The sequence below is a fragment of the Blennius ocellaris genome, assembly GCF_963422515.1.
Source record: "Blennius ocellaris genome assembly, chromosome: 5".
Classification (NCBI taxonomy): domain Eukaryota; kingdom Metazoa; phylum Chordata; class Actinopteri; order Blenniiformes; family Blenniidae; genus Blennius; species Blennius ocellaris.
Window position 1 is genome coordinate 9,492,319 of NC_137654.1, and position 127,908 is coordinate 9,620,226.

Genomic DNA, 127,908 nt, shown 5'->3' on the forward strand with positions numbered 1-127,908 from the left:
GCTGAGGAATATGTGAATATGAAAGATTCACCATCAGGCGAAACATTGAAGTGGCTCATGTCTGTGTTAAGAGGGCGACACACTTCTGTTATAACAAAAAGAAAGAAAGAAGGAAGGAAGCATTTAAGAATATTCAGAAATATCCTCCTCATTTATGTTTTCTAACGAATAATTTTTAAAGAGTCCTGGTGAACCAGATTGGCAGGACATAATTATTCCTATTGTACTGAAATGAAACTACTTAAAACTGGAAGAAGAGCCACATGGTGCTGCTGTCGGGTTTGAAAGGCTCATATTGTAATTTAAGAGACAATAAGTGTCCTTTTGTTACTATAATGACAAATATTTCAACCTCAACCATTTTAATTACACAACAGTCATATTGAAGCTCTATCTTTCTCTTTTACTTTGACAAACACATTAATTGACCCTGTAAATGTTTAATTCATGGTTTTCAAATCAGAAGAAAAAAAATCCTTTGTCTCGAGCCAAATGGTAATGTTTGGTTGAATGAAGATAACTCTTACACTTCATTGTTTCAATTCCATTACACTTACACTAAATTCCGTAATAGAAATGTGTTTTATGGAATACATAACTGTATCGATCTTTATCTTTGTCTATTTCACTTCTCATTTTTAAAATAACTGTAAAAATGAACCATGCTGGGAAAAGTCATCCCCCTGAAAATGACTTATGATCATTTAGACAACACAACCTGTCTGAGACAAAATCCAAACTAATAAACATGCCTCACTTAATAATTAAAGAGAAAACGTTCGCTGTGTTTATTGCTGGGCTCCCATTCATCATAATAATGGAGTCGCCTAAAGAGGCGTTGATGCACCCCTCAGCTCACTGTCCTCTTGTGGACAAACTGCACATGCAGTCCAACAACCCATATCACAGTGTGGCTGTATATGTTCTTTTTTTAAATGTATTATTATTGTAGTTCAGTGAACACTGAGGCTGCATTTCAGGACCCCGGACAGCGACACAGCAGGCAACCGTCCACTGAGGCTGCATTTCAGCACCGGGGACAGCGCCCCCGGCCTCCACTGAATCAGGAGAGTCCTGCAGCAGAGTGATGACAATGAACGGCTGGATCGTAAAAGAGCATCTGTGTCAGGTTGAGACCTCGGGCTCGAGACGGCAGCCCGTTGCCTCGGTGGAGGTCATCCAGCAGGGCCAGAAGTCACCTGCACGGAAGTGAAGCCACACAACGAACTTTGTGTGTCAGATTAAGGTATATTCATGCATATATTATATTATAGTCCAGGATTTGTATCGTCACCATTACACGTTTTTAAATGCCCTGGTACGTAGTTGTGTTCCCAAGCACTGACCAAAAACATAGATGGTACAGAAGAAAATAGAAGCGTAATGTAAATTAGAGTAATATAAAATGGGCACAGTGTAAGACAGGTGAATAGTGTATACAGTGTTTACATAGCAAACACACGCCACAAATAAATAAATAAGTTAGTAGAACTACAGGGTAGCACCACAATATAGGAGTCTTTTTTTTTTCTTTTTTTTTTAAAATTTCAATGGCTAATCTGATTAACAACAGACCTTTATAAGTTTCTCAAATGTTTGGAGCCTCAAACACAATGTTAGGCGCCATCTTTAGTTTGTAGAAAAACAATTTTTTATTGTAAATTAATAACTTTCTCCTAAAATTCAGTTATTCACCGTTTACGTTTTGATTGAGGAATGCATAAAAAATAAAACGCGTTTTTCAAATCACTACGCCCATCGCTGCTTATTCCCCACCGCCAGCCGCAGCACCGCCCGTGTGCAAAAGCCGTCTCCCTCCGCCGCACGCGGAGCGCTGTGAGCGGCGGCAGGCAGTCAGGTCAATTAGTCCGCGGGCACAGAAGGAGGCGGTGGTCCCTCTCCTCGCTTCTGCACGTACCTCAACAGCCGTTCACCTGGATTTAAAGGGGAGGAAGAGCAGAGAAAGTGTTCGGTCGTCTTCTCCCGGACGTGCCCTCCTCCACCCGGCGTGAGAAAGACAAGCGGGAGGAAGAGAAGCGGAACAAGAGAAGACATGGGAGCGTTCAGGGTGCTGCTGGGGAGTTTACATTACCTCGGACTCTACCTGCAACTTAGTGCCTCCGCAAGGCAAGCGGGGCACGGAGACACGGAGAACCACATCACCGGGAACGGTACGTCCTCTGTCCTCTCTTTGTTTGTCTTCTTTGGGAGGACAACAAGCAGGGGGGGGGGGGGGGGGGGGGGGGGGGGGGGGGGGTGGCAGGAGTGGCAGAGGTGATGCTCAACATGCAGATGAGGGATTAAACACAGAGGAGGATGATGATGATGATGATGATGATGAAGCCCACATGTGTTTTTTTGTGATTTCTGTGTCTGATGAGTCAATTGATCAAAAAAAAAAAAAGAGTGCACATGCACACACACACACACACACACACACACACACACACACACACACACACACACACACACACACACACACACACACACACACACACACACACACACACACCTTGTCAAAATGTGGATTATTTCACGTCAAGTGATAAATGTCGTGACCATTTGTAAAATGTTGGCGCGTCTGACTGACAGGATCTTGTTTCATCAGTTCTGCTCTTCTTCCTCCTCCGACCCTCCGGATCAGTGATTCATCCCGGCCGGAGCAGAGGTGGTGTCAGCTGATAGATGGGTGTTAATGTGCTCCCCTCCAGAATGCCAATGTGAAATCCACACTGAAAACACACACACGCACACACACGCACACACACGCACACACACGCACGTACACACGCACCGCTCCCCCTCCTCTCCCCACCAGGAGCTTCCCTAAATGGCCTCCAGTGTTTACACTTGGTTACGTCATGTCGTCTTCACGCACACACAGCCTCTCCTCGCTCTCTCTCTCTCTCTTTCTCTGGGTCGGTCCTGCTGGACCTGCAGACCTCCACAGGTGTCTCTGCACCAGGTCCAACCCCCTGACATCCTCTGTGGGTGAAACATACTTTACCTCCAACCAGTGAACTCACAGCGAAAATCTGGGACTATATCACATCCGTGTTGTTTGCATTGCTTTTTACCAAACGCAACAAATGAAGATTTCAGTCGTCTAAACATGTATTGTGATCACAGTGCGACTTGTAATAAATTAACACTGAAGTCAATGATTATATACTTTGGGATATTTAATTCCAGATGGCAGTGCTCTTTTAATTCTTGGACCCAGTTTCAGCCAGATGCAGTCTTTTTTTTTTTCCATCTTTTTTAAATCACATATGGGTCTTTAGGTCCAATCAGCTGCTTTTCTTGGTCTTTGCTGTCTGTTGCTACCAGGTTTGATGTAAAGATGAAATAATGTAGTCAAATATTACTTCTCGACCAGAAGCAGTCCATCTGATCGGCGACGTGCTGAATATAAATGCACAGTGCATTTCATTTACATTTATATGTTAATGTTGATACTGAGGACTTTGTAATAAGTCATGCAGCTCTAATGATATTAATATTTAAAGTCCTCACTGTTGTGCTTAAAAGAAGTCGGTGAACCAAACCGTCTGGGTCCGTCGTCCAGCTGTGTGTCTGTTAAGCAGCTGCTGGAGATTCTGTAGGACGGCTTGAATCAAGACCCGACCAGACCTAAGACGTCATCCGTGACTTCAAGATTTAGATTTTAAAAATTCTCCGTAATGGCACCAGACCTCAGCGGCTGCAGTGCAGTATCCAGGAGAACTGTGCTCTGTGGGTGAGATTTGTGCGGATGAAGAGGCTCCCGGTTGGTCCGATCTCGCCTGCGACCATGAAAATGGATTTATTGAAAGTCGAGCAGGGGGTGTTGATTTGTGAAGTGACAGTGGGAAGATTTAGATAGTTTTGACAAAAGAAAAGTAAAAAAAAAAAATAAAGAAGTGGTGTGGGATTTTTGAGAGAATAAATCTTGTTTTCCGTGTCAATGAGACAGTCAGGAGACCTTTTCTTCAATATGTTGAAGCTGAAAATCCATCATCTTCTGCACGTCTCTGTCCGACTCGTGGCTGCCGGGAGATTGAGCTGAAATACGAGGATTTGGAATCGTTTTTCTTCCCTTTTATTCTGATGATGATCATCATCAGAATCATATTGACATCAGTACTCTTCTCGGTCCTTGGATGCAGTGAGATAATGTTGATGGCTGAACTGAAAACTGGTTTTAATTACAAAAAGAGTCTATCCATGTTCTCGTGTGTTCAGGTCAGACGTGTCTCTAAGCAAGTGAATCAAGTCTGGAATGTTCCGCAGTTTAGTGTTGGGAGATGTTCAAAACCAGAAAGGTGGAAACAGGAGACTGTGATTTCATAGAAATAATTTAAAAAAAACAAGGTGAAAGCTAAATGAACCACTAAAGCTTTAGTGAACAAGGTCAGTATTCAAACATGGAATTCCAGCTAACGTTTGACAACAATCTGTGGAAATTGGACCATTTTTTTCCTTAAGTTTACTACAAAATGAGGCCCAGATTACACAACAACGTTTTCAAGTGAAAACAGAAAACTTCCGTTGCATTCTGGGTGTTTGATGACACGACCACGGAGCTCAGAGACACTGAAAATGGCTCCCAGAGTCCCAAGATGTCCCGACTCTGTTGCCGTGTAAATCGAAAATTTTGAACTTTTTGAAAACATTTCTACTCCATCTCCAATGAAACGGGGTAAAACGCAACTTTTCTGTCATGCTCACCAAGGCTGTATCATATTAATCTCTCGGGACTTGGTGGTTTTATAGCTGAGAGTCACCGGAATATCAATCCAAGGTCAGGCGAATGTTGTTGCCCTCGCCATTGTTAATGTTTATGACGGATTGTTCTCTGCGAGCATGCATGTGTGGTTTCATTACCAGAACAAACAACAGCATGCCAACTACATCCTTTTCAGCATTTTTGCTGCGTCCATGTAAACGGACATCATTTTCAAAACGTTGCCATGTATGTATATATGCATTATTATTATTATTATTATTATTGACAGGAAAACAAAGAAACAATGTACCCAACACATTTTTTTTCCTCAAGTCTTCTATCATGTCACCCAAAAAAGGGTTTTATATAAAAAAAAATATATTCCTTGGTAGTAAAAGTGGCTCAATTGTGTTGAATTGAGATCATAACCGGTGCTTTTAGATATTTTATTACAACACTAAAACCATGTGATGTCCGCTGCTGTCTCATCCCGTCTGAAAATCCTTCCCTCCATCACAATAACGACGCTGTGGACTGAATATGTTCCACCAGAGGATCTTCATCTCGTGGTCACTGCAGGGAGTCTCGGCCGTGATGCTTCTGGTGATCCCCGCTGATTTTAACTGTATCCGTCCAGAGGAATCTCATTACTCTCCACCGTCTGTCAAATCCCTCCCCTCTCATGCGGGGGCCACAGCGTTCAATGATCTCTCTGTATATCACTGCAGAATATTTAGCATTTGTCATTTCCGTTGTTGTCCCCCCCCCCCCCCCCCCCCCCCATTTGGATCAATATGAATAATATCTCGGCTCTGTGGCACATAAAGAATCAGAATCTGTTTTCAGACTGAATAATGTGCTTGTTGGGAGAGACGTTTCTGAACAGTGGCTGTGTGGGATTTTTATGGAAATGAGCGCGTGCAGATACACTTGTTTTTGTTTTGTCCTGAGGGGAGAACGAGAGAAAAGGAGGAGGGCAACAAGAGATTTGAAAACTCCTGCAGACGCAAGCGCGCCACCGCACATTCATGTAGCCTAATTCCTAATTGAAATACTAAACGGGCTCGCAGTGTAATAATTAGTAAAGCATGGCACATATTGTAGTGCTGTTGTAGAGTGAAATCTAATAGGATTTCCGCTGGCTTGTTCGTGTAATCAGATACTGACGAGGATAAATCCACCGGAACCCTGTGCACACCTTTATGTTTGCACGATAAGTGTAGCTCCTCGTCAGACGGTCCTCCAGGTGAATTCACAGCATCGGTGAGTCACGGCAAACCAAAACCGCCATGGTGAGGTCGGCCGAGGCGTCAGTGTGGCTCTGTGCCGAGGCGGGGAAAGAAAAACAGTTGAGAAGTCGCGGCTCGATTTTCATAATGTTCCAATCTACATCTGGCCAAACGCTGTTCTAGCCGTTGATGCCTTTCAATTAACTCCTCATTAGAGGCAAGCGAGGCGATTATTCCAGCCAATCAATTGCTTTAATTAATCAGCGGAGGGCAAATGAGCCATCGGGCCGTTAGGATACTCAAACTTTTTCAAACGGCAAAGAAAGTGGTAGTAATGAGACAACCTAACAGAGATGTAGCACTGCAGGCACCGGTTCCAACTGGGATTTGTTAGTTTTAGAACATATTTTAAAGGTAAATGAGTCGTTCTGTTGAACTCTGAGTTTTATCGGTTAAAGTAAGAGCTTTGCACCCTTATGTTCAGAGGAAGAGGGGCAGTGTTTGCAGGAAGGAGCGTTGACGACCCAGGACACATTTACACCGCGTTTACAAATGAAAACGCAAAGATTTCATTGCGCTTTGCAGGTGCTGCAGGTGCTCGGAGCCACTGAACATGCTCCTTTGTGATAACAGCTATCAAGGTGGAACTTTTTGAAAACACTCCGATTCCGTTGTCATGCGAACGAGGGAAACTTTCTCAAAACGCTCGAGCTCCATCTCGGTGTCGCCGTGGGAAACGCTGCTGCTTGCGCACCGCGATTGTAGAAAATAGTTATTATGAACAGTGACAACAATGTTTTCCTCCAGAGTGTCGTGACTCAGTCCATATTCTCCTGGGACTTGGTGGTTTTCTAGTTGACACTCAACATAATAACAATCCAATTTGGTTGCCTGTCTATATCCCGTGTACCTCCATGGTTAATGTTTATAGTATATTGTTATATAGTGTATGAGTGGTTTCATTGCAAAAGCAAAGAACAGCACCCATCAAGGCTGGAACATACTTGTCGCATTACACTCTATTCTATTCTTTTAACGCAACCATCCTGAAAATATTTCCGCCTGTGGTGGCCGGCGTTCTCCTCCTTTCCTAAAGTTGTTTATATTTCAGTGCTGGAGTTCTGAGGCATCTAATTGTCTTTGTATTATATTAAATTGTGATTGTGCAGACGAGGATATCGGCCGATCTTCTCACACTAGCGTCCAATGGGCTCTTGTGCATGTGCAGGGAGAGGATCGACGCAGACTCTCGCTCACAGGGGCGGATGGCGATCGTGGCGTCACACGGACCAATGCAGACTCCACGGGGAGAGTTTGCTCTCGCCTTTACTGGGCCAACATGCAAACTTCATCGTTTCCATTGTTTCTGCCGACATCATTTTCCAAATGCTGCCGCGTAAACACAAGACTTGAAACGTTGTGTTAAAGGGCCCGTTTTCATGTTGACTCTTTTAGAAAGAGATGTTTGGAAAACTGACATTTTCAGGGTGAATTTAAAATTATTTGTACAAAAACTAAGGTAACATTATCTGCCTTTCATAAAAGACTAAGATTTATAGATGGCTGGAGAGGAGGATGAGGTCCAGTTCACATTGGTTTTCCTCCTATGAAACTATAGGAACTACAAACTGCATTGTCTACAGGCAAAATATTATACAACTTTTATTGGTAAAGTGGGTTTTTTGCAATTCTACATTAGTGGTGCGTCAAATCAGACGTTGGCAAACTGCTACAATCTTGTTAATTGATGGTAAAACAGCTCCGTTTTTGAGTTTTTATATCAAACTATCCGTATAAGATGAAAAGAGAAGAGCAGTTTCTAAAGTGTTTATATTTGTGTACGTCTCCCCTCCTCACCCCGTCCCGACCTCCATCGCGGCAGAAAGCGGCGCCATCCGGACTGCTGTTATTAGATTGGGGGGGGGGTTTCGAGCCATTATTTGTTTTCAGATTCAACAAGTGAATCACTCAGTGTTCAGCGAAGCCTCCAGGGCTTCAGCGCTGCTCTATAAAGAGTGTCAGGCATGGCTGCTCCTCCAAACCGTGATCGTATTTGAGAGGAATGCGGTGGATGTGTGAGCGTAACACCTCCTCCACAAACCGGCCTGCGTAACAAAGTGTGAGACGTATCGTGAAGGAAATGGGACTCCCGTTCAACGCAAGCTGGGGCGCTGACGTCACGCTGCTGTTAGACTATTAAAAAAACGTAACAGTGGCCACTGCGGTATCGTTGCCAAACACTCGGGAGCAGCTTGTGAGGTTTACTTGTGTCTTCCACAGAATCAGACACCAAATGTTCCTGTCTGCTTTTCGCCCGCTGATCTTTTTCTTTGAAGTTTTTACAGCGATACGTTAGCCGGGCCCTGGACGCCGTGCCGTGCCGCGGCTGTCAAGACGAACTCAGCCAGGTGCGCTGATTTACATTTACAAATGCCGAAACGCTGTTAAATTGCGCCGGCTGATTTAGGCACTGGTCCAGGCAGCATCGGAAAAACAAGCGGGTTTTTATCAGTGTTGCCTGGGATAATCACACAAACAGCTGATTCATCTCATCAGAGATCATTTTGCCATATTGAGCTGATGAAGGAAAACTGGAAGACCGGCAGCACTGTTCATTACATCTGTTGGATTAGAGGCAAATATCACCATCTTTTAAGGCGCTTCCTCCAATTCCTGCTGGAACCGAGCTGACCAAACACACCACAAATAATTTTTACAGCATTTTTACACTGAAAGTGTCTTGATAAACCAGTTTTGTGATGAGTGTTTGTCTGTGACACGTCAGCATTTGACAAATTTCACAAAAGTCAACTCATGGTCTCTGCAACCTGCAGACAATCCTCCTCCTCCCAACAGATCAGCAGAAGCTGCCTCTTCTTTCCAGTTCAGCACCATTTCTCAGACTTTTCAACACAATCTACTTATGTTATGCCGATGTTTAAGTTGTTTAAGCATGACCGACATTCACCTCAGCTGTGGATCAGGAACCGCTCGGCTGACCCTGCTCCGCTTCAGGATGCTGAAAACAACTAATTAACCCCAAATGCAGGTTTTCTTGGACTGTGGGAGAAATAGAAACCTCTGTGACACAAACTGAGAACATGCAAACTGCAGATAAAGGCCAGGAGCCTTGAAATGGGATTATTCTCGCTGTGAGTCGTTACAGCTGACGACTGCTTGCATGCTCAGTGGAAATTATTCCTTATAAATTCTAGGAGCTTGTATTATTATTTTTTTTTTTCAAATGGAGAAAACCGTACAGTGACGATGGCGTCTTTTTGACTGATCTACGATTGAGCAACTCTTTCTTACACTCAGGTTGCATCAGACTATTTCTCTGTGAACCACATCATGTACACGACGCAGTACGTCTGTGCACAAAATGTCTTCAACGACCAGTTTAGTCTCACTGAAAGGTTGACGTCTTTGTGTGCGTCCCCGCTTATTTGCTTGCAGTTAGTTGGAAAGAACGGAGGAACTCGGAGATAAACATTTATCAAAGCAGTTGCTGCTTTACGGTTTTTGAACTACAAACTAGGGCTCTCAAAATCGACAGTAACGTGGATTAATTTGTCATGATTACATATTTTAACTCAATTAAGATTAATTGAATTTGAGTACATAAACAAGATGGATCCTGCTGACTGTTCTCAGTTGCAGCAACATTGTCAACGAGAAGCGGTCAGCTCTCCTCTCGCACAATGTCAACAAGTTGGTTTGTCTGAGTGGCTGAAGAAGGAGTAAAAGCATCACATTAAGATGGATCAATGTTTGCGTTGGGAAAGAGACGTTTTTTGTGAATACGGATTGTTATGGTTCCTTAATAAACACCTCATATATTCCCTTCTTTCTTCAGTCTGTTTGCTCATGCAAAATGAAACCTAAGAGAAACATGATATATTATTGCTGTTGTTTATCTGTTGTCATGCAGATTACAAGATGAACTACCTATTATCTGGTGAAATAGCAGTTTGGTCGTATAAAAGGCTCTTATCTCGGGAGTCACTGACTATATGAGCACACATGGCTTTTGCACATGATTGTATATCTTGGTGTTGCTCATGATTGTTCTGGATAAAGAATTTTTCATTATCTTGGGTTCCTGAAGAAACATCCATGAGCTTTACGTCAGATTACCGGCTGAACAATTAATCAAAAATCTAATCATGGAACGGTCGGGTAATAAAAAGTGACAGATTTCTGGGGGCCTGGATGCAATCTTCTGTATATTTTGAGTTCCCATTTAATTGTGCTGTGCAGAGAAAGTCAATAGACGCTCGGTGTGGAAGCCCAGTTCCCTTTCAGCCTGAATCTTCTCGACGCTCCTCTGCTGTCTCGCTCTGTCAGCGCCGGTGCTGCTCATAAAGAGCCATAAAAATAGAAGGAGAGTGTCTGTGAGCACAAGCAGGGAGGACGGGCGAGGCGAGAGAGGGACAGGCTGGCAGTTTTATAGCTTGTTGGCGCTCAGCAGTAGGTACAGCCAATGTATTTAGGTCCTGACCTCTGTATATACTCCTCACTGTGAAGACAAGTGCCACAGGGTGGCCCGGGATAAACTACACAAAGGAGAGGAATTATGACTGGAGCAGCACCGTCCAGTCACACATTTCACAGCTGGGCTCTGAAAAGAGACTTAAGGACAGGTCTTTGACTTGTCTCCTGGCTTTGTCTGCATGTCCCCTCACCACTCCAGTGTGCTCAAAGCCATAATCCCTGACATTTCCCATTTATAAGTGCTGATTTCCGCTGCTCTCGGCCATTCGCTGATGGGATTCAACCTCCAGCTTTGTGATAGCTGGTGAGTTTTCAGCGCCGCTGCCAGAAAGTGGAAGTCAGATTGAGTTTTCTTGGGATAATGCAATCAGAGTGATGGAGAGAAACGAGGGGATATCCTGGAAGATTGGTGTCTGATAGCAGTGGTTCCAAAGCTGGGTTTGAGACCGTCGAAATCAGATTCGAAGATAACAACGAAAAGAAAAAGAATAAGAGTCTTTTTCGAATCCAGAGCAGATCTGAGAAACTGCTCACGACTTGTTAATTCACTGGACTGTTTTAGCCAATTACAATGAGAGAGGATGTCGTCAACTCAGTGATGAAGTGTCCACAAACATAAGCTGTACACACTGGAAAAACACAATCACCATCTTTAAGATACAAAAGCAAATGAAGTGCATGCCAGAGATCAAGGCTCTTTTAAAGGAACAATGAGAACCGGTTTGCAGTTGTGAGCATTTCAGAAAAAAAAACCCTGAAAGAAGAAGGAGATTTTAGTGATGCAAGGAAAAAAACCAACAACATAAACTGACCCTGGGTCAAAGGACACATGGCAGCATTTGGATGCGCTTTGCATCTGGGGACGACAGGGAAGGTACAACACGACGCAGTATTTGTCAGAAAAACATCTTGTTCAAGTCCAAGTCAACAAAGATGTCTGAATAATTCCTTGCAATAGACTATGTATTGGTGGGATGTGTAAGTTTGAATTATTCTGATTCATATCGTATCTTATAACTTCCACAAGTGATTGATCAAAACAAGTTACTCCTGGAGATGAATTTAGTAATGACTCTTTGAAGTCTCATCTCGAGTGCTCGCATCATTTTCATTTGTTTGGTGGACAGCTGGTGAGGGACCTGAACCGGTCCAGTTCTGACTGAGAAGCTCCAGAAGCTGAGACTGAAAACGATCCAATCAAAACCAACAAGGGGGGGAAAAAAACAGTATGAATAATGTATGAGATGCATGGAGAAGGCTGCAGCTGCTCTGTGGTGGTGAACGGTGTACCAGTGAGCAGTGTATCAGCGTCGACCGGCTGATTTATTGTCTGACCCGCGCAGCAGATCAGGTGTTGTGCTCATTGTTTGACAATGCAGACCAGCACCTTCCATGTCCTCCATCATTCTTGCCCCCCCCCCCCCCCCCCCCCATCCCCTCCCCTCGCCTGTCAGCGCTCTGCCACGTCGTGCCTAATAAACTCTGAATCCTCCCCGATCAGAGCGTTCTCTTCCAGTCCGCCACTAAAAAGCTGCGGGGTCAACCGGCAGTCAAGGACTCGTCCGGCTTGTTTCTGCACGAGCACCGTCTGCCGCGCCCATCCTTTCACCCTGGCACAGCACTGGTTTGTTTTTATGTTGTTGTGTGTGTGTGTGTGTGTGTGTGTGTGTGTGTGTGTGTGTGTGTGTGTGTGTGTGTGTGTGTGTGTGTGTGTGTGTGTGTGTGTGTGTGTGTGTGTGTGTGTGTGTGTGTGTGTGGGTGGGGGGGACATACTTTGAAGGAGAAGTGACTGTAGCCAGCTTTGAGTGTGGCAATCACAAAGCAAGCACTTTCTTCATGGCTGAAACTCGTCTGTGGGACTCATCATCCAACCGGTGTGTGTGTGTGTGTGTGTGTGTGTGTGTGTGTGTGTGTGTGTGTGTGTGTGTGTGTGTGTGTGTGTGTGTGTGTGTGTGTGTGTGTGTGTGTGTGTGTGTGTGTGTGTGAGAGAGAGAGAGAGAGAGAGAGAGAGAGAGAGCGCTCTGTGGACTTTGTGTGAGTGATGATAAAGGCAGCTTTGAGACAAATGATCCAAACCTTTTGTTCTGTGTGTGTGTGTGTGTGTGTGTGTGTGTGTGTGTGTGTGTGTGTGTGTGTGTGTGTGTGTGTGTGTGTGTGTGTGTGTGTGTTGTGTGTGTGTGTGTGTGTGTGTGTGTGTGTGTGTGTGTGTGTGTGTGTCTTTAGTCGCGAGATGTAGGGGGGATAGAGTATTCCCTCTATTGCGCTCGGCGTGATGATGTTGGAGGAAGTGCTTGGCTGTGAAGACTTGTCTGAGGGAGTGTTGCTTATCTTCTATTAGACACATTACTGCCAACGTCGCCATCAAAGTGGAAAGACACACACGCTCGCTCATAAAGCCTCCCATTCAGAGAGAAACACACACACACTACACTTCTCCTGGGGAGGCGCTTGGCAGGATCGGTCTCTTGGCAGTCTCACTGAGGAAGGAAGGAGGAGAAGGAGGTGGAGGAGGGGAGGTGATGTATCCGTCGTTTGCAGCCTGAAAGAGCTCCTCAGCCTCCTGCAGGTAATTTGGTGGAGTGTCATTGTTCCCAGGAGAGGCTCCCTGGTCCCACTTTCACCTCAAATCACACATCAGTCTGATCATCAGCCGACTCCTGCATGGTGATATCAACACTGCACAGTGTCTGGATATTAATCACTTGTGTTTTAAACGTCTTTGAGCGTTTAAACCGAAATGTTTTTTGTTTTGTTTTTTAAACAGCGTATCGTTTATACGGTTGTTGTTGCCATGAACCAAGCAGCTCACGCACATTGTAGAGGAGACTTGTAGTTTGTAGTTTTGGAACATTTTTCTGACTTGACCCTGATGATCTGAGACTCAAACTTCAGCTCTGCTACTCACTGGAAATTGCTGCTTGGAAAAATGTGAGAATTAAACCTCAGTTCAGATTTTGTTATATTGGAAGGTGGGGAAATGTATGGGCCAGTGAGTTTGAACCCCGTCCTCCTCATGTTGCATAATTCTGAGATTTATGATTTGTGCTACTTTTAATCAAGTCTTTGCTCTAATGGTGGATTTCCTCAAGTTATTCATACGTAACAATTATTGCTGAATTGTGTTGGAAAAAATCACAACCCTCCTGATGGTAGTTAGATTCTCTCAATTTAAAATATCTGTCCAGTCTTTAAATGTCAACTACTCTTGGAAGAGTAATACTTATTCCATCATTATACTTGCAATAACCTTCACCTTTTTCTATTAAGTTATGGGAAGAAATCCTGATAATAAAGAAAACAATCATGATCAAGCTCCTTTCATCCTCGGAAAATTTATCATCAAAGAAAACCAGACTTACAAACTAAACACTCCTTGAATGACAGAAAATACTCATTTCATCTTGTTCATTCAGAAAAACAAAAGCTTTTTTATCAAAGTTGTATTTTTGAAGTAACACTGTTTGAATAAATATTTGTCTGAGTGTCTTTTCCGGTTGTGTGAAACTAATGTCTTGAAAATAACCTGTTAAATACGAAGAAATAGATTAAAAAAAAAAAAGAAAGAAAAGATTTTCATTTTGATTATTGTGTCAAATCTTATCCATCACTGAGCCACACAGCACTTTCCTCTGAAGGTCGTCAAACAATTCAGTTAGAATCAGCTTTAAAGCTAAATATACGTCTTACAATAACTTTCTTTTAAACCCAACATTTGTTTCATTAGAAACATTTCACACATTAATTATGTTTGATAAAGATAACAGAAGATAAAGAAATGCATTTTTGGATTTTGGTGCCTTCAATTTGTTTTAATTAAATATGTTTGTTATTGTAACATTTTCCCACATTTCCTCATTATATCTTCATATTTTACAACTTTTACATTTTTGTATGTTGTTTTCCACCACTGGTTTAAAATGTCTCAATATTTTATTAATTCCTTCACTGAATCAATTTTCCCCCGATGCATTTTGAACCTTACCCTCCCGTATACAGTAAGACATGCTATATAAATAAGGTCTGATTGGTTGTGTGATCTGTGATGTTAAGTATTTTTTTTTACAGCAGTCTAATTGAAAAGGCTCAGCTTCCTTCCCCTCGAGGTTTATCTAACCACCTTTTTCTCTTGTGTAACATATTCCTTTGACACAGTCAAACTCCTGCTTGAGGTCTTGTTTTGCAACAATTATCCAGCTGATACAAAAACCCAGCTCCTCTCCACTAAACTGAAGGTTTCCTCCACGTCGTCTTTAACGCAGACTGCAGCTGCCTTTGTGTGTGTGTGTGTGTGTGTGTGTGTGATTCATTCATGTTGAAATTACAGGTTGCTTTCATTGCCTCGCACACCCATCTTCTCTGCTTCGTATTGCTCACCATGGCAACCGTGTGAAGGACCCGGCGCTCTGGAGGAAGCGTGTCCCACTGCTCTATAGGCAGTGATGTGCCGGCCTTTGAAATGAAGCCTTTACGTAATCAGCAGGCAGCATCCCGCCACTCTGAGCATATGGGTAAGGGGGGTGGGGGGGGGGGGGGGCACTTTGAAGATGGCTTTCATGTTGCCGATATTGAAGCATTTACATTCTGATGATGTGCCGTAGCTCTGTTTCCAGAGGAGAACGGACGAGCTGCATTATTTACACCGCTCACAGCGGGTCTTCAGTACGTCACATTCTCTTTTTCCTAATGTATCTGGAGCTCTTTAACCTGTCACTCGCACCAATGAACACCTCAGACACTCAAACATATTTTCAAATTAGGTTTTTTTTTTTTTTGATAGCTAGATAGGTAAGTGTCACCAAGTGGTGACAGACATTTTTTCTTTAACAAGGATGGATGGATGGATGGATGGATGAAAACCATTGTTGGTTTCAAATATTTCCCTAAAACTCCTTGTTAAAGTTTAGTGGGCAATCTGAAGCCAAATGTTCACCTGAAAGTTGAATTTATTTATGTCATTTTGTGTTGTTTTTTTTTGTTTTTTTTAATACATTCTTACATTTTATTAGACTTCTATGGCTGAATGGGTACAAACATTGCAGACTGAGCTGAAAATAGCTTTAGATACGGAGCTTAACAGATTTGGGAATATTTCCAGTTTGGCTATGAGAACGAGATCCAAGAGAAACATGCAAATGTGGAAGAAGAAAAAAAATCCCTCCTTATTTTCTGCCAATCTTCTGTACATTGAAGTTCCACATTTGCAGCTCTGATTGCTACAGCTTAATCACAGCTGTGATTGACTGCTGGACACGCTGAGCACAGCTTTTTCTTTTTCTTTCTCCAGGTCCTTGAACATCTCTGTGAAGACTAAAGATATTGAAGTTGACTCTTTTAACACCAACTGTCTGCCATACACTCTCAAGTCCCCACATACTCCACAAAGTTGCATTCATTAGAAAGTTGAAACTAAACAGACCAAGCAGCATGCATGCACGCACACACACACACACACACACACACACACACACACACACACACACACACACACACACACACACACACACACACACACACACAGAAGCATGCACTAAGACGCAGCGTGCTCAATTATGTGTGCTGCCCCTGGCCATTTCCAGACAGGGTTATCCATTTCAACATTTTCACAGCGACCAGACCTAATTACACCTCTGTGGAGAGCCTCTCTCCTCCACAGCAGGCCTGGATGTATATGGGCAAAGTGAAGGTGTGTGTGTGCGTGTGTGTGTGTGTGTGTGTGTGTGTGTGTGTGTGTGTGTGTGTGTGTGTGTGTGTGTGTGTGTGTGTGTGTGTGTGTGTGTGTGTGTGTGTTACCTCTAAATGGCTCTGAAGCCGGTAGTTGGCATTGCAATTAGAGAAAGTTAAGCTAAATGAAGCAGCATATACTGTATGTGCAGTTGTTCAAAACATTATTGGGGGATAGACACACACACACACACACACACACACACACACACACACACACACACACACACACACACACACACACACACACACACACACACACACACACACACACACACACACAAGCACAGGCTCACCACTTTGCTTGAATCCAGTCATGCTCTCTCCCTCCTGATGCGCACATTCTGTCTTTCATGTCCAACTAATAGGCTCTGGGCCATCTTTGAGGCCCTGCGTACTGTTTACAAAGGGCTGCAGAGTCGGACAGCTTGATACATGTGGGCAGTGCAGAATGAAATGCATAAATGCACACATATCCAGACACACTAACTCCATTACGCTGGGCTGGGTGTGATGGGGGATGCATGAAGAAGAAAATGTCTTTTCTCACTGTGGTTGGTGACGGTTAGTTGCACAGCAGATGGGAGCTGTAAGTCCAGAGTGTCCTGCAGAATAGCGGAGACTGCAGTGCATTTGTGTTTTATTTGATCACTTGGAACAACTTGATCGACCTCTTGTTGGTTTGCTCGAGGTCACCATGAAGTGTTTGCATGGATCACTGAGCCCCCTGCAACACATTAATGTCAAGTTAGACATGTTGGTGGAGGAAGTGTCCAAATATAAATGTGAATTTGGACAATAATGAAAACTTCACAAGGAGATATTTAGGAGAACACCTGCTTGTGCACATTTATAGACTGCAGACCGAATCAACTGTCCATTAGGTGTCCCGCATGAGTCCCAAAGTGGCAAGTTTGCAATGTGAGGTCTTTACACCAAGCTTATGGTTGATGCAAAGAAGCCATCAACTTTTTAACATAGGTTTCTTACGAGTAGAAGACGCAGCACAACACTGAGACTCAAGCTGACATATCAGTGGTGCTGACATGAACACTAGCATTAGCTTCATACCCATGCTGTCAGGGTGAGTTTGTAAAAACATGCATATGTCACAGCTATAAAAGGTTTTTTCTTTTGACGTTACACTGTAAGGTTTCATTAAAATTGGCTTCCTGTTGAGATTGTAGCCATTTTCGAAGCAAAACAGAAATTGTCATTATGTACACTTTGCAATAATATTAAAGTTAAAATGAAATTGGGCTGTATGAGGCCCATGAACTAAAATTAATTTGACACCCCGGCTCTATGCTAATGGACGCCAAGTTTAGCATGAACACATGAAGCAACTTGTCATGTGTCTCTACAGCGCAACAAAATCAGCTTCACACATGCTGATAAGAGTAACTGACGACGTAATGAGTGAGGTTCAAAGGCGTTATGAAGCCCCCCGCTAACCTGTCGGCACTCTGCTGTTACAACTCTCAATGCTCAACTAAGTGCATGTTCCTATTCTCATCAGGGCTCGTAAGCTAACGGCCATACAAACATAATCAGTGTTATTTCCTGCAAGGCCACAACAGCACAGAGACCGAGCAGCAAAGCACCTTTAATTCTGAAGGGAGTCGCAAAACATTTCATGGCTGGTACATGGCGAGGACGACCTGCCACTGCAGAAGAGGCTGTGGATGAGGCTGCTCAGCTTTGTACTTAACGGTCCCCTGGGTGGATTTCCGCCCGCATCTGGCCGTGCAGCTCACAGGCGAAATGGTTTCGGATGCGGCTCAACGTTGGAGCTGTACTGCCCTAAACATGACACACTGTCAGTGACAAGAGCACAGTGCAGATCCGGCCGAATCGCTACGAGAGGGATGCTTCTGAGCACGAAACCGCTCGCTGTCGAAGCTATAACTCCAGATGAGGGATTAGCGGTGAGAATGTGTTGCATATCGAATCACCTTTTGACTGGAGGCCTGACGTGCTCGCGCTTCTCGGCAGTGCATTTAGAGTCAGACATTTCCTCGCGTCCTCTCTGAGGATTCCTGGCTTTGCGTCTTTCCACCGCAGCCCCGCTGCAGTGTCTGTTTGGCCTTCGTTCCAACACATTTTCAGTCAGATGTCTTCGGTTTAGGAGGGGAGCCATTATGCATGCATGCAAACTGGTTTCAAAATAAACGGCACCAACATCACAAGCCAGAAAATCTAATTTGTCCTTCTGTTGGTTCATCCTCCCACTGCCTCTTTTCTCTGTACAGCTGCAGGGCGTGACTATACATACTGCACAAATTCATTACAGTCTGTGCAAGTAATACATTTTCCATTAACTATCAATTATTTGCATCATTTTGCTCTTCCCTGAGGAATGACTGGCAAATCACAAACTCTACTATGAGGTTAATTCAACTTGATAAGATTACCGGTACAGTTTGGTGCAAAAACATCATTAAATGTATATTTTCAAACTCTTTCCCTGGGTTGAACTGACGTTATCGATTAACATGACTCATGCTGTGACTCACAAAACTCTATGAGGAGGTGTATGCATGGCAATCTCCACATTTATTAGAAAAGCCGATAGATCAGGGTTTGCCCGAGGCCTTTCCTGCTCTGTAGTAGTATGACAAAAAAACATCATCCGAGCTGCACGCTGTTCCTAATTTGGTTTTTGTCCCTTCTGATATATTATGATCAAATAACATCTAGATTTTTAAACTTTATCAACAACAGGGGTGTCTTTCATAAGACCCGTGGGCCAAAACCAGCCTGCAAGAGGCTCCAACCCAGACAAAAGGAAACCACCAAGCCCGAGCTGAGATATCGAATCGGTGATGCTGCCGTGGAAACTAGAAAACTATTAGTCTCAAAGCCATGCGGTCGGGGTCAGTTTCTCTGGAGCCCCAACCCATTTTGGTTTCTCCCTGCAGGTGTCACATAATTATATATGAATCAACATTTGATCAGACTTCATCTTTACTTTTGTCTAATACTTCTGAGTGGACCACTTTTGGTCTCCAAAGCCATTTTGAGCCACCCAAATCGAACCGAATAAAGTTTTCACATTAAGTGGAAAAGCATCTGTGTCACACTTGTTCAAATACTTTAGCGGCTCATTAGACCTTCAGCACAGATTTAAGAAGTTAATTTGAAAATGTCATTGTTATGAGATGAAGCGTTAATGTGCTTGTAACGCCGAGCCCGATAAGCCGCGATGTCTCGCTGTTGTCCTGAGCTGTGCGATACGTCAAGCTCATTAGCTCAGCCAAATTGTGGCTCCGGAAAGACAAACACAGCAAATGAAATCTGCTCCAAAACGAAGCTCAGTGTCGCCGCTGCAAATAGATTACAACTGAGGAGTCGTATTCCCAACGTCGGCTCTGATTAGCGCCGCCGAGACGCCGCGCGCTCAGGTTTTTCTGAGAGAGACGTTGCTGTGTGACAGCCCAGCGTCTCGGAGGAGGCCTGACGTGTCGTGTCCCTATTAGATGTGACACTTCCTGCGCCTGTTATTCTTTTTTAATCTGCTGTGCCAAAGTCGCGCTCCCCTTTTGTTTCTCTTCTTCTTCTTCTTCTTCTTGTCTTTTTCCTCGCTCTCTCTCGGCTGCGTCTCGCACGTCTCATTTCTCTCCTTCTGCACGTGTTAATGCGTTGGAGGTTTTCACCAGTGTGGCAGCCGTCACGGAGATGAAAAAAGCCTTACTGACGAACGCAGGGCCAAAGTGTTTCTTCACCTCTGATCAGTTCAATGTGATTCACTTATAGATTCCAGGCAAGTTTTGCCAAACTAGGGCAGGCGCCACTTTTTTTCCCCCTCAGCTACTTTTGCTTATACCTGAGGCCCTGAGGAGCTTTTTAAAGTTTTCCCTTTTCGACTCTAATGAGCTCGAGTGGAGTGATACTTCACAGTCTCTTTTGCTTCTTTGCTTTACGCTCCTAATTTATCATGGAGATGTCGTTAAAAAAGTTTGTGTTTAAGCAAAATGTATTATATGGTGTTTATTGCAGATCAAAATCCTAATACAGCAGGCTGTTGCACATAAAAAGTGAACTGCTGTGTATTTTATGTTCAGCTTTGCTATCGGAATGCTCTGAAAAATTGCAGCCCTGACAGACTCTTAACAAGATCCTCTGTTGCATTCATACAGTTGCAGTCTGTCACCCGTCCACCCACTTCACTCTATCACCTTGATTTTTTTCCTTTGTTCGGTCATAGCAGCACCTTCCCGCTTGCTGATGAACAGTCATCAATCCCCAAAGCTTTGGAAGGGAGTGTTGAGTGTTCCTTTATTTACCACCTGTAATAAAGCTGTTTAGACAAGAAAAAAATGAAGAAAAACACAGTGAACTGGTCCCAAATGGTTGGTTGGCCGCTTGGTTGCTTAGTTAGTTAGTTGTGTGTTAAGGGTCCATTTATTTACCACCTGCAATAAACCTACATTGTGACAGGAAAAGCACTAAATAAAAACACAGTGAAGTGGTCCCAGCTGGTTGGTTGGTTGGTTGGCTGGAGTAAAGCCTGATCCAATCCAGATCAAACACCAACAGTGTGACAAAACGGCAATTTGTCTATTGTTTGTTACCATGAAGATGGGTGAAAGTAAATTGTATTCAAGTTCCCAAAGATATGTTTCTGAAAAAAGTGGAAAGTGCCCCATAAGGAAAAATGCATATGGGAGCCATCAAACATGGAACACAACAGCATTCTGTCTGCATCTAACACATTTCTGAGGCCATATCTCCATCAGTACCTCTATCACCAGTAGAGTCAATATGCATAAAGTGTATCTGGATTGTACTATACTGTATTTATGGAAGTGGTGAAAGCCAGAAGGAGCCAATAAGCTGATAGAAGCTGAAGTTTGTTGAAGTTAGTGGCTTCAAAACTTCCCCATATTAAAAAGTGTTCTTGGAATCACTGTATAATTGTGAGGACTAAAAGGTTCCAAGAAGACTTTAATAGTTTTATTGTAATTCTTTTCATTATTCAGCATGTGGTTTACCCTTTGCTTCTTTTCACGTACAAGATAAAAGCAGTTTTACTATCTTTGGCTTTTTATTATACCCTCATAAATACATTAATTTAAAAAACAACAACAAAACCTTTGGTTTGTAATGTTGTGGCTAAATGGGCTTTCCTCCTAATGAAAAATGCACAAAACATAACAAACCACCTTCTCCTGAAGTGCTAAGTGGCTGAATTCGTGAACATTTTCCTTTATAAGAACCACGTTATTATTGAAAAAAGGCTTTCCTGAGCAGAATGCAACTCCTGAGTTCTGTCGCCTTATTGCTGCTCGCAGCCATAATTTCTTTTGCTTTTTCAAATGCCATTTCTTGCGAAGCCGCTCCCGATTTCATCTGGCATTTCTTGTTTATTGGAGGCTGTAATGTGGGGAAGGAGAGCAAAGTCGGGACAGAAGGGCGGCTGGCATTTAGCAAAGGGCTGATTTGCTGCCAGTGTATAAAGAGTGCGTGATGCAGGACCGAGCGGGTCCAAACCACTTCCCCACTTCTGTTTGCGAAACCACAATGAGCTTAAGTCAAAGATCTGCAAACTCAATCCAAACGCACAGATCCAGCCTCATTATGTTGAGTCACCATCTTTCAGGGGATTAGAAGTGTTGATGTGATCCTCTCACCCAAAAGTACATCTAAATATAGATAAGTGGCTATATCAAGTCCAACTGTTCAATCTGATCAGCTTTCTGTCTGAAGTTTTTCTTTTGATAAACGACGACTTCAAAATAACGGGAAAAAAAGTTCCTTCTTTAGTGAATTAATCATCGCTTTCTGAGTTTGTTGACAGCTTCAACACAGTGTTATACTGCTCTGCTATATTTGAACAGGATGTTATTATTCAAAGGAGCAGTTTGGGTGTGTGGGCGTCCTTTTTCTGCATCATCATCATAATGAACTTTGTGTTTTGACAGAGAAGAATGAGAAGCAACATAACATTCACCGTGGGATTGAAATGAAAGCAGGTATTTAAAAGACACCATCACCTAAAAGCAAAGAGTTAGGGTTACGGCAAATGTAAAACTTCCGTTGCATTTAGGCCGGGTGTCCGCTTAATGATGCTCCTCGCTACTGAAAAGGTGACGTTTTGAAAACTGCTAGTAAGGTAGAACTTTTCGAAAGTGTTCCATCTCCGTGGAAACACTGCTACTGTGCATGCGCACCGCGTCCATAGTAAATAGTTCTGCATATGCACGGGTAGATGGACAATAACAACAATGTTTGCTTCCAAAGTTCCAGTCCTTATTCTCCACGGACTTGATTGGTTTAGAGTTGAGAGTCACCGTGTTAGCGATACGACTCTGTAGTTTGTCCGTGTACTTATATTGTCCTCTGCAAGCATGTGTGTGTGTGTGTGTGTGTGTGTGTGTGTGTGTGTGTGTGTGTGTGTGTGTGTGTGTGTGTGTGTGTGTGTGTGTGTGTGTGTGTGTGTGTGTGTGTGTGTGTGTGTCTGCGGGCCTAAGAAAAAGATCTGAATCACAGACTGACGTTGATTATATTGTGTCCATGAATACTTTTTAAATAATTCCAAGCAGTCTGTCCACTTCTTCACGCTGCTTCTCCCCCCCGGCTGCACTGTTTACAGACATGTACTTCCATATTAAAGCTTTAAACCAATCACATTTTACCATCCCCTGTTGCCAGGGTAAAGTAATCTGCCTTAGGCCTTGGGTCTGAAATGCACGGCCCATCACTGAACAACTCACGAGTGGCCCAACATGCTACCTACATCGTTTTCGTTGTTTCCGATGTTTCCGTGTAAATGGACATTGCTTTCAAAACATTAAAGCGTAAACGCAAAACACTCTGAATTGAAAATGCAAAAAAATTATGCATTGAGACTTGAAAGGTTTTCGTGAAAACAGGGTCTAAAATAAACATAAAGCCATGAGATTACAAAAAGCGTGAGTGAGTTTAGTTAATACTGTGTGTTTTGTTTTCTCCATAGAGTTAAAGTCAAACATATGAAAGAAATGTAAGGTGATGAAAACAATGGAGAGCGTGAGTCACAAACTTCCAAGCAACGGGAAACTCAACAAAGAAAATAAAAACAAAAAACATACGATTATTAACAATAATTATTATTGAAAAAAATACATTTAAAATGACAGAAAATAGAAAAAAGGAAGAAAAGTATGAGGACAAAACTGGGAGAATAGCTGTAAAGAAGTCATGAATATAAATATATGAAAGTGAAATTAATAAGTGAATGCATCAGCCATACTTGTAATTCAAAACATGATGCCTTTGCGTCATGTGCTTTGATGAAACAGCATTAATAATCATGAGCTGACATTTATGGCACCATTCAGCAGAGGGGGAGGTTGAAATCACTGTCCCTCCCTGAAAAGTGTGTTATGCTTATATATATTATATAAAACATACAGCAGGACAGCTCAGTAAACAAAGCTCATCATCAGTGGTAACTCTTTATAAACCAGTTGACCATATGTGTTCTACAAGTTTGTTGTTGTCTGTTTGTTTGCTTTGGAAAAGCACCTCTTTCTATTTCTCTAAGACCAAGCCATGTATGTTATGGCCTAACAGGCATAATATGTATACCCTGTTGATATCTAGATAAAATACCCTTGTACCAAATTAACTGGGGATAATGAAAAGTGCTGTGATTCCGCTTGTTTTAATAATTTTTTTTTTTTTTTTTTACCAATACGGCTCCTAATACAATGAATCGTAGCATGGCGATGCGTTGAACTGCTCCGATTGGTTTAGCATTATGCAAATATTAGCATCGCAACTACAATCTTCTCTATCTGCAAAATGAATCGTGGCCTTCAAAAGAAATACTTCCCGAATTATTATTTGCACAGCATGAAACATATAAAGGGGCAAAAAAAACCAAGCTGTTTGAAATGAAGCCAGAATTGGCCATTAATTACCGAGGCTGTGGCGCCCCACCAGAGTCTGAGTGGGAAAATGAAGATATATCCGTGCCTCCGCTAAAGATCGAACGCTGTTGTTTTGTTCATATATAGAACACAACGCATGCAGTTACCAGGGAGACCAGTGTTTCACATTAATTACATAGACTGTGGCGGCCCACCGTACTAATTTGCTTCAAAATGAACCCTGAAATGTATTTACACTTGTGACTAATAACCTCATAAAATTATGCTTTGCTGGCGTTGCCCCCCGCCCCCCCCCTCCCCCGCCACCCCTCACCCTCTCACACACGCTGTCGTCGTCTTCAGACACACTGTGGATGCAACACTGTTTGGCTCGAGGAGGATTGTGACATTTAACACTGGTAGTTATCCGCCGCTCTAAACATAGTCTAAACAAGGTGTCAGCGCCGACGACGTTGATAATTATTTCATTTCAGCCTGGTGTTGAATTGGAGGTCTGAAACGTTCACATCCCTGCTCCTAACAGATGCAGTGTGATATTATTCATCTCGTAACGTTCGCTGTTGTGTTCCAAGCGAAGCACGGGTCGGTGCTTCTGCATGTACACCAATCAGCCATAGCATTATGACCACTGATGGGCGACAAGCGAATAGCAGGGATTGTTATAGTGGTGGGATAGATTAGGTAAAAGGTGAACGTTTTTATCCTTGAAGTTTAATAAGCTGCTGCGGTCAGTATCGGCCAGAAGTCCTTTGAGGGAGGAAAAGGCTTGCAGGTGGATCACTGATGGACCTTGGAAGTGAAGGTCGGCTCATGTAGTTCAATCCAACTTTTACATGGTGTTGCGTTTAGTGCTGAAGGAAAGGTAGTGGGGTTATTTATTTGATGGCTCAGGGTTATATTAGGTCCGACATGACAGCGTTTCAAGTAATAAATGCATTATTTTTGCATTTTTGTTTCAGAAATGTTTCATGTTTACAGAAGGCAGACTTGCTGAAGACCATGTCATTTTCATGTAGTTCCACTCGTGGGTGTTGTTGGTTGATTTTGGAATGAAATCACACACATGCAGAGAAGAGAACAAATGCTATAAACATTAATTATGGCAAGTACAAATACATTCATATGGTCAGATAACCAAGTTCGATTGCTAATACGGTGACTCTACTATAAATCTACCAGGTCCCAGGAGAATCTGGACGGGGAGTCATGACACTCTGGAGGCAAGCATTGTCATTGTTGTCCATCTACTGAGCATGTGCAGAGGAACTAGTTACTATGGGGATGGTGCACATGCACAGTAGCAGCATTTCAGAGACATTGTGTTTCCTCTATTTTTCAGGGAGGGAGAGTCGGAGCGTTTTCAAAAAGTTGTGTTTTCAGTGGCTTCGAGCACTGTTGTCATGTAAACGGACACGAAAAAATGCAGTAAAAGTTTTCTATTTTTCACTTGAAAACATTGCCATGTAAACGGGACATAAGACACACACACACACACACACACACACACACACACACACACACACACACACACACACACACACACACACACACACACACACACACACACACACACACACACACACACACACACACACACGGTTATATCCAGGTACTGTAGAATATGTAGATAGAAGCGTTTCATTTTGTTTCACGCATTTTATTTCACACGGTATATTGATAAGCTGTGAATCAAACCACTCGGAAGCCTAGAAACCTAAAAACCTGCCTCTGTTTTCCAACAGTTGCCTCCATTGAGACGCGTGAGAAGCACGCCACCAGATATACAGCCACCAGGCCTTTTTTAATGTTTTCCAGAAAAGTGCCAACAGACACACATTTGTCTTGCCTCTCCCACCTCCATGTTGCAGAGTATAAAGTTCCCCCGATGCTCGCCATGTCTCTGTGTTTGATTACATTCATTCTGTGATGAAGCTAAGCGGCAGTCTGTCCTGTAATCTCCGTCATTCATCAATGTCAGCCTTAATAGAGGCAGAGAGGAAAAGGAGGGTAAGGGAACCCTGTTGGTAAACCTCATGTGACTGGCTACTCATCTGCTGCTGCTGGTGTGTGTGTGTGTGTGTGTGTGTGTGTGTGTGTGTGTGTGTGTGTGTGTGTGTGTGTGTGTGTGTGTGTGTGTGTGTGTGTGTGTGTGTGTGTGTGTGTGTGTGTGTGTGTGTGTGTGTGTGCAAATCACACCTTGGATTTTGTGCCTCCTTTTAAAAAAAGCCCATTTTGTTTTATAACTGCCTGCAGGAATATGAACTTCCATTTTTAGAGAGTACTGAAAAGCAAGTGTTAGATACTGTGTGTGTGTGTGTGTGTGTGTGTGTGTGTGTGTGTGTGTGTGTGTGTGTGCGTGTGCGTGTGTGCGTGTGTGTGTGTGTGCATCCAACGAGCCAGTTCACTCATTTATCCGAGCTGTCGGCTCGCCCCACGAGAGCCTCGCTCGCACAACAGTTACCTGCGGGGAGGAAGAGCAGGAGGACAAGGAGGAAGAGTGGGAGAATAGCTGCAGAAGAGGTGTGGGAGGAGGAGGAAGAGGAGGAGGAAGGGAGGCTTGATTTAGGTGGAAGGGAATTTTGCATTTTCCTGCCAGACACCAAGGCTTGGTTCCAGCTGTCCTGTCTACCAGCAGCCTTCCCTCCTCCTCCTCCTCCTCCTCCTCCTCCTCCTCCTCCTCCTCCTCCTCCTCCCCCTCCTACTCCTCCTCCTCCTCTTCTGCCCTGTCGCTATGGAAGTATATACCACAATCCTGAGCAGTTTGAAGTTTTGAGCAAAGAAAAAAAAGAACTTGAGTAAAGAAAAATGTAATCTGAGCAACCAAAAACCTATTCGGTGCTCAAAATATATAAATATATTTGCAACTATACACATACACAAACAAACAACCATGATGTTGCATTCGGTTTTGTTATTTCCTCTCATGCTTGCTACCTCCAAATAACCAGCCAACCACAGACTTGGACAGGGTCGTTCTGATTGATATCAAGTGCCGTTCACTTATAGTCATTTTCAGTCAGTATTTTTTATGATTGAGTTACATTTTGGAGTTTTGTGTTGTAAACCAACAGACACAGCAAACCTCTCTTTGATTTAGATATCGCTTTTAACTGCGCTTCTGCGGCCAGAGTAGCGACCTGATTGGTTACAATCAGCCAATCAGAACGATCTTGTAGAGGTGTGCAATTATTTTGAATTTTTTGGGGGGCAGATTTGGAATTCTGTGCAGCGAGCGTGAAGGCAGAGTTGAGTGTATAGTGTTGATTTCCGTGAGAGCAAACAGCAAAACCGAGTGAAAAACACCATGATTGTCAGTATGCAATATATATATATTTTTTGGAGCACAGAGTATATTTTCGTTTGGGCAGATTATGCTTTAATTTGCTCATGTTTTTTTTTATTTTTTCAGTTCACAAAATGTCACTCTGTGGAGCGGATTGTGGCAATTTGAATCCATGCGTCGCTTCCTGTGCGCCTTCCAGCATTGCACACAAAGGCCTTCACAGCCCTGGCTTTCAGGGCGATAAAGGAGATAATGCGAGACTCTCCTTGCGCTTTGTAAACCGCTCCAAACACCTTCCAATGCGTTGCTTTCAGTCAAAAACCCGGCCGAGCATCAATCGTCCTGCGTAACACAGGAATATGTGAAAAGTGCACCCCCGACAGGGAGTCGTTATCTGAGAGCATCGCCTTTGAAAAATGATTGAATGTAGACGTTTTAGTTTGTGACGAGCTCCAAAGGCTTTCCGCCGCTCGTCGTGGAAGATAACACGCAGAGATGAGATGAAACGATTGAAACGAAAAGATGATGTCTCAGATATTTCCGTAGATACATACAAAATGGCCAAAAGCTGCAGAATTCCAGCTCAAGCTCCGACTGTTGGTGGGAGAGAAACGTAGACGTATAGTGAATCAGTGGTTTGGGCTAACTGTTGTTGACTTGTACATGTGAACAATAACCTATTTCTCTGCACCATTTTTACACTTAATCCTGAATTGGATAAAATGGTATAGCACAGGGGTGTCAAACTCCTTTCAGTTGAGGGGCCACATCCAACCTGCTCTGACAAGTCAAACGTAACATAGTAAACTGCAGATATGGACAAATGTCAAAGTCTTTCCTTGTTTTGATCCTTTTGTAACTGCAAGAATTAGCCAGGCTATTCTGAAATTTACATATTAAAGTTAAACAGATATTATTATATTTGCAAAAAAAAAAACCCTCAGTCACCTGTATATGGATATCATATTTTTATTCAGGATTAAAACAATTTGTCATCATCTGGAAATTCTTTTGACTTTATGTGTCGAAAGTATCACTTCACATAAATTGGACACCTTTATTGTGAAAGGTGTTGCGTTGTGTGACCTCCACAGATGCATTAATGTCGGGGGTCAAATTGTGACCAATGTCATTTTTGCCAATCTCGTGTTTTTAGATCAGCTGCTGTCAGTTTTCATATTTATACTTAAAAAAAATTTAAAATTACATAGCGGGCCGGATTAGATCCTGTGGCGGGCTGCTTCTGGCCCCCGGGCCGCATGTTTGACACCCCTGGTAGAGCTAATCCTCTAATTCCATGACTGTTCAGGTCATGGGTGGCGGCTATATCGTTGAAAAGTGTGGTGGCACACGGACAAAAAGGTGTTTCTTGTATCCGGCAGCATAAGGTACGGTGCCCTTGGCCATCTGAGCAGAGACCCAGAGTGCGAGACCTCCGGCAGCTGATTTTTCTCAGCCTGTTTCCAGACTCTGCAGGTGTAAAAGAGCTGGACTGCTGCCAGGTTGGCACGGCTGAGATAACTGTCTGTAACCTGCCCCATTTGGTGGCCAGTCTGAACCGGGCTGTGATCAATGGGCAGGAAACTGGCTCTGTGATAGCTGTGCAGACCTGGATGAGCAGCTCGTGTGGCAGGATGAAGGGTCGTTTTTCTGCTCAGCCTTTTGGTTTTTTTTTCCAGGGTTCAGTTCCTGCTGGTTTCTCTCTCTTTATTACAGTTTGTAGAAACCTGATGGTTTCTTGGATTGTGTTGAAAATCAGGCCATCCACATTGTATCCAGATACACCTGTATTTGTCTTCAATGGTGAATATTAAATGTTAACGGAGGGAACATTTCCCACATAGTTGCGAAAACAAATATGTGGTTTGTTTGTAGTTTGTGTGACATACAGTTTTACTTTGGACACAAACAAGGATTTCTCGGAAAACCAGATCTGCTCCTCGTGGTTTATTGTGGAAGCACTATCATCCACTTGCTTTAGTAGTTTTTTCTTCGAATTAATTATTTGATCCACACAAAAACGGACACAAATAGTCCCAGTCTCCAAGGTTTTTGTCTAGTTCAGTATCCATAGTTGGAGGAGTTGGGATAAATTAGTATGTATGAAACCCACAGCAGGTATTCACTGAGATTTGAAAAGACAGTAATTGGCTGCATTCAACCACACCGAACTCCCACAAAATAGACTTTTATCAGTTTCTATACAATAATTTCTAACTTTCTTCGTTGCTCCTATCATAATTAAGACAGTTATCTGAGGTTTGAAAGGCATAATTGGCAAAAGCGCTGGACTTTAACCTGTTTGTACCACTGTCCAAGACATTTTACCACACTGACTATACTGTCATCCATCCATCCATCCATCCATCCATCCATCCATCCAAATAATAAAACTGTCAGTCTCCTGCGGTGGAATGAAAACTTGAGTAAATGCCATGATAATAAGTCTTGCTGAGCTCCTGGTTGATTCATTGGCTTTGTGTGATGGAACAAAAATAAAATTGTTTGTCATTCATTGTATATTAGAAACTAATTCTTCAACATACAGTATTTTAACTCATTTCTTTTGCATATTTTCTAACTTACTGACAGTTGGTAAGAAAATCTAATTCGGTATATGAAGAATTTTATATAATGTGACTTTTTTTTTTTTTTTTATGGCTTTGGCAATGTGTTTCCAGATTTGAATCCGGCACACTCATAAACTTCTGGTTTGTATGTCAGGACTGGAGGTTTGTGTTATGTTGAACATGTTTTTATGGTCGTTTTAATTTCTACATTCGCTGTCGGCGTCTGTGTTGAAGCTGTTTTGGATATCTCTTACCAGGGGTCCAGTAGCTCCGTCCCCCATGATTACCCTAGACTGTTGCCAGCTATGCCTCATTTCCCATGTGTGTAATTGCACCTTCTTCAGTCCTGGACTTTACCTTTTAATCCTGCTTTTCCTGCACATTTTTTCATCCTTTCTGTCTTGCTTAGCTTGGCCTCGCATCATGTTTTGACGTCTCCAGTACGCACAGCGTCTAAAGTTACACAACCCCTTCACACCTGGAAGTCCTACGTCGAAGTTGCATGTGACGCAAATTAGTTTACCGCCATAACGCTAAGGGGTGTGGATCGGTGGAAACCGCATGAAACTCGTTGGTCGTGTTTATTTTCTGGTCGTAATTAGCAACTTGGCATCAAGATTGGCAATGACGCTGGAGCAGCGAGCTACAAGCTGGCTTCCTGCATGTTGTTGTCCGTGTTGTTGGAAGTGCACAATGTATTGTGAATGGCACTGCAACCAGAATTTGTTGCTCTGCCTCTGGTTGGCGTCTGCTGTTGACGTCCTCCTCACCTGTGTGTTATGGTACTGCAGTCATAATTTGCCATGTTGTGTTTCTAGCTCCTGATTTTGAATGTTACTGTGAGAATCCAACAGAAACAGAATTGCTTGTATTTTCTTTTAATCATTTGAAACAAGCACTCCGTGGTATTTACAATGCAACCATGTTCAAACAATCTCTCAGAAGCTGTTTACTGGTTCTCTACGCGTTTAGCATTTTGGGTAATTCAACACTTTCCATGAGAGATTTTTCAAATAGACTAAATACTTTCAAATGATTGTTATTCACAGATAACTCCACATGTGAAGCCACTTGGATAAAAGGCAAAACATCTCCCAAGACCTGGTTGACCTGATTCAAGTGCTTTGAGATTCCTCCACACACTAACCCGCCTCCTCCGCCTCAGTACTGATTTAGGTCCAGCGGGTGCAGCGTACTCTGAGCTGTAAAGCCGGCGCGCTGGGTTTCATCTGGTGCAGCTGTCCACTCTATCTCTCAGCCTCCGTCGTGCTGGAGAGGATACTCCAGGGTGCATTAGAGAGGGTAGGGAGATTAGATACAGAGTGCTGATATATCCCGTCTCTCTCCTGATACGCCTCCTCTCTGCCGCTGCGGCTCGGCCCAGGAGAATAGAGGCTGGAGGAGGCAGCCGGCGAAGAAAGATGCTCCCCGTTGTGATTTTATGCAGGCCTCATCCTTTTATTTCTCCTCTCGCGCTCCGTCCGACTTTATTGTCTCCTCTCCTTGCTTCCCCCTCTCAAACTCCTGCCATGGCCGCACCGCAGCAGACAGTCATCACGCTGTGTAGCAAAACGTTGTCATTTACTTCACAAACAAAGGGGGGAGGAGGAAATGGAGCTGCATGGCTGCTCAGTAGTCTTAGTGTTTTTGCTGTATTATTGCTGAAGCCGTTGCTGTGTCTCCACACTTGGCTCGGCGGTCTGGAGCGTCTGCTGGGAGCTGCTATAGATTCACCTTGGAGATGGCTTTATTGATCGCTCTGCCTCTCAGGGTGAGCTGCGCACACATCAAATTTATTGACGGATTGTTTGGCGAGGTATTTTAATTGCTGTGTTTTGGTAGCCGTTAACGGTGGAAGGAGAGAAATACAGCCTTTAGGGAGGAGAGGCAGACATGTGAGGAGAAATACTGCAGAGCATCACGGCAGCCCGACTCTCCGCAGGCTTAAAACAGCCCAATTCAGAACGAGCTGGAAGAGGAGGTCGTCCCTCACCTTTATTATCGTCCTGCCTATATGTAATTGATTGATTTTTTTTTTTTTTTTGATAGGCATATGTTGCAAATATAAGTACAAATATGGTTCACTGAGGAACCTTTCACACAAGTGAAACACACTTCTGTTGTGTTGGGCGTCCCTTTACACAGCAACGGTGCTCGAATCATTTGAACATGCAACATTTTGAAATCGGCTCAAAAGGTGGAACTTTTTGTGAATGAAACAACCAACAGCACCCACTTGTGGCCCAACATGAAAATAATATCAGCGTTTCTGCTTTTTTTGTGTGTGTGAATACAGATGGGTTTTTTTTCTAAAACAAAAATGCAAAAAAATTGTGTTTTCACTTGAAGTCTTGTCATGTAAACGGGCTAAACTAAGTCCACTTTTTCCCCAATGTTTTCCCATAGAAAGGTTTCCATGAAATGTGTTGAAGCTGCTTTTCAGCGGGACCATAAAACAATGCAACACCACTGCAGATCAGTGGTGTTTCAAAGTTTAGCGCGAGCCTCTGCTGGGAGACGCCAGAATACAACGGGGGTGCAGCAGCAGCATAAATAAACCAGAAAAAAAAAAAATAATCAACTGCGAGGTGTGTTTGGACCAGACCTCTGAATTCTAATATCTGTAAATGAACAGAGAACAGCGGAAATATAATGGTAATTGCTTTTAAGTTTTAAACTGGACCTGATGCTCCTCTGTGCTATTTGCAAATGATCATCAGTATTGTTTCCTGGAATCGCAGAGTGTTTCCGGTGTTACGACAGACACCCACCCTGACTGCCCTCTTCCACTGGCATGCACCTCCTCCAGCCATTCCTCCTGCAGACTTCTACCAGCTCCTGGTACTTCTCCCTCTTCCTCTCGTGAGCCTTCTCCATCCCCTCCTCCCAGGAGACCATAAGCTCCAGCAGGATGAGTTCCCTTGTTGCCTCAGAGACCAAGATTATGTCAGGTCTCAGCCTGCACTGGGTGATGGTGGAGTTTTCAGCTGCCTCTCCAGGTCCGCTGTCATCGCCCAGTCTCGGGCTGTAAACCAGCGGAGCATTTCTTCAGCGCTCTCTTTGGCTCCTGGCCTTCCTTCACAAAGTAATAGCGCTAACCCTACTGCCCTGCTGGCCTGCAGTTGAACGGTTCTATCAGCAGCACTCCCACGATCCAGGAGTTTATAACCAAGTGGAGGATGACATCAGCGAACTGAAGTTTCGTGTGAACAGCTTGCTGCAGGAGTCCGGACTCAATGTCAACACCAAAGACGACTACATCCACCTACACAACTAAACAGAGAAGAAGTTTGAGCAATTTGATTTTGGTTAAAAAACAACATGTCACTTCTGAATCCGCTGTTGTGTGCAGTTATAAATATTGTATGTGTGCATCTTGATTCTCTTTTTCCTATTGGCTGAGTCCTGTGACTTTCACAGGTGATTTCTTAGATTAGATTTTCTTTTTCTTTGTCTGGTTGACTGATGAAGTACCTGTAACTGCTTCGAAACAGAGAAACAAACCATTTCCATCACCTGAAAATGTGGCACGGACTCATTAAAACTAGGGACGAAACTGCAGGACGTCCCCCAATAAATGTTGCCAACCTTATTGCGACGTAATGGAAGCTTTAAATTCCGATACTGTGAGCAGACTTCTTTCCTTTTATTTACATTTTTGCATAGTTTTGTTTGCGTTAATTATTTAAATGAAAACAAGGTACAGATACCCAATGAAAATTTTACCTGAAAACTAAATGAAATCACTGAGGACTGCTTGCAACGTATGAGTAATAATTTATTATTGCGTTTTATGACACTAGAGGACAATGTTTGCACAGTTATTTCCATCATATAAACCTAATTTTATGTTACTAAACTATCCTCTAAGTGTGAAACTCTCCAAAAATACTTTACCGGATGATGTATCGTGATAAATATCGAACAATATGGAGAAACTATTATAAATTCTAAGTGAGAATAATTGTTCGGCCTGTCCTGTAGGCTCCTTCCCCACCTGTAAGTCACAATCTGGCTGGATGCTCAGTGAAGATAACCAGGGTGCCATTTGTGATGAAACCCAAATTTGACAAATTCAGGGTTTAGAAAATAATTCTTGTCAAAAAAGTAGTTTAAACAAAAGCAACCAGAGATTTCTGACCTCCGCCAAGGGTGATCCAATGATTTTATTTTATAATTTGAATGAACACAATATAGGATAATACTGTTAGCTTCTTCCACGTTATCATCCGAACCGTCGTTGAGAAACCTGGCTTACGATGGATTTTCACTCACTGACTTGTGACTCGTGTCTGCCGGTAACAGAAGCTGTCTGTCTGGCCGATTCTGATGTAGAGTTGGATGAAGGGAGACAGGAAGACGCCGGTGGTTGCATAATTGAGGCTCCGGTCTTAACAAACTTCCCAAAATCAAAACATGCTACGAGTCCGTTTCCCTCAACGAACTGGTCATTTGAAGTGACGGGCAGGTAACAATATTAGCGAGATGAAAATTTGTACCAATTTCTTTTTGATCTGGGTCACCAACACAATTTAATGGCTTCATTCTTTTATCAAATTGCACCTGTGTATCAATTTACATGAAGATCAGCTCATTAGCTTTTGAGATATCTTGTGAAGAGACAGGCAGACAAACAGAAATGAATGTGGGTGATTTTATTAAAAAAAAAAAAAAAGTAGACTGGAGTTCAGTAAATCCCACTGTTCTAATTTATGCCAACCTGTTTTTGAACAACTAACATTGATTTTTATTTCAGCCACTTGAGTCTCTGTCGTGTTGACGGAGACTTAAGTGGCTCAAGAGACATAATCATAAACGATCTACGATGCTGAGAGGCCTCCCAACATAGTTGTTGTGACATTGTGTGCTTTCCATTCTTTTCAGTCTGCCACTCATCGTTTTTTGAAATTAAAACTACAAGACTACTAAAACTTCATCGACACCGTTTGCAGTCAGTGCACCGTTTGCAGACCCTCGGAAGAAACTGGCTCATAAACACAGCAGGCTTTGAACATGACTGTTGAAACCTTTGTATCATCCATCACAGTTTAATGGCTGGTTGGTTCAGCTCCCGCTGTACTGACCACACACACCCTGCAGGGGCGTGTTCAGCCGGGCTTGTAAAAACCACCGCATACCTCACCGGGATGTGTCCGTGGTGTTTTTCTCTCTGCACACACAGATTTATGAGGGAGGAGAGGATATGCCTGACTTATATCGCTATGTTTCACCACACGTGTGCACAAAAGAGCAGATAAGATCTTCACCAAAAAAACAAAAAAAAAAAAGGATTTTGTTATTTGAGAAAGAAAGTTCCCCTTGATCTTCTCTTATTTGTCAGTCAAACCGGTCAGATTATCTCCACTGTCTGGGAAGCTTTGTTAAGTCCCTGACAAATATCAGGATGTGTGTCACTGAGTGCTCTTCCGCTCTTCCACAGGAGTCAGGCAGCACCAGAAGCTGGCTTATGAGCATAAAGCTGCCAGCTCCTCAAAAACGGCATCTCTCAATCCCCCCCCCACCCCCCCCTCCTCGGTTTTTGCATTTGTCACACTGTGGAAACACTTTATTTGATTCTGCTGTTTGAACTTCTGATGAAAGTTGTGAAGTATTGTGGACTTATGAATAGGCAATAGGCTCTGCAAATTTCCCACTGTGCTTTTCTGGAGTGAATTCATTTGTGGTTTCTCATTAGTGTGGGGAAAAAAAAAATACAAGGAGACAAAACAATCTTCGTGGATTGTGCTCGCTCAGACGGGTTTGTCTTTGGGTCCGCCAGGGCCTCAGACTTCCGGCAGGTTCTCTGTGTAACTGATGGCAGCTGTTTGCTGCCGAACTGTTTAGAAGCTCATTATTAGAGCATGAAGCTTGTTATGAGGCCATGTGAGAGACTCGTTACTCACTAATTATTTCTGAGGCGCTGCCTGGCAAAGTCTGCATGAGAATGAAAAGAGGGAGAAGCAGAGACATGGCGGGGAAGAGGATGAGGACGTTACGGAGAGAGAGCGGGGTCTAAGCTGTCCACTGGCTGAGTTCAATGGGAGATCCAGTTTGGTTGGACTTGGGTTCACTTTGTCTGATTGACAAACTGGTCCAATATCTACCTTTGTTTTTACCCCATGGGTCTTCGCTCTTAATAAGGGTTTGACTTGTATTTGGTGCCTGTTGAATGGAATGTGAGTGTCGTCCTTTGTACTTGGTGATGGACTGGCCACCTGCCAGCGTGAACCCTGTCTTCACCTATAGTCAGCTCAAATGCAAATCCCAAGGATTTTCATTACATTGCCATTTAAAACGAGCAGTGGTACCGGATTGGTATTGGATCAGTATCAATCACTCAGACTGAAGCTAAATCATGTGACCAACATCCAATTAGTGGGAAAACCACATGACCCAATCAAAGAAATGATCTGGCTTTTGGTTGCTATGAAGATTAGAAAGTCTTGTGATGGCTGGGCAACAAGGTTAGGATTGAAACTCAGAAATAGTTGTGAATACTTGTTCGGAACACACTTTTCCAATTGCTATGTTTTAACATTGGTTTCTCACAGATCGTTGTTTTCACAGCTGAAAAATGTCCAAGCTTGACTACATCACAACATTTCCAGCCAGAGTATGCGTTTCATTTACAACATAAAGGAAGTGGTCCCATCAGCCTGTGAGAATATTGGTTTTGAAAAGCAAAATCCCTTTGTTGTGGAAGAATATCTCCATTAAATATGGTCTTGAGATTGATCTTCTAACACAAATCAATTTGCACATCAATGGCTCCAGAACCCCTTGACTCTAACTCGGATGAAGCGCTATAAAAGAAATCATAAGAATCTTTAAACTGATAATGTGACTGTTTTCCACAAGTGGCCAAAAACAATGAATAAAATGTCTCCCATTGTTTTATTTCAAGTGAAAAGTTTAATGGTGCATTGCTGGGAGTGTTGTTTGCTGCCACCAGGAAAATGTGCACCAGAATTATCTCCTCTCTACTTGTAAAGGATGAACCGGTGCAGGCTACGTTAAGGAGATAAGAGGGGGGAGCAATGAAGCGTTTTTCCGTAGCACTTAGAGAATTCGACCAGCTCTTATCACGGGTGCCTCTGAGACACTCTGGTGTCATTTCACCCAGTTAGGAACCTTCCTGAGCGGAGAAGACGAGCAGAGCGGAAACAAAAAGAAGCCCGAGTACAGAGAATCTGGGAATTGTGTGAAAAACAAAGGTAGGAAGTAGGGCTGCAACTAACGGTTATTTTCATAATCAATTAATTGGTCCATTATTTTTTCAATGAATTGGTTAAAAAAACATTTCAATTTGTAGGACCAGTTGATATTGAACGAACCAAACATCAAATATGTCGTGATTATATAAAAGCACATAACTGGACCAATATAAAGATGTATACACTATATCTACATATGTAGACCTGTATATAAGATGTACACACTATAATTATTAAATAATATTTAATGTACTTCAGGGACCACATGCAGTCCAGTTTCATCCTGAGTGACCAGACTGGTGAAATATTGCTGTAATAACCTTTAAATTTACACTTCAAAGTTTTCCTTTGTTGAGGTCACAGTGTATGTAATTAATTTGTCTATATTTTAGATAGATCAAACAGTTTGGACTGAAAATCACTACAATCTCAACATAAAGTCAATTTTAATGAAACATTCTGGTGCAAAATACAATGAAATGTAAAAAGCGAAACTAGTATAAATCCTCTATAAGCTCCTTCCTTGGTGGGACCAGATGTCTTCTGCGCCAGTGGTTTGGTGACAACAACAATGGCGGCCTCCAGAGTGTCATGACTCCCCGTCCATATTCTCCTGGGACTTGGTAGTTTTATAGTTGAGAATCACCGACAATAACAATCGAACTTGGTCGTCTGTCCATATGAATGCCTGTGTACTCCTATAGTTAATGTTTATAGCATGTTGTTCTCCGCTATTATTATTGATGCTGGAACTTTACCAAAATAGCTCTCAGCATGTGTGTCTGTGCATCGAGGTCTAATCCACCAATTAACTCCAACTTCTTCACATGATATCGTATCTGAAGTGTCTATGGACCCGAGCCTTTGCTTATTAGCCGATGTATGTTCTTACTCACCCGACCTGCCAAAGATAGTGTAGCAGCGGCTGTGGAGTGTGTTAACGCTGTCCTTCCCAGGACTTTATTTCTGTGTTTAGTGTAGTTATACCTAATAATTTAGTATTGCTGTGAATTTATCATCCTCTGTTCTCCCATCATTAATACCTTTTCCGGGCAGGTTTTATGTTGCGGTCGCTCATGGTGCTGTGTGCTGAGTACGAATTAAGAAAATCCAAACTGTGAGTTTCACATGAGTTCGATTTACAGCTACAATTTATAGCCAAGAGCCACATGCAGCTTGTGAGCCACTGCTTGGCCACCTCTTAGCTTTTTAAAAAAAATATGAACACTATGATTGATGTAGCATAAAATTCCCCTTGATCAACCCCCCCCCCCCCCCCCCCCCCCAAAGTCATTATTTAAGCACAGTTATTCATTCGATGGTCTGAGAAAATCCTACAAATGAAGCTGGTGATATTTCCTGTCTGGCGTATTTACCATACGCGCTCATCAGACGACTCTGTGGTTGATGGAATGATGACGGGAGCCGTTGTCTCCTGAGTGTCTCCATTTCCAGACTGTTGATGTTGCTCTGTGCAGTTTGGCTTTCAGCAGCATGTCAATGCTCTAAATGTCACTTCTCACAAGGCCTCAAATCCGTCCTCTGCTTCTTGCTCTTTTTGTCATTGTGTTTCTCTGCTGTTTTTTCCCCCTCGTCATTTCTCCTTCTCATAATAAACACTGTTGTGTTTTCTTTCATTTACACCCTATTTGATTCCAAGCACTGTACCTTTAACAAGTGGCAGTTACAGTACTTCTGCATTCAAATATCCAAAATACTTGTAATTGGACTTTTTGTTTTCAAATAACACATTAATGTAACTCAGTATTGTATCATGTGGGAAAAAAAAGGTATTTATAGAACTGCAAGAGAGATTTTTTTTTTCTCGTCTAGAGACATTTGTAGAAATATGAGATGTTAAGCCTCTGTTTACACGACAATGTTTCAAGTGAAGTCTCATCATTTTTGCGTTTTAGTTTCAAAAACGTTTCACACATTTAAATTTTCATGTAGAGAGTGGGTGCTGTTGTCTATTTTTGTTATTGAATCAGACATACATGCACAGAGACAACAATATTCTATAAACATTAACAATGGTGAGCACATGGACATTTGTATGGACAGACAACAAAGTTGCATTGCTGTTCTGGGAACTATAAATCTAATGACTGGGAGTCACGACAAACCTGGAACCTGCCATTCCCGTTATTTACTCGCGCATGCGCTGAAGAACTATTTCCTATGGCTGTGGTGTAGCTGTGGTAGCTTTTTTTTTTTTTTTTTAAATTGCATCTTTAGTTTCTCCAAACTGATAAAAACCGCAATAAATAGTTTTCCATGTTCACCTCTCATTTCATGTAAAATGGGCCTAAATGTGTGTCATCTTGGCCAATTGTTTCCCAAATATGAACGGCATATTAATATGTTTACTTTTTCCAGATTTATCAAAGCCACCACTGTCAAAAAAGACTTAAAAATCTACAGTAGAACGTCTCTAATCATTGCCCAATAAAGGGTTAATTAGCTGATTTATAGTGAGTTTAATGTTACTGGTATGTATTCACCTTTTAATTTTTTTTTTTTTCTCATTTAATAGTTTATTGATGTTATTGAAATGTATCAATTTCTTTTTTTTTTTTTTTAAATACTTTACAGTCATTCCAATTTGCTGTTATAGAGAAAATAGAAAAGCCCAACATATCCACATGAGCAAGCAGGTGTGTTTGCAACTGTGGAAAGGAAAAACTCCCTCAACAAGGAGAAACCTTTGTAGAAACCAGACTCAGAGGTGGCGGCATTCTGCGGACCGGTTGGGGTGAGAGGATAGAGGAGAGGAGAGGAGAGGAGAGGAGAGGAGAGACAGAGAAAGGCTTGGTGAAACAAAATAAATACAAAAAATACAAAATACAAAATACATACAATACCCTTGTTCACCTTTTAATAAGTGTGCATGTGACAGCTCCATCTAAAGTACTATATCTTATTTTGTCTTTGCTTTGCATATAAAAATGGATTGCGAATATAGTATTTGTCATCAAGCAAGAAGTTAAGTTGTCAAAGCAGCAGAAGGTATGCTTGAGGTAAAAATACTACATGCATATAAAGAGAGAAACAGACCATATTTAATGACAGACGTAGTGACTCTAATGTAGGCGGACATGTACATTTCAGTATCAAAGCATTTTACATTACCGTGGATATTTTTATCACCTCTGATCATTTATAGCTGAAGATGAACACTCCACTATAACGTGTAGCAGACTGCAGTAGAAGTAGTCTCAGCTCACATCTTGGATTTCTTATTGTTCTGAACGAAGCTCCGAGACGGACGAGTGATGCGGTCCGGTCGAGTTTGGACCATCAGGATTCAAGAAGAGGGAAGAAGAGCTGATATGTCTGTTCATACTGCACAATAAAATATGCTGCTGTCATTTTGATACCTGTTTGAACACATTAGTAACTGACAGATCAGAAATAATTAAGTAGAATTGTACATGCACACAAAACATTGGGGATATTCGACTTCCGGGTGAAATTTCAGGAGGAACCTAAAATGTGCAGTAGCCTTTCTATAAACTGAATGAGACGCTCTCTGAACTTTTGAATGTACATTTGCCTGGTCTGACAGAAAGGAAAGTACAGCGGGGCTGTTCTTGCTTCATTGGAACTCCAGCGACACAGTTTGGCTAATGTGTGAGATAATCTGAACTATGGAGCTGAAAGTAGTTCTTAGCAAACAAAATCATCCTCTTCAAATACCCTTCACCAACGACTTGGTTTTTGCTGATTATTCGTAGGAAGTATTCCTAATCTTTTGCTTTCAGACTCTTGTGTTGACACTATGAGAGGCGCCTCGAGCACGGGCTGCTTTGTAGTACAAGGGCTCGGTTGTTCCTCTGAACTCTCTGCTCTCATTGTGTTTCTGGGATGAAGCAATGCCTGAGTGATGATGTGGTAATAATTTCTCGTGCAGAGGTGGCACCTTTGTTGTGTCGAATGGGGAAAAGAAACGGCTCGTCCTTGGTGTTCCGGCCGGACCCTCTGGCTCGGGGAGCCGTGTTCTCCTTTTAACCTTTTTCATTTGATTAAGAGGGAAAACAGTCTTTGACCCGCGCTGCGGGGGAGGAGGCGGGCCGGCAGCTGGGATTTGGGCCAGAACAGTGGGGAGCTGAGCTGGAGTGGAGGAGGCTGGCACAGCCAAGGGTGGTGAAGGTCTGCACACACACCGAGCGCCTCTGACACACCCGCGCATGAGCAATTTTCACCGCGCGCACAAGGAACGCGTCTCCAGATATCACACCCTCGCAGAGATGGACGTCACCTATTGTGAGACTAATCTGCTCTACAGGATACAGCAATGCCATCAATATAAACAAACATCCACTACACCATGTATCAAGTGTCCATTTATCATCTATACACTCTTTATCCAGGAGAGGGTTTTGGGGGCTGCAGCCAATCCCCACTAACAATGGAAAAATGGATCGCAAGTCACAGAAGTAAAATCACTGTCACACATTTGCACAACTACAGAGACAACAAACTCATATATCTGTGTGACGAAATCCAAGTAACCTCAGTAAAAAAGAAACATGCAGGGATGCATAAAACATGCAAACCAAAACGTAAACAGACAAGTAAATAGACCAAGTATTTAACCAACAATTAAATAGATGCCACTGAGGTTGCTTAGTCGTTCTTGAACAGAAATAGGCAACTTTATTTAGTTACGAAAACAACCAATTGTGTTACATTTTTAGAACTGAAACCTACAGCAATTCACTTTACACAACACTTCAGCCCCACTACAAAACACTGCTTCAAGTGAGAATATAGTTTTTGAAAAGTTTTGCATTGACATGTCAAGGTTTTTTTTTTTTTTTAAATGATATACATTTACATATGTTTTCCATTTACACAATATTATTACATCAACAATAAGATTTCCCTCACTTAAACTGACACATTTCTTTCCTTTAGATGTTTTTATAATGTATTTGTGTAGTTTTTTTTGTTGCTTGCATTCTCTGTCATAATATAATGTGGATAGAAAACTCATTGTTTCTTATTAATTGTCTGATGATCACTTAAAAGTTTCTCTGTATTTTTCCTGCATCACAAACTCAATTTAGATGGAAAACAAAACATGTTTACTGTGTTCATGTAAGTTTGTTATAATAATATTGAGGTCAAACTTAAAACTGTACTCATGTACATGGGTTTTAGCTGAATCCAGGTTCAACCACTAGAAAATTAACAGTACAATTATATTGAGAAGATATTAAATATAATAAAAAGATGAATCTGGACAATCCCCTGGAATAATGATGCCTCCACTCAGTGACAAATAACACATACCACAGTATAATCTCCTCACAAAGCTTGTAAAAACAATAATTTGCCATCTTTTATTGTGCATCTTGTAAGTTAACCATTGTTGGAAAAATAAACCAGTTCCTTCAATTGATCATCTATCATCCATCTTTGATACTGTATTGATTAATTTATGGTGACAAGCTGGATCTGATCTCCGCTGGGTCAAAGTGGCGACACCTTGAGTGACTAAAGCCAAGCAAAATACAGTATCTCTTGTCTTTACAGCTCTGAGGCCGATCATTCAACCCCCCCACCCCAACAGGTCCAGGTCCCCAGCAATTACTGTGGAAAATCCCTCACTTGGTTCACATGTTGAGTTACTCCTTAAAACCATATGATCCTTGTTAGATTTCAAAGTACAGCGCCTGTGTTTTGTAATTGTGACTTGCCAGACATGCACGTTGTCAGCTGTTGGCACCATCGTCACAAATGTTGCAAAGCTACGCTTGAAATCCGAGAGAAAACCCAGAAAATACTCTGACTCCATATGGCCGTGGCAAAGCCTGCACTACAGCAAACTCCTGAGCACACAAAAAGTTTCCATCTGCTAATCTGAGAAGAGGCGCTGCACTTCACAAGGGGGGAGCTTCCTGTGTGCTCCTCGTAAAGATTTCTGAATTTTGAATCTGAAGGAGGGCGATGACACGGCGCTTGCAGAAACAAGCTTGTAAGCTTGCCGGCTGCAGATATGATTGTGCCCTTCGTCCTGATGAAGTGCCCTTGAAAGAGATTAAAGCTGCAGCCGGCTCCCTGAGACACTGCTCTTGCTGAGCACGACCTGTGACCTCCCTGTGGCGAGGAGCACGAGGAGAGTGGACGTCTTGCTGTCACGCCCGGGCCCGGGCTAAGGTGTTCAGGCCCGGGCTGAGGTGTTCAGGCCCTGTGCATGTTCACATCCTTGTCTGTTCAGCAGCGTCGCCACCGGAGAGACTTCTGATCAGAAAAAACACAAGGATGGAGCCAGATTAGATCCATAGTCATATATCATCAATGATGCATCGATAGCGACATAGCAAGTAATACATTTCTCCTTCCATCTGTCTTCTTTACCACTTTATCCAAGTCAAGTAGATTTTTGCCAATATGTCCAACTCCATGGTTTCATATTTGATTTTCTGCTTGTGGGGACTCAGCGCCTCGTCTAATCACTCCATAGTGAACACAAGCAAACAAAGATGGAAACGGTCCAGTTCCCATGACATAGTTTGTCCTGATGCATGTCAAACCTTCATTTGTTCCTCCTGTTTCTTTTTGCTGTCACTCATGATTTAAATTGAAAACACGACCCTTTAGGCCTGTTTTACATGACGACGCTTCATGTGATGACACTTTATCCTAAAAGGAGCTTGTTTACACTGCAGCAGTCGGTATGCCGGGCCACAGGAGGGTGTTGCTTGATTTTGTAATGAAAGCACGAAGACGTGTGCAGAGGCCAATACGCTATAAACGTGAAAAAAATGGAGAGAACCCAACATCTGCATGGACTGATGATGAATCGGATGCTGTCAGGGGAGAGTCTCAACTATAAAACTACCGATATGGACAAGAAAACTAGAATATAGACTGTGAGTGATACCACTGCGGGTCCGCCATGTTTGTTACCAGGCGCATGAGCAGAAGGAACTATTTTCAACGAGAAGGAAGGGGGAGAGATGTACGTATGCACAGGAAGAGGTTCCATAAAGTCTCTGTAGGAGGGAATCGCGACCGCGAAATAATTTTTCCACCTTGGGAGCCGGGATAAAAAGTTTGAGGATCACACACTGATGTCGCATAAACAGACCCCCCCAAAAGTGAAGAAAAAAACACATGCACAGCGAGAACATGCAAACTGCACACAGAAAATCCTTGAACCAGGGCTCAAACTGGAGCGCTAGAGCGCTAACCACTCCATAAATTAATCTGATTAAAATATCATTCCACTTCGAGGTAAAGCCGATAACAGAGCAGTTGGTGCCCTTCTCCTTCTCGGAGAGTAACAGAGGATGCATATACATCAGCCTAATTGCCATTATAATAGGAAGTGAGTCACATTACACTGTAGTCACTTCCTCGGTTGCTGCGGGGCCATTTCGAGGCTGAAAACCTCTGGAGAGTACTGTACGCAGCCCGATGCAGCGCCAGCCTCCTCGCACGCTGAGCAGCATTGACATTCAGAGGCTGATGCCGCCGGCTGCCCGATCATGATGGATTCAGATCGAGAGCAGAAAAGGCAACGGAGAGGCGCAGTGTTGCCAGAGCCCTGATGTAGGAGGGGAAAAAAAGGAATAAAAATGACTGTTGCAAGCAGTGTGTTGTGGCACTGAGAGAAGCGAGTCTGGGTTGTAGAAGCCCGCGGGGCAAAATGCACACAAGCAAATGCATGACGGCTTCTCTCAATGTTCTTGTTAGGCAACTGTGAAATAACATGTGATTGCTGGAAAAAGGGATGCTTTCGGGGGGAGGAGTTGGAGACCTGTGGGAGCGGGAGGGCAGGAGGGAGAAGCTAAAATATTTTCTGTGCATTCGGAAATGTGGAGGCTTGTGTTCAGTGTGACCACAGTTGGACTTGGGAGGTCTTCTGTCTGGCAGCTACAAGTGGACAAGAGTTCAGTCCTAACTAGCCTCCCATTGTGTGGGTGTGAAACCTCCTGGCGGGGATGTGAAATACTCCTGTCAGCGATAAGCATAATAGAAAGTCTTGGGAAAATAATGCATTCGAGGATTTCTTTTGGGGACTATATCAACGATCCAAAATAAATTACACTCACGGTCAACATTTACGAGTTCAGGTGTGACTCCAAAATGTGTGAGTTAAAACCACAATGTCAGGCCAAGAGAGAGAAATTAACGGGCAGAACAGACTCACTCAATAATAACCTGACTATTCGTGTCATGCCCCAAATTCATATGGTTGGTTGTGTTTTCCCTCCAATTTTCCAGCAAATGTTGGAGCGAAGCAGCTGTGCGGCGTCAGGACTCGGTGGTGAGGAAAAAAAGCTTTTGCAAAGGTTATGAATTCATCAGCCATGTAATAATAATTGATCAGCCTCCAATTGTACCTGTTTGTTAGCTGTAACTGATGAAGGGCACAATTTTAATGGCACACACCTTGCATGACTTAGCATTCCTTAATAATTCAAAAATGCTAAGTAATTGTAGGGGTTTAATGGAATATAAATGCGTAAATGTTTGTGTAAAAGACGAGCATGATCAAAAAAGTATTGGTAGATTTATAAATAGCTTAACTAATATATTTTATTGAAATGAATTTGTCTGATGTGATGAAGTCAAGAAGACAGATTGAGAGTGTCGATTTCAAAATAAATATTCTTTCTTGGTGTTTTAGAAATGTTTTCATACTTGATCTTTGAATTTGTAGCAGAATTTGTCAAAATCCAATAAAAACCACAATATGCCTGCATGTTGAAAATATATTATGATTGGTGGAGGATAGATTGTTGTTGATTCTGGATATTCTGGGTATTCGCCACACTCCGGGCTTGGGAGCTTTTCTGATATCTGTATATGTGACTCGTTCTCTAGTTTCTACCCAAAGTGCCCACTGAGGCCTCACTTACACAACGTTTAAAATGAAAACACATAGTTTTTGCATTTTCGTCTCAGAAAAGTCTCACACTTAGACGGCAATGTTTTCAAAACGATGTCCGTCGACGAAGAAATGGCAAAAATGCTTGAAACAATGTAGTTTCCATGGAGACGAAGGTGGATCATTTTCAAAAAGTTCCATCTTGGAAGACGGGGCCTGAATGTGACTCCGGTAAAATACGTTTGTTTTAATACATCTTCAACTTCAGGATCGTGACCAGATCGTCTTAATATAAATGGTTTTTGGATTCCCGACTTTAACTTTGGAGGGGCGTAAATCCCTGAACCCTCCAGGCGAGGATGAAATCAAAGAGTATTTCATTTTGACTTAAGGGGTTATAGACAGGATCATCTGTCCTGCTTTTACCCACAGTTAGCAGGGATTGGCAGGATCAGCTGGCTAAAGTGTTATCGAAGATAAATGGATGGTTCTGTTGGGTTGTTGGGTCATATTGAGACAGACACTTGATTTATTGAATATAAAAGTAAGAATGGGGTGCAGCTTACATGTTTTTGGACTTTTGTGAGTTTGATAAACAGAATTATTGGTGTAGTACTTCACAGGTACCACAACATGACTTCCCTTTTATAGAAATTGGGCAATTTAACTGGTGTCACCTGTATTTGTTGTCCCAGACTTTGTGTTCAGGAACATTTTACTGGGTAAAACACATTGACATCTCGTACCTCTGCTTCTCCAGTGTAGGGCACTGTGGCAACACGAGTTTGGGTTTCTGTAACATGCAGGTTTTACGTGTATTAACCCACCAACCTGGAGTCGGGAGCTCACTCTTCGTCTGTTCTCTGCCCTTCTGCCTATTCAGTATGGGCGGCCCTACCAGGGGTAAAATACTCCAGATGACATTGCTAGGAGTTCTGGAAACACACAAACTATCACACCACGGTAAGGCAGTGATCCCATCAGGTGGTGGGGCGTCAACATTAGATTATACATGTCAGTGAAAACCAGGACCACTTCTTAAAATCTAGAATAAACCTGAGAAAAATGTCCAATGCTTTTGTTGTTATAGCTCCTGTATGTGAAAGTGGTTGTGTCCACCAGCATTTGGCCTCACTGTAATGTTTTGGCCAATCTGAAATGGAAGAAGTGGGTCAGCGGCCTTTCTTAGAGGTAATCAAGCTATCAGAGCAGTAAGATTAACGATCATGTAGGTTTGAGTAAGACGACCCTACAGGAGGAGAAGAATCCTCACCTGCCTTCCTTTTATCACTCCTGTAATTACCACTCGATTTCTCAAAGAAATGATGAACGCGCCCCCGCAGCTTTCTCCACCTACGGCGATCTGCCATCTTACACTGCTTCTTCCCTCCTCACTCTTCCAGCTCTCTCAGACACAGACGACAATTCCTTTTTTTCCTATTCTTCCGAGATATTCCGCAAACAGACAACTCTCATTAACAGCAACTCAATTCAATCGCGACACACACTTTTTTTAAAAAGAATAAGAAAAAAGAAAAGAATGAATTTCCTCATCTATCTCCCCCGCCCCTGCATGTGAATGGGTTGACACGGAGTCCGACTCGTACTGTAGCTTTCGGAGAAAGTCGCTTCAGAGCCCTCCGCTGTTTATCTTCTAGATAATGATAACGCTTTGGGGTGAGCACACCCGACTCGTCGCACTCGTTTATGGCCTCCACAATGACAGTGTGGATATTGGAGACGGCTATTACCAGTAGACAGCACATTAGAGAGCCGCGTGTTTGAATCATTATCATACAGAAATCAATGGGGCGTGAAGATTTGACGAAGAAGCTGAAGATAATTAAATTTCTCACGATTAAATGCGGGTTCTCTCCTGTAATTTGTCTTAATTTTTTACAGTAACGGGACATTTTGAAGTATCGAACAGGTGTGGAAATAATTACAAATGTACAAAAGATGCGTTCTAATCAGATCAGATTACCATCTGTTGATTCCCTGAGTGAGAATTATTCCATACAATATGATAAACTGCTAATGTCCTTTTCCTGTAGTTTGCATGGGGGGGAAAAAAATGTTCATGGATTTTTTTTTTTTTTTTTGCAGGCTTCACAGCTAAGTGGGGAAAGACAGATTATCATTGCTGGGAAGAACTTCAGAGGCTCTATCTCTTACCCTCCAGTTCTTATGCCTCAGCTTTGAATATTATCTCCACCAAAGGGGCCGTGGGCATTGTTCCTGACTCCGGCTGTGTAATGTCAAATCGATACCCGGTGCGTTTCGGGTTTCACAAATGAAAAATACAAGCAGATTTGATCAATGTACAAGAAGGATGTATGACTCGAGGCTTGTAACTGCTCTCGTAATACAAGGCAGATTCATAGCAGTGTCCACACCGGTTGAAGAGGCGAGATTAATCTATGGACGGAGATGGATATTGGCACTTATGTTTGACTCGGTGTTATCGACTTAATAATCTGGACTGGTCCATGAGTGGGGAAGCCATGCAAAAGGTTTGGACATTCTTAAGTTTGCAGCATGACTCACCAAACAGAACTGAAGTGTCTCTTTTAAAGAGAATAACCTGGAGCAGGAAGTGAGAGTTTACTTTGCAAGATGGAAAGAAATCACCAGAATTAAACGACCCGGAGGTTAATCTAAACCACAGATTTTGATGCACTGTTCAGTTCAGACCTACTTTTTTTTTTTGAAGAGTCCGCAAAAAGCTTTCAGAAAAAAGTATTTTTCTATCTTTGCACGTGAACACTATGACAAAGCTGATTAACTGAAAAGACACAGAAGATGCACAAAACAACATCATGAGCGCAGTTGGTCTTCACAAATAAGGAATATCAGGCACGTGTTCAAAATTGTGATGCTCCGTTTACGCGACTATGTTTTCAAGGGAAAACGCAAAACTTCCATTGCTTCTTGTGTGTCCATTTACGCAACAACTGTGCCACTTAAAATCCGCCTTTGTGAAAACGTTCCTACTCCGTCTCCATGGAAACGGGGGAATATAAAAACAATGGCGCCCTCCAGAGTGTCATGTGTTCATATTCTCCTGGGACTTGCTAGTTTTATAGTTGAGAGTCACCCAGAATAAAAAAATCCAACTTGGTCGTCCATCCATACGAATGTCAGTGTTCTATCGTTGTCAATGTTTATACTGTATTGTTCTCTGCGTGCACGTGTGTGTGGCTTCATTACAAAAACAAACAACAGCACCAACTTATGGCCTGGCATGTTAACTACATCATTTTCAGTATTTCTGCAATTTCGGTGTCAACGGACCTCATTTTCAAAACGTTGCCTTGTAAATGCCAAGCTTTTCTGAAATGAAAACATAAAACCAAAGCGTTTCCACTGAAAACATTGTCTTTGCAAACGGGACCTCAGAGGAGTTTATTTAATAGATTGATGGGATTTACAAAATCTAGAAACTTTTGCATTGTATATGATTGTGTCTACAGAAATACATGTGTTATTGTGTTGAGAAGCATTTTCTCAACTTGCTCCTCACAGTTTTTATTTGTAGACTCTTATTTTAATATTTTTACATTTCTTCCATTGCTCTTGTTTTTCCATACCTTCGACTTTGAGGCCGATTACTCATGGTTTTAGTTGATCGTCTGAAAAACCCACACAAACCGAAGGCACAATCAATCAGTCTGCATTCTGTTTGAGGGAATCATTCACCACATTTCAATCCAGTCCAACGGTTCACGAATATAAACATTATTTCAGCTAAAACCTATTTGACTAATTTACTCATCAGCATAAATATATTTATGTGATGACAGTTATATTATGTTTTCATTTTTTCTTTGTATACCAAATTTACTGCAGGTTTTGGGAGAAATCATGTCAAACACTTGAATAAGTGAATTATAAACTTAATTATCATTTTATCAAATTTGACCCGTTGTTTCAACATAGAGTGTTAAACTGAATTGAAGTTGAATATTCATACATCCGTAGTAGAGAAAATTGTGCCAGTCAGGTAAATTTAAGAGCCCCTAAAAGCATTTTAGTCATCCATGAGTAATGTTAGAAGCGAGAATCGAGACATCGATCAATCATCCTTTGAGAATTCACAAAATAAATGCAACGTTTAAAGTGACTTTCCACAGACATAGGCTTGTGTAGCATCACTGTCGTAGTGTTGTTGTACTTGAGCCTGGTGTGAAGAGCACATTTTCAAGGTCTTGGCCTTGACTTGTGTTTGGTGGTCTTCTTTGCAAGACTCCCTTTAAAGGCAAATAATAGAAATGTAAGTGTTAATATTGAAAGGCTTTTCTATTCCCCTCAATTTCCACTTAAAACGGTTTGAAGTCAAACTCTCACCAAAACAAGGTTGTGTAACCTTTTTGCAAAGGTAAATTTTCAAGCAGTAAACAACCCTTTTGCTCAATAGAGTTGCAGGACTGAGTCCTGGAACCTAGAATTAAGTAAATTTTGCTTCGAGTTTCCTCATCAGGAGGACAAAGGGGATTTGTTTGGTCGTCTTTGAAGAGGTTTCTATTGAACACAGGCTCATTAGTTTGTCTCTACAACATCAAAACTGTCAGTAAACAATGTACTTGTAATTATTGAAGCACTTAGTTCACAATAAATATGAGGTTCCTAACAAGGCTGCTTAGAGTAATCATAAAATGTGTCATTAGCTTAATAGGAGTGCACAGAGAAGCATAAGATTTGTATAATAACTACTTGTTCTTTCAATTTAATGTATAAATGTCCTGTAAGCTGGAAACGTTTCCAGATGGTTTGTCATCTCACTTCTGCTGACTGTATTCAGGTTTCTTTAGGTTTCTTTAGTTTGGGAAATCTCATCTCAAAGATCATATAATTCAGTTTATCATAAATGTGCCTTTCTGCAACAACCCCAAATTCTTGTTTCTGAGCTTGCCTGCAAACATATATCATTACATTTCTGTTAAATTAACAATTTCAGTGTCTTTTCAAGAAACTTTGAGCAAGATTAACCCACTGAGCTTTAAATTCTTCCGTCCCAGAGCTCCGAAATCAGCATGTTTGAACAAAATACTAAACAAAAAAACAAAGGTCTGTCCTTGAAAGATGTTGTTTGGACCTTGAAGCGTTGAGTATTTTTGTCAGATACTGTAATTGCATCAATCAAAACAAAGGTCGAAAACAACCTTTGTCACCGAGCAGCTTGCTCAGCAGGTTCATGGTGCCATTATCCCACATTTTCCACTTGTTCCTACTCTCCGAGGGACAAGTAAATGGCAGCTGCACAGTCCTGGATGAAAGGCTCCACCATCGAGCGCCAATCAGAGGAAAGGGCTGCCTGTCAGGGTAGCCATTACACCGAAGCCGTGGTCCGGATAATGCCTGTCCTGTTGCGTTGATCGACAGAGAGTGCACTCCATAGTAATTTATGTAATTACCCTTTTTAACTGGCTTGGATTCTATAAAGGTGCTTCAGCCTTGAGAGAGGCTTTTAGCCATATGAAGAACAAATCCTCGAACTTATATAGAAAAATAAGTGTAAATTCAACTTTATTCAAACATTTAAAAAAAAAGTCTTTCTTCCCTGAGTACATAATTACCATTCAAGTGAAATTTCTTGTTTTTGTAATGAAACCACACACACTTTTGCGCGGCGACCAATATGCTATAAACAATACTAATTGGAAACCTTGTTTTTAATTGTCCATCTACCCGCACGTGTGCAGAAAACGATTTACTACAGCAGTAGTAGTGTTTTAAGAAAAGTTGTGTTTTCCCCTGTTTCCACAGAAACGAGATTCAGAGTGTTTTCACAGGTTCCACTTTGAGACAAGTTTTCAAAATGTTGCATTTTCGCTGGCTCTGAGCACTGCTAAACAAAGTGCTTCTCTATTCTGTAAACCAAACACTTTTACACTTCTGCCACTAGGGGCAGTGTTATCATGTATCTGAAGCCATTTGCTGAGGAGAAACCTGTGATAAAGAAAAGCTGAGATGTTTTTTTTTCTTCCTTTCATAGCAACTCACGATTTAACTGTCAAACCTTCCCCTTCAGAGATGAGTAGTAATAATAATAATACAGCAACTTTTGGGAATTGACACATTGTTATAGTGTCGGTTTTATTTTTACTGTAATGTTTCCCACATCGTGAACAGTTCCCGGCTGGTGAAAATGTATTGAGCTTTCTCGCTCGAGAAAATTAAGTTTTGCTTCTTTTTTTTCTTTTTTTTTTTGCTCCATGGCGCCAACAGTGCAGCATTCTGCTGCGGCTAACAATTAACAGATCGATGCAGTCTGTTTGTCAGTATTTCTGTGAGAATATTCTGGTATCACGCATGGGGGAGAAGGCAGGGGTGCACTTGAACGCACCATTTATAACTGACATCTCGACACAGCAGCTGCTGTCACAGTCGCCTCCATACACATTTAAAACATGAACACATGAAGATAGAGGGTAATGTGTCTGTAAAGTTCTTTTGTTTTTGGGGGGTTTTGAAGTGGCTTCTTTATTTTTCCTTCACTTGAGCAATTTCTTTTATTAAAGAGTTGAAGGAAAATGAAATCGCAAATGCTGGTTAATGTCATTTTTAGCAATGTAGCCATAAACATTGCGATTTCAGGAGCCTCACTGCTGGGTGTTTCACAGTGTTTTGAGTGTCAGCAGCACCAAACCTGTGAAGAAATCTCATTCATATAAGTCTGACGTCCTATTTCTGGCTGCAAATCGTATTCTTGAATGAAATTAGCAGGAGGCATTTATTTTTTGTGAGGCTGAACCGTAATAAGATTGTCATGAAGAGGTGACAACAGGCGTGAATTTTCACTGAAACAAAAAAAACTAAGACAGTGTTTGTTTTTAATTCAGTGTAATATCTCCCATATGGGGCACAATGATACTAATTAATCTGTTAAAATGTAATAAACAATCGAAACTATAAAATGCAGTTCAGTGTAAAACTACAAGTAATTTCTCTCTTATTACATATTATCTATCATCATGATGCAACACCGGAATATCCTCGCAGTGTGATAAACACTCTAAAAATGTCTGATTTTACCTTAAACCTCCAGAAATGCCATGTCAATGTGATTCCAGCGTTTGGAAGCAGGGTCCTCCTCCCACGCTTTCTGAAGCCTCTGTACTGAAGCCAGTGTGTTACCGGTGTGTGTTTGTGTGTGTTTGCAGCCATGTTCACCGAGGTGCCACACGACATGACGGCTCAGAGGGGACAGGACGTGGAGATGGCCTGCTCCTTCAGAGGAGCGGGAACGCCGTCCTACTCCCTGGAGATCCAGTGGTGGTACATCAGGAACCATGTGGACTGGACCGACAGGCAGCCATGGACCACCAATGAAGTAGGTTCCACTTGTTTGCTGTGGTCTTCATCAGGTTCACTTGGAAGAGATGCAGCTTCCAGCCGATTGTTCTCACGATTTGAAGTTCATAGACTGAAAAGAAAGGATAAATGTTGAGCTCTATGTTGCAGGATTTTCAATATCAGTTTACTCAAAATGTTTGTTTCTAAATTCTCAAGTTTATGCTCACAACTCTTACTGATTAAAGTGACACATTATAGCTTCGGTAAAGTGTTTTATTTGGGTGTATATTAGATATTAACCCTTAAGACATTGGTGTTGTAGTACTGGAGAGCACATTTTCAAAGTCTTGGTCTTTGCATGCTCTGGATTTGGTCTTGACTAGAACACTAATAGACAGAAAGCGACACATTTAGAGAGGGGGGGGGAGCAAATTCCACACAGAAATCCCCTCCTAATAATTGATAGTAAGTCCTTACACTGATTAAGCAGTTCCACTCATTATGGTTTGTTTTCTTCAGGTGGCCCCTGAGGAAGAGATGCCAAAGGATTCTACAAAGATAAGTGTAAGTTGAACTCCCGCTGTTATTATCCAAACAAAAGCCCCTCTGTTTGCATCGGTGTTTTCCAGGAGGAGACAGGCAAAAAATGACTAAACTGAAGTTTCTTGTTCAGGACGACCCGCAGATATTTTTTCCCCGGCTTAATTACACAATAATACAGCAAGCCACCCACTTGACATGTTAACATGTTCATTTCACCCTCGACGGCTTTGCAGAGTCACAGAGTCAGGAGGGTGGTGAAGCATCGTCCTCGAGAGGATTACATCTTCAGATTGTAATACATGTGCAGAATGGCATTAATAAACAGTAAAAGGGGAGAAGCTGGGAAGGAGAACTCTTTATGTCTCCTCTGGTATCCATCAGACCTTTCAGAGGTAAATGGTTCCACTCAGAAACCCAGAGAGGCTTTGAACTGACTGAGATAGCATGACCGCATACCGTGTCTGATAAAGGCATAAAAATACTTTTATTCTGAGATAATCAGGGGCAATGTGACTGAACGGATCTCGTTTTGTGTCATAGCAAAACCTTTTTTTTCCCAATAGATTAAATAAATATCCGCCTAAGTTGAGGATAGGGGGCGGAGGTTAGCCCACAGCTGACGTTATGTAAAAATAGGTGGCTGCATTAGTTCCCCCTCACTCAGTATTAGGTAGATGTGTCTTTGTGGGGAGTAACGACACAGCAGTGAATCTGTGTTGAAATCCAACAGGCCCCGTTTACACGTTTTCAAGTGAAACCAGGAAGCTCTCTTTGCATTTAGGGTGTCCGTTGGTGGATGCGATTATCTTATTGTTTTACTTTTCTTGAGGTTCGTCTCTTGAATGTTCCTATATTTTGTTATATTGATTTTATCTTCTTCTTTACAAGCATTCTGGAGACTCAATAAGCATTCCTTTTGACATGATGCTGCCACCACTCGGCAGAGTCAGTTTGTAGTGTAGCTTCTGGAATAAACACCTTTTGATATAATCTGATGGCCACAAAACTACATTTTTGTTTCATCGGACATAAGAAACCCTCCTCTCGATCACGTTTCGGTCTCATACAAGCCTTCAGGAAATGTCAGAGGCTTTGAGCTCCGCTAAAAGTAAAATATGAAACATTATCTTATTTCTTTGATTTGACAAATGGCTGTCCATGATTAGTTCTGTGAGTGCTGAAGTGTATAATATAAAATTACACTGAGCCAGGAGATCAGGGTTGTCGATACCTTAATTTTATCAAAGTAACAGAAGTGTAAAAGCTGCACTGTGATAGTGAATTTAGAAAGAAATCACAGAGAGGATACAATGCTGAAAAACAGCAGAATGTTTATGAACAATTTTTTCATATACATGCATATGTTACTGTTGTTTTGTATAGGTTATTATAGCTTTATTTTAATGGTATGAGCTCCTTAATGTGACCCCTGAATTAAAGTGAGTTTAACACTTCTGCTGTGAAGAAACATGAGAACATTTTTGAGACCTTAGACATGAAAAAAAAGTCACTTGTACAAGAAAAAGTGATTAATATTTGACTGAGCAAAAGTTAAAGACGAGTGCTGAAGTCCCCCCCAACCCCCCCACCATGGCTGCTACTGATTGGCTGTAATGAAAGCCACAGCTGTGTGTGTGTGTGTGTGTGTGTGTGTGTGTGTGTGTGTGTGTGTGTGTGTGTGTGTGTGGGTAAGGAGACCACACACTGCAGGCTGTGCAGCTGGAAATTCATCAATATAAGAGATCTGCCTCAAACATCCACCAGAAACGACAGCAGACTCATGTATGCATGACACTGCACATGAACGTCGCCATCGTCTGGAAACACACACACACACACACACACACACACACACACACACACACACACACACACACACACACACACACACACACACACACACACACACACACACACACACACACACACACACACACACACACACACTCCATACAATTTAAACGCAGGTACATATATAAACACATACAATCATACACAAACATATGTGAAGAATAAATATGTTTTGCATTCATGGACATTCATTCAGACAGCGCTCCCCTTTCTCTCTTGTTTCTGAAGTCCAGATTCCTTCAGTAATCAAAACCCTCCTCAGTAAAAAACATTCTGTATGTTGTTTGGTAGTTGCTTTTTTCTAGCTTTGGCAATTAAATAATCAGTTTAAAATTGTACCAGATCTGGGAGTTTTAGTAGGCCGAAATGAATAAATAAGGCATTAGTGTGGTCCTGGAAGCCTTTTAAACCAGTCTGATGACTCTATTCTGGAGTGTGCACGATGGTCGGAGTAATGATTTGTAGTAATTCAAATGTGGAATAATGAACAGTATTTGATATGTAGTGATTTAGAGACATAGAAATCCTAAAGGAAAAGTACATTTTCAAGTTACAGTAAACACAAGAACATGACACCACCAAACCTCTTATTAATGTAATGTAATGTAATATAATAGCTTATTTTGCTCATGTTTTCTGATGGTCATGGCCTCCGACAGGTACATAGTCAGCCTATCTGGTTGTATCATAGAGCTGGTCAACACTTTCTGCAGTTTCGTTCTGTTGGTCAATATTTGCTGATAAACCAGCGGTTCTGCGTCGAGGCTCCAGGAACTGTTGAAGATTTCACCTTGTTTCCTCTGTTACGTCTTTGATTTCACCTATATTATACCTATGATGCGATCTGTATTCTACATCAACTTTACAGAAGTTCATTGCAAATGAGATTCAGCAGTCTGTGCTCGCTGCTCCAGCATGTTTATCTCCCAGTAAAGCCTTTTTGGATGTAAACCGAAAGTGTGACACTCAATTCACACTCGGAAAAGTGATTGAGTTGAAAAATTGTTCCTTGAAATGAATCAGGGATTATTTTTTGAAGTGATGCAGTAAAATGTTTCCACCGCTCTTGTAGAAATGAATGATTTCTATTTTGGATGCGTCGAGTGAGTCCATTGTTTGGGAAGGCGCCCTGTTCTCTGACGAGAGGACGTAATATTTGTGGGTTTATTTGGGACGCCAAGTACCAATATGGGAAAAGAGCAGAGTAAAGCTGATCCAATGAAAATGACGAGTGTATGAGAGAGAATGAAAGTTAAAATGGAATGAATACTGAGAGTTGAAAATAGAAAACAATATAAATTATGGTTGCTCAAACCCCGACTCGTTCGGTTGCCACCGATGACATTTTTAATGACCACAAGTAGTAATGTAATGTTTTTTTTGTAATTTTTATTAAAATTTTTGGGCGAGGGATCTCGGGTTTGACCAAGAGGGACCTCTCTGGACTTGGACTCTCTTCTTATATGACTCCCTCTCCACTCCAAGGTCTGAGAAGGTGCCTGGAACACACAAACACACAGTGAGAAATTGACTTTTTAAAGGCCACATATTGAACAGCTCTTCAACAATTTCACACAGGGTGACACAGGTCCAACAACAGTGCAGGTATTCAAAGTGTCTTTCCCCAAATCCAGCTTTAGTGTGTCTGAGTATGTTACTTACTAGATCACTCCCAGCAATCCCAGCTACTGAGGATGTTTGGATTCTTCCTCTTCTGTTTCTTCCGGCCCCTCCGGCTGGGCTTTGGCTCCTCCAGCTCCTGATTCTCCGCCAGTTCCTCAGGCTTCTGAGGCTCCTCGGTCCCCTCAGGCTGCTGAGACTCATGAAGGCACTGGTAGAGGTTCAGCAACTGCCGATGTTTTTTGCGGGTCCCCCGGCTGAACTTGGGCTCCTCCAGCACCTCTGGCCACTTGAACTGCTGTGTCACCTCTGGCCACTTGAACTGCTGTGTCACCTCAGACGGCTCCGGCACCTCTGGCCTATCCAGCTGCTGAGGCACCTCTGGCTCCTCCAGCTGCTGAGGCACCTCTGGTTCCTCCAGCTGCTGAGGCACCTCTGGCTCCTCCAGCTGCTGAGGCTTTTGTTCCTCAAGCTGCTGAGGCACCTCTGGCTCCTCCAGCTGCTGAGGCACCTCTGGCTCCTCCAGCTGCTGAGGCACCTCTGGTTCCTCCAGCTGCTGAGGCTTTGGTTCCTCCAGCTGCTGAGGCACCTCTGGCTCCTCCAGCTGCTGAGGCTTTGGTTCCTCAAGCTGCTGATCCCACACCAGCTTCTCCTGAGGCCCCTCAAACTGAGGCTGCTGCTGCGGCTCTTCAGCTGGGCTCATGCTCTGCTGCTGCAATTTGAGGTAGACAATGTGATGATTATGAGGATGCAGCCATTAAAACAAGCAACACAGAAAAAAACTGAAAATGAGGCAACGAGATGTAAGCAAGCATGCACACAAACAAATAAACAAGTCCAAAATGCAGGATTAAGCAGAAACATTTAGTCCAAAGAGATGTGATCAGATAGAGAGAATGGCAATGGAGGAGAAGACAGGAGGAAACAGAAGATAGAGGATCAATGTGAGAGAAAATGAAATAAATGAAATAGAAAAGCTGATGACAATGCTGAGAACGGTCAGAAAGATGTTGTAAATGTTGAAGCTTGATGTATCATAACATTAATAATACCTAATATCTAGATTCTGCCTCGACCTACGGATGCAGCAATCTGCCTTTTTTCACTTCTCATCTGATCCCAATAACTGAATTTGGTAATTAATCACATCTAATAGGTTAAATTCAAAGAATTGAAGGCACTGACCTGTGGACCGTAAAACACGGGATCCTGAGGGCCGTAGAACATGGGATCCTGTGGGCCGTAGAATACGGGATCCTGAGGGCCGTAGAACACAGGACCCTGTGGGGCGTGGACTACGGGACCCTGTGGGCCGTAAAACACGGGACCCTGTGGGGCGTGGAATACGGGACCCTCTGGGCCGTAGAACACGGGACCCTGTGGGGCGTGGAATACGGGACCCACTGGGCCGTAGAACGCGGGACCCTGGGGGGTGTGGAATACGGGACCCTGTGAGCCGTTAAACCCGTGTCCTGGGATGAAGTACACTGTCATTGGTGCCATCATCGCTGTTGTTGATAGTTGATTCACTGAGCAGAAAGTAAACAAAAAGAAATGATAAAACACATGAAAGATTCAGTATTTCCTGAAGAAAATACAAAGCTGGTGCTGAAGAAAGGTAAACTGTATTAATAAAGAAGTTGAAGTAGTTAACTACTAGAAATTGTAAAAGGGATTGAGCCCGAAAGGCCAGGACCCTATTGTATTTGTTATGTTTCTTATTATTATTAGTTCTTATTCTGTTGCATCATTAGGCCCAAATTTGAACCCCTAAATATGCTCAAAAACTCACAATATGTAGTATTGTCATAGAGAGATCAGCCAAAACTCAATTGTTCATCTCATCAAGACCTAAAAATCACATGCTAATACGCTGTCCCTAAATCAATGCAATTGAAGCAGCATTTATCAGAGTTAGACGGAGCAAAATCGTACGTCTGCGTCAAACTGCACCTCCTAGTGTCTAAAGTTTAAAACCCACACAGCATGAATATGATTTCCGAAAACCAAAACTGATATAAGTTCTCAATATTAACTCCATCAATGGATATTGCGGCTTCACCTTGACTTTTTCGTTTGAGCAAAAAAAACAATCAATATACTCACTTCTCACGTCAAAACAGTCTTGGACAACGTTGAGGAATGCGGTTCAAAAATGGTGGGATTCTCGTTGAAAAAGTTCCTGGACCGGTGTCTCCTGAGGCAAACTGCTGAGTGACGAGCCAACTGGTTCTGTAAACTCTGGTGATTCTCCAAGGTAGGGTTGCCAACTTCAAAGCGCAGTGTATCACAAAGGATCAAAGGATCAAAGGAGTTAAGCCCCGCCTCCATTGGGCCTGCTGCCATGACAACCATCAACTGGAGCAACTAATTTGTAGACCTGTGACTGTTTAAGCAAAACTTTAACACCTAATTTATTTTCATTATAATCAAAATAAATAATTAATTGATGGATGAATAAAAATAACACCTCAAGCCTGAAGTCTCACTGTCACTTGTATTTGTATTTTTGCTACCAACCATCAAACACAAGACCATGACATCACCAAACCTCTTATTAATGTAATGTAATGTAATGTAATGTAATATAATAGCATATTTTGCTCATGTTTTCTGATGGTCATGGCCTCCGACAGGTACATAGTCAGCCTATCTGGTTGTATCATAGGCTGACTATGATGCAACACTTTCTGCAGTTCCGTTCTGTTGGTCAATATTTGCTGATAAACCAGCGGTTCTGCGTCGAGGCTCCAGGAACTGTTGAAGATTTCACCTTGTTTCCTCTGTTACGTCTTTGATTTCACCTATATTATACCTATGATGCGATCTGTATTCTACATCTAATTTTATCTGTGTTAAGTCTATGATTCTACCTTCACTATATCTATGATTTACCTGGAGTGTGTGTGTGTGTGTGTGTGTGTGTGTGTATTAAATTCTACCTGTTTTAAGGCTATGACTCAACCTGCATTATATCAATGTTTCTACCTGTATTATGTCAGATTTTATCTCTTCAATCCATCTAATTGTAAATATAATGTAATCAAAGTGTCTTCAAAATTATTGGAACCACTCAGAGAGACTTGAGCACAATCTGGGAGGAACAAGTAGCTGGACAAACCACAAGAGTCATCGGCGACCCAGACCATGCTCTGTCTCAGGAATTTGCTCTGATGCCTTCAGGCTTCGTTTGTGTGACATTTTGTTAGTTACTGATGCCAGAAATGTGAATCTGTGAATATCTTGACAACTTTACAGAAGTTCATTGCAAATGAGATTCAGCAGTCTGTGCTCGCTGCTCCAGCATGTTTATCTCCCAGTAAAGCCATTTTGGATGTAAACCGAAAGTGTGACACTCAATTCACACTCGGAAAAGTGATTGAGTTGAAAAATTGTTCCTTGAAATGAATCGAGGATTATTTTTTGAAGTGATGCAGTAAAATGTTTCCACCGCTCTTGTAGAAATGAATGATTTCTATTTTGGATGCGTCGAGTGAGTCCATTGTTTGGGAAGGCGCCCTGTTGTCTGACGAGAGGACGTAATATTTGTGGGTTTATTTGGGACGCCAAGTACCAATATGGGAAAAGAGCAGAGTAAAGCTGATCCAATGAAAAGGACGAGTGTATGAGAGAGAATGAAAGTTAAAATAGAATGAATACTGAGAGTTGAAAATAGAAAACAATATAAATTATGGTTGCTCAAACCCCGACTCGTTCGGTTGCCACCGATGACATTTTTAATGACCACAAGTAGCAATGTAATGTTTTTTTTGTAATTTTTATTGAAATTTTTGGGCGAGGGATCTCGGGTTTGACCAAGAGGGACCTCTCTGGACTTGGACTCTCTTGTTATATGACTCCCTCTCCACTCCAAGGTCTGAGAAGGTGCCTGGAACACACAAACACACATTGAGAAATTGACTTTTTAAAGGCCACATATTGAACAGCTCTTCAACAATTTCACACAGGGTGACAGAGGTCCAACAACAGTGCAGGTATTCAAAGTGTCTTTCCCCAAATCCAGCTTTAGTGTGTCTGAGTATGTTACTTACTAGATCACTCCCAGCAATCCCAGCTACTGAGGATGTTTGGATTCTTCCTCTTCTGTTTCTTCCGGCCCCTCCGGCTGGGCTTTGGCTCCTCCAGCTCCTGATTCTCCGCCAGTTCCTCAGACTTCTGAGGCTCCTCGGTCCCCTCAGGCTGCTGAGACTCGTGAAGGCACTGGTAGAGGTTCAGCAACTGCCGATGTTTTTTGCGGGTCCCCCGGCTGAACTTCGGCTCCTCCAGCACCTCTGGCCACTTGAACTGCTGTGTCACCTCTGGCCACTTGAACTGCTGTGTCACCTCTGGCCACTTGAACTGCTGTGTCACCTCCGACGGCTCCGGAACCTCTGGTTCCTCCAGCTGCTGAGGCACCTCCAATAGCTCTGGTTCCTCCAGCTGCTGAGGCACCTCTGGCTCCTCCAGCTGCTGAGGCACCTCTGGTTCCTCCAGCTGCTGAGGCACCTCTGGCTCCTCCAGCTGCTGAGGCTTTTGTTCCTCAAGCTGCTGAGGCACCTCTGGCTCCTCCAGCTGCTGAGGCACCTCTGGTTCCTCCAGCTGCTGAGGCACCTCTGGTTCCTCCAGCTGCTGAGGCTTTGGTTCCTCCAGCTGCTGATCCCACACCAGCTTCTCCTGAGGCCCCTCAAACTGAGGCTGCTGCTGCGGCTCTTCAGCTGGGCTCATGCTCTGCTGCTGCAATTTGAGGTAGACAATGTGATGATTATGAGGATGCAGCCATTAAAAGAAGCAATACAGAAAAAACTGAAAATGAGGCAACGAGATGTAAGCAAGCATGCACACAAACAAATAAACAAGTCCAAAATGCAGGATTAAGCAGAAACATTGAGTCCAAAGAGATGTGATCAGATAGAGAGAATGGCATTGGAGGAGAAGACAGGAGGAAACAGAAGATAGAGGATCAATGTGAGAGAAAATGAAATAAATGAAATAGAAAAGCTGATGACAATGCTGAGAACGGTCAGAAAGATGTTGTAAATGTTGAAGCTTGATGTATCATAACATTAATAATACCTAATATCTAGATTCTGCCTCGACCTACGGATGCAGCAATCTGCCTTTTTTCACTTCTCATCTGATCCCAATAACTGAATTTGGTAATTAATCATATCTAATAGGTTAAATTCAAAGAATTGAAGGCACTGACCTGTGGGCCGTAGAACACGGGATCCTGAGGGCCGTAGAACACGGGATCCGGTGGGCCGTAGAATACGGGACCCTGAGGGCCGTAGAACACAGGACCCTGGGGGGCGTGGACTACGGGACCCTGTGGGCCGTAAAACACGGGACCCTGTGGGGCGTGAAATACAGGACCCTGTGGGCCGTAGAACACGGGACCCTGTGGGGCGTGGAATACGGGACCCACTGGGCCGTAGAACACGGGACCCTGGGGGGCGTGGAATACGGGACCCTGTGAGCCGTTAAACCCGTGTCCTGGGATGAAGTACACTGTCATTGGTGTCATCATCGCTGTTGTTGACAGTTGATTCACTGAGCAGAAAGTAAACAAAAAGAAATGACAAAACACATGAAAGATTCAGTATTTCCTGAAGAAAATACAAAGCTGGTGCTGAAGAAAGGTAAACTGTATTAATAAAGAAGTTGAAGTAGTTAACTACTAGAAATTGTAAAAGGGATTGAGCCCGAAAGGCCAGGACCCTATTGTATTTGTTATGTTTCTTATTATTATTAGTTCTTATTCTGTTGCATCAATAGGCCCAAATTTGAACCCCTAAATATGCTCAAAAACTCACAAAATGTAGTATTGTCATAGAGAGATCAGCCAAAACTCAATTGTTCATCTCATCAAGACCTAAAAATCACATGCTGATACGCTGTCCCTAAATCAATGCAATTGAAGCAGCATTTATCAGAGTTAGACGGAGCAAAATCGTACGTCTGCGTCAAACTGCACCTCCTAGTGTCTAAAGTTTAAAACCCACACAGCATGAATATGATTTCCAAAAACCAAAACTGATATAAGTTCTCAATATTAACTCCATCAATGGATATTGCGGCTTCACCTTGACTTTTTCGTTTGAGCAAAAAAAACAATCAATATACTCACTTCTCACGTCAAAACAGTCTTGGACAAGGTTGAGGAATGCGGTTCAAAAATGGTGGGATTCTCGTTGAAAAAGTTCCTGGACCGGTGTCTCCTGAGGCAAACTGCTGAGTGACGAGCCAACTGGTTCTGTAAACTCTGGTGATTCTCCAAGGTAGGGTTGCCAACTTCAAAGCGCAGTGTATCACAAAGGATCAAAGGATCAAAGGAGTTAAGCCCCGCCTCCATTGGGCCTGCTGCCATGACAACCATCAACTGGAGCAACTAATTTGTAGACCTGTGACTGTTTAAGCAAAACTTTAACACCTAGTTTATTTTCATTATATACAAAATAAATAATTAATTGATGGATGAATAAAAATAACACCCTCAAGCCTGAAGTCTCACTGTCACTTGTATTTGTATTTTTGCCATCAGCCAACCCAACGATCACTTCCAGTTTTATTAAGTCTGCTACTTTGTTTGCAATAAATGACTTTACATTTGATTTAATCCCAAACTGTCCATTCCTGAAAGCCAACAGATGCTAAATCAGCACCAAATAGCACAGAAGATCACTTTGTTATCTGTCGTAGTCCGTTTCTGTAAATATGAAGAAATGTTGTTAGATAATTCAGCAGCATCCCAAAACGTAATCAAACATGTCAACAAAAGACAAGAAAAAGATTTGACAGGAAATACACAAACAGTAAACAAAATTATGTTTTAGTCGTTTTGGATTTAGATTATTTCAGATTACAAACCAGGAACTTATTAATCCTTTTAATTAGAGCCTTTTCATCAAACCATCAAACTCTGGAATCTTCCAGTCCAAGTCTGTAGACTGGAATACTTTTTCTCAAAACTTAAAAAAAGAAAATCATGTTATTTAAAACCAGCTGTGTCGCATTAGTCTATTCTAATTGTCCACTGTGATGTATTTTAGTATTTTGTATACATTTTAATTTCCATTGTTGATGTTTATAACAATGTTACCGATTTAACTGTAGTTTATATTTATAATGTGTATTGTGATGTGTTCCATAAGATTTTTAATATCTGTAGGCATTTCTATGAAAGCAGGTGTTACATTTTAATGGTGACTGTTAATGTTATACATATTTACTGTATGTTATATTTGTAAATATGTATTATTATGTTGTGTTGCTGCAGATGGAAACGAGCTACGGCTAAAACCTGGTACAAAGCATCTTTTCTTCAAGATAAATGTTTTTGCACATGGTTCCTGAAAAGTAAACTAAATAAATAAATACAAATAAAAAAATATTGAGGTGTTATAATGTTAAACTATTTAGTGTTCACTTGTTGAGGTGATTTTAGTTTTGTGCTCTTACTTGTTGCCGATGTTGAGGAAGTGCTGCTCCAGATTCGTCTTCATCACGATACACGAGGCGATAAGTGGAAGAGCGTCTCCTCGCATCTCTTTAGTTTGTCCTTTTTCTACAAAACACGTGTGCAGACATGGTGGAAGGACAAAGTAAAACCTGTCAAATTCTACCCCTTATCCAATATTATAGAGAATTCCACCTTAGAATATCTTTCTGTATTAAAAATGTATTATATATGCATTAAGAATGCTACGTAATATGGCACACAACACACACACACACACACACACACACACACACACACACACACACACACACACACACACACACACACACACACACACACACACACACACACACACACACACACACACACACACACACACACAGGGGGAGACCGTGGCTCAGGTGGTAGAGTGGTCGTCTTTCGGAGTGAGAGGTCGGAGGTTCGATCCCAGTCTACACCGGTCTATGTGTCGAAGTGTCCTTGGGCAAGACACTGAACCCTAAATTGCTCCCAGTGGTTCGTAAAGCGCTTTGGGACTGCACTCAGTGTGGTTAGAAGGCGCTATATAAATCCAGACCATTTACCATTTTTTTACCATTTACACACACACACACACACACACACACACACACGGTCTGTGCTCGGTGGTGGTTGATAAATGAAGCTGTATTTATATCTCAGTGCGTCACATCTCTCCATGTCGCCAGACTCTCATCCTCTCAACACCACTGCTCTGTGAACTCGCAAAGCTTTTACCACCAAGACGAGCTCTCTGGTACTTCCAAGACTTTTGTTAAGTAGCACTTTTGTCTCAGGAGGAGGAGGAGGAGGAGGAGGAAGGGGAGGAGGAGGAGGACTCTTTCTACTTGAATGTAGTCAAAGCCTGATTTCGAACCTGAACTGATCACAGCTCAGTGGGCTACATTAATGAATCAATAAATGCAGTTCAACAAAATATGTTGTTTTAATAACCTTGCCCGTGGTTAGACGTTTAGATCTTCTGTCAAGCTTGTTTGCACACATTTGTTTGACGCTTGTGCAGAATCGGTGTGATCGGTGACGTGGGAACTTTCTCAGGTGCCGTGAGAAACCGTCCAGTGTTGCAGGTTAAATGACGGATATCGTGAAACCAACAGCAGGTTTATTGAGATCAGTGGAATCTGGCATGTGAAGAAATGCAAAGTCTGAACATTTTCTTGGACGAGGGGTATGAAATCACACAGAATGACTCAACTTTATGTACACATAACGATTGAATGGTAAAACAATGGAACATTGATGTGGAAAGTGATTCCTTCCACTGCTCAGTGCGCTTGTGTTTTCTGAATTAGTCCTAACCCCTCCTGAGAGGCACGCTCATGTAACTGCCAGCTCAAATAACCCAACATATGCCCGCATATCAGCACAAATCCCTCTTCTAATGAGGAGGACATCCCCAAGATCATTCCTTAAAAAAGAATTAAAAAAATTAAACGAACAGTAAAGCTGATGAAAACCTTCCAGAGTGAGAAAAACGAGGCTCAGCAAAGAGTGAAATAATTTTGATCTAGGCCACATTCACACAACATTCCTAGTGAAAACGTATTGTTTTCCCATTTCCATTTCCCCCCGTTTCCACATAGACGAAGCGTTATCGCCAGTGTTTTCCTTTCAAAACGTTGTTGTGTAGATGTTGTTATTCACTGTTTCAGTGAGAGTAGCAGACGTAACACAACTCTGAGGCTTGAGCTGAGAGTTTAAACATAACCAGCTTACAAACTGGTTTTATTCCATAATGAGGTGAACATTTATTACATAATGCGGCGCGACATACCTGAAGCTTCCTGGAAAAAAAGTAAACGATCAAGTCCTGGATGCAGATGGACAGAATGCTTTAGATACAGTATTTGAGGCTTTAGGTTCAAAGCTGAATCCGGTGGGTATTTTGACGTATTATTGAGTAAAACTTCTTTCTTTCATTCTCACCCGCCTTTTCCAGGTGGTGAAGGTCGTAGGAAGCAACATCTCTCACAAACTCCGCCTCTCCCGGGTCAAGCCGTCCGACGAGGGCACCTACGAATGCCGCGTCATCGACTTCAGCGACGACGCCGGCGCCCGCCACCACCGCGTCCGGGCCTACCTGCAGGTGGTGCCGGTGAGCGACGCCGCGGCCGACGGCCACAACGAGAACTTCGAGGCCCTGGACGACACCAAGAGGGGGCTGGGCTTCGACGGCGACGACTCCCATCACGGCGGCGCCAAGGAGCACACCCACGGCCACCACGGGCAGAATCACGCCCACCACCAGGAGCACGCCAAGCGGCCTCCGTCGTCCCCCCACCACGCTCACAGCCACAGTGGCAGCGGGACGGGCGGTCAGCAGCACAAGGCGGGCAGAGAGCTGAGGAAGCGGGACGTGGACAGTAACCACAGCCACAATGACTGCACCAACGAGCCCAGCTGCACGCTGTAGGAGGCCGACGCACCTGAGCCACGGATCATCGCCGCTTAAAAAGATACTCTCCCTAACCCGGAATCAGCCGGCGGCTTATTCAGAGCGCGGGGCTGTGAGGTGTGTGGGAGTGTAGCTTTTTCCTGGTTGTAGCTGCTTGCTTGCTGGAGGGAGGGGGGGGGGGGGGGGGGGGGGGCTGATGTGTAGATGTAAGCAGCTCCACCGTTTCACATAAAAAATGTAAAAAAAACAACAACAAAAGACTTGTCTTACTATTAATCCGTGCTCTGTTCCACTCTTGTACTTTAGATACTGTAAATGACCAGATCTGCTTTTCATGCTCATGCTGCTTTTCACTGCCTTACTGCTGTTGGAGACACCGTCAGAAAAAAGAAATGAAATACCCCTGGTGCACACATCTTGAAGTCTAACTTTTAAATTCTAGAGTAAATTAAGAATTTTCTCGACACGACAGGAGAGCGACGAAGCTGCATGCTCCCCAAATTTCAGTGCATTGTGTTGGCTGACAGAGAGAGAGAAACATGCTTCCTTCAGCAGGAATTCAACCCAGAGCAGCAGCGTCAAGGACAGATGTACACACACACACACACACACACACACACACACACACACACACACACACACACACACACACACACACACACACACACACACACACACACACACACACACACGAGTAAGGCTGGGATTTCTCCTCAAACAACAAAAAAAACCAGAAAAACAGTTCAGGCCCCAAATAACTAGATCACAGTGCAAGATCCTCAATTTCTCTTTATTTCAACCCTCCAGATTACATTCCTGCTGTTCATTTAAAAAAAAAGCCTCAATCCACTCTGTATATATGACTGTATAGTATAAAATAAAGCTAGTGCATGTTCAGTAATTTTCTTAAAAGACTTTTTCAACCAAACAAACACAAACACAAGAGTGTTCGTTGAGGATATTCTGTTTTTTTCTTTGTCTTTTTCTACATTAGAAGCCCCAATTCACCCCTTTTCTGTTGCTTTACCGCTCTCCAAAAATGCTGTACAGACAGATGAATGACACGTCCTCTTCATAGCTGCTCAGAAAGGGGTTTCCCTGATGTATCTTAGTACTTACAGCCTTTTATTTTTAAAAGCAGGGCCACACAACAAGACCCCTGTCATCTCTCCAAATGCTGCCGTGGAAAGGTGAGGGAAATGTACAATATGAGGCATTCCAGGCAATACTTCACTGTAGAGGGGGCAGTTTGCGATTAGCAGTGATCAGTGGGAATTTAATTTAAAAAAAATTGCCAAACAGTAAATTTAATTCAGTGCTTTGTATAGAAGAGATCACTGTTGGGAGTTAAAAAAAATAAGATGGAAAATGTACATTTCTTCTCGAATGTTTGGTCTCACACTCACTAAGTGTATGCCTTTATCAAATGAAATAAATTGTATATGAAACAACAACGAGTACCTGGGTGACCTTTTGTTATTGAATTAACATCTCTAATCTGTTCACAGCATGGGTGGTAGATAAATAAAAAAAAACAATCAATTGATAACAGTGGAAAGACGTAATTAAAAACATTTGTACGTCCATATTCGATACATGTTGGGTTTTCTTTTTTCAACAAAGCCTTTCCTCCTGGAAATATTGAAACAGTAGGTACACTTCTGAAAACAAGCCCAAAACTAGTGATTCCCTCATTATATTTTGTAAAGGATAAACTACAAATAGATAAATGAAAAAATAATTGATAAACTCAAAATAGAAAATTATAAACAAATTAGACAAAAAGCACAATGACCAATATTTCCAAGTGACATTGACTGAGTGACAGTGATTGTCAGGGGTAATTGTGCCTGTTCAGGAATCTGCGGATATTTTTGATAGAATTGAAGAGGTTCATACAGGAAGTAACAGGTAAAGTAAGCAACTACACACACAAAAAAACAAGCTCAAAATCCGAGACTGACAAGTAGGGCTGGGCGAATCGGCCTACAAATTTCAATTTGATTTTCAATTTTCATCTCAAGAAAATTGCTGTGATTGTCGTCAGGGTTAAAATGCATATAAATAATCCCAAAATAAAAAGTAAATGAGGCTCAGCAATCAACCAATTCAAGCTTTAACCCAGGTTTAAGCAAAAGTGCAACAGCAACTACAGAAACCCACAAGGAAAAGTAGTGAAAACCGCCAAAAAAAGCTTGAATATGCAAAATAAACATTGTTTTTAGCTACAAATTCGATGAACTGATTAAACCGATTTTTTTTTTCCTCGCCCTAATGACAAGATTAGCTTTGTAGGCGAAAAAAAAGAAGAAGCCCAAATCGTACGGAAACAGTCCAACAGAGCAGTACCACCCGTCACCATGAGGGGGGCCTTTACTGGATTCATCAACAAATTGTCATCTCTTAAAGCTATGAAATTAACCGTGGTGTTCCACGGGGATCCATTTTAGTTAGAGACGTCATCAGGAACCTTCTACAGCTACGCTGATGACACTTATTTCCTGATAATCCATTTGCTGCCATTTTTAACTGAATTTCTTGAATGGCTTGGATCAACCTTAAAACGTACCAGGTCATTGACTCTCATGAGAAAGTGACAGCAGAACTGTGTGTCCTGGCTATGATTCCAAGTGATGAGGTTAAAAAAAAAAAAAAAAAAGCCTTAGAGTTGTTTTTGAAGCAGGCCTCAGCCGTGAGCCAAACATTAAAAGCAGAACCAAGATTGCTTTTTATCATCTAAATATTGCCAGGGCACAGCCGTTTCTCTCTAGAAGAGACACTTTTACAGACTTTTATTACATCCAGGATTGATTATTGTACTACTCTGCTTCCTGGTGTTCCCACAAAAACCCCACCATTTTGCAGTTTCAGCTGATCCAATTTGTGCTGCAGGTTTGCAGGAAGAGAGTAACAATCACACAGGTTTCAAAGTGTCTGCATTGGATAACTGTCGGCTTCAGAATTGATCTTTAGCTCCTTTTTTTTAGTTCATAAATCTCGACAATGGTGTTGCCTATTTATCAAAATGGCTCTGAGCTTATGAGTCTTCGAGCCCCCAGGCTGTTGAGACAAGTTAGTGTGCTTTTATTGTTTAAAGTTATGCAAAGTGTTTTTTTTTCATCCAATCAGAGGACTGATTTGAGAGCTTTGCTTCATACACAGCACCATGTGTTCTTCAGAAACTATTTCATCTTAGTTCCATTGGTCAACAAAGCAGAAACATTGTGGAGTGTCAATGTGTTCTTTGGCAGACTTCAGGTGTTTTAGTCTGAAGGTAGCACGCTTCTTTGTCCTCCTGACGGAGACCAGGTAATGTCATCGATCGTTAATATTGCTGTCTTCTCTGTCCTTTCCGGTAATTACACACGAGCTGTACTATTCTTCCCAACACTGCCCCCACAGGTCATCAGTGGCATTAGCCAGACTGTCATACGTCCAGAAGCTCCCTGGAAATGCACAAAGAAGTGAATGTAATGAACGCAGAAGACAGACAGAAGACGTCCATATCTATGTCGTGTAGAGCTTGTTCATTTGGTTTACGTCATGTAAGTCCTTGTAAGTTTGACATTTCTGAACACTTCTATCATCTGGAAGGTTCATGTCTGTTCCTGGTCGGGGAGGTACTTTAAAAAGTCCAGGAGAGTGAGAACATGCATATTCAAGAAAACCTGGGACCGGGATCAGACCAGGGGTCCTCTCACTGTGAGGTGAGACCACTACACTAAGATGCCACCTGATAATGTTAAATTACTCGCATATTGTTTCCTGGGGTTGTATACTTTTTAGGTTGTTGTGTGTCTTCACATCTGTTTGAGTGTATTAAGGAGAAACCGTGTTTAGAAGTACCCTGTGTGTAATAGGTGCTGCCCCCCCCCCCCCCCCCCCACTACCACCACCCTCCAGCCCATTGCTGTTGATGACTAATGGTGCTATTGTCAGTCCTGGCAGCAGGATAAATAGCAACAGCAGAGAGTGAGATAAAGAGGGTGCGCTGTGCTGACTAGCATTACGCCAGGCTAGCTAAATACAAAACATGCAGCGGTCTTGTCCCCCCCCCCCCACCCCCCCACACACACACACACACACACACACACCAACACACGTCCACAGCCTCATATATTCATTCGGGGGGCGATGAGGTGGCGAGGCTCCGGGCGCTCCCGTCACTTTTGAAGGAAAGTGATAATGGAGGGGACTGGTTGTTTGCTCCTGAACCCTGCAGCCCACCGGACTGATAACGCTGACAGATCGACCAGTGTCCTTGTCATGATGTCTTCGATTCGATCATAACTGCAACACCCCCCACACACAATTCTTTTCCACTGCCAGGCCTTATGTCCTACATTTATTTATGACAAAACAAACCCACATGATACAAATGAATAGTTGGAGTTAAAAGACGTATTTAAGCTAAATGTAGAACAGGTTTATAGTGTTGTTTTAAATGCTTGTCAGTGCATATTTTAGATATTACTGATTTGTTTTCAAATGATTTGTCAATTTTAAAAGCTGGACGCACCTGAACGACCTGGTTTGGCGCTAACTCAGCAAATACTTCTCCTACAAGATATCGGCTCTATAAAACAACCCGGGCGTTTTTCTCTGACAGTCATGAACTCTTTATTTCTATTTTCAGCTGAGACTCGGATGTATTTATAGACGTTCACAGTGTATGGGGGATTGATGTGAAAGAAACTGCCCATGTTTAAAAATGTACATTTCAGGAAACACGTCAAATACAGGAAGTGGTTTTAATAGCTTTTGATCAGCAGTGGAGCAGAACACCAGCACACAACATCGATCCACTGATGAGGTCTTCTCATGTAGAACAAGACAGACAAAAAACATATATATATATATGTGTGTGTGTGTGTGTGTGTGTGTGTGTGTATATACACTGTGAGAGATTGAAATAGCTATAAAAACAATATTCTTACGAGTCTTTAATCATCATGAATCCGATTAAACTCTCATTAATACTTACAATGCATAAAAGAGAAGCTCAGTGTGCACTTGTACACAGATTTGAATTTCAATGTCTATTTCTCTCTTTTCTCGTTGATAATCTGTTCATCTGTCCGGCCACCAGCAGCACTGAGTGGCATGAAGAATAAACAGGAGCCAGAATGTAAAGTGAGCTTTATTCAGGGTTTTTTTTTTTGCTCTGGTGTGACCCTCCAGTGCCACCGTACAGACAATCTTTGCAGCACTGTATTCACCAGTTATTTGACAGCAGGTGCTCGACCTTCCTCCCGAGTGCCGCACGCCACATAATGGAGTTATTTTAAATGGAGGACACATTTTGGTGATTATCTTTTAAGTTCAGAAACATTTCTCTCTCTTCAGGGCCGCCAGCAGCAAAATGACTGTGTTCAGAAAGGCAGTGAGGACTGGAGGATGAATAATTCAAACCGGCGGTTCAGAATGAAGTATTTCCTCCAAAAATACAGAGATGACATGAAAAGGAATAGCTGAGATATCGCTTCGATTCCGGGTGCACGGGAAACGTCACCGATGTAGGAGGGCTGTCAGTTTGAACCCGGGCGTCTCACTCGCCTGCCTGCCGCTCGCCGTTTCTACCCGACGGCTGGTTTTTCCGGACCCGTCGGCCCCGTCGGGGTCCGATCCACGAGTCAATGGCATAGACCGGCCGTCCTCAGCCGACCGGGCCGAACTCCTCGCGCAGCAGCTTCAGCACGTTGTCCGAGAACTCGTCTCGGGGCCGGCCCATGCCGCCCAGCCGGACGGGCAGGAGGTCCGGGTGAGGCGGGGTGTAGGAGTCGGGGCAGTGCACCTCGTTCAGAGTGAACCAGAAGGCGTCGGGATCCACCTGGATGAGGTGTCTGAAGACGCTGTGCACACAAGACACACACACACACACAAACACACACACAGCAGGATTAGCTCGGGGCAGTTTGCCTTGTGTATAATATTTATTATGTGGGAGAAGAAAAAGAAAAAAAACAGCTTCCTTTTAATCCAAACTGACAGCCGGAGAAGTTTTGTTTCACGATAATAACTCGAAACAATTTTCAACATTACTTCCCTCCGTCAATCAGAGTATTTTCTATAAAACCTTTCACAGACTGTGGACATTTACCTGAATATTAAAGTGAATCCAGAAACATTTAGTGGTTAGTGGTTAGTGATACAAACGACAACTATGTTTAGTGTGTGTTGCTCACAATGCTCAATTGTTTGTTAAAAAAAAGTTACAAGAAGAAAACCTTGGATGTAAACAGCTAATGTTTTAAAATTTTGCAAGAAATGGGTGGTGTGTGGTGACTATAGCGTATTTTAAACACAAACTCTGAGTTAAGTCAAATTTGGAGTGTGTAGATAAACTATTTCTGTGCCAGAAAATAACTTTGATTGAATAACTTTAAATCAGTTTTGGCACAGTTTTAATCTATAACATTGGTATGATTTATACACATTATATATTTACACTACCTTGACATGCGGAATCCTTCTTTTTAATCAATTGTGAGTGCTCTTGAAGTTACAAAACAAGCAGCTTTCCTTATTTTTGCCACTCACCTCTCATGAATTTGGTGAGAGAAACTTGGATTTGTTCAGATTTGACATATGATGAAGGACTTTTAATTATTCAACCCCCAGAGACATAAATGTGGATCACATTCAAATGGTGACAATCCTGGTTAGACCACGAGATTAGAAACATTAGATCTGATGAAGCTGGTCAAAGGGCACCTTTTTCTAATTTTACGTTGACGAACAACTTGACTGACTTCAGTTTCAGGGACTGAGTGAAAAACCTGCAGAGAGAAGTATCTCTCACACCAGACCCAGGCCTCGTTCATAGGTGGCACCAATTTGGATATTTTTCTACACGCGACTGCTTCGTCATTGACGTGTGACTGACGTCATGGATAGGCGCCGTGGGAAGCGGCTCTGCCAAAATAAAAGCTGAGGTAAAAGCTGTGTTCTCTTTTCCCTTCTCATTTTGTCGGCTCGTATTTAACAACCACTTGAAAATATTTATACATGCAGTGTTGCCAGATATGGGAGCCAAGCTCTCTCACCTTTTAACTTTGTTTTTTTCTATTTGTGTGTTTAAGGTGTGTTTTTTTGAAATACACTTATAATAGTTTTACGGTTTTAACATGATTTCTACACAGGCTGAGATTTGGGCAACCCTGGTGCTGACCTGCGTGCCATCTGTATTTACTCCTGCCAATAGCGTTTTCTGCGCTCTGGGGTCCGAAACAGTGCGGTCTGATCAGGTTCACACAGCAATCTGATAGAGGTTTGATTTAAAATATACTGTGAATGATCACGTAACAATATCTGTATTGAACATCAAGACCTGCGGTGTGAATGAGGCCTTGTAGTCGGAGAAAATACAGTGTAAAACCCAAAAGTTACAGCATAATTCAGTACTTTTTTTTTTTTTATACCTCAGACAGGCCTCCTGCAGCCTGATTGGCTGCCTGCAGCTCAGGTAGGGCAGACAGGCTTCACACACTGCATCCAGGTCGGCTTCACCTGAGGAAGAGCCACACTCAGTCACATGCACAGATAAAACATTATAATTCCCAGTGTGTGAGTGTCTGTGTGTGCAGAGGATGTCGTGTCAGAGTGTGAGGACTTTAGAGGAAGATGATAAAAAGATGAAAGCCGTCTGGACTTTCCCTCCGCTAAACCCTAATGAGCTGAGAGAAAGTGCTGAGACGACTGAGGGGAAACTTCACAGCGGGCCGCTCGCACATTTCGCACCCTTTACCCTCTTTGAGGAGACGATGTGTGTGAGAACGAGCTCATGTTCCCCGGCCTACCTGCCTCTTTCCTCGCCAGCTCACTGCTCCCTCCGCCCACTTGACTTCTCCCCACTCTTTCATCTCCCGTCTCTCTCTCTCTCTCTCTCTTGCTCTCGCCATCCTTCCCAGCAGACATTTAGCAAATCCCTAAGCTGCGAAACCGGGCTACCTTTCAAGCCTCATTTCAAAACATGTCTCTCTCCCTCTCTGCTTACTCTATTTGCCAATTCAAGCCACACTCGGCTTGAACCGGGTCCGCTCGCTGTGCGCGGAGAATAAAAGCAGCAGTGCACATTTCAGAGTTAAATAGGATTATTTAGCAGGGGCTTTTATTCTCTTTCTTCCTCCCTTTCTGGTGCTGCACTCGTAGCCTGTAGTCTTTTGTGCAATCAAGGTGCTTGCAGGGAAGCGGGGAAGTGAGAAAATACTAAAGAGGAGAGAAGGCCAGGTGCTGTTAGATTTCTGCGGTAAATGAGTAACGGGGTGGAATTGGAGCTGAAGCTGGAACCGGAGCCGGGATGTATTATTTGCTTCAGTTGGTCTGTGTTTCTGTCTGTCTCTCGCTCTCTCTTTCTCGCTCTCTCTCTCTCTTTCTCGCTCTCTCTGTGACTAAGGCTTGGTAATTGGCTTGCTGCAGGCGTCCCAGAGGTAAGCTGTAGCCAGATCGGTATTCACACGAGTGAAGGCTGCAGTCACTGACTGTTTTCCCTCCTGCTCTTTCACGTTTCTCCATCTCCCACACTAAAACCGCTCGGATTCTGACGGGAAGGTGTCCGAAAAGAAAACGCAGATGTGCTGAAACGATCCTCCGTGTGAAAGGAAAGATGGGACGTCTTTTAGACGACGGTCACAATCACAACATCCGGGGAGGAAAATTCATGTTTTATGACAATGACGCATGAAAAAGTACTTTGCAAAGTCAAGACACAAGTTCTACTCAATTCTGCTCAATATGAACAAATCTGCCATTAAAAAGCCGTTACATAGTTCTGATTCCTGTTCCTGCATCAGTCTTGTATTCATGAGCTCATAAAAAACTTATTTTCACTTTGGTTGGCAGAATCTCAAAGTCTCGTCTTCACGGACTACATTTTTACACTTTTACTTCTTTATGTTGACGTTCTACAGCATTTCCCTAAAGCGCCAAGCGTTAAGAGACAGAGAAGATCATCAAATGACCCTTAAGGGTTGTAATTTTGTTCAACTCTGTTAAATTTTGAAAAAGTGTATATCCTGGGATGGCAACAGGGTAAATATTTTCAGCTGAATGGCCGCCTGAAGCTGAAGGCTTTTCAGTCATTTCTACTAATTTTATAGCATTTTAGATCTATTTTGGACAAAAACAACATAATAAGAACTAGAACAAATCTTACATATGTCATGAAAATCACATTCTTTCTGATGAAAAGTCAGATTATGAAGGAATAATATAAGTTGCTACGTTTCATTAAGTCCAAACTCTTTGTGAATACCTGACACCGATGATTCTTGGTCTCGTGTTAAAAACGTCACATTTTTCCAGAAAATACTGTCAAAAATCTTGACTCTAACAAGCCACGTGCAATCTGTCTGACTAAGAGTGAAATGAAACGAGCATTCTCATTGGCCGAAATCCTTCCTTCTCAGCCAATCACTGATCTGTTTACTAATTCTTTGTATAAGATGATTAATTTCCTTTTTTTTTAGCAAGACAATTGCAAAACACTTGATTTTGATTAAGGTAACCTTTTCCTTGATAGCAATAAAATATAGGTACCTTACCCTCCCTGAAACTTTATTTTCAATGGATTTAGACATTTCACAAACATTTTATTTCAACAGGAATTTGCCATCCCTGCATATTGACAAACAAAGACCTTATTTATGATTAGCAACAAGACATTATTTGCTGCTCCAACAAAGAAAGCCACATTTTGGGACAGCTGTGATTTCAATGTTTCCAAAGAGACTTGAGAGCAGCGTGTTTGAAAAAATGTTGCACTCTGGAAACAGTGTTCAAATAATTCAGTTTTCAAAGTCTTGCAACACAATCGCGGTGGAAACAAACGTCTGAAAACCAGCAGAATTTCGCCATTTTCACTTGAAAAGGTCCCGCAAACAGGCTGCAGAGCAGATAAAGCCCTGTGATGTATAGCGACTCCCCAGGGAGTCCTGGATCTGAGATTAGGGAGCGCTGACACGGAGCACAAGCCAAAGGTACACCACTTAAACATCGTAATTTACAGTTTTAATTTCTCCACGATGACCAGACAGTTAACTGAACTCCTTGGCTGTTAAACATCTGTCAGCACTTTTGTGATCGATCGGATTACATCTCGCGGAGGTGCAAAGATTCACTCACGTGGAATCAAGACACTGGATATAAAGATATCCGCAGAAAATAGTCGAGAAAATGATTGACTGCCGCCATGTGTTGATGGTAGTTCAGGATGCACTCGGCCTCTGTGTGCATGCAATGGAGTGGAGGATATTTATGACCATACATTACACCTCCTAATGGCTGTTGAGCATGCTTTAAATGTCACAGCCTACTTAAGAGCTGTTGCAGTCCATGTGCATCCCTTTATGGATGCAGCTTTTACTGCCGCTCCCAGCAGGGTAAAGAGTGTAGCGCCACGGAGCAGCACCGGTCGGCTCAAGCTGTTCTCCAAAATGTGAAAAGGCAAGTCGTTCAGTTTGTTTCCACGGGAAATTTTTAATTGAAACGGTTTCAGTTTCATAATTTTTACTCAATGAACTGATTTCAATGAGGGATTTTCATGTCCTTCAATTGTAAACACAGCAAATTAACAAGGGCAGTACAGAAGCCTAGAACGTGATTACAAAGCAATGTGACCCATTTAGATTTTTTTATGTCATTATGTCAGAAAAAAACCATTACTTCACCAGTTTTTGCCTTTGAGGAACTTTTAAGTGCTGAGTGCAACAAAAATCTCATCCTACCATCCATTAATCCATCCATCCATCCTTCCATCCTTCCATCCATCCATAATAGCAGGGCCAAAATGGAGCGGATTATTTAACCATGTATGAGACTTTGAGCTCCTAATTGAACATAAACATCCAGTAGGTGGTGCGCACACTGCGAGTTGCCCCATGTCAGGTCTTTTGCCTAATTGTTCATCTCTCTCTCTCTCACATCTATTATTGAAGCATTTTTATGACAAATTGCCTACTTTTCTCTTGTTCCCTTCTTGTTTTACATCCAATAGAAACGTCTGGTTCACCCCATCATTGTGACACAGTGTGTGTATATTTCTATGTGTGTCTATATTTTTTAGAGATCTTTTAACATAATGTTTACAAAAAAACTCTGTAAAATGTATGTAAACTCTACAGTCAACCATTGACTTCGAGTTAATTCATGAGCCACGAACAAGACGGCATCTGCTAACACTACTATGCGTTTTTCAATAAACTGAAACAACCACTGACACTATTAGAAGCTGGGCAACCATTAGCATGGAAACTGTCGATGAGATGGATTGACTGACTCGTAATAATGCTCCATATAAATATTGTCCCGTTTTGGTTTTCAGCCCCACTTTCAGGAGGGAGTAACGGTACTATAATCCTTTGTTGAAGTAATTAAGGCTCAACATCGTTTAATTTCACAGAAAAGGCGGCGAACCTACCTGCCTTGAACTAAAAACACACAACTAAGTATGAAACAATAACAGCAAAGGTAGGGAAATTAGTATCTGTGTCATAAAATATGAAGAAATTACCCAAAACACACGAACTGTGTAATGACTGTTTTAGTAAAGCGTGACTCCTGTTTGTGACACAGAATCAAGTAAATGTTTGAAAAAATTCTGAGGTCAATCAGTATTTTTTTCCTTTCTTGTAATAATTTGTGTTATTTTGATTGAACCACTCAACCAATTACCCTTTTTAGTGACAAGTTATTGGGTTTTTGGGTTTAAAAAAAAAAAAAAAATGTTTTATTAAGGCTGACTTTTACTTATTTCTGGCTGTGGTGACAAGGCAGAAGGAAACAGCAGGCGGTAATCACAGTAACAGAGCTATAAGCCTCCCAGCTGACAGCTGAGTGGAGAGGCCATTATATTTCTTGCTTTGGACGTTACTGTGAGAAAACAGTGCCTGGCAGGTCCGGCTGGGATCGAAATGGACAAAAAAATTAAAGGAAGGGAAGGTCTGAAGCTGGGTCTGAATGTTTTATAATGATATTCGCCGGCAAATCCATTATTATAAGATGTTGTTATCCAAGATTACGTGAGATAAGATAAAATAATCTTTCACAGGTTCGATGAGATCGATTAAGTAAATTAAAGGCCAGAGAAGACAAACCCAAATAAGATAAATGAAGATAAGGCAAGATAAGACATAAGATAAGATAAGATAAACCCAAAAAAGATAAATCAAGATATGCCAAATTATGGAAAGATTAGATAAGATAAACCAAGATAATACAAAATAAGTTAAGATAAGACAAGCTGAGATAACATAAACTGAGAAAGGGCATAAAAAGGAAATAATATAGTTAAAATGAAATAAATCAAATAGTTAATGGATGACAAGGAAAGATGAGCAGATAAGACCATAATAGATAAGATATCTCCAATACAAGCCAATATAACGCTACGCTAGAATGAGCCAAGTCAACATAAGATAAAGTCAGATATACAAAGATAAATAAGCTAAGATAAAGACAGCAATGCTAAGACTGGCCAAGAAAAGATAGGCCAAAACAAGCAAAGCTAAACTAAAGCAAAACCCCCCAAAAAATAGCTTAATTGATTCTACATGAGAGAAATTCACACATCACAGAGGCACTGAAAGTAATTATAGGAGAGACTGAAATTAGATTACACACAGAAATGGAAAATATATGTGTGGTGCTCCAGTACAGCAATCTCTCAATTTACAAATGTCTAATATCCTTCTGTTTGCTTCGACTCATGGAATGATTCCAGTTTTATTTATTATTTTATTGCAGAAGGTTGTAGTTTGCAGTGTTGTGGAGGAGGACTGCTGTGGACTGATTTCTGATTAAAACTTCTCAAGCAGAATCCTTTTGCCTTTATAAAAGGCAGGAATCTGAAACGGACCACCAAATGTGGAAACATCAAAGTAACCTTGTTTTTCGCCTCTGAGGATTATAGAAGATCACCTTTACTCTGCTGATTGTGTGTGAAATCCTGTTTTAATATCATAGCGAGGAGCCAGTGTGGAGCACTTCAAACCAAACTGTGAGCTGAATGTATCATTACATCTCTAATGATGCAACTGGAACTGCAGAGCTGGACTTAGTTCTTTTTTTCTCTTGTGGCATATAAAGAGTTTCTGAAAGAAATAAACTCACTAAAAACAGTAAAGATTGACCCAAACTTACACCATGCGTTTTTTAACTTGACTACTATTAGTCAAATACATAAACTTAAATGAAGATTTAAGTTCCTGATCATAATAAAACTAATCAAAATTCAAATCAAGAAATGATGTAAATGAGCCTCAGTTTATTACAAAAAACACAGAGGACTTCACTCAAACACTCACAGCCAATCTAGAGTCACTAAACACATTAAAATTACAACAAATATACGTGACACTTCTTGTATTCTTATTTACCTATTTCCATGGGTTACGGTTATGAAAACAGGCTGTTTGGAGTTTCTTCCTTTATGTTCAAAGCAGTGACAGTCCTGAACAGTCCAAAGTAAATAATTACTGCACCTACCTGATATAATTATTAAGTTTTGAAAAGACAATAAGTTTACCTTTTCAAGGTGGCCATATTTATGCTGAACAGTTTTGAAGGGTAACACCAGTCAATGACATAATAATCATTTTGTCAATTCTAAATGTAATAAAGCCAATAAAGTAAATAAACCAATGATTATAATAAGTACCTGGATATTCACTACAAACATAACACAACATAATATATGAAACAATATGTGTAACAAATAAAACTTTTTTTATGCAATTTGCTTTTCTAAAAAATTAATTGTAGATGACATTACCATCAAATTCATTCATTGTGGAAATGCTGTGCAGCACTCTCTGAATTATAGTTAAAAAAAAGGTTTACTATTGTAATAAGTTGTTTACACAGCTATGATTTTAAGTCAAAACGCAAAGCTTTCACTGCGTTTTGGCGGTTTGTTTACACGACAACGTTGCCCGGAGCCACTGAAAACACAACTGGTTTATAAATGGCTCAGAAGGTGGAACTTCTGTGGTCTCAGCCACCGTGTAGACGGCGGAGACACTGCTACTGCACAGGCGCACCACGGCCATAGTACATAGCTCTTCTGCTTGAGTGCGTGTGAGTAGATTGACAACAACAATGGCGGCCTCCAAAGTTTTTTGTGTGAAATTGTTGCGAAGCACAAAGGCACGCTGTATAACACTCACAAAGTTAGTTTACTTGCTAACGTGAAACACAGGATACAGTGAGAAATATGTACCTATATTTTGAAACGACATACAGTTTCCGTTCATATTTGCACAAAAACATCTGTTAAAATTGGTTTGGAAGTTTAGAGTATATATTAAAAATACAGGAAAATATTGACATTTTTACATTTGCTGGTCATTTAATGACTTTCTATGTTGGCCTGCTGTAATATTTAGTTTGACTATCACAGGCTGAAACATATTTCAACTGAATCAATCTAAAACCTTGAATATTTTTGTGACCGTCAAGTTACTCCCAAAGCCAGACTAGTAGAGAATCACAGTTTTAGATTTCATGATTTGACTGTATTATAATTAGTTCAACTTTTAGCAAGAAAAAACTTTAAAACCCTTCTGACATATTAAATAAATGGGAATCAACACAACCTGTTCTTACACTAGAAGAATATTAAAGACTGCATTCATCATTGCTGTTTCATTAAGGGGTGTTCAGAGTTGGAGTTTAGTTCCGAGTCCTTTCTCCTTTCAGCTTTTCCTCGGTGAACAACACCTGGGGAAATATGTGGCTCTTTAGTAGCAAAACGTTAATGCCACTTGTGGGCAGGTGCTCTACTGTGGCCTCATTATTGCTCATTATATCAATGCTGCAGTTAAAAACAGGGTTGTCCAGAGGTTAATGTGTGGCAGGAGACACCCAAGACAACAGGCTTAAGGAGGCTAAAAGGCTCCAAAGGGTGATGACACACGTTTCCTAATGCACATAGTCATTTAATCAAACAAAACAAACAAACAAAAAAAAAAGCGTCCCAGTGCAGCTTTAAGAAGGTTGCATTGTATAAATGCCCCAGCTGACATGACTTCTTCCAGACGTTCGCTAAAGATGGCTTCTCTGTTGGTTGCACTCGATGCCTTTTCTCACCTTTTCTATGGAGCTCAGTTCAGAAGCTTGAGCAGTGGGAGCACTGACAGGGACAAGGGGGGGGGGGGGGGGGGGGGGGGGAATCATCAGACCATGAAATCTCGCCGCCGCCGATTCTTCCTGATCAGATGAGGAAATAAATCTCGCTCTTCCTCCCGTCACTGAGGACTCACCGCCTGGTTTAAACACAGCTGCTTTTATCTTAATCCTGAACGGTAGAAACAGATCGTCAAACTCAGTGTGGGTGTGTTCCCACTCGCAGGTTTGGTGTCGATCTGGAGCAATTTTTGATTTGCAAAAGGATCATTCGTGTGAGTCTGAAACCATGAAGACTGCATCCCCTCTGAAAAAAACTATTTGGCCTTGATCAGTTTCTACAGATGCTTTGGTGCACTTCTGCCTTTACAACTTAACCCAGAAAAAATAGGGGCCTTTTTTTAATGCATTTCTTTATATTTGTTTGGAAAGCACTGTGATTTACCTTGTGTCTGAATGGTGCTCGAGAAATGGGATTTGCCTTGCCTGATACTACGATCCAGTCTGAAGTACAGCAGCACCAGTGTGAGTACTGCTTAAGTCTGTCCTGCCAGCACATGTGAGACAAGCGAGTGTGACAACAAGAGAAAGACAGAGTGAAAACAAAATGGCTCTTTGAAGAGAACGACGGGAGCCAGACACGTTCTGGTTGACCAATAACTTCAGTTTACTTCATGGTATTTTGTAGTGGACGGGTTTATGAGGGCGTTTGTGCAAAAGGCTCCGACTCCAGTGAAACACATTGAACAGACAGAGTTTGAGGTTTTCTTTAAGTTCCATGCATAGGTTTCATTTTTCTGATTCTCATAGCTTCTCCATGTTTCCTCTGCTTCCCCCTTCCCTTTGCTCTGCACTGCAGTCTCTGTCACCGGTAAATCTGCGGCTGGCTCCGAGCGGGCTGCAGACAGAGCTGCCACCTCTGTGACTCATGGTGTCACCAGCTGCGAACGTTTCAACCCACAGCGAGGACGGAACTTTCGCCAATATTCATGCTGTCACACACTTCAGCTCCTCCCCGTGTCCATGAAGGACAGAGTCACACACATAAAGAATTTTCCCTAATGAGTACACTTCTTAAATGACAGATAATGGAATGAATAACTGCGACGGATGTGATTTAAAAGCTGCCTGCCAGAGTGACTGTCTCAAATACAACAGACTGGCACAAACTACAAAAGAAAGATTATGTGATGGTTTTCTTAAAGAAAAGATGCAGCCTGTCTTCGGCTTTCACGTCTTTTAAACACAATCCAGATCACTGCTTCAGAAAAACAGAAACTGTTTGATCGTAATCTCAGCTCTAATAGTTTCACTGCGGTACAATACTGCCACCTGGTGGTAAAACTAAGTCACTGAGCAAAGTGGTACAAAATATATAGGTTTGCCAAAATGTAAAAAAATAGAATGTATTAAAAAAGAATAAAATATGAACGACGTTATTTCTTTATGCAAACATTTTCATCCCCAATGAGGTGGAAGTGTCTATCGCATGCTAACAACAAGTCTCAATGTTGAAATGTAAGACCATAAAGCCATTGTAGTTTTGTTTTCCATTTTTATGGGACCTGAATGTTGAGTTCCAACTACAGCTACACACTGGTTTGCATGTTTTTAAAAGAAAATATGAAGATAAGTATATTACTTCTCAGCACGTACTTAAAAAAGGTGCCATACTCCACATTTTTATCACTAAATAACCATCAAAATGTGGAGAAGCAACACTCATTGTGCCATTTAAAGGCATCAGTGTAATATGCTGCCGGGAGGAATTAAATGTATCTATTTTTATGAATTATCTCTGGGTTCCCCTGAACTGAACTTTCTGTTAACGTTGGTTCTGTAGAGTGTGTGAGTTGTCTGAAACTTTAATACGAATGTGTTCTCGGTACACATTTCACCAGGTTCGACATTTGTATTATCTAAACGAATGTGTGCAGGACGCCCCTGCTTTATGTGTGTTGTGTTTTTCTATCCATCTTACCGAGCTCCAGCCTCTGGCACAGCGAGCCCAGCCCCTGCAGCACGGCCAGCTGCAGCTTGTAGGCCAGCGTGTGGCTGTAGACCGGCCCGGCCTTGGCGCTGATGGGCGCCTGCCGCGCCAAAGAGGCACTCAGCCTGGGCAGCACCTCTTTAGAAACTCTCCTCCTCAGGAAGTCGCCGCAGGCTTCGCCCAGCGTACACAGCACCTGCCGCCCATCGGATAAACACAGCTCATGGTCAAAATAGCAATCGAACAACAAGAGCTCCAAATTTTCAAAACAAATATAATATGAAAAATAGTCCTGAAAGAGGTGGGCTGATAAGTTTAACATTTACAGAGAGAATGGGAATAACACTAGCACTTTATTAATTACAGTAAAATTTATGTAATGTAGTGCTTTTTTTTTTTTTTTTTTTTAAAGATCCCTAAACTACCTATAATAAAACATCCTGCCAAATTAAAGCAATATGTGTGAGAATATGCCACAACATGGCCACAGACAGTTAAATACTACTAGAATATACTCCAAAATAAACTATTTTGTTGGGTACCCTGAAGGCTCGGAGGACGGCGAGCGGCTCGTCGGCCGTGAGTCTCTGCAGCAGCGGCGGCCAGCAGCGGTGAGCCAGAGGCAACAGCTCGTTTTCCCGCTCGCTCAGTACGTGCACACACAGCTCCAGCACATCCAGCACCTTCAGACAGAAAACACAAGTGTCTGCACATCTTTTCAACACTCACACACACACACACACGACGGTGAACATGGAGCTTGTGGGTCAAACACCTACGGCTTGCTTTCTACTTTTTTTGTTTACATTTTTTTTTACTTTCCTGGCTTCAGCTTCAGGAAGTGATCATCACTGACTCCGAGTTCAGATTCTGGGTCAGCCAGTGGAGGGACAGTTGGAGAACAAAACTCAAAGTGTGAAGAATGACTTTTCAAAGTCATTGACTATGACTGGAGGCGCAGTCGAACTACTTGCTGGGAATTAAAAAAACAAACAATGAATATAAGAGGCTGGATACAAAAAAAAAACCCAAATACAAAAAGGTCATGATAATAGCTCAAATGTTGAGATCCTTATATTCAAGCGGGATTATGTGACGAACATGTCGCTTATTAGTTAGATTAAATGCAACAATAATAAGACGGACTTAGTTTTGTGTGTGAGAGAGTGAGAGTGAGTCCACCAGTGTTTGGTTTCACTGTAATTCACAAATCAGAGGTGACATGCAGTGTCTTCAGGAGGCCTGAGACGATTAAAAATAAGATATCAATCATTATTCCACATCCCGACTGCCTCGGTTCTTCACTTTTGGCAAGTGATCGGCATATAAAATCAATCAAACCTAAATAGCTTTGCACCTGATGTACAAGTTTCTACTGATTTAAAGATGATTTGAAAAAAGGGAAAACAAACAAATCTTCACTCATTCACTTGTAAAGGTAAATCAAATCTAGAGTAAAAATATTTTTTAAAAGACAGTAATTAGATGAATGATTCAAATAAACAAAATGGAAATGTGATATAAAACTGTGTTTGGAAATTAAATTGGAATTGGAAACACCTCAGACTTCAGTTAAACCTCATTAAATTAGTAAAAATCTACTTGCTTTGGATAAAAAAATGAATACAGCTAAAACAATACAAATATCTGGAACACTTAAAATTAAAAAAATTAAAATGTAACCTTATTCAAGCTGAAGACGAAGGTTCGAAGTTTGGCGAGTGCTCACTTTACCATGTATCACAGAAAACACACACGACGAGCGCACACACCTTGAGTCTGAGCCGGAGGCTGGGGTCCGACAGCAGGTGAACGCAGCGCTCAAACACGTCTTTGGTGATGCTGATGTGAAGAGGAAGCTCAACCTTCACATCAGGATCAGTGATGTCGTCTACATCCTCACTCTCAGCAGGAGGAGGGACCTCTGCAACGAGACGGACAGTTAGACAAGTGGTTGAATGCTTTTACGCACACTTATAGATATTTATAGACATTTATGGATGTTGACATTTACAGACACAAATTTTCAGACACAAATGTATATTTACAGACTTTTGCATCAGGTTTGTATTCATACACCAGTATATAAAAATGCAAAGAGCTCAGCAAAATACATTTCAATATATTTCTATTCTATATTGAACATGATACACTGATATGAAAGTAACATGTAAGACAACTGAACCTTTAAAGTCCTGTTTTGCTCTGTTAAAGACCATCTTACCGAGGTCTTCAGTTTCCTCGTCCTCCTCGATGCCGATGCCCTCTGCCAGCTCTTTCTGTTTGCTGTAATCCAGCAGGAACTGGCGGGCGTTGAAAACTTCCTGATCCAAGGAGGTCTGCTTGGACTTGGACTTCCCAGTTCGGCTACATGTGGTGGGAAACCAGCGTGCTGGAGGGGGTAAACAAAAGAATATGTGCGTGTGTATAAATAAGATCTTTGTAGCGCTAAAGTAGGGAAAATACGCCATATAGGCAAAGCAACATGCAACATGCTGGGTGTGTTGTTTAAGGAGCAGATTCATATGATGAAAGGTGATGAAATGTGTGGTAAAGACGGTCAAAACTTTGAAACTCCTCTCTCGTACCCAGGGCCTTCATGAGCGCGTGCAGCACCGAACAGAAAAGCGGAGCCGTGTGGTCGTAGCTCAGATCCAGAGCCATCAGCACATCCTGAACAATGTCCCCGACCAGAGGCAGCATGCTGCAGTCGGAGTGGGCCAGCATCACGGTCAGCACCCGCGGAGCCTGGACAACAGGAGGGGGGGGGGGGGGATGTGAGGAACAGCATGTTCACACTTGTATGCAGCATAGAAATCTTGTCAATGGGAAAGTACAGCCACCTGTGGATGCTGGCTAAGCCGCTGCAGGTTGAGAGATACGTCATTGAGCAGGTAGTCCGAGTTCTCATTGATGAGTTCCCGCAGGGAGGCGTAGCCGCAGGCCTGACTGATGTCCAACATGGAGTGCAGCGCCACCTGGCTGACCAGCAGCGTCTCCTCGCCGGCCTTCTCCAGCACGGCGTACAGAGAGGTCATCAGCAGGGGCCGGAAGTCACGGCCCAGTGCCTCAGCGAAGCAGGCCACGCCCTCCAGCTGGATGCACAGCTGCCAGATGTTGCTGTTGAGCTGGTACACCATAGAGGAAGACGGCGACACAGGAAGGGAGGCGGTCAACTGGAGAGAGTTGGCGTTGGCGTTGCAGGATTGGTTGGATATGGAGAGGATCCCGGACGGGCTCAGCAGCTGCAGAAAGAAGGAAGAGACGCTGATGTCACGACTTGGTTTTTTTTCTACTGATGTAACACAGCTGACTTTGGGTGTTGCAAAATGTTTTTGAGTGACAGAACTCAATTCAACCATTTTGATATCTTGATGATACGAACAGGCCTCATAGAGGAGAAGCAGCAATGTGACAAAAGACAAATCAAAACGCTATGAATAATGTACGTCACCTAAAAAACAACAACAACAAAAATCAAGAAATGTAGAGATGAAGCCTAAAACATCCCAGCTCTATGTTTCCCTACAAAGAGCTTTGTGTTTGCTGCATAACAGTGTACATTGCAGTCATAAACCTGGGCCAGTGATAATATCAGAATATTCATTTCGGATATTAAATGATTTACGATAAACATCACACACAGTTCTCTGCAGAACTGGATGAACAACAGCTCACCAGTTCACACCGAGGATTTTTTCATGAGCTGATTTATTTGATCTGCAGTGTCTGTGGAGTATAACAGACGATCACTCCGTCTGGTTATGATGTTCTCAATGAATCAACTATACTTTTACATTCAAATTCTGAATTCTACATGTCGTTCTTCACCCTGAACATTTTACCAATTGAGTGTTGCATTAGACTCCAAGTTCAGGCTGTTTGCATTTCATTTGCTCGTGGTCACATTGCTGCAGGCTTTTTATTGGAAATTTATTTGAGCTTCTTTCTCACTCTGGCCTTGGACCGACCGCCGGTTGCTGGAAAAATAGTACAGGGTTTCAACTAACAGCTGTGAACCTCCAGGATTGAATATTTCATCTGGGAAGACGAGCGACTCTCAGTCAGCAGGTGGATTGAGTTGATATTTCTGACTGTGTCATCAAGCCTCACTAAGAAACATCAGATGAATAAGATGCTCATTAAGTTAAAGGCTGTTTTTCTGTGGTAGAAACAGTCCAGCCTGCTCTTGTCATGTTCATTATAAGTGCAGGGTGGTATGTGTGGGAGACACTCCCTCTTCTACTGTATGCTAATTTACAGTGAGAATTTTAATGGGGTTTACTTTAAAAGATAGGATAATTAATCACTGTTAAGATCCATACACTGTAAAAACACATTAAAAGTTTTACTTCATTTAGTCGATTGCCTGCACTCATAACACTCAGAGTTTTCTACTGTAGCTTTTTCACAACTCCTTATTTCCAATCCATTATGTTCACAAATTCAATTTTATTTGTATAGGATCAAATACAACACAGTCATTTTAATGTGTGCCTTAGTAAAATCATTGTAATATTTTGTTAAAACTCTGAAATCACCTTAAAGGTAACGTCTTAAAATTTTCGACATATAATTCCCCTTCAAGAAACAGATCCTCCCACCTTCTGATCCTGTCGGTCTCTGTCCGTCTCCTCGCTGGCTGTAATCAGGTGCCAGTTGCTCACACTGGTGTATTCCTCCATGACGGACACCACTGCTGCTTTGAGGTCTTCCTCGGTGGCACAGTTCGTCTGGGCCTCAAACTCTGAACCCTGACCGCGTGTGGCCACGCCGATGCCCGCTGCACCTCTGATGGTCTCGTTCAGGACCATGGCGGCTTGTTTCCTGTAAGCCAAGGACTGGCGGTACAGGTCCAGGAGGTGGTCGGTCAGCAGGTAGATGTTGCCGTAATAACCTGACGATGTGGAAAAAAAATAGTGGAAAATGAAGTAAGATAGAACTAAAAACACAGTTACAACATCCATGAGACAAGATGCCATTGTTATAAACGATGTGTGCTTTTTCATCGATAATCAAAGACACATATATCCTTTATTCTCGGTATTGACAATGTTCTCAAACCTAATGTGCGGCAGATCTCCATGAGCACACAGAAGATCCTGTCGTCTGTGAAGTAGAGGAAATGTTTCCTCTGTACATGAGTGGAGTGAGAGTCATGAGAGCCTGATCCAGATTCAATAGCATCACCGTAGCTCCTCTCCTCCACGATGCGGACGTCCATCACATCCAGCTCCAGCACCTGTGCAGACACACGGTATTCCGTTAACTTTCAAGATTAGAGTTTGAAGAGTGTTACCATGACAGACTATACAAGTTCAGAAATGAAAAGTCTCCACTGCTATTAGTAACATAAGGCTGGAACTATTTCCATTCAAATACTCACAGTCTATTTACAGTAATCAAGTACTTAATAAGTTTGTTTTTTGAAATGTGGGAGGAAGCCAAGAGTATTTGGAGGTAAAATATTCAAACTCCACCGAGAAAGGAAAGAAAAACATGTTCAAACTACGAACCTTCAAGTTCAGGTGTGTGACACTCATATCGGTTGAGGAGCCACATAGTGCTCACCTCCATATTGATTTGGCTCTTTATGATGAGCAAAGATTTGATATTTCACACAGTCCTAACAAATCTTAACTCCATCATTTCACAAGTTCTCTATTTCATTGGCAGTCTTGATTCCTATAAGAAGACATTTTAGTGGAGTCAAAGTACCAATAGTTTAACTTCACCCGGTTAAGGATTTCATGGCAGCTTCATGAAGAATTGTTCTACAATCTTTAAAGTCTGTGCAAAACTTTGACAATTGTGTGTTTGTGTAAAGCCGTTAACTACACAACCAAATGTTAGAGAATCGAAAAGTTAAGAAAGAGATTTTCTTCTGGGTCTTTGCTTTCAAATCAAAACATTGAAACTGAAAGTAATATGAACATACAGATAATTTAAGTCTGAATGACAGCAGACACAAAGGTATGGTATGATTTTGGAAAGAATAATTATAATTTTTCTTGATTTAAAGAAAAATATCATAAACTATGTCAATGTTTATGAGAAAAACAAAACAAAAAAAACATAACAAAATCCAATTGAAGGTGATTGATATCTCTGCTGGTGACTGTGATCGTACCTGCATCAGAGCTTTTGAAATCCTCTCCAGATGTGCAGCGGAGTTGAGCACCACGGACACGAGCGGCCCCAGAACTTTTAAGTAGCCCAGAAACACGTTGAGGACGAACAGCTTCTTCTGGTCGTTGGAGGTCCTCATGAGTCTGGGCAGCGAGGTGGCCAGAGAGTGGAGGTTCTCCGACAGGGCCTCGGTGAACGTCTGAGAGCTGCGGCTCCGGTTCCTCTGCGATATCTCGGTGAGAGCCGCCTCACACCTGGAGGAGACGCGTTCTGTCAACACTGTGGAGCAAATCATCGCGGACTGCTTCCTCCAGTTAAAGTGAATCAAACCTCTCTCTGACTCTGGGCTCCTCGTCGTTGATGGCTCCTACCAGAGCTTCCAGCAGCGGCCCCACGCACTCCCCCAGTGCCTGGCTGCAGCCGGCCAGCAGGTGGTCCGCCAGCTCCACCGTCTCCAGCCTCACCCTCCAGTGCTGGTGGGCCGAGCTGCAGGAGATGACTTTCTGCAGCAGGATGCCCAGTTTTCCCGCCGTGTTTTTCACCCAATCCGGAGTCCTGGGGACCACCAGCTGTCCGATCCTGCCCAGGTCTGCTCTGGGGGTCTTCGGTGACCCCCTCCCCTGAATCTGGGCATCTTCCATGACCAGCCCCACAGTCCTGGACCAGATCTGACAGAGGAAATGAGTCGAACAGATTAGTAATAACCAGGCACAGTGCAACAGTTCTAAGAAGACACCGTAGATACCTTGATGGCCCTGACTGTGACTGCATGTCCTTGTCTCAGGTCTCCTGTAATGATCCTGGTGACCGCTGTAGTGATTCCAGGGAGGAAAGAGGCCATGATGCTGCCAACCGAACATCTCTCCTCTGAGGACGGAGCTACATGCTCCAGAGGACAGTCGCACTGTAGAGTCAAAGCCTGGAGGCACTTCAGGGCCGCCGCCTGTATATCCCGGGATTTTTCCTTCTCCCCTAAAGCCAACAGCAGCGATATAGCAGCACCAAGTCCAGGCAGCATCGCTGGCTCATAAAGCTTGAAGACTATATCACCGTAGGCGGCGTGAAGCAGGGCACACAGGCACCTCAGCACCGCCGACTTCAGCTCCTCCGACGTCTCGGCGGGTTTCCCGGGATCGGCGGCGGAGCAGACACAGAGGCAAAGCTCTGACAGGAGATCACGGAGGGTCTCCCAGCTCCGCACGCACGTGTTCTCCAGAATGTAGCTCATGGCTTCCACCACGGCCTGCACCTGCTTGTCCTTCCGGGGCCCGGGGACTTTGAGGACAAAGCGCAGGGGGAAGAGGACGTACTCCTGGAGCTGCTGCAGCGTGGCATCGTTCACTTCTTTCAGCTGGCTGCTCAGAGTTGCCACGTTGGTCGCCGTGGGCTCTCGGGTGAGCAGGACGCAGGCCGGGCGCAGGTAGGCAAAGGCGATCTTCGGATCACTGATCTGAGACATGACAGGTGGCATCACAGCGGTGGGTACCTCACCAATGGCAGTATGAGACACGGCGATGATAACGTCTCATATCCTGGTGACAAAAAGTAAAATGAGCAAGCTGTTCGAGGTAAAAGAATTTAAGTTTGTGAAGATGTAGGTATGCATGCTGGTAACTGTGATGATGGTGAATCTGTAATGTTTGGTGCATGTATCTGTAAGAACCAGCTAATATCTTGGACTTCACCTCACAGTTGTTCATCTCTCTGAAGGTGTATTCTTCCTTCACACAACCTGAAAGGTTCACTCTTATCAACCGGATGCCCGACATCACCTCTCCTTACCCATACAAGCTTCATAACACCAAGTAGCACATTTACTGGCTTGACAAAACTGACCTGCCAGACCTCCTGAGCTAAAATCACCCTTATACAGCTGAGTGTATCAGAGTAGATGAGAAATATCTACTTGTAAAGCCACAGCTGGATGAGAGACTGAGACTGAGACATTCACAGGTCTCTTGTGTACATCTCATTAACTCACACACAACTCTTCAAAGTTTCTAGAAACTATTCCAACCAGATACAACTTCACCACAATTCTTTACTATATTTATGTTTTGATCACATATGTCTGTGGTTATTTCAGAAGCAGAGCAGTTTATTTATTGTAACTACCAGATATGAAAAAATATTGAAATAAAGAAGTGAAATATTTTCATAATTAACAGGTTAATGCAGCAGCTCTTCATCCGATTGGTCGAATTCTCAAATTCAACATGCAATTCTACAGAAGATGAATGCACAGTTGATAGACATATACAACAAACCATTTTCATTTTAAATACCGTTGCATTTCTCCCATATAATGACTCCAGTGGTTCATTCATGGCTCACATGGAGATGAAAACATCCAGCTGCGAGATAAACGTAACGGAATTTGCTGTCTTACCTTCACATAAGTGGAATTAACTGAACCCGGTGGTAAAAACAGCCCATTGTTGGAATTTTAACCAAAAACCAGGCAAATTTTAACCCAAAGACACACATTTACACATTGAAGAAGTTAGTTGTTGACGTCTCTGTCACGGACGCACATATTATACGTAGAACAATTTCCGGTTTGGAGAATTTGAGAATAAAAGCAAACAGCAGGCGGCCCTACTGTGACAATGTTAAATCAAAAAGCGAGATTCTTTAAAAAAAAAAAAAAAATCCCCTAAATAATACATTCAAAGTATAGAAAAAAACCAAACCTTCAGTTTCTATGGTTCTGTATAGCATAATTTAGACAGAAGGCAACTCACAGCGCTTTACAAGGAAATCAAGGAAATATATTAAAACAATTTGAAGCAATACAAATTCTGAAAAACATTCAAACAAAAGTGATTAAAATACAATCACAATATTTATGCAATGTTTTAAAAAACATTTTATGAAAAATTGAATTTATGAATTAATAGTGATTTGATAAAATTATTTGTAAACCCGTACTTTTATATTTATACTTTTATACTTATTAATATTATTATACATTTTGAATCTACCGATTTATCTGTTAATACAATGGTTATTACCATATACATTATAATCATAATTATGTCACGGACACATGGATTTTATTAAGAAAGAAAACAGGAAGCCAGTCTTTCAATGATTTCCGGTTAACTTGTCAGTGAATCGGTGTGCTGTTTTTACTGGTTTCCATATTAAGTGGTGACCGATTACCTTTAGCATCTGTTGTTACTGTTAATGCCAGCAAATGTAAAATAAAAAATACAACCCTGAAAGCCAGAGTTGTCCTGGTGAACATCGTGGAAGTACATTTACAATAACGTTTCAGATCGTTTGTGAGTCTCTTTTAACATCTGCAACTCCGGACGCTAAAGGAAGTCGGTCACCAGTTGACAGGGAAACGAGGTCATCTGTAACACTGGATGTGTGAGCGACTGATTCACCACTTCTGTGTCTTTATTTATCTGTTTTAATGGGATGTGTTACTTAACCAGGGTAATTCTTAGGGGTGGAACGTTGATGTACGACAGATAGCCTCATCACGAAGGTAACGCGATCCTTTTCTGGTAAAAGTTTGGTCAAAGAAGGCTAAAACGGCTAGCTCGGTTAGCATGTGTTGGCTGGATATAAACCATAAATAGGCGCTTTTGCGAATCTATGTTAAATATAATCAACATAAGAAGCTGTTATTGCAATGTCCTAAATATAACATGTCACTGTGGGATTTCCTAAATGTTCCATGCAATCTGATATTTAGGTATTTTTCAATACATCGAATACTTCTTTTATTCATACATGTTTTCCTGTATCTCCTATATTATTGACGCCCCTACTCTGTGGCAGATTGCTTCAATACTTTAGATAGACAAAATCCCCCTTTCCCCCATGTGTATATTATTTTTTAAAAGCTCTGTATTTACTTCTGCCTTTCACAGTAACTGTAACAATAATATTGTAATTACACTGCTGGAAACGGCAAATATGACAAATGTTTTTATATACAATACTAGTCTGAAACCAAGTGCATCTCTGAAAACAATGAACAAACATATTTTACATTGCTTTGTCTAATTTAGTGTTGCAGGATTTGGACCCTAGCAAAGAACAGTATGGAGCACTGAGTCCATCACAGGCCAAAGACAGTGAGACAGAGTCGCATCTGCAGGTAGTTTTAGTGTCACCATATTGTTTTGTTTTGTTTTTCACATGAATGTGTTTAACAGTGTAAAGCACAGTACCAAACAAGTGAAGTCCATTTACACTAATAAGATGCAAACTCCACACCGAAGAGCCCTGCCTGGGTTCAAATCCATGACCTTCTCACGACACCACCGTGCTGCCTGAACCCCTGAAAAAACAAAAGTTCCTAAGTTCATGACATTGCTTCAATTCAAACTGATTTAATCTATGCAGCTTAATTACTCATTGTCATGTTGAGTCACAAGAAATCTCACATAAGTAACACTAGCTGATGGCTGTGAGCAGGAGAAACTCTCCCCTTACTGAGAAACAAAAACCAGCAGAGCCCAACTCAAAGGCGGTTGCACACATTCTTTGAGTCAATGGTGTTAATGTGTAGTTAAAAGGGTTAGAGAACAACAATGATCAACTTAGTGCCTGGCTCATGGGGTCAGAAAACTACAGATCTTTTAACTTTGCGTTCAGATAAAGAAAATAATGTGAAGAATGACAGTAACTAACTCACGCGGTGCTAATGACATTCAAGGGAAGTATATCTTGGGAGAGAGGCAAGGTGGAAGGTGCAGTGCTTCAAATAAGGTCTCCCAGCAATCCAAACCTGCAGCACTGTGACAGAGGAAATAGTCCAGGCTATTGTGAATTAACGCATCAGTGAGTGTCTGAAGACTGTGTTTGTTTCCCGGACTGAAACTTGGGAGGCTCATTCTGACTGTTTACATGTAATCCACTTTTAAGTCCGCCTTACTCTCCTGTTATTTCCCAGGCGATTAATGCCGTCCGCCTGTCGCTGTGCCTTCAGTCAATATGGATGAAGGAACTCTGGAGGCAGCCATCGCAACGTACAGTGCCCAGTTGCAGCAGGTGGAGACGGCGCTCTCGACCGGCCTGGACCCCACCCAGCAGGCCGACCTGCTCAAGCTGAAAGAGGACCTCTGCCAGCTGATCGAGCTCACCGAGGCCAGCCTGATCTCGGTCAAAAAGAGCCGACTGCTGGCCCAACTGGAGGAGGACAGCAATGGAGGGCAGAGCAACTCCACAGAGGCAGCCGGCCATTCGAACGGAGGTCTGAACACAGAGTTCACTGCTTTTTACTCTGAACTGGGGGAGTGTTCGGGCAGCAGCTCGGACACCAGGGACAAGGAGGGGGACGGTGGGACGGTGTACGGTGAAGAAGGCGAAGAGGAGGAGGAGGACGATGAAGAAGAGGTACTTGGTGGGACTAAAGTAAGAGCGCCTTACCGGACAAAATGGGGGACACTGGAGTATCACAACGCCATGGTGGTGGGAGCAGAACCTCCAGACGGAGACGAGGCACAAGTGAGGGTGCTCTACATCTACCCCACGCAAAAGTCTATGAAGCCGTGTCCGTTCTACCTGGAGGACAAGTGTCGCTTTCTGGACAACTGCAGGTAAAGTATCACTGATGCAAACTCTTTCATTCTCAAATATCCACAAATTTAGAGATATGAGTGGTGTTTAAACTAATGGCTCCCAAGGTGTAACTTATTGAAAATGCTCCAATATCATCTCTGTCTAAATGGGGGGAAAAGCAACATTTGGAAAACACTTGGGCTCCATCCCCATGGGAATGGGTTCAGGTTCACCATGTCCGTAGTAAATAGTAAACAACAATGGCGACCTCCAGAGTGTCCCAGTTCATATTCTTCTGGGACTTGGGAGTTTATAGTGTATTTGTTTTCTGTGTGTGTGTGTGTGTGTGTGTGGTTTAATTTCAAAACAACCAGCACCACCTACTAGTGGGGTCTGGCATTGCGCTCTATGTTTATGCCATTTCTGTGTTAAACGGATAGTGTTCTCAACACATTGCTGTGTAAACGCAAAGCTTTTTTCAAGCGAAACAATCACGTTTGTCACGCCCATGTTAGCCTAGTGAATTCAAGATGCTGCTCGCTGTTGTTTTAACAATATATTTATCTAATTACCGATGAGTGAACCTCTGCAAATCTTTACACCTGAGAGAACAGTGTAAAGATGTCTATTGTGTCTTTTCATTTCCATTTAACACAGTCTTACTACTCTTCTCAGAATTGAGTTTCAACCTCAGCATAACTAAACCTATGGGAATGTTTCTTCAGTAGAAACTCGAGGTGAGTCTTTGGATCTCAGTTCAGAGAGTTTCAAAGCTTTTTTTTTCTCTCTCTCTCTCTCTCTCTCTCTCTCTCTCTCTCTCTCTCTCTCTCTCTCTCTCTCTCTCTCTCTCTCTCTCTCTCTCTCTCTCTCTCTCATTAAAAAGGTTTTCTCACGGTGAAGTGGTGCATGTGTCGGAGCTCAGAGAGTTCGAGGAGTGTGACCTCAGTAAATTAGAAGACGGCTCGTCCTGCTTGGTCCGCCATGAGGACGGCATCTGGTATCCAGCCAGGATCACAGGTACATTCAGTCCCCGGCAGCAGGTTAGAAAAGATGCGCTCTGCAGAAGTCCTCTAAATGTAATCACACAGTGTGGTGAAACAAGCAGAGGAGCTCTCTCGGTCCCGCGTTCACTTGAGTTTTTTTCTCTCTTCGTAGAAATCGACAGCGGTTTCTACACGGTGAAATTTGACTCGCTGCTGCTGAAAGACGCCGTGGTCGAAGCCGACGCCATCATCCCCCCGATGAGGGAGGACGACCCCATCTCCTCCGACTCCGAGCTGGACGACGCTGCGGATGGAGACACTGTCGGATACGCTAAAGGTTTTTCAGAAACTACAAATACACAAAGAAGATCAAAGCGAACGAGCTATTAACGCATATTGGTGGCAGGTTGCTTGGATTGAGATGTTATTTGTGACAGTATTTAGATACTTGGTGGTTGTGATTAGACACTGGTTGTATACGTAGAGGGCAAAGGTGACGGGGGGGGGGGGGGGGGAGGGCACAGGTGAATCATGGTCATTACACAAAGTTTGGAAGAAATATTTCCCACTTTTTACAATCCAGTGTTCCGTGTTTAAGTTCAGTTGTCCTTGTTCTCCAACAGTGATGGACTCTGCTGGAGGGTCGGAAGCAACGTTCAACAGCACGAGCTTCGGGGGCTGGGAGGCGCACACCAGAGGGATCGGATCCAAGCTCATGCTCAAGATGGGCTATGAGTATGGGAAAGGTGAGAGCCAAATAAAAAAACCAAGTATATATCTGCATTCCACCTCTATTGATCAGGTGATTAATTTAGAAAATATATGAATGAAAATAAAGCGCAGAGTTGGGTGGAAATGTAAAAAGGTTAAAAGAATAGTCTTTAATATTATGTGAGTGAAGTTGAATCATGCTTTATTAATCCCCGTTGGGGGCATGGTATTCCATCCATCCATCCATCCATCCATCCATCCATCCATCCGTCCATCCATCCATCCATCCATCCATCCATCCATCCATCCATCCATCCATCCATCCATCCATCTATCCATCCATCCATCCACGAAGGCCCAGCCAGTATTTGAACATTGAATGCAAATCTGTTTATTTCGCAAAGTATTGGTACTAAAGTCAGCAAACTCCTGTCCATCCTTTCTTGAAAATCTATTTGATCTTCAGTCAAATGAAAAACAAAAAGTAGACTGAATAATAAACACAACTCATAATTGAGCTCTAAAAAAAGAGTGGAGACACTGAAGGTCTGTTTACAGACGATGTTTTCAACACAAACATTATGCCTTTTCCTTTACACTTTGATGTGTAAATGGGACTTTAAAAACTATTCTTATAGAACGTAAACAACATATATTCTCACAGAAAATGTCAGCGAAATGTTAAAAGGATGGCAGCTACGCATCTCAAAATGTTAGTTATTATGTAATGTCCTTTGTTATTTCAACAAATAGTCTGCATTGCTTTCATTACATATAACCTCCAAACGTTTTTGTGAACTTAATGAAAAAAATGGATAAAGAACGGATAATACGGAGACTTACTCCTGCTATATTTAAACCAGATGATCACCTACAACAGTAAAACCAGTGAGTTGATATTTATTACTTCTCTGTTTTGTTGCTGAAGCAGCTGTGATGATGCTTGAACTTGAACATGTGAATGTGTCCAGTGGGATCAGGTTTTAAGTGCAGATCATCTCCACATTGTGTGGAAGTGCTTCGTTCACATCGTTCAGGCTGGAGCAGCTGCAAAACTGCTTCATTCAGACAAATCTGATGAACTTGACAACGGGAGGAATGAGTTACAGCTCCATGTTCACCACATAGTAATGCAGCAGTGACGATTCAAATCAGAGTTTCTGGGAATTTTCCTGTGGTTCATGTGTTTCCTCCTCTTCTTGAATTATTTCTTCTGCAGGGAAATAAATCTATTTGTCAAACCAACTAAAGCAGAACTGCCACTGATCTTCACACATAACTTTATCATGAAATCCTATTTTATTTTGATCAGATCTACCAGCTTTAAGCAATGAAAAGCATTATCAGAACATTATTATTATTATTATTATTATTGTTATAATAATAATATGAATGATTATGATTATTATTGTTGTTGTTGTTGTTATAATAATAATAATGACTATTTATTTATTTATTTAGTTTAAGATTTGAGTGTCCATAAACTGTATATAAGCCCACAGCTATTATACCTGGCTACTTATGATTGTTCATTATAATTTAACTTTATATTAGAATATCATTTGTCTTTGTTGATTTTAATTGAAGAAATGATGATATAATCCAATTGGGAAAAGAAGTCCCCGTTGTCTTGTTTCTTCACAAACTGCTCAATTTGACTCAAATCACAGAATAAAAAACACAAACGCTATCGCATCTATTTAACTTTAGGGCAGCTGCTGTTTAGTTTGAACACAAACATGTTGTGAAAGTGTTTTGTTTCCTTGTTCCTGCGCCTCTCCTGTCGTCTCAGGCCTGGGGAAGTTGCAGGAGGGCCGAGTGGAGCCGGTGATGGCGGTGGTCCTCCCCAAAGGAAAGTCTCTGGACGAGTGCGCCGAGCTCACCCAGAGACGCAGCAGGAGCACGGCCGCCAAAGACGGCTCGGAGAAGGGCCGTCGGAAGCGGCGGAGGAGGCCTCGCGCGGCCACCGGAGGGAGACAGACCGTGTTCGACTTCCTCAACAACAAGCTGGCAGGCGACAGCGGCGGCGGAGCCGCTGCCGCCGGTGCGCCGGCGTCTCTCTCCGGTGTGGAGGCGTACCGGGGAGGGAAGAGCACCAAGAGGAGTCTGAACGTGCGGCTGTTCCAGGCCGCCGAGCGAGTGTCCCAGACCGAGAGGGAGATCCAGAAGCTGAACGAGACGCTCGGCAGGCAGACGGGCAGGTGAGTGGCGACTTCCCGCTGCGATCTTCGTCCGCTGTCGCCGCCGCGAAAAGTCTTCGAGCTCGGCTCACATTAAGCCGCCTGTTTAATAACAAGCTAATTGCAAATGAGCCCGAGCTCCATTTTCCCCTCAGCAGCAGCAGCTGCTGCTTCCACCTCCGCTGTGAAAGCTGCAAACGCTTGCATAACTTGCACCAAGATGCACAAGCAGAATTAAATGAGAGGGCCAGACAGTCGTTGCTGTGACGTTCCTATCAGTAATTAATTTGAATGCACAAATGAAGAGGGGCCGTGGGAGTTGCGTGAAAATGTAAACAAGGTGCGAAGATTTCGAGGTGGAAAAGAGCCGCGAAGAGCGTCTCGCCTCGCCACTTCCTGATTTGTCTTGTTGTCTGTTTGTGAAAAAAAAAACCCAAAAGGGATGCGTCCAGAGTGAAGCAGCTGGAGGAGAAGCTGTCGGCGGCCCGGCGGCTGCTGGAGCAGCAGAAAGCTCAGGAGCTGTCCATCCAGAGAGAGAACAGGAAGGCCGACACGCACAAGAAGATGACAGAGTTCTGAGCTCGCCTCGCATCAACTCCTCCTCCTTTCTTCTTCTGCCCCCCCAAATATTTCAGTTTTCCTCATTTCCCTCTCTCCTCATCTCATTGTTAAGGACTGAGCGACTCTTTTGCTCAGCATAAATGTTTGTTTTCACTTAATAAGTGATTCTTTGTATTTGCAATGAACTTGGTGGTTCTGGGTTTTTTTTTTCGGCCAAAACTAAAAAGAACAGTTTGAAGAACTTGTGTGCGTCTCTGTCTCTTCTTAAACTCCAGTGTAACAAAAAGCCTCCGAGTTTTGAACTTGTCCTTTGTTACAGCGTCTGTCCAGAGGTTTCAATCACTTCTCGCTCCGCCGGCAGCTGCCCCACTGGTCAGCGCAGGAGTCTTTGACTCTCTCGCTGGTTTCTTAAGATTGCGTCCTCGGGACTCGGAAGACCTTTTGCAGAGTTTTGAAGTCAATCCCACGCCTCTTACGGCTCATGCGGCGGCGTCTTTGAAGCTGCGACGGTAACCTTTCTGTTAAATAATGAATTTGGAGAGCAGCTTGTCTGCTCGTAAATCTTGACACACGCACTGTCCGGACGCCTACCTCGACGTCTACCTCGCTGTCTTCCAGGTAAAAAGGTTGAAATCGTGATGCCGCGAAGCTGCAGATTAGGTTTTTGTCCTTGTTATGTCTTTATTTTACGAGCAGTTTCTCACAGGAAAAGGACTCGGTACAATAACAGTGTGTCTGTGCTGCTCGGGTTGCTGTCAGGAAAGGACACGATGACGGAGGAGACCCAGAGACAAACGCGGAGTTTAAAAATGCATTCAAATTCTTTTAAATGTGTCACATCGGGCTAAAGGCATGATGTATTTTTCATGTTCCCGCTGCGGGAGGTGGAACACATTAAATCCATCTTTGACCTCAAATGTGAGATATCAATTAAAAAGAGATTTAAAAAAAAAAAAATTTTTAGGGCACAGTCTTCATTTGCGTGTGTTTTCTCCAGATTATTGAGTTGTGGGTCCATATTGTGTTGTTGTGGCGAGCCCTGACTTCACAGTGAGAAGATTCAAAATAAAAACCATTCAATATAAATGACAGTTTCCAAACCTCTGAATGAAAGGGAGCACAAAGAAGAATGAGCTCATTATATCTGTCCATTAATTTCCAACAGTCATTTTACAATGAAACAAAAATGATTTAAGTCTTGCGAGGCCTGCAGCCACGCTCATATCAGAGTTTTCACTGAAGACAATACGACGACATTCTTACTTAATTTCTTCGTATCTTAATAATACGCTGGTCGTAATGACATTTTGTATATCTTGCGTGTGATTTTGATTTATTCGATTCCTTGTCTAGCGGTAGAGCCGAGTCCGCTGGCCGTGCTTTTTAAAAACAAGGCTGTAATTTCAGTGGTTTCCCTGAAACAACTTGTTTGAAGTCTGCTAATAGACGAGGTCAGTATCTAATCCCACAGAGCACCTTAAATAGCAGCTCTTCGCATTTGATGGATTGTTTTTCCAACTGCAAAAACAGTGACATCACTAATAGTAGAGTGAGAGCTGGAGAAAACACTATCTAAATCTATCATTTGTATTTTTTCGTAGTACTTACAACATGTAAAATAAAAATATACGTCTAAAAACAATGGAGTGTCATTGTAAAGCTAATCAATTTCTTATTTCTACACTGCATATAAATACGTTTTTATCCATTTTCAATTTTGGGTGTGCTCAAAACAGTTTGAATTAAAAAAAAAAAAATCTAATATATGCTTTATCTGCTTTTGAAAGGCTTGAATTTTGTTTTTTTTATTTTATGCATGATGAGTGATTCACAGGTTTTTTTTTTCAACCTGAGCAACACATTATTCACACGCTGGAAATCACCATCTCTCCTGAGGAAAAAAAAATACTTTTTTCTCACATTGGAAAAAATGTTTTGGTTGGATGTTGGATTTCTTAAAGTGCCATACTAAAATTGTGTGTTACATTTAAAGATGATAATTCTTTATGTACAGTGATGGCACCTTTTACACTGAGGTTTTATTACCCAAGCATATTTCATTATTTCAATTTGTCTTTCGATGTTTGCAATTTGCACTCAGCTCTGCAAAACGCTTGCTTCATTAAAGTAAATTTCATCCTTCCAAGTTATTGCTTTTTTCCATTATTATTTCTTCTTGGAAATTACAAGGAAGCAGGCATGCTTGAGCTTTCTCACAAGTAGCAGAAGACTGAACCACCTCGTGATAACTGCAAAATGTGTCCAGACACTTAATGAAACTGCAAAATCTATTTAAAGTTCAAAGTGATGTTTTGAGGGTGGCTGTTGATTATGTCTAGACTCAACACAAGTTTTGCTGAATTCTGAGTGAGGAATTCAGTCCGATGCAGAATTTGTTAAACAGTGGGACTGAACGTCCGCTCCATTCTTTCATCCATCTCCGTAAATCTGTGGCTGACAGACTTTTTCTACATGTCCAAATTTCAGAAATACCAACATTTCCATTATATTCAGACTCCACTGCACTACTTTTTACTAAATCATTGATACAAACTGCAAATTTAACAAATATGTACACACACACACAAAAAGGAAATCATATTGACCGTCTATTCATCCATCTTCTCAAGCCCTTTATCCTGTACAGGGTGGCGAAGTGCTGGAGTCGATCCCAGCTGACTCCAGGTGCGAGGTCTGCAGTCCCTCACAGGAAAAACACTTTTAGTTATGAGCACCAATTATTCTCACATGCATGTTTTTAGACTGCATGAGGAAACCTGAAGTACCTGGAGGAAACCCAAACACGCACAAGGAGAACAGTCAAACACCAAGGTAATTGAACCCAGACCTTTCCGATGGGCATGAGAGTGAAAACCACTCTTCCACCAGGCCCAGCCCCAAATAAGCAGTGTAAATATTTTTGGAAACCATTACATTGAATCAATTTTTAATACTCAATATTTTGAAAAAATTTTCTATAAATGACCTTTCTGGGCAAAAAAAAATAGCTTTGAAGCCGAATTTTTGGTCAGAGCCGCAGGAAAACAGGTTTTTTTTATAGAAGTTTACTGTAACCATCATGCTGGTCATCACGTGTAGTGACTCTGAGCCCTCCACTGTCTCGCCACTGCACTAAACCACTCTTCTTTTCCATTCATCGTGTGGAGCTGGAGATGATCCCAGCTGGCTGGAAGCCAGAGTGCGTCCTGCACAGCAATTACGCAGTTACAAACCACAGCTGATTGTGAGCGCCACGTGTTTGGGTGGGGCATTAAGGACCTTGCCCATCAGCCACAGTGGGATTTGAACCAGTGAGATTCCTGTTTTCTTCATTTCACGGTAAATTAAAAATGACCCTTTTTTTGGGGGGGGGTTTAAAGAATAAAGAAATTATATTTGGGAGTCCATCAGCATGTCACAGCATGTCCATGTTGCAGCAATGCAATCACCCATGAAGTCTGGCTGGACTGTAGAACAGCCGCCACACATGCAGAGCACCTGCACCTTCCCCCTGGAGGACCCTGGGGGAAGCCCCCCCGCCCATGCTCTCTTCTGTTGAGTGGCAGCACTTTGACTGGCTGTGACTGCAGGGATCATGTTGGATTTGCTGATCGGTGGGGAAAAATGGCCAAGTGCAGAATGTGTGCTGATTTAATGGGATCCCTCGAGGCAGTGTGTGTGTGATGTGTGTGTGTGTGTGTGCACGCTTCCTGCTTTACCTTATTTCTGGCCCGGGGTGGATATCGGTGCCCAGCCAGAGGTAGAATAGTTGCGTCGTCTCGTTGCTCCGTCCACATTCCTGCAGCACATAGATGTCTTGTCTACTGTGTGAATTCAGAGTGGCCTGTTGGGGGACTTTTCTCAGCTAATCGGCACTTATCAGAGCCTGGATTATGTGATTAAGGAGGTGTGATGGGAGAATTGATTGGGGGGCCCACCTTGACAGGCGCTTTACTTCTTTATTCACGGTAAGCCGCTCACCTGAGGCCCGTGGGGCTAAAAGGGGTTAGTCTGTGAATGTGTCCAGCTCGCCGAGCCCTCTGATGTCTCTTCTCCGCCTCCTCGTCACACATTTAACAGATAAATCATCACTGGGAGAAAATAAATCCAGTTGTTGATGTAAACCCATCGAGAAGATTGTGGTTTCATCAAAGCATGAATGAGTTCATTCCCACTAATGTGACAACTAGATTACTTAGATTGGCTTCACAAAATAAAACATAAAAATATCATTAAAGAGGGATTGATATGGAGTTATTATGTACTGAACCCCACACATACACCAAACAGAGACACCATGTACTTCATTAAGCCTAGCATTAAAATGCGTGTGCCTCATTTGAACTTTCTAAGGAGTTGAAATGTTCAACTGCGTCATTTTGTACCCAAAAATCCAGACATTTCCTGCAGTGAGAGCAGCTTTTATGCAGACTGTAGCAGCATTATGACCAATTAGGGGGGACGCACAGCAGTGTAGTGGTTTGCGGTCTCGCCTCAAAGCAAGAAGATGCTGTTTCCTACTGGGATTGGAGGAGTTTTCTGTGTGGAGCTCCTCTCAAAGTCAATGAAACAAACAGGCGTTTGAGGTTTTTCAGTGACTCTAAAAGTCTGAGAGTTTCTGTCCCTCTGCATTTACAGAATATTGCCAAAAGTATTCACTCACCTAAGTCCTATTTAATATGACGTTGATCCACTCTTTGCAGCTACAGCTTCAACTTTTCGAGGCTTTCCACAAAGTTTAGGAGTGTATTTATGGGATTTTTGTTTGTTTGTTGTTTTTTTTGTTTTTTTTTAGCATTTGCGAGTTTAGACACGCTGTTTTAATTCATCCCATAAAGTGTTCTCTCGGTTCGGGTTAGAGTCAGGGCTTGGTTTAGGCCTGTCAAACTTTATCTGGCATTGAGCACTTTCAGAGTTTCACAGTGTTCCTGTGATGGACTGGTAACCCGTCCAGTTATTCAACAATTTATCAAGAAAGTTTGAAATTAATGTAGGTGTAGCCTGTACTAACTGTAATAAACTTTTCTCTATATGTGTCTAATTTAAATTAAGTCACTAAAAAATTAATCCAAAATGCATAATTTTATTGAACTTGATTTCTTTTTTTGTGGCACATGGTATATTTATTCAGTATGTGTACTTCCTCCAGCTTCTATTTGAGAATGTTTGTATATATTATGTGATATTGGATGCATGTTTTTGTATTTGAAATCATTTGTGTCCTTACTTTATTGTACTTGAGATAGTTTATCACTGCTGTGGCCTCGGTGGAGGCGGCTGCCGTGTGACGTGCTCACACACAGAAAAACATAAAGTTGTGAGCTTTTGACACTTCAACACAAGGGCAGTTTGAGATGGAGAATCTGAGCCCCAGCCAAACCTGCTGAGGACAAAAGTATTACAAATTGCTGAAGATTTAGGTGCTTCACAAACAAAACTTTCTCAAAAATGCTTTCAGAGCCAAAACTAACTCCGGGGAGGAAGGTTATGAAAACTAGTGCACAATTTGGCACATAATCTAAAGAGCTTGAGGCTGACCTGGAGCGATCTGGGGTGTTTTTAGCTTCACACTGCACAGCTGATATGGCACAGCCTCACTGAGTCTTCATGATAACATCCTACAGTATGGATGATGAACACAAACCTTTTAAATGCAGAATGTTGAGTTATTTCACACGCCATGAAGTGAGGTCCTTGACAAACAAAGAGTAAAGCATAATGGAGGATTTACCACGGAGAGCTGCTGCTTTATGCCTCCAACAGAGAAACATTTAACACTTCAGACGAATGAAGAAATCTGTTAGCCAGCGTCAGAAAACAAGGGTCGAGGTGAAGGTCTTTGAAGAAACTCAAAGATTGAAAAGGAATTGATGCATCACCAATGACTGAAAATCTTTTGGAGAGCTGAGATGTGCCATTGAAAAGGCAACTTATTATAAACTAACAGACATGACAAAAGAAACTGACCATTAATGTACAAAACAACTCCCACAACCGACCATGAATGTACAAATAATACTGTTAAAAAACAAAAGTACGTTTTCTAAACATATTGAAGCTCTGTTTGAGTGCAGCATACATTGTGATTCATTCTCAATTGATTGAACTAAACATACATTTAAAAAAAAAAAAAAAAGCTTTTCCCAGAATCAGAAAATAATCCCGGAAACATATGTTTTAGTTGCTTGATGAGCTCCAATAAGTCCACAGTCTTCTTTCAGGTGGGAGAGGTTTGTATGAGTGAAGCTCACAAAAAATTGCCAATGAGAGAAAGTTATTAAACAGAGACGAATGGAAATTACATCAACTTCAACATTTCTGCTGTTGCCGTATTAATGCACATCATTTTCAATATGTTTCCGTGCAAATGTGAAACTTGCATTTTCACTTGAAACTGTGCCTCAGTTGTCACCTACACGGAGATACTAATTTACGCAATTCACATGATGTTGGACTGTGGAGGAAACTACTCATCACTACACCACCTGTGATAAAATGTTGAATTAAATCATCTGTTTTCTCTTAAAGTGACTCAGATCTGAACTCACAGAATACACCCAACACGTCCTTCACTATGTTTCACTTTCAGCTGCGGGCCTGGGTTGTATCAGGAAGCTTTCCCTTTTACTAAGAGATATTAGAGGTTGTGATTTAATGGCCAAGTTTGGGAGAAGTGCTCTGACAGTACTTTCGTAATGCAGGACTTTTTTTTTTTTTTTTTTGCCCAGTTGGCTTTGAGTCTTGGATGCAGACGCTCCTTTCTTGTGAAAATGTTGGCTCGGAGTACTTGGGTTTTAGACAGAGAGCTTGCTCCTGATGAAAGTCACTTTGGGAAAAAGTCACCACAGACATTAAAAACAAGATGTGTGTGTGTGTGTTTACGCTGTAAAGATACATAATAAATTGATTTAAAAGCTGAAAGTCAAAATATTCACATGAAAAAAGCCAATATGTTCTAAGTTGTTGCTCAGTCTTTCACGTTTTGTGCACTCTGTTGCATTGTAGATGTGATTTTACTTACATATTTTCAGAAGCTTATTTGTAGTTTCACTTTTTACAGTATGTACTGCTTTGATGTAACTTCTCTCATTTGATATGAAATAAAAAAAGAAGTATTATTGGTCTCTGGCCACGTTTACACTACAAAGTTTTCAAGTGACCGTTCAACTGAAAGGTTCAGCTGGGTGTCTGTTTGCACCACAACATCGTTCAGAGGCACTGAAAATGCAACATTTTGAGAATGGCTCCCAAGGTGGAACTTGTTGAAAACGCTCAGACTCCGTCTTCATGTAGACACTAGAAACGCTGCTCCTGCGCATGCATATCACAGCTGTAATAAATAGTTCCTCTGCAAATGTGCGATTAGATATGATACAAATGTCCATACACTCGCCATTGTTAATGTTTTATTCTCTGTGTGGTTTTATTATAGAAACAAACAACACCCACTAGTGGCCCTACATACTAATAACATAATTTCCTGTGTTTCTACAGTTTTCAACATCATTTTCAAAATGTCACGGCGCATCTCCACAAGTGCATAAAATCAGGCTTTGGCTGTATTGCTCAAGGACGGCCAGAGATTCATCCTGAAATCCATCCAGATGAGTTTTTTTGTCGCCCTGGAAGGTGAACTCCCGCCTTGGTCTCAGGTTGCTGTTCTCTGGAGGAGGTACTCTTTCTGTGTTTGGCTCTGTTCTGCCTCCCTTTGAATGTGTCTGTGTTACTGTCACTAAGGAGAACCGTCATTCGGAGCAGTGTGAGCCGGGCGATAAGCAGCGCCTGCTGTTCCTGGAGTGATGCCCAAAGAGGTAAATTTAAGTTTCTCCTCCTCCTCCTCCTCCTCCTCGTTCTCTCGGTGCTTTAAACGCCGTCTGGCAGCTTCCCGTCTGCACGTCGTCGGCCTTTTATGAAGAGTGACTTCTGTCTATCAGCTCTGCCATAAAGGCCTGATTGATGACACGGAAATACTTGTCCTCCAAGAGGACTTCTGATGCCCTGATAAAGTTCCTGTTGGGCGCATCAAAAATAGATATGGTGGATGGGCGAGACACATTGATTGAGGATACACAGTCTCAATTTCACTATTTCATTACATTATTGGCAAGTTATTATGTTATAGGCTTTATTACACTCAAACTTATTACGTTGCTGGCTATTATTGTATTATTGGTTGTTAGATGTTGTTTAAATTAATGCCAATGAAAAAAACATAACAAAACAATTGTATGCATGTACATGTGTGATTAAATGTAGTTTTGTTGTTAATGTAATGCAAAGATAGAGTGTTGCTTGTGTTTCATGTAAATTTGCTTACAGAAGGATCCGATCGGCTGAACAGCCACTGAAGATTTTGTATCGGCCTCATTTGGGGAAGTAATCCTCATCTCTGCCTTCTAATTAGCTTTATGGCTAAATATTAGCATGGTTTATTATAAAATATTATCCTTTTAATTAGTCCTGCCTGGAATGCAAGAAATAGAGATATCAATACATTTAAACCAAATTATTTCTATCAAATTAATAAAAGTGGACAAGTTCAGTGTCAATAACGGTTGATGTTTGTCACATTTAGACAACGAAACCACTTGAGAGTTAATGAAACTCTAATGACTACATTCACTCTTTATGAGCAAGTGACTCTATTCATCTATTTATTTCTACTTCTACTTTGTCTTGTTTCCTCAAAACCAATAATAGTAAAGTTGCATCAACATAATCTTAATGGTTCAAATAAATAATATCCAGGACAAATATTACATTTTATTGTAGGAACTGGTACTCCAGTGCAGTGTATAGGCAACACTCTATTGGAATTCATTATTACATTTAGTGTACGTCAATCATGAAATATGATTGATGTTGTGCAGATTAATTATTTGCAATATGTTTGATTGTTAGTAAATAACACATGATGGAGTTGATTAATTTATTTATCCTCAAGTATTTTTTTTCCCTTTATGGGTGCCCTGTAAAGGGTCAGTGGAGGCTGTTAGCTTAATAGGGTTTGTCATTTTAAAAATAACTCACCAATCTTCGAGTCCTAAAGGCTGCAGCTGCTTTATTTACAGCCATTCCTCCAAAAAGAAGAGGAAACAAGAAAGTGATGAAAATTTTAACTTTTGGCTCCAGCAGGTGCAGCTTGGATTCATATTCCCACTATGAACTATGCATGAATGTATAAATAACAATTACAACATTAGGATTAGGTCATTAAACTGGCTTTGAGCTGCACAAAATGTATAAATTGTTTAATCAGTCGATTCCCTATTATCAGTCTCATTATGAACAAAGTGCCCAATCACCGGTTTTCACCAGTTATTAAATTAAAACACACTTATCTAAATTAATTATCAAAGTGCAGACATATGTATCTCCAAATACAATCACCTAATTGAAATGAGAACAAAGGGTACATTTTTGATCTATGTAAATGTAATAGCCTGGCATTTGGTCACAATTAATAGCTTTTGAGGCTTGTGTGGCATTTTGCTGATTTTGAAAGAACCAACACTGAGGAGCTGTGCTATCTGAAAGCATATGTAATTTTGTTTTACATTTCTACACATATTTAATGGTGAAATTATGCATACAAGAGTCCTTTTGAAAAGACAAGTCTTCAAATGGAAATTAGTTTCATAAAGACTATCTTCATTTATAGAATGGGGGGAAAGGAAATTAATATATGAATCTATGTAAAGATACTGATTTGTCTTTTTGAATAAGGGAAGTGTTTTGAAACCAGAGGACTGAATTGCATTTGTCCTTTATGTGCTGAAATCAATGAGTAAATATACAGCACTGCAATATTCCCCCCGCTCATTGTACATAGTGCTAAAATGCGTTTTTTTCTCCCGTCTGTGATTTTACATAATGATCAGTGGAGGCTGTTCCGCTGAGCTGGTGGAAATGCAATAGTTGGTTCGCTGAGGTCAAAACCGAGGTCGTGATTCAGGTGTAACGTTACATGCTTTTAAAATCTAATCAGATCCGAGCTTTTTACTGTGCTGGACGAGCAGGATGCAGATGTATGGGAGAAGAATCAAAGTGCAAAAGAATTAATGATGAGATTCAGTGGACAGTCATTCAATACCTTCCGTTGTTTCATTTCCTTTGTTACTCATCTTTCTTCTGTCTTGCATTACTTTGTCTCAAGACATATATAAGGGCACTTTGGTTCATTAAAGGGACCATATGTGAAGTTTTAGTGATTCTTCTGTTGTACATTTGGTGGCAGTGTTGAGTCACTTTAGCTCCAGTCTGTCTGAAGCACTTGAACTCTTTCCGTTTGTTTGTTGAAGGGTGCAAATGCATTTATCTCACATAAAATACACATACTGTGTAATAGCCATTGCTGTTAACAGTTCATATTGCTCAATGTCCCACCTTGTGGTGGAAACGTGTATTACAAGGGTGCACAAGATGTATCTGGAATACATCACAAGAAATGGCTTTGAGGCTGATTAATTGAGTTATAATGATTCACATTAAGCTTAAACAATACAAATCTGTATTTTCCTTCACATTTCACGAGGAAAATCAAAGACAAAGCTCAGTTCTCAGCTTGATTTTATTAAATAATTTATACCTTATTCAAACTATTTCATTCATTTCATAACAACAGAAAAAAAAAACAAAGATGCTTATACAAGGTAAACAAATCCAAGGATTTAAAAACATTTTTTTTCATATGAAAAGAAATGTAAAACACAGAAATTATTAATTAAAACACAAAGTCAACTGCTTAAATGAAATGCCTGGATGTATTCTAAAGAATTGCATCAACACTATTAAATAGAGAATCTGATATTTAAAAAAAAACTAACTGGTTAATCTATATGCATCTACCAGAGGAAAACAAAATTATATTCCTGTATAGCTGTACATGTACACTTTTAAAATAATTATAAAAATATCATCCATAGACTGTAAATGAGTGCTACCAAATATAGAACTTAATGTGTTAATTGTTTCGGATAACATGAAATTATGTCGTTTTTGAACTCCGTTTCCATTTAACAGTGAAGTGAGGCTCCAGTTAATAACCAAATGATGAGTCATTCATCAAATTCAGACGTACTGGAGTTGGAAAACATGCAGAGAGGAACACGATGAGGAAACAAGACTTATCATTTCATAACACTATATCCAACCTAAAGCAAATTCATCAACAGGTATGTTTCCCATTCAGATGCCAGCAATCTGATAGCGATTACCACAACCACAGAAAGGCTGAAGACGCTGGGAGTGTGCATGCCATGCCTCGAGTTGGAGGATGTCACACTTTCAAAACACACAATTTTCCAAGATGCCAACATTGTATTTGGCCCTATAGAAAAAACATACATTTTAATTGGCCATTAGTTTGGTTTCTTTCAAAACAGTCTTAGTGACCAGAATGAAGAGCATCGTCTCCCATAAGTGACATAAGTGAATCACTCTCACAGAGTGCCCACAGCTCAGCTAATAATTCACAGCACCATTATAATAATACAGCAACATGCTTATTATAAGGATAGACTAAATTTTGGGGAGAATTTGAAGAGGTACAAAATTTTCATTTGATTAATAGTAACTTGTATAGTAGCTCCAATGGATTTTAAAACTGTAGCTCGTCAATTTTCAATGTTTTCACATACTTTGGAAAATATGAAGGGGCATTCTCCTTTTGTCCATTCCCACAATCTTTTTAATCTGCCCTCCTGACGAGGTACTCTCCTTCTCCTCCTCTCGCATGTGGATCTGTGGTTGAGTAGAATACAGCGACTGAGTAATTGAATAAAGCATGAGAGAAAAACCCCTAATGTAAATAAGTTAAAAAAATTATTTATCAATTGGGAAAATGTATGAGAATGTCAGTGCATAATTCATACGGACAGACACCACGCATCTTTCTGCAGTGTCTTTGTTGTTTCTCCCTTTTAGCTTAAAAGCACACATTGTTTGTCGAACGGCTTCACACGTCAGAGAAGCAGACCACCTGAGAATCACAGACAGCTGGCAGCAAACCAGAAATCCAAAATCTGTTCTGAGAGGTGGTTCGTCATTGAAGTCCAGGCTTGTTTAAGATTTCACGAGGCCAGATCGAATTCACGTGAGTTCAATCAAATAAAAATAAAAATATATGCAAACAAACCGCGAGCTCTGTTTATGGATCTGTTGCTTATGAAGAAATACAGTGATAGACCAGGCAACCTTTCAGGTTGAGGACAATGTTTTCTCCTCCAGACTTGCCTGGTTAAACAAATGCACAATTTAACACTTGTAACTAAAGTGCAGATGAGGTTGAGTGGATTGTTGTAACTGAAGGGGTGAACGCGTAAATATAGATGGACCTAATTTATAAGCTGAACCTTAGCTACTACACGCTGTTAGTCATATTTACCAACTCACACATCAAGAGCAAAGGCTCCCATGCAAAGAGCTGGACAGCACAAAGACCCCTCCACCTATTAACGGGGTGAGATGGGAGATCAAACAAACTACCAATATTCAGATTGGAGGACAACAATAACTACCAACTAAGTAATGAGGGAACCAAACTTGTTCACTGTCAAACTGGGATCGTGGTTTCTTCTTGCATCACTCTTACAACGATTCACCTTCTATTCACTGTATACATACTACAGACATACACCACCATGCATTTTGCAGATGACACTACAGGATCTCAGGAGCTTCACATTGGTGAGATGGTGCTCGTCATACAATCTGAATCTGAATGCCATTGGATTTTTAGGAAAGACATTGTGGACTACAGGTCCACTTTGTATGGTGCAATATTTAAAATGACTCATTCTAAACCAAAAAGGTTGAAGAAAGCAAATCAGCACATGAACTTTCCAAGGCTCTTGAAGAGAAAGTGTCTGAAGAGCTACTGAAAGCATCCAGGTACCTCTCCACCCACTGGAGGAATAGAGACAATACACACCCAGGACACCCTTCACATTCGCTATAATGCAACAATACCAGATTCACAGTTTCTTCCACTTTTCAATCTGTTAAACCAAATCTAGCTAAACACACTTTGCACAGATTTACATCAAATCAATGCACGCTCCCTGTGTCTTACATTTACAATTACTTCCTGGACATTTACTACCTCACAACTGTCTTGTTCTCCAGTGTTCTTTTCATTCATTTGATTACATTCATGCTTCACATTTTGTACCGCAGATGCCAATAAAGACGTTTTGACCAAATTTCACGCCAGTCTGATTATCGATCCAAGATCTGCTGTCAAGACATTTTTACTGAGGACAACAAACGTCAACCTGATGTTGATAAGCCAAGAAGTTGTTTCAATTTCTCAGTCAGCACCACAGTAAAAGCTGCACTCACTATCTCCTGTCTAATGAAAGAAAGCATGCCGCACCATCTTCTTTACACCGACAGGACAAAGAATCTCTACGTGCTTCTCACACAGTACATGAAATACTGTGTGAGCCAAACTCAACTCACCATACTGCTTCTACCTATTCTGGTGTCTTGCAAGACTATTAACCTTTGCTCAGTTACTGCAGGAGTTCTATTATGAAGGACTTTATATTCTTTTCTTTTGAAGCTTTTGCCGATATTAACAAAAATATCCACGAAGAGAAGCTGCTCAAGGCAGGTCAGGATTAAAGTGAACAGAATTTAATGACTTTAATGAAATGTTGGCACTATTCAATTATAAAGTCACCCCAAATCCTTAAATCTCGGGTAAAGTAATGGTAATAGGTCTCTTTACATGATAATGTCTTTGCCACATTTATAAAGATCAAAAAATGATGGAGTATGTTATCAAATTATCATATTTAATAAAGTCATTTTTTTTTTTGCTTACTTGAATTTGTCTCATTCAGGGCTTACTTCATTGTCCTTGTGGAACATCAAGAACATTCTTACATCTTACATACGTTCTTCCAAACTAAGGTTTCCAAGGACTGAAGCTGATTTTCTACATTCACGCTAGACAGGCTGCCTGTCCACTGCAGGGCCAAAGAAAGCCACACTCTCATACCTTCTCCAGTCTGTTCACACTTGTTTGTTCAGGATGAAACTGATCGGTTGGTATGTTTCATTAGTGGAAGTGTGAAAGCTGCTACTTGCACCCTGGTGCACAACAAGCAATCGAACTGAATCGGCTCCAGGTATACTTGCAAACCTGTGCGAGTGCAGTTTGATGACTGAATTAAGGCCCAGTATACACAACAACATTTCAAGTGAAAATGAATCATTTTTGAGTTTTTGTTTCAGAAAGGTTTTCTGTTTACACGGCAACATTTTGAAAATGCTATAGTTTTCATGTGGGGCCACGAGTGGCTGTTGTTGGTTATTTTTCTAATGAAACCACATGCGCGGAGAGAACAGTACACTACATATTTTAGGAGCATACACGGACATTCGTATTGACAAATGACAAAGTCGGATTGTTATTCCACATGATTGTGAGTCATGACACTCTGAAGGCTGCCATTGTTGTTATTGTCCATCTACTGAGCAGAACTATTTACCGCCATGATGTGCATAAGCAGTAGCAGCATTTCAGAAAAGTTGAAAGATTGCGAGCGTTCTCAAAGAATTGCATTTTCGGCGGCACTGAGCACCAGGCACCAAAAACGCAAAGAATGTTTTACGTCTTCACTTGAAAACATTGTTGCGCAAACAGGGCCTCAGTCTTAAAGGGCTGTAAACAAAGTGAGGTCAAAAAACAACTGCACGGTGACCTCACATCGAGAAGGTAGTAGGCTCAGATACAGTCTGGGGGCCTTTCTTTGTGGAGTTTGCATGTTCTACCTATGTGCACATATGCATTTCTTGTAGTTACTCTGGTTTCCACCACAAGTTTGGAAACATGCACTGTGGGTCCCTGAGCAAGACTTTGAGCGCCGCGCTGCGAGGCTGCCTACCGATGGGTCAATTCGGTAAAAATAATTAGATTATATCGCAAAGCATTATTTGATATTAATCTCTGAAAGCAACATTGTTGCGGATATTATGTTGCAGAATACACACAGGTGATTTACTTTGGGCAAGGGAAATAAATGTGAAGACTGATTCAGAGTGGCAACACCCCCCCCCCCAAAAAAAAAAATTTAATAAATAAAAATAAACAAACTAGCACATGCACTGGAACAACATGCAATAGGCTGAAAGGCCCTGACTGAGATTTTAATCTGCTTCTAATTTCTGTGAGATATCAATGCTCACCATTACATTACACCATCCAGCTGCCATTCCTTGTCGTTTTCACTTAACATGGAGGCTGTTAAATGTTTAGGTCTGTATGCAAATTATTTCTACTTGATTTTTTCCTGATTAGAAGGGCCTTCAAAAAGGGAACTTTGAAAACAATCTTCACCAAAATGCTGCGACATTATGTTTGTTGAGGACCTTGTGTTCAAAAAGAACATATGCAGTCAACATTGCACAAAGCCACACACAGCCAAAAATATTCCCCAGCAGTGAACTTTGACAATCAGGTTCCAGAGAAACATTACTTTTTTTTTTTTTTTTTTTTTATGAACAGAAAGGCCTGAAAATCTGTAGAGAGCAGCACGCAGCCGACTGTGTTATTGTCAAGATACTTCAACACAGGCATGACTGTGGGAATGCTAAAAGTGAGACAGAAATCAGACAGAAAAAAATGAAATCGGTGGCTACACCTGGAGTCCCGTTCTTTCTCTGGTTTTATCCGCAGGTCTAAAGGTGTCACATTCCATTTTTCAAGATGTTATTTTATAAATGTGACAGCTTGAGCCATACAGCTCAGTGTCAAAACTGAATGGCGCAGAAGGACATTTTTGCCGTCGGCCTTTTGCCCTCATAAAGAATTTATATGCCCACTGAAATCAATGATAGATACTTCATCTTGTCTCCCAGTGAGTGACCTTTTGATAACCCGGGGTGAGAGCAAGGAATGTGACTCGTCTCTTAGCAAAATAGAAAATAAAAAGATTATTGATAAACCTTCACTTTTTTTTTTTTTTTTTTTTTTACAATATAAGACATCAAGTGCTCCTGTCAGAGTCCCTTTTTCTTGACCTAGAGATTCTAGATCATCCCGGCGAGCCAAGGAGGGAGAAACAGTCCCACGGATCCCAGGATGCACACCAGCACAAACATCCAGAGGAATATCCTGTCGATGACCATGGCCACGTATTTCCAGTCCTCCTTCACCTGGCAGAGGAGAGAAACACCACAGTTTTCACACCACACCTCCCCTCTCTCTCTCTCTCTCTCTCTCTTTTTTTTTTTTACCAGCTGTCACTTTTTCACCCTTGATTGATTTCTCTCAAATGACTGATTTTTTTCATTACGAGGCTGCTGTCTCCTAAATGTCAGTCAATCCTTGCTTGGGTCTCTTATGAAAAATTCAAGGTCAAATTACCGAGGACTGATTGTTTTAAAGGCAGGTCTTCTCTGGGCACTGCTAAAGTGCACTATAGCATCACTTGGTTTTATGAGTTGTTGCTGAATTTTTATGTTTTTTGGAGGGAATTTGTAGTGTTTTTTAGGTAACGGTTTCTAAATTTCAGGGATTTCATCCAAATGGTTTCAATCATTGTGTAATGATCAATTCCAGGAATATACTTATCCATTCATCTATCTTCTTTACCCTTTTAGCCAAGTGAGAGTTGTTGGGTGGGTGTTGAGCCCATCCAAGCTGATTACGAAGGCAGGGTACAACCTACACGTGTTTACAGTCCATCATAGGACAAACAGCCAAAGACACTCACATCCAGATCTACAGACAATTAAGAGTCACTTAAACAGAAATTCATTAGTTTTGAATTGTGGGAGGAAATCCATGCACCCTCAGGGAGAACATGCATGTTCCGCTCACATAAAGGATTTCCAGGGATTTCCTGTCTGTGAGGGGAGAAACATGCGTATGTGCAGTAACAGGCTCCGTAGCTTCCGGCAGTCTCTGCAGGAGGGATTAGCAGCCATGAAAGAATCTTTCCACCTTGGGAGCCGGGATGAAAATGTCGTGGAAACAGGGGAGCCACACATCGGTGTTGTGTAAATGGAACCCCCAAAAGTCAAGTAAGTTTTGAGGATAGACTCGTATTCACCGTGCTTGATATCTCTGTTGTTCACTGTTATGTGAATAAATAATATTTGAATGTGTTAAAAGCTCATTTCTTAAACTTACTTTTCTAAACTTAAACGATGCTTCATGTGCACCACAGCCCACGTATATTGTTCTACACATGTGCATGTAGACAAGGCAACAGCAACTCCAGAGTGTCATGATTCTCAGTCCATATTCTCCTGGACCTTGCGAGTTCAAGAGTAGAGTGACCGTAATAATAATCAAACTTGGTCTATCAATACAAATGTTTGTGTACTCATCATTGTTTTCTTTTATGGCGTATTGTCTTTTGTGTGTGGTTTCATTACAAACAACAGCACTCGCTAGTGGCCCAACAAGCAAAATACATAATTTTCAGCATTTCTGTGTCATTTCCATGTCAACGGACATTGCTGTCAAAATGTTGCAGTGTAAATGTAAAGGGTTTTGTTAAACAAAAGCACCAAAATTATGGATTTTTACTTGAAACTTTGTTGTTTACATGACAACGTTTCAAGTGAAAATACATCATTTCTATTCATTCCAGCTAAAGCTGTGGTGAATTTTGTTTGGATCAGCTCCTGGTCTGATGGTATTTGGTTCACACGTGCATCGATTCACATTCAGGGCCACGTGAGTCAGAATAATTATTCTTTCATTTCTAGGAAAAATCAGTTTGCCCCTGAATAGCATCAACACTATTTTTATTTTCGTTTATAAAAGACAAAGTAACTACAGTGGCTCACTGTCCTCCTTTTTTTGTGACCATAAATCTGATTGTTCCTTGTTTATCTTACAATCTCATCCAAACCTTTTTTCTCCTTCACTCCTGTTTTCAGTACTGGGATGAGACTACATTTGGACAAAAGAAATCCAATCTGATGTGTGTTTTGTTTATCTGGTGCCCATGCTGTCTGCCTGTTCCACTCATCATTTCAGTATCCTTTAATCCCTCACCTGTACTCAAATACCTCATTCTTATTTATACAGTGATTCTATTTAAATGGTCAGTGTTTTATTGTTTTGTGTATTTTAACTTCGCTCAAATTATTTTGGTATTTAATGTTTTCAATATTCCGTGTTGTTTCTATTCTTAATAATTTTTCTTCTGTTGTAATGTTGACTCATGAATAATAAAATACTCACTGAGAAGTCTGCATCCTCTGCCCTGAGATGATCAGCGATGTACTGAACCCCCTCTATGGCTCTCTGCATAGCAGGGGATATAGTTGGAATCAGAGTGTCCTGTTGGGTGCTTGCATCTTTCATGGACTCTGCTGGGACAGTTTTCACCAGGTTTTCTGTGGGGGCGGTTTCCTTCACCAGCCCCGTCATCCCGATGACCCCGTCATCGTGGAAACAGCAGTACTGGAAGCTACGCGAGCGGCAGCGATGTCCGGCTCTCTGATGAATTTGCTTTGTCTGGTCACTCATTTGCTCTTCACTGTGGGAGCGACCATTCGGGGCGAGTACCGCCGGCTCATCTCCGGACAGACTTCGTATTGGTCCCAGCTGTAAAGTTGGGGGCAAAGACAACTGGGACGAGGACGAAGCTGCGGAGTTGTGTCCCCGTAAAGGATGCTTCTCTGAGAGAACCGAGTACTGGCCAGATGTGGATCGGCCAAAAATGTTGGCCTTTGGCGAGGGATGTTCCTTGCTGTGGTCGTCAAAGGGGGAGGAAGGTGGAGAGGGAGAGCAGACGAGGATGCTTGGACTGTCAGAGCGAGTCTTTGTGTTTGTGTTCTCTACCTGGTTCATATGTCTCAACCCTGTCTCCAAACCCGTCCAGAAGGCTTGTGAGTTGCCTGTTGCGGATATCGTGGGCGGACGGTGCATCATCTCGATTAGCTTCTTGCAGTGCTGCTTCGCTGTGCCCGGGGGGCGCTTCATGAAGAGTACCCGAGGTACCAAATCCAAGAAGACTCTCCGCACCCACTGAGGCATGCTATGCGTCTGCGGCGATCTGTGATGTACGTTCAACACGAACACAGTAATTACGATGGAGAGCGTGACAAAGACCATGGTGAACAGCAAGTATTCACCAATCAGGGGGATCACCAGCGATGTGGAGGGAATGATCTCAGTGATCAGCAGGAGGAACACTGTCAGGGACAGTAACACCGAGATACACAAAGTGATCTTTTCTCCGCACTGTGACGGCAAATAAAACACCAGTACAGTCAAACATGAGATAAGGAGGCAGGGGATGATGAGGTTTATGGTGTAGAACAATGGAAGCCTTCGAATGATGAAGTAGTAAGTGATGTCCGCGTAGATCTCTGTGCAGCACTCATACTTTTTTGTGTTGTATTTTCCCACAGCATTGATAATGACCCACTCGCCGCTCTCCCAGTAGTCCAGCTGGTCCACGTCACTGGCCATGCTGATCAGATCGATTTTGGCGCGGTCGTAGGTCCACGAGCCGAACTTCATCTTGCAGCTCTGCTGGTCGAAAGGGAAAAACGTGACATCTATGCTGCATGAGGACTTATAAATGGCTGGAGGCATCCACTTTATCTGACCGTCGTAGAACAGATGTGCTTTGGTGAGGTGAGTTACTGCAAAGTCGCCGTCGGCACTGAGGATAAGGAACAGAGAAAACTTAAGAAAGGAGAGAAAACTTTATTGAATAAAGTTCACGTCACTAGTCAATAGTTTCACTCTGAGGCTTCAGTTCATGGCATTTCTTCAAGAATACTTTAGATTGGTCAAGGTAAACTGCATTTCTTTCAACAGTATAGCACAATTGTCCTCAGCAAATGGAAATTGCAGTTTCCATGGAGATAGCTAAAGTTTTCTTAAGAGAAATTTCTAGAAACAGCAAAGCAGAGACAGTTGACAAAAGATTTTACAGTGTTCACAATTCAGAAGACACTTTTGCTATTGCTATATAAATTGATTCTGCATTACTATTAGCTTTAGCAATCAATTTTTGGTGAATAATTGATACATTTGAGGGATAAATGAGAACAAAACAATGAACTCACATGCTATTGGTATGAGTTGTTTATTTACCTAAGTTGAGCAACAAAGAATGCTTATTCATATATGCTGATGATAAATGCGTAAATGTCAGTAGCTTTCAAATGTGTGTGGTCACATAGCAGACTACCTGAACAAATAACTGATAAGATGTACCAACACTATCTACACGTTATTGTTGAAGCAAATTGTTTTTGTGAAGATAATTAAATACAAGATGACAATGTTCTATTTCTGTCTGGAATCTGGAGCATCAGCTGCTCAATCCTCTTTTCTCTCATCTTTTATCTCTAATTGAATGGACTAGTCTCATTTGTTCAAGTCAAACCTCTCAAGTCACAACTGCTCCTTGCTTTTAAATACCTGGTCACAAATATTCTTCACTCAGCAGCTGAAATTGTGAACAGAAATATATTATTTTCATGTTATTTTGCTGTTGTCTTCACTGTCTGCGTGTATAGGACTTTGAAATATTGTGCACGAGACATGCTTTACAAATGAAATTCTACTGCTCTGCCATATTAGTTTGTGTGCCGACATGCATTTTGACAGTTATTTCATAAATTCAGTCAAGCTGGTGTCCGGCACAGGTCAACACATGAGATGATTTGCCCTGTTTGGAATGAAATAATAGCAAGGCTACCTGAGGCTACCACCCCGGATGCATTGTATGTTCACCTTGTTACATTTCATCGTCCAATTGAAGATGTTGATGTATTATTTTCTGTGATATCAAGCTTTGTTTGTAATTGCATCCAATAAGGCCGACCTTGTTCACATTTAATTCAGCAAAATTATTTTATGACATTGGCACAGGACAAGATGTTTAGTGTACCAAGAGATTCTTGGTGTTTTCCCTCCAGTCACACCATCTGTTGCAGCCAACCCATCAAAGTCTGATCATTACTAAACATATAATTATTTATTTTGCTTTGAAAATTGGTGACATTTAAGAACGCGTGATGCATGATTGAAATAAATGTGTTCTTCATATAACATACGATGTTTTAATGAAGACCCTCACTTATTGTAGAGGACGATGTCAGGCCTCCAGATGATCTCGGAGGGGATACGGATGGAGGTGACATTTTCATATTCCTCCGGGTTCCAGCGGAGTTTGTAATCATTCCATTCCTGGAAATATTCATAATATTTACTCACGGGAGCTTTGAGTTGGATTCTTTCATTTGTATTTTTTAATATTTCCTCATTATTTCATACTTGCTTGACCCAGACGTTTGTTGTCATCATCTGGTTCTTCTCATCCTTGAATGAAAAAAAAGGAAACATACAACATTAGTTTTTCTTTCAGATTAATATCAGGGCTCTGTTGACATGATAACATTTTCAACTGACATTGCAGACTTTTAAAAAATGGAAACGGGGAAAATGCAACTTTTGAGTGAATATATTGACAAAAACAATAATGTTTGCTTCCAGAGTGTCATGAATCCCAGTCTATGTTCTGCTGGGACTTGGTAGTTTTATAGTTGACAGTCACCCAGAAAAACAATGCAACCTCTTCATCTGTCCATACAAATTTCTCTGCACCCGTCACTGTTAAATGTTGATAGCATGTAGTTCTCTGTGCCTGTGTGTGTGTAGTGCCATTATAAAAACAACCAAAAGCGCTAACTCGTTATCTGGCACACTAAGTACATGGCTTTCACCGTTTCTTGTTTCCGTGGAAACGAACATTGTTTTCAAAATGTTGCCGTGTGAATGCAACGCTTCTCTTAAACAAAAACACAAAAGCGATGCGTTGTCATATAAAGGAGCCGAGATTTGATCATCAGATATACAAATCGTCTTGCTTTACAGTTATTTTTAATTCAACGTTCATTCAGTTCGAAGGACAGATCCAGAGAGGAATCTACCAAGGTTAAAAAACAACAACAAAAAAACATTCAGCAAAGCTTCATGCAAAAACACTTGCTGTTGCTTCACTGGCAAGCTGCTTTCTCCAGCTCTTCCCCTGCAGCATCTAAGACCCAGCAGTCGGGGAACACACTCTGAAGGAGAGGACAACTTCACCCACAGCTGAATCTCTTCAGCAGGCATGCAGAGCAGGCGCTGTCAGCTAATTGTGTGTCAAAAACTTTCCCGTTGCAATGCAGGCTGTACATATTCAATCACTGAGCTGCACCGTGTGTCTCTATATGCAGCGATGTGCTAAAAAAGATATTGTTTTTTCAACTTGGTCAACTGCAGCACAACGGCCATTCAGCACTTGTGAACACTGTGTGTGTGTGTGTGTGTGTGTGTGTGTGTGTGTGTGTGTGTGTGTGTGTGTGTGTGTGTGTGTGTGTGTGTGTGTGTGTGTGTGTGTGTGTGTGTGTGTGTGTGAGTGTGTGTGTGTGTGTGTGTGTGCTTAAAACCAAAGTTTGACTCAAATGCAAAGACAGGGACAAGTGAGGATAAAGATATCAGTTTGGCAGCTGTGTCTCGACTGCCACTCAGGGGACAGCTTTGAATGTTTAATGCCACTGTTAGCATACTTGACAACTGAATTTAATTTAGGAAAAAATAATGTAATCTCATTGGTTGTGGTTTCATTTCCGGCGATAAGCGATCTGTATTTAAATCTAGCTCCCTGGCTTGATGTGGCTTTGAGCTGCTTATTAGTAATTATAGGTGCGATAGGGAGCGAACAATCAAAAAGGTACCATTGGCACAGATGCATGGACTATAGAGCTTCCAAAAAACCTGAAAATGCAAATAATAGGAAACAATACATGTTGTTTCATGAGCTAACATCTGGTTAGTATTGTATTATTCATTAGAAAAGTTTAGATGCAAGGAAAACCCACGTGTCTTACAAAGGTGAACTAACATTTATTCACAAGGATGCACCAGAGGTAGTCTGGATGTTAGTTAAAATAGCTGGAAGTGAATCTTGAGGAGCTGAGAAGAATGTTTATGAAGTGCAAACAGGAGTTCAGTGAAATAGTCACTGTAGAAGCCAACAGTGGAATAATGCACACTAATGTAACTTTCAGGGCCATTTGAATTGTAATGAAGCCAATATTGTAATAACTTTCTCAAAGATATTTGGCCTGATCCTGTAATAACATTTTTACAATAGTTTGATGAACATTATATTGATGAAGTAGAAGAACTGTTGGGTAAACGTCCTGTCACTACACTTTTGAGTTATTATTGAAAACTCAGACACATGGTATCACACATGTAGAAACAAGGACAAATGGGGGAGAAAATATAGAGATACATATTAGAATCAATGAGCATGTAAAAGCTCAATAAAAACACATTTTAAAATGTATGTTAAGAAAAGAAATAATATATTAAGAAATACTAAATATACAAACAATTAACCGCCGATTTTATTTTGCCTGAAAGTGTGACTGTCTTCTCTCTCTCACAGCCCTGTGATGGACTGAGGCACCTGTTCAGAGTGTTCACTGCTCTGCCATGCAGACATGGAAAGAGGAAGGCAACAAGAAGAATCAGCTACCAAACAGCTCAAAATATGAAAATAGTAATTCTTGGACAGAGGAATTAATGTTTATCGCAGTGTGTTTATGCTCTCCAGACACTATGAAGGAATGGATTTGAAGTTGCTGTGAGGAGTGAGTTTATGATTAATGGGGAGCTCTGCCTTCAGCAAACAGGAGTTTGGTAAAATAGTAAATGGAAGACAGCAGCTCCACAATTGCTTTTATGTACTCATTGGTAATGACCACAGTATTGTATTTAATTACAGCAACACAGACAAAAGTATTGAAATACAGTTACGCTACATGTTTCCATTCGAGTTAAATAGATAAAATGTGAGGAATAAATCAAAAGGCGTGACATATATAAAGAAAAAAACCTCCACATCCTGTGAGATAGGGAGAAGTATCCCTGGCCGTGATTCTCTTAATCAGCACTGAGTGAAATGTCTGGCTGGTACGTCATAAATATTCATTCATAAATTAAGAGTCCCTCCCGCAGGGTCACCCAGACTGTGAAGTTTTACTCACCACATCAATCAGCTGCGCGATGGAAAGTCCAAAATGGACAAGCACCGTGTCCGAGATGTTTCTCACAGGCCGGGACAGCTTATTGTAATTTGCAAACAGATTCTGGAGCAGCCTCTCTTCAGCGTGGCCTCGGGGTCCGACTTGGGAATGAACTGAGGGCAAAGATGAAGGATAGTGGACATGTTAAAGAAAACTTGGACCGGTTTGCGACATTACTGTTGTATAAAGTAAGATTTGTGGACCTTTGCTGTAAGCGGCGCTTGCCACGTTCGTCAGATGATATTGCTCATACTTTGTGCTCATTTGTGTCATTTGCTTCTGTGCCAAACTCCTTCAGAGGCCCTTTTTATGTCCTCATAACCATTTCCAATTGCTCCCCTTTCTGCACATTTCTGCATGAGACAGAATCCGCGATTTCAAACGCAGGCCGTTAATTCTGAATATATTTGCTCCCCTTTCACAATGCATTAATCTATAATGGAATTTAGCCAAAGAATACAGAGTGTAATCTAAAAGCAGAGTGACCTCTATTATACAGGTGGCATGTGGTTACATGAGACGCTGTTTGAGAGATGAGACAAACGGCCGGGTGGGGGTGAGCGCCAGAACAGACGGAGAGGGGGGTAGAGGAAGGATGAATCCGAGTCTGAGGACATCCGTCTCCGTGCGGACATGCTGACGGAGCGATGTGTCCAGACGTCTCATCCCACCCTCCCTCCCTCCCCATCCCTCCCTCCCTCCCTCCCTCACTCGCTGTCACCCCCGCGGCTACGGCGTCACTCCCAGCTGTGGCCACTCGTTCACATCCATCTCTGCACCAGGGGGCGATCTAATGAGGCCTGGGGACAATTAAACAAGCAGGGATGGTCCCGAGGTCACACCGTACAATGTCCTATTGTACACACACTCCTCCTACAGTTCGATGAGGCCTTTGTTCCTTTGTGCACCTCGTTCGTGCAGGTATTTCGCCGTCACAGCAATACATCACCTGCTGTGATTTATTTAACCAGCCTTACTGATGTTTCATTATTTTTGACTCTACCTGCATATTTCAGTCTTTCTCCAGTGGGAACCATATAATTGTGCACATACTATTGATTGTAAAGGGCTTTAGGGGTGTTTTCTTTACCACCTTGTTATAGTTGCAGTCAAGCGATTACAAAGATAGATAGATTTCGTCTCCGAACTATTTGTTTTGTCGGAGTTTTTCAAATGCGCTGGCATCTATCTATCAATCAAGGATTCAAACTCCCCCCTCTGTTATCGGAGTCTTAAAAGTGAGCTCCAGGTGTTGTTGTCATGCTTCCGGCCTTCCTCCCGGGTCCTCCTACCCTCTCAATCAAAGCTGATGGGCTGTCCTTCAGCTGCCTGAAAACTGGCATCCACAATGTTTAAAGGCTCTGAATCGATATCTTATTAAAAGGATATAGTTTCTTGTCTTCTCTCTTTCCCCCTCCCCCCTGTCGGTGTCTTCCCTTCCTGTTTACGCCTAAATTTGTTCAGCATGTCCAGACATCCGACAACCTTGAAATGCCTCTCTGTTTCCCCGATGAGACAAACCGACACAGGTAGCTTTGGTCTAATCACATCAGATCCGAGTGGTATCTGTTCAATGGAGCTGATATTTAATAAAAAGAGAAAAAAAAAGAGGGGATGCTCCGGTGGATGATAACGCACGTTTGCTACTAATTGGTTTAGATGGAAGAGCTCGCAGGGTGTCCTGACTTTAACAATATGTGAGTCACATCAGTAATAACTGCTGGCGGGGAACAGGTGGGCGGGTGTGTGATGCACCCAAGACGGGGAAACTTTAGGTCACAATTTGGGTGGAGGGGTGAGGGGGGCATTGAATTAATATTTCTTAAAAGAAATCGGTTTGTTGCTGCACCAAATCTGTATGATGGATGCAGGGGACATGATCCTTATAGTTTTATAACTTTACAAGCTTATTAGATAGAGTGTTTTTGGTTTGTGATGTTCCCCATCCATCCATCCATCCATCCATCCATCCATCCATCCATCCATCCATCCATCCATCCATCACATTGATGCTTCTACACCCATTGCAGGTCACTCGTCTATCATAAGCACTGATGTTCACACTTAAGTTGCATCAAATACATGTGCAGAGGAGAAAACCGCCCCATACACAAGCAGAACATGCAAACAAACCAAACTAAGCTCCTCAAGCCAGGAATTGAACAATTCTTGCTGTGAGGTGAGAGTGATTCAAAATATTTCTTAAATGAAATCATGGGTGGACAATAATCTGTTCTTAAAAAAAAGCAAAACAACTTTTGCCCCCTGATTCCAACATTTGTATGCACTTTAAAGAGTCTCGTCCCGATACAGACTACAATGAACCCACACAACATGCACTTATTATACAGACACTCTCTAGACATTTGTCTTCCTGATTATTCAGTAAATATGTATGCAAATACTTGTAATCAAATAAAATTGCTCGGATGATCCACAATAGTTCATATTTGGTGCCGAATATTAATTTTATGAACAGTTTGTATCATTTATAACTGTTACCAGGTATGCAAAGCAGAAGCTGAGCAGCTCCATCCCACTGAGTTATTCAGATGTGTCAGAGCTATACCGGACCCAAATCTGTCCTCTTTTGATCAATGCACTCTCACAGGCCAATACTGCACCAGCAGCAAATATCACTTTCCATTCAACAGAGTGCTGTTGAACCAGGCACAGGAAGGATGTTACCAGGTTACCAAGCATGGGTAGCAACAGAGGCACTTTGTATCAAGGCTCAATTAAAAGATAAAAAACATAGAAGACAAATTCTGTGTCCTGAAGGTTGAATATTTTTGTCAGTGATTGTAATAATCAGCCCGGCAAATTAGCCTTCAGGCTTTTTCAAAAGAATAATAAGACACTAATAAGAATGGGGCTTGAGAGTACAAATGTGATTGGGTAAGGAGAAGAAGGCTACATTTGACATTTTATTATCTTTTACTTTATTTTGGAGGCAATACAGAAGCACTTGGACAGTATAGAAAAGGCTACTAATGCCAAAGCACGAGTTTGGAGTAAAAAGCTCTCGAGCTATATAGCCATGCACTGAGTGACTTTCAGGGGCTGATTTTATGAGCGACTTACACACAGAAATGCAATGAATGGGAATAACAGTCTAAGAAAAGTTGCTTGTATAATAACACACAAACAAACCTTTCCTTCTCCTCTCTGACCTCTGTTTTCTGTGCCCTTGAGTAATTCTGTGCAGCCATAAAAGAACATATACTGGCAGGAAGCTGTAAGATTTACCTTGTGGAGGAAGAGTGAAGAGAAGTAAACTCAAATATCTGTACATATCCATGGTGCCTTTCTGTAGCATCCAGGTCAGAGTGAACTCCCCCTCAACTTCAGCCGAATCTCAGCCCAGGTGGCGGGTCACCCCGGGGGGAGCCCGAATGTGAAACCGTGTCCTGTCAGGGCGTCTCTGTAGAGGTTCAGATCAGGTGGAAGAGCCAGATGGAGAGGTCATGTGAGGGAGTGTGTGTCGGCCGAGGGTCC

The 127,908-nt window shown here is 41.9% G+C and overlaps 4 protein-coding genes across 5 annotated transcripts; 2 read left to right on the plus strand and 2 right to left on the minus strand.

Annotated features, from left to right (window-relative positions):
- Nucleotides 1-1,973: 1,973 nt before the first annotated feature.
- Nucleotides 1,974-67,285, plus strand: vstm2la (V-set and transmembrane domain containing 2 like a). Its single transcript, XM_080496207.1, has 4 exons — nt 1,974-2,171; nt 53,105-53,274; nt 53,757-53,801; nt 66,689-67,285. The coding sequence occupies exons 1-4, from the start codon at nt 2,054-2,056 to the stop codon at nt 67,160-67,162; spliced, it is 807 nt and encodes a 268-aa protein (XP_080352333.1). The 5' UTR covers nt 1,974-2,053; the 3' UTR covers nt 67,163-67,285.
- Nucleotides 67,286-72,800: 5,515 nt separating this feature from the next.
- On the minus strand, nt 72,801-92,886 carry tti1 (TELO2 interacting protein 1; the record flags this gene model as incomplete). Its single annotated transcript, XM_080496360.1, has 14 exons — nt 92,773-92,886; nt 91,129-91,915; nt 90,714-91,051; nt 90,385-90,637; nt 89,319-89,496; nt 88,859-89,151; nt 87,098-87,499; nt 86,843-87,002; nt 86,479-86,646; nt 86,027-86,178; nt 84,797-84,937; nt 84,246-84,450; nt 74,566-74,653; nt 72,801-72,996 (listed from the first exon to the last, which is right to left on the minus strand). The coding sequence occupies exons 2-14, from the start codon at nt 91,852-91,854 to the stop codon at nt 72,801-72,803; spliced, it is 3,300 nt and encodes a 1,099-aa protein (XP_080352486.1). The 5' UTR covers nt 91,855-91,915; nt 92,773-92,886.
- Nucleotides 92,887-93,696: 810 nt separating this feature from the next.
- On the plus strand, nt 93,697-100,565 carry zgpat (zinc finger, CCCH-type with G patch domain). Of its 2 annotated transcripts, XM_080496097.1 has the most exons (8): nt 93,697-93,882; nt 94,412-94,500; nt 95,299-95,944; nt 96,790-96,923; nt 97,062-97,226; nt 97,513-97,635; nt 99,393-99,801; nt 100,221-100,565. In XM_080496097.1, the coding sequence occupies exons 3-8, from the start codon at nt 95,340-95,342 to the stop codon at nt 100,357-100,359; spliced, it is 1,575 nt and encodes a 524-aa protein (XP_080352223.1). In that variant the 5' UTR covers nt 93,697-93,882; nt 94,412-94,500; nt 95,299-95,339; the 3' UTR covers nt 100,360-100,565. The 2 variants fall into 2 exon arrangements, with proteins under 2 accessions (XP_080352223.1, XP_080352222.1); XM_080496096.1 differs by lacking the exon at nt 94,412-94,500.
- Nucleotides 100,566-116,379: 15,814 nt separating this feature from the next.
- Nucleotides 116,380-127,711, minus strand: LOC308130201 (neuronal acetylcholine receptor subunit alpha-4-like; the record flags this gene model as incomplete). Its single annotated transcript, XM_080496422.1, has 6 exons — nt 116,380-116,505; nt 118,550-119,981; nt 121,410-121,519; nt 121,607-121,651; nt 124,372-124,523; nt 127,660-127,711. The coding sequence occupies 6 exons, from the start codon at nt 127,709-127,711 to the stop codon at nt 116,380-116,382; spliced, it is 1,917 nt and encodes a 638-aa protein (XP_080352548.1).
- Between the last annotated feature and the right edge of the window lie 197 nt (nt 127,712-127,908).

What these genes read in the sequence shown, in the direction of transcription:
- vstm2la (XM_080496207.1), top strand. Translation starts at nt 2,054, where the DNA reads ATGGGAGCGTTCAGGGTGCTGCTGGGGAGTTTACATTACCTCGGACTC. An exon ending in GAACCACATCACCGGGAACG is followed by an intron (nt 2,172 to 53,104) that starts GTACGTCCTCTG and finishes GTGTGTTTGCAG; the next exon opens with CCATGTTCACCGAGGTGCCA. An exon ending in AGGATTCTACAAAGATAAGT is followed by an intron (nt 53,802 to 66,688) that starts GTAAGTTGAACT and finishes CGCCTTTTCCAG; the next exon opens with GTGGTGAAGGTCGTAGGAAG.
- zgpat (XM_080496097.1), top strand. Translation starts at nt 95,340, where the DNA reads ATGGATGAAGGAACTCTGGAGGCAGCCATCGCAACGTACAGTGCCCAG. An exon ending in CGCTTTCTGGACAACTGCAG is followed by an intron (nt 95,945 to 96,789) that starts GTAAAGTATCAC and finishes CTCATTAAAAAG; the next exon opens with GTTTTCTCACGGTGAAGTGG. An exon ending in GTATCCAGCCAGGATCACAG is followed by an intron (nt 96,924 to 97,061) that starts GTACATTCAGTC and finishes CTCTCTTCGTAG; the next exon opens with AAATCGACAGCGGTTTCTAC.